The sequence below is a fragment of the Apus apus genome, chromosome 2 (genome assembly GCF_020740795.1).
Source record: "Apus apus isolate bApuApu2 chromosome 2, bApuApu2.pri.cur, whole genome shotgun sequence".
NCBI classification, from domain to species: domain Eukaryota; kingdom Metazoa; phylum Chordata; class Aves; order Apodiformes; family Apodidae; genus Apus; species Apus apus.
Genome location: NC_067283.1, coordinates 73,286,117 through 73,408,297, shown reverse-complemented (window position 1 = coordinate 73,408,297; position 122,181 = coordinate 73,286,117). Strand labels below are relative to the sequence as shown.

General features: G+C 39.0%; 2 protein-coding genes across 6 annotated transcripts; one reads left to right on the top strand and one right to left on the bottom strand.

The window, feature by feature from the left end:
- Positions 1-1,846: 1,846 nt before the first annotated feature.
- DROSHA (drosha ribonuclease III) lies at positions 1,847-73,856 on the bottom strand. Of its 4 annotated transcripts, XM_051609297.1 has the most exons (33): positions 73,817-73,856; positions 72,432-72,541; positions 70,451-71,308; positions 67,284-67,376; positions 66,095-66,326; positions 65,062-65,203; positions 61,904-62,058; positions 58,522-58,602; positions 56,593-56,679; positions 56,400-56,486; positions 52,971-53,042; positions 51,578-51,659; positions 50,236-50,310; positions 46,743-46,912; positions 40,959-41,083; positions 38,983-39,082; positions 33,441-33,548; positions 29,521-29,628; positions 27,437-27,575; positions 26,699-26,759; positions 24,743-24,802; positions 22,682-22,781; positions 19,882-19,984; positions 17,802-17,872; positions 16,657-16,701; positions 13,522-13,679; positions 12,646-12,751; positions 8,835-8,976; positions 7,767-7,849; positions 7,546-7,649; positions 4,860-4,952; positions 4,000-4,046; positions 1,847-2,295 (listed from the first exon to the last, which is right to left on the bottom strand). In XM_051609297.1, the coding sequence occupies exons 3-33, from the start codon at positions 71,299-71,301 to the stop codon at positions 2,165-2,167; spliced, it is 4,011 nt and encodes a 1,336-aa protein (XP_051465257.1). In that variant the 5' UTR covers positions 71,302-71,308; positions 72,432-72,541; positions 73,817-73,856; the 3' UTR covers positions 1,847-2,164. The 4 variants fall into 4 exon arrangements, with proteins under 4 accessions (XP_051465257.1, XP_051465258.1, XP_051465259.1 ...); XM_051609298.1 differs by lacking the exon at positions 72,432-72,541 and having other exon boundaries at positions 73,817-73,855; XM_051609299.1 differs by lacking the exons at positions 12,646-12,751; positions 13,522-13,679.
- A 32-nt stretch (positions 73,857-73,888) lies between these two features.
- Positions 73,889-90,763, top strand: C2H5orf22 (chromosome 2 C5orf22 homolog). 2 transcript variants are annotated; one of them, XM_051609301.1, is made up of 9 exons: positions 73,889-74,049; positions 75,837-75,982; positions 76,991-77,140; positions 79,266-79,725; positions 82,690-82,752; positions 85,173-85,294; positions 86,139-86,205; positions 88,069-88,208; positions 89,472-90,763. In XM_051609301.1, the coding sequence occupies exons 1-9, from the start codon at positions 73,951-73,953 to the stop codon at positions 89,602-89,604; spliced, it is 1,380 nt and encodes a 459-aa protein (XP_051465261.1). In that variant the 5' UTR covers positions 73,889-73,950; the 3' UTR covers positions 89,605-90,763. The 2 variants fall into 2 exon arrangements, with proteins under 2 accessions (XP_051465261.1, XP_051465262.1); XM_051609302.1 differs by lacking the exons at positions 73,889-74,049; positions 75,837-75,982 and adding an exon at positions 76,476-76,574.
- Positions 90,764-122,181: the final 31,418 nt, after the last annotated feature.

Sequence of the window (122,181 nt, the reverse complement as noted above, 5' to 3'; positions counted from 1 at the left end):
ACAATGAAAGAAATCTGTAAAGCAACCATAGACCTGAAAATGAAGTCACTGCATGTTCTACTAGTTAAACACATGAATCTGGAAAAATAAAATAATGGTGTACACCATTACCCTTTACTCTCTACCAATGCAGCACTTCAACGTACTGCTAGAAGCAGATGGGCAATTCTACAAAATAATGTGAAGTACAAAAAAAACGTTTAGAGCAGTGGAGTTGCTGCTGCTTGCTCTTCAAGCCTCCTGCTGTTGAGACATTTCAGCTTTTTATTTACAGATTGAAGCTTTAAGGAGTTACAATCACTTCTCAAAAGTCAAACAGCAGCAGCACCCAGTAAAAAGCAGCTCCTTGCCTTTATTTTGTTGGTTTTATCTCCTCCTTTATGTTTTAATGGCTTATTATCACAATTTAAATTACAGAATGCTTTTTTATTTTCCCCTCTCATCCACTGAAATGGATTTAAAGCATCAATCCATTATGAAAAGGCAATCATAGAAGCTGGAAGAAGCGAGGTAGTGCTGTAGGGTCAAGTTTTTAAAAAAACATACATGTAAGTGTATCTCACATTGCACGTCTACAAAAATTTTCTTATGAACTTCACATTGATTAGCTCAGAAGTGAAACTTTGGGAAGACATTTGGGTAGTCAGAATTTTTCAGCTACATTTGTGTCTACTTTGGCACCTGCAATAAAGTACTTTCATGGATGCCCACAGCACATCTGCAGAAAGGTGCTTCAGACAACTGCTGAATTACTTGCTCAGTGAAGTGTGGCCATCAGGCAAAAGTTTTCTTTCAAGCGTCTGTAAGAATTCTTTGGACAAGACTCATGCATCCATACTCACAAAGACGGTTAGTATCTTACCACATACACTTCCATCAGAAAACAGGCATAAATAACTTACCAAAAGGATCTGAAGTCAGAAAAAACCGTGCAGTTAAGGAAAATGAGTTCCATCTGTTTCACTTATCAGAAAAGACAGACAAATGACTATACAATATGTACTAAGAGACTGTTTTAACTCAGAGATCAGCTTAACAAAAATGAATAGTTCGAAGCAGACAAATTACGAGTGAAGCTGGTAGTCACTAGGTAAAACCACCATCAGACAATGGATGTTCCACTTTTGGTACCAGTTAGAGCTTTTACAGATGAAACATATGTCTGTCTAATACAAGCCACAGGCATACAACAAAAATCAAGGAAAAGGGGTGACTTAACTCTGTATCACCTTTGAACTACACCTTAAGAACAAATTCTGCCCTTCTTTGGATATGGTCAGTTTTCAACGAACCTATCTGGAACAGCACCTCTGAGGAGTTTTGAATACACCATTTGACTATTATAGTCACACTGGTATCTTCTGGACAAAGAAGTCCATTAAAGTAGACACTAGTTTGATAAAAGGAAAACACTGAGAATGAAATGAAACTTCCAAATGTAAACTCAGTACATTCTCTAAAAAAAGTTGTCAGTCTTCTCCTTCAAAACTACCTTTTTTCTCTTTTTCTTAGAGTTTTATAATACTGATTCAAAGACAAAAGCCCCCAACCTTCCACACCCACCTGCGTCACATTCCAGACATGGAATCAACTGTGTAAAACAAAATCAAGTATCTCCTTTGATTAAATTACTGGACCAGTTTCTGTACAAGGGATGAAGCTTATGGCTCTGGTTTAGCAGAATCAAAAACTTAATTTAGCTGCAAAATTTAAGTTAGATACATTCTTAAGTGCTCTGCTGAATGTCTTTCTCATAACACTTTCCTCCTCCACAGCAGAAGTCATGCAATAACTTTGCTGATAACTGACAAAAAAGCATTTGGACATAAGACAACTGGTAAACAGCTTTTCCTCCTGTAAGCTTTTGAAATGAATACTTTATTACATCATCCAAGACAGTAGAAATAATAAAAATAATCCCACAACTTAAAAAAATATTAAAATTATTTAAAACCAAATCTTATTAAAAGGCCAAACAAACTGCACTTAAAACCAAACTAAAGAAATTCTATATATACACACACTTTTCTAAGAAGATATTATAATTTCCTATTTGATATCAACAGGCGTTCTTCATTCATCATCTGCAAGAAACTAGGTCAGGTCTCCATAGGCCATAGTCAGAGTTATTAAGTAAATATGCCACTGCTTCTGTGCCCTCCTTCTATTTCCTTGCTTCTTCAGTCTCATCTGGCTCTCTCTCTTGATGCTCTCTTTCCCACCTCATTTCTTTCAACTCTTGTCTGTACTTCCGTTCAATGAACCGTTTCTGATGGGCCATCTGGGGAAAGTTATCTGACACAAGGAGAAATATTTTGCATTAATAAACAAACTGGTAACACAGAAAGCCTCAGCTATTTTTTTTTCTTTTTTTAAACTTTGATGAGATTAGGTGTAGGGGGGGATAATGTTATTACAATTTTAACCCATTTATTTCTAATAATCCCTAATAAACCAGGGCAGTGTGTTGACAGACTTCAGTTTGTTCATGATTTCCACGTTTGTTTCTGCTGCTACAAAGCACTGCCAAATCTAATACACTCACAAAAATAAAATATAAAATCTTGGTATGGCAATATGGCCAGGTATTACCTGGATTGTACATTCTGTTCCCTTAGCAACAGGTAGTCAATACTGAAAAATGAATGTGAGACTACTGTCAATACAGTCGGGGCTTTTTGTCTTGTTCGCACTCCAAAAAGAATGAGCCACTGGTTCCAAGCATTGTACAGATGTCTCCATTATTATTATTATTTAGATCAAGGAGAATCCACTATATGCCCCATACTGTGGCAGGGTTCCTAATGGGAAAGTAATAGTGCAGCAAAATAGAATACAGTAAAATCTGTTCCTGAAAAATTTAATGCTTGGCTATGTACCAGAATACAGCCTTAGTGTAGTCTTAAGAGCATGGATGAGTGAGGACTGGCTAAAACAGACTAGACAAGGCTGAGATGATGGAGAATTAGCTAGGGGGATGGATGCTTCCGATTTCAGACATTTGTCCATTGGCTGGTACGTATGCACACTAGTTAGATCTGAGGCTGTAAAACCAGCTTATATAATTGATCAGAATTGCTCTCAATTTAGTGCTCAGCTAACAGAATATGACATTCTCTGCATGACCGAGGTGCTGACATTCATCTGTGTCTCTGTACTGCAGAGACCTGCACCCTCCAGTCAGTCAGAAAATGAAGAGGTGGTACCATACATGGCAGGCTGCAGCTGGTCCTGCTGGGACCACACAGAGCTCTGGGATTAGCACTGGCTACCTCTCTGTGTCTAAGACGAATGCAAAAGGTTACTGCACTAACCTTTAAAGCCATAAACTAATCTGGGAGATGTCTCAGCACAGGATTGCGCGCTCTCTCTCTCTCTCTCTCATTGGTTACTAGGAGAGAATTCAGCTGAGGGTCCTAAGGGAGGAGTCTCTTGGCATCAAGCATTTTCCTCCTCTTTCTGGGTCCCAGGCAACACAAATTTGCTCAGCTAGAGAACACGGTGCAGAAGCCACCTAATCTGCAGGAGTTTGTGGTAGACCCGAGATTGGCTGGGGGATTTTAACCTACTCTACTTTATAATCTGAGATCAAACTTTATTTTCTAAATTGGCAAATTAAAAGCAATTTTCCTCCTCTCCCAAATTAGAGGATGAGACAACCACAACATCAGAGATTAACTAGTCTTATCTCAGTGCTTATTTATGCATGGAAAATCTCAACTAGACTTCACTGCAGAGGGCTCCCTGTAAATTGCAACCTCTGAGCATATGCAACTGAGCATATTAACTTCACTGCTCTGTCACTGGTATCATATTAACTTCATCCATTACACAAGTGTCTTAAAAGTACAAAAAGGAAAGCCTTCTGCTCATAAACCGACAGCATTCTGCATATACGTTCTGTTCACATCTTATCCCCCAACAAAATCTGCACCTCACCTCACTAAAGACCAAGGACACAAAAAATATATTATTTTCTTTGTTACCCAAATATCTTACATTTTTCAAGTGCATCCATTGCAGCTCCCATTTCTGCTTGCTGAATACTGTGAAAGCCAAACAAAAACATGTTACATGAGATCTAAGTTGTATAGAATAAAGTTTCTGACAAAGTGGAATACTAGCTATTTTTTTTGTAATAAAATGCTTTGTATAACCAGTAGTGAGTAACTGCCTGTGTTGTATCAGCCTTTCCATAAATATGTGAACAATAGCACTACAGCTCCAGTAAAATATTTTTAAACTTAGATCAGTAACATTAACAGAATATTCTAGTCCATTTGTCACTGAAGTATTTGCTTTTACTTGAGAGAAAAAAAAAAGGAATAAAATCACAGAGGTGTGAATGCTATAAAACCAATGATATTTTTATAACCATCACCAGATTTGGTAGCAGAAAATAAGATGAAGTCTTTGGGTTCATGGTTGAAGTCTTTGCAACTTTAGAAACCATTATAAAATGCCTAGAAATAATAACATCAGAAAAACAAAACTGAGAGGCTTGCACCCTAAATTTGTCAGCTGAAGCGGGACAATAATCCAGTAGCAAAGCCAAAGATCAACTCACTGTTTCCTGGAAGCTGTTCTGCAGTTTCTAGTCTGAGAGCCTCAAGTGGGTTAGCACTGCCAGCCACCTTGCAAGCAAGCTCACCAAAGCCTAAAACTCAAAACTATACACACATTGAACTCCTCAAGTATTCCTGAAGCAGAACCTCAGAATAGCTTAAAGAAGACTCTACAGCTTTCCTATAGCTTTCATCTTCCAAGGCCAACCACACACTTGTCTATTTCCACATCTAGTCATTTTGGACACTGCCACGCTCAAACTGTAACACCATGCAATTAATTTTTCACTATACCTTGGGCCTTTGCCGCATCCTATTCTTTCTCCTTTGAAGTAAACAGCTACTGTGTATGTCCTGGCATGAGAAGGTCCCACTGTCTGCAAAGTCCTGAAATAAAAAATATTCATTCAAGCAGGAAGTATTAAAACCCAGAATCTGTTTGTAGCACACACATTACCAAGCTTTCAGTCTGGTCAATACATGTAGTGGAATTAAAGCAGGGAGCATGGGTTGAAAGATGCCTGTATAAATCACACTAAATCAGAGATTACCAGTATGGTGCACAATAAAAATGAGAGATTTACATAAAATGCACATTGTTTATACTGGTTATATTTATTCCTCCAGGTTCATTCAGTAGCAGTTTAATTTGAAAATTAAAACTTTATAAGCACAAATCTATAAGACAAAGTGCTTAAACACTGTGCAAACACTTGTAAAAGTCATAAATTGTGTGTAGCTGTGCAACTGGAAATAATCACACCAATATGTTTGTGTTCACTAAAACTTTAGTCCCTGAGAGTTGTTCAGTTAGCAAGTTTTCTAAAGGACTTTATAATGGACATAGGTTTCTACCTACTGAATATCACACTACAAAGAAATTTTCCATCAGCTTTGAAAAGTTAAGTTTGTCATTAAACAAACTTGCCATTTGAGCTAAAGAGTAGGAGATGCATCGACAGCCACCTAGAAGGGGAAAAAGACAATTCCCTAGACATGCAATGAACTGCTGCTTCTGATGTTTCTTCCTGCTATCCCAAATCCCATTCCACTGTCAGCTCAAGTTCTGTACACTACCTCATTTCTTTCTGGAAGGAACACCAATTTCACATCCATTTTTTAAATATCTAACTATAGTACTCTATCTCCTTGCTGTGACAAGAGCAAATAGAACACACCTCAAATTTAAAAGCAATAGTACTGACTCTAGTGAAACAGATAATTGTAAGAAAAGGAATTTAAAAAGATAATGGCCAGCAGGGTGAGAGAGATGATTCTCCCTCTTCTCTGCTCTTGTGAAACCCCACTTGGAGTACTGCATACAGCTCTGGAGTCCTCAGCACAGGAAAGAAATGGAGCTGTTGGAGAGGTTCCAGAGGCGGGCGATGGGGATGATCAAAGGGCTGGAGCCCCTCTGCTATGAAGACAGACAGAGATTTGGGGCTGTTCAGCCTAGAGAAGAGAAGGCTGCGGGGAGACCTTCTAGTGGCCTTCCTGTAGCTGAAGGGGCTACAGGAAAGCTGGGGAGGGGCTTTTCACCAGAGAGGGCAGTGACAGAACAAGGGGTAATGGTTTTAAACTGAAAGAGGGGAGATTTAGATTAGACATCAGGTAGAAATTCTTCACCATGAGGATAGTAAGGTGCTGGAATAGGTTGCCTAGGGAAGTTGGGGATGCCCCATCCCTGGAAGTGTACAAGGCCAGGTTGGATGAGGCTTTGTGCAACCTGGTCTAGTGGGAGGTGTCCCTGCTTATAGCAGGGAGGTTGGAACCTGATCAACTTTAAGGTCCCTTCCAACCTTAACCATTCTACAATTCTGTAATAGGAAGATAACAACATATTATTAGCTCTGAGCTGTACTATAAAAATCAATTTATCATCACAGCAAAACAAAACAAGCATTTGGTACTTGATACTCAGTGGATTTTACAAAAATAAGGAATTGTTTCTTTTGTATTCTTCTCCCTCACTCAAGACAAAGCTGTGAGCTTTCATACAGAGATAACGAGGAGTCAGATTTGCAGAGCATCAATTGCAGTCTTAAAGCCATCGAATTTCCGAGGTGTACTGATTGTTACTGTAACCAAACTGCTACATTTCATCAAAAACTTTAATTCAGTAAGTGTGACAAATGCAGTTAAGATTTTAAGTCTTTATATCTTTTTTACATAACAATCCCAACAGTACAAGCCTTGAATGTTCATAGCCTTTATATCTTCTTTTAGGGGCTAACATTGCATCCATTCCTACATTAATTTAATGCATATGAACACAATATACAATCTTAAGTTTATTATTGCTTCTTTGAAGCAGTTATTACACTATCTTACAACTGAAAGAGAAGGGAGATCCATCCTATCCAGCTTCAGGTGTATAAGTGAGATGTAAAAGCTTAGAGGTTCATTACCCTGAATGTCTTCTATCACTAAATAAGAGGACATATGTGCGCTGAATTGCGCAGCAAAAATGTCCAAAATTTGTGTTGCCCTTCAGTGCCTGACTCTGGATTAGAAACAAGAGTCTACAATCAGGATGTGTAACACAAGACACATATCACGTTTGCATAAAACCTAGACTTCAGAGAAACTTCATACTGTTACTGAAAATAGACTGGAGGTATCTTGACTTCATACCCAAGCAGCCACCATTCCAGTACTTTCTTTTAAAATACTGCCATTCCTTACATTAAACAAAGAACAAATATAGAATGATGCCAATTAGAACATAAAAATTGTACTTCTCTTTGCATTTGTACAACGTAAAATGCTTACTAACTCTTCCTTGTAATGGTTTACAACACCTAAAGCTTGGAAAACATTGGTTCAACATTTTCCATTTTTGGACAAAGAAAGACTGCAGGGCTTGGATAACTACAATAAAACCAAATTATGGGAAAAAGGTAGGGTGACTGATCACATCTTCTTTCATATACAAGAAAGACTGATAATTAGCTTGTATCCATAAGATGCCAGTTCTTACTTGTAAAGAGGAATGTCTGGCTCTTTTCCTTCTGTCCTGAGAGTCAAGCAGCACTGTTGAAGTTGAGATTTAGGATCATTCCAATCTTGATTTAAAATAAACTCCTGTAAGAAATTCACAAAGATGCTTTTATGATTGAGAGATTGTGGTAAGAGTCCCAAAGGCAAGAAGGTGTTTGTTAAAACATAGGAGCTGGAAAGTAGGAACCTGACTGATCTTACCTTTAGCCGTGGAAAAAAGCATACGTTCATGAAGGTGTGAACATATTCCAAATCTTTATCAATGTACAGGGCAGCAATAAAGGCTGAGGGAAAAAGAAAAAGGTACTGTCACTCATTCAAGGAAGTTAATGCATTGCACTTCTAGAAACAAGTATCTCTGAGTACTCTACAGCCATATTCAATTATGTTTCACAGCAGTGATCCGATGAGGGTATTATTATCCTGCATACACAAAACCCAAGAAAGCTGACCAAGAGATTGTGACTTACCCAAATCCATTCAGTCATCTAAAGAGACAGGAACAATACTCATCTCCTAATCCCACAATTTAACCAGGAGACCATGGATACTTACAAATAAATCACAACAGGGTACCATTAAAAAATTTTACATATAAATCACTCCTGTTTGTCTGCTATTTCCATCCATCTTAGAGGATTTGGCAAAAGCCAAGGTGTCTGAATGGCTTACAAAATATATAAAAAAATACAAGATACAGATTAATTTTATTTGCAGAATATTTATCACTGTTCCCACTTTCATTAGAAGGAATATTGCACCATCTTCCATAAATGGACTAAAAATAACTTCATTTCCATGTATCTTTCCCTGTCGTGGAATCATTACCTTGAAACCTCCTAAAATGCAGTCAAAGGAACCACAGAAATATTCACCTGCTGAAGGAACCACTTTATCTTTCAACAGTGACAAGAGCATATTAATGAAACATTGAAACTGCTGTTAAATAGCCCAACTTGGATTACAAGCTTGAACTTTCTAGACGTGCTTTTGACCTGGTCTTCACGACACCTCAATTTCTAAGCCTACAGCTTTGTGTCTCCAATTATGCCTCTGCCATGCTTTCATACAGATTACAAAAAACTACGCTAGTGTTCAAAAATCTAGGCTAATATGAAATAAAAAGGCTTTCAAAGGTATAGGGATAATTTACTTGAAAACCTGAAATTTTAATAAGCAATCTGGGTGATTTCAAATGGCTTTCTTAAACAAGCCCCAAGGAAAAAGAACTTAAGTAAGTACTAGGCTGTTATAACCAAATTAACTCACATTCCAAGAGATCAGCCAAAGTCTTAGTTCGAAGAGCTACAGGTCTTTTTGTCTTGTCATTAGTGATGGCAAATTCTTGCATGCCCAGCTCTTCTGCCACCTTGGCCTGTGTCCTGTTGTTCACCAAAGAACTTCTCAACAGCTGCAACAGAAAGAAGCTCCACTCAATGGTATGATTTAGCAATGCCTACCTATAAAAGGTAGGGAGAGCTTGGGAAAAAAAAAAGTAAGTTATGTTTATCCTTGTAGTCTCTCTCTTTTCTCAGTTTACTCACATTTTGTTTTCAGCATACCTCAAATGATTACATAAACACACACACATTATCTTTACTGCTAACTTTCCCTTCTATTTCAGTTCTTCTCACCAAATTTATTTATTCTATGGACACATTACTTCTGTAGATATGTCTTGCATTCAAAATGCTTCTGTGCAATCACACAGCACCTTTTAGTCAGTCCTGCACTTTTTCAGGTAATATGCACTTTTCCAGTTTAAGTAACACAGTTGCATACATTTTTCCACACGAAGTATAAGCATACAACATTCTGGAGTCTACAGAGCAGTCCCCAGTATCCACCAAATAAGAAATAGAGGCAGTAATTAAAACAAATGCACATTAAATCAAGACAGTCTAGTGTTGCAGAACAAGCAGATGAGGAAGCTGCTCCATTCATTTCACCAGAGAAGAAAATGCACAGCTGGACAGCCTGTAGGTACTGTTTGCTCTACTGAAGCCAGCTTAGCTGAGCTGTTGCATCCCTAAAAAAGGTAGGGCTCTAACATTTTCAGTGTGTGACAATGTCCAGGACACCCGGTTCTCCAACAGAGTTCCATAATATGAGTAACCCTGGCTCCAGACAGATTGCTTAAATAAACATAGAGCTCTGCTAAAGATGCAATCCATAAAGCTTAAAGGGAATATTTTGGAATTTTTGGGTTTCTGAACCCCTGGTAAAGGTGAGCTTTTTTTTCTTTTTGTTTGCTTTTTTGCTTTAAATTAAACAGCATTAATTTTATAAGTCAGTGATACTATGGGTGCTGGGAGGGAAAGAATGTCTCTCTTTTCTACTGTTTATATATAATTTAGAGTTGAGAAGCTGCCTGCACATTTTTTTCTCTCTTTGTCTTCCATGTCACATTTCCTCATCTTATTAGATCCAAGTTATATGCTACCTGGCTCCAGCATGTCAACTAAGCTTATGAAAATCAAGATTTATTTGCTGCACTTGATACTTCATCTCTGACAACAGATAAATAAAGAACAGTATGTTCATAATTTGTTTGGCAATGATGTATGAAGCAGATACTCACAACTTGATCTTCATAAACTAGGCAGACTGCAGATAGGATTATTACCCACCTCCCTAAGCACTGCTTAAACTCATCTTTCATTTGTTCCATTCCAAAATTCCTCCCTTTTATGTCCTCAAGATAGAAAACTCAATACTTTTCCCAACAAAATCCTAAGTATGATACGCAACCTGCATGACACAAGTGCAGTAGCACATGACATAAAATCTGTTTCTTGTAATGGGAGAAGAATCTCTTTTGCTTGCAGAGCGTTTATATTGATGGGACAAAATCATGATTAGTAATACCATAAAACAAAGGGCAATATATACACTACACAGTGAATTAAAGATAAAAAAACCCCACCAAGCTGAGCAGTTATCCTTCTACCATTGTGGTTATTTCACTTGCTCTGTATTACAATTTGCCTTCTCTGTGAGTAGGATCTAGCAATAAACTCAATTCCCCTTAATGACAAAGGGAAGACATGGTATCTGTGCCTTCCCACAAATATTTTTAGAGCTAGTCTCCAATCTGGCAACATACCCTGCATCACTGCAGACACTGTAATCTGATGCATGCTCAACTGCAGCTTAACTCTAATGACAAATTTTTATTTTTTTTTTTTTTTTCATTCTGCCATCTTAACACACCATACTACTACCTAATACCCTAGCATAAGCCGATATTGGAGAAGCTGTATCTTCCAACACCCAACAAAATTTCATCCTCTTTTTTGGCAGAGCACTTGGCTATCTTAAAATATGCAGACAAGATTATGTTCTTCTTTCTTTTTCTTAAACATAGTTAATTTACAGACATCTCCCCACAAGTAATTACTACACACTGGGAATCCGCTACATTGCCAGTCAAGCGGAATCTTCCCTTCCTTGACCAAAATTGTCCTCAACACTATAGACACCATTCAGCTGACATTCCATTATTACTGGAAATGTAAGCAAGTTCCCAGGTAACAGGAGAAAGAGCTCAGCGTTTGCCGTTTCTCTGCAGATCCCACATCAGACTCCTTTCTCACACATGTAATTTCATTTGTCCTAAAATTTAAAAGCATTCTAAGACAATTTTCTTTTTCACTGCAGGCACATTCCCAGAGCTAAAATTTTATTTGGGGTATGGCCCACTACTCCATATCCTAATGTGTCTTCAGCATCCATTCCACTCTAACTTTGTAGTTTCCTCTGCAAACTTGGTCTACTTGTTCTACTTGCTAACTCATTAATCATTAACTTAAGCAACAGAGACATTCTGATAATTGTTCTGAGTATTTACACAATTAATAGGAACCCTTCATATCCTTCCTGCCAAATAGTTCTTGAAAGAATTATCTTACGATAGCAATACTAATGCCTATATTTTTAAAAGTCACCTACAAAGCTAAAAAAACCCCTCTGATCTTGGGATTCCTGCCTTATGTTTTTGTTTCTCTGAAGAATTAATGACAAGATTCTTTCACTTTTAACTTTTACCTCAAAAGTTTAGGCTTTATCTACTCTGTATCCTCAATGATGTAGGAGAATTGACACAAATGTAAATGGCACTTAAGAACTGGTGAAGAAAAATTAAAATTATTTTTAGTTAGAGCATGTATTTTCTTTCTTGTAAACAGCTTCAGCCCGAAAGACCCAAGAAGCATATTGAAAATACATTGCCTGCTGGAGAATTAGCACTGTTGTCCCTTTATTGATTTGAGAAAACCACTCCAAGTAGCTAAGAAACCGACAGTGCTGCCTTCTAATTTTAACTAGAAGACTTGACTCATATTCCTGATATATGTAGCACTTTTTAATTCTAGTCAGGACTTGAAAAATAAGAAAAATTTACTAAGCCTAGGAAAATTTCTTCCTCACAAATAAAGCCACAGCTGTCTAACTGCAGCACCAATCAGTAAAAAAAAATATATATATATATTACTATTCTATGTTTATAGTACTGTAAATTGCTGAAAGATCCTCAAACTGGGTTCTTCAGAGCCCAGGATAAGAGGCTGAAAGACTACAGTAATCAACAATAGAGGACTACTACAGTAGTAAAATTAGATTCAAAAGCTACCACAAGAGCTCCAGGTCGAAGACAACAGGAAAATCAAACTAAAATAGATTGTAAAAACTTCTTCTTAGGAAACATAACCCTGTATAGCTGCAGGTTCAACAGATTAGAAGTAATGAATAAAAAAGGTCACGTGATATATCTATTGAAATAAATTTTTTAGATACCTGTCTTTAAAGAACGAGTCTTATCTCCCAATTTCATCACTGACATCCTTAAAATTATTGTTCCATTTCACAGACAGCAGAAAAATTACTTCACTGGACTCATAAATCACCATTTCCTACTCATTGCAGTGTTCACGACTTAAAATTAACAAAGCCTTATTAAGAGCAGTGGTTACTGAGGCTTCTTTTATTAATCAAATCCAGAATAATTCACTAGCTGCTCCCATAATTTCCATCTCCATCCCCCTCTTGCTCTCCTAGAGAGCATGACTGATGGCAGTCTCACCGTTAAGTGCCCTTCATGATGATCAGGGAAATGTATGAATAAATACTCTGTGGCTACCAACTGCATTATGGAGTCACCCAGGAATTCCATCCTCTGGTTGTGGCCTCTGAAAAATGAGATATCAATGCAGCAAAATCAATAAGCACTCAGGGAGGAAAAAAACAAAACCAGCATGCACACATAAATTAAGAGTGATCTGAAAGTAAGCCTCCCTCATTTCCAAATGCATTTAAGACTATTTTCCAGTGTTAACCAGGTGAGATGAAAACACAGTTCATTACTGTTGTAACACCAGCTTTCAGGGAGAAAGCAGATCAGGGGACTAACTTAAGGAGAAGAGCTGTTGACATACAACTTCTTATAAGAAAGTGAACTAATGAATGCAACTATGCCAATAAAGAAAGAGGTCTTTCCATTCACAAGAAGTAAAAGCATCAGGGTTTAAACCCACGTGAGATCCTGGACTGGGCAACCACTGGTACGGCTCTACTGTTTGCTTTAAAATGGGACCTGGCACCTCTACATTCCACAGAACACAAGGGCTGAACTTGGACCAAAAAGCATGATTTTACTTGATTCCTCTGCCCAAATGTACCTCCAAATATGTTTTGCTACTGTCTCAGGAATGATGCGGAAACAGCAATAGTGCAGAAAGCTCAGAAGAAATACCAAAATGGCCCCCTAACATATTTTGTAGTCTTTCCCAAGGTATCCACCACTGACTACCGTCAGAGGCAGCACACTGAGCAGGGTGGGCTTGCAAACACAGCTGCTCTGTTCTCTTCTGGAGAACATAGAGAACATTAGAACTTGTTTACAAAAAAAGCAATCTGAGATACCAACAGAGCTACATGAGGACTCTTGCTGTTTACTTACAGAGTCAGATGGTTAAAGCCTACTGTCCTCAGAGTGAATGCACGTGCTAGAAGCCGAACATGAGTAAAGATGACTCCAATTGCCTCCTCAAACTCTGTAAGCTTCTGAAGAACTGGAGAGGTCTCAATGAGTTGTCTGTCAGTATTGGACTCCTGCAGCTGTAAATAAAATGAAGTGCAAAATTGCCAAACTGACACTGTTTCAGAACTTTTCAGAGGGAAGCAAACCTTCTTTAAACAAAGGGCAAAGAATACAAGTCATTCTGTGGACAGCTGAAGTGAGAAAAACCAGTTTCCTCTGGCTTTTTGTCTTGAATAATTACCTCTCAAAGAAAATGTGAGCACTGATGTATGCTTTTTGTAACAGCTCAGGCATTTACAACACATTGCTTATATGGTCTCATCTCTACAAGTGCATAGCATGGGCTACTTGTTTTCGTAAAACATGTGTAGTTGTACACATCTGAGTTTTCTAATATTATTATATTGTTTGCAGCTGTGCAACAGATTTAAAAATTATTAGAATAATGCTGGCAGACTGACAGCATGTCAAGATGAGACAAACCCTAAATCTCTTTCTCCCACTTTCCTTCACTATCAAAAATAAAGAATAAATACTTAGTATATGAAATTCAAAAGGGCACAATAACACAAGAAAATTAAAATTATCACTTTGGGTCAGTATCTTTTCTTATCAGTTTCTCATCTGATGTCCTCAATGTGGTGACACTGTTAAATGGGTTTCTGGAGCTGAGAAATGGCTTAGGCATTTCCTCTAGCCACTCTAGGCATCTCTGCTGTCTCAGGGGAGGGAATAATTCAGATGAGAATGCCCAATAGAAAATTAAGAATAGTTATAGTTTTTTAAAGTGGCATTAAGATCTTTTTTTTTTGTTGTTACCTGTTGATTTTCTATTAATTCATTACATTCAATTTGTCTTTTTCTTTAAACACTACTGAGCTTTCAGCTGATACTTTCACAGAATTACATATTCCAGCACCAAAATCCCACGCTTAGGTGATAACGGTCAATTTGGAGTTCAGTTGCATGTGGAACTGATACTGCTTTTTGCTTCCTCATTCACAGTCGGTTATATTTACCTACACAGAATTCCATCTTCTCTTTCACTCCATAGTTAGTCACTCTTGAACTCTCACAGATTGCAATTGTTCAGTCTGCTATTGTCCCTGCTACCCTGAATAATTTAGTATTGTCAACAAACTGCCACCTCACTGTTCATCCTCTTCACTGAGCTGTCAATGCGAACAGCCTGTACTTCAGCTAAGATCCCTAGAGAAAACTGCCAGTGATCTCCATCCCCTACAAGATGTGGTCATTTCACTCCTCCATTTCTTATGTTTCAGCTATTCCTTTAAATCATGTAAGGACTGATGGCATTCACTGGGGTTGCTTTTTTTTTTTTCCATCCTTTTTTCTCCCTTCCTCTTTTTTTCTTCTTCTTTTTTAAGCACATTTTTAAAAGCCTTTTGTGAGTGCCTTTCCAACAGCCTCTTGGGAAAACAAGCACAGTTTGATCTGCATCCTCACATGCTTTTTTTGTCTCCTCTACAATCTCCTATTCATTTGTGAGGCTGGACTTGTCTTTACATGTTGACCCTAAAGAGACCACATTTACCCAGGTGACTACTAATTACATTTTTCACCACTATTTCTACTGACTTGACTACTGCCAGTAATAGGGTTACAGGCCTCCAGTTCTGTGTATCTTAGAGTTTTTTTTATTTAATTTGCATCTAACTTGTCATATTTTTGCAGTGACTTAATAATTTTTGAAATGCAATTTTTCAGGCTAGTTGTGCACAAAAGGCCAACCAGACCAGCTTCCCCTAGGGGAAGTAGAGTTAGGATGGCTTCTGGGACATAGAAGAAAATAATTTTTCATCACACAAGTTAAGGTACTAGCAAGAAATTATAAGCTGCATACACTGACTTTCTCCAATCTCTAAGCAGTGTCCAAGTCTTCTTTGTGAAAGCAGAGATAAAAAGGTTAAAATAAAGCAAGAGAAAATAAAGAAATCCAGAGTTAGAAGAATTTTCTTGGCAACTTGTGCCACCATGCAGGATAGCCAGTGCTGAATCTCAAGCTTATCTTCCTATTAAGACTCTTTTCTATTTACAGTCACAGAGAGTTGGTTGTAAAAATACTTCATATGCACTGATTCATTGCTGAAGATTTTGTCCATGTACCCATTGCAAAATCTGTACAAATATACAAGACTTTTCAAATGGAGGCCTCAAAGTGACCTTTTGTGGGAAGGGTGCGTTCACAAGAAGTTTCAAAGGAGTCAAAGTGACTGTACAAAACATCAAGTATTTGGTTGGACAAACGAAAACTTCCAGATGTTCACATGACCCTGAAAACCTTACTGGCTGGATGACAACTTGAATAAAGCTATTCCTGCAGCACCGCTGCACATTTGGAAAATGCTGCTGTCTCTACTCTGAACATAAGGAGCTACAGTGCAGAGAGAGGCTCTGTGATTTGCTCTAGGTCTCGCCCAGAATTCATTCAAGGAACTGGGAAACCATTCTCCCAACTTCCAGCCTTGTAAAGTAACAATTTGTGAACCTGTATCCTCCAAAATACGAATGATAAATTAGCTCTCAGAAACCTTCATAATTTTAGAGTTTACTTGCTATTAATGCTACTGGAATTACCGAAACAACCACGCCAATGCTGCATACGCATACCAAAAAAGGTACTTAGAATCACACACTTACTCCATTCAGCTAACATACCTTCCTACTCTTTAAGATTTCAGTCTTTCATTTCAGGTTAACAAAATACGTGCAAAAATTGGTTTTGTATTCTTTTCCCTCTAACTTCAAGACGATGAACAAGAAGATGCCAAAACGTTACCTCTCACTAGATTCATCGTATAAGCACAGTCATACATCAAACATGAGCCAAGGAAAGGTGAGTGATTAAGCCTCAGAGAGGCAGACACTCATTTATAAAAAAAACAAACCCAAAACCAAATACAAAGGCAAATATATATGTATGTACTCATTTGGCTACATTTCTGAGATGTCATTACAATGGAAAGGTATGGAAAAGCATCCCTGAAAATAATAAAGAGCTGTGAAATTTATTTCAGAAAGGGACACACTTACTTGGAGTGGGTGTAGTGGATAATTAAGCCATACATCCCGCAGGTCCTGCAAACATTGAGAGATGCCTTTAATGCTCAAGGGAGTCATTTAACAAATTCCACAGTACTAAATAAAATGTCATTACTTGAAATACTGAACTATTTCAGATGCTGACTCTGCTTATTGCAAATTCAATAGTGCTGGCAAACTGATTTTTAAAATCATGTATTTGCTGTTCAAACTGCCTGTAGTTTTCCCAATTAGCTTGTGTCAAAGAGGTGGAAAAATCCTTGAACCAAATAAGAAGTGGTTAAAGGAAGAAAAAGATTTGTTTAAGCCTCAGGACTAATTTCATTTGCAAGTACTCCTCAGCAGTAAGTTTGACTTCACCAAAGGCAAGGACTAAGAAAAAACAAAAAACCCACTTATTTTCTTCCATTTCATACAGGTTCCTTCACTACAGGCACTGAGCAGCAAATAAACACTGAGTTACAACAGGCTTCAAAACACTTTTATTTCTAATAAGCTTTGTAAATTCACAGACTCTGAGATTTTCAATAAGGAAAATACTGTGTCATTCATCCCCTCACCAATGACGTGTATTGTCCCAGCAGTATGTACGGGTTACTTCCCTCAACCACTATACGGGATAAAATCCAACTGGCAGTTATCTAAGATGCTGTATGTAAGAACAGATCAGACTTTTAATCACGCACGTGGTAAACTAGGACAAAATCCCTTGTATTTTTTTCAAATATATATTTAAAACTTCTTAGAGTGGGAGGCTTTACTTGATGAAACAGGAACAGTGGCTCCACATGTGCTCATCATTTCCCCCAAGCATGCCACCTGGATCCACAGCACCCATCTCTGTTGTTAATAACAAGCAGCCCTTTGAATGGAAGTCTGCAGGTCTCCCATGCCACCCACCCTTTCCTGCCTATGCCAAATGACAAACAGGACACCTGAGGAAACATAACTTTTTTTGCCTGAATCAGTACAGGTTCCTGTCCTAAGCACATTATACTACATTCAGTTTGCAGGGACTAAGTACAACAGGTGTATTCCTGTTCATTTGTGATTCTCAAGTAAAAAAACAATGCACAAGAAAGCATGTCTTCAGTTATTTTTAAAATGGAAATTAAATCATATAAATGCATAAATACCTTGTCATTGAAGAGTAAACGCCCAAATAATTGTTTTGCTTCTTCTAGGCTCCCCTCTAGATAAACAGCTCCTGCATAAGGGAACCAATATGTCCAAGGTCAATAATGCATTAGTACTTAGAAAATTACTAAGCACAGGAAAGATCTGTGCCCTCTTCATCTCCAATACATTTATTTTTTTTAAAGCATGATTTCTGTAGTAATATCTACTTTTCTGAGAAATTTAAAGTGTGTTAAACACCAACATAAATAAATGGTCATAAAATGCACAGAAAAATCTTTACATAGTTAAATCAGTGATAGAAAATAATACATCAAAAGAGCAAAGTTTAAACAAATCAGGCTAGAAGCAGTCTATTTCTAAAAGTAGTTTCCAGTAATCAGCTAACTATACCATATACATAAATAGTGAAAAGTATGAAATATATTCCAATAGCTAGCAAAAAATTTCCATTTATTCTGTACTTTCAACAACATTACATTCTACATATAAATTATGTCAGGACTATTCCAGACCTCAGTGTCTCTCCAATATCACAATAATACACTTACTGAACTGGCAACTGGATATCTGCATCCTTCAGTTTCTGGAGATTATGGTGGGTTTTTTGTTGTTGTTGTTTAAACTTGTTTTCATCAAAGGGAAGAAGTGCTAGACTTTTATAAAGGTTCTCAAGTAGGAGCTCCCAACTACTACACTTTTATAGGCCCTTAACAAACTCGCAGATTTTAGTTATGGCCCTGACAAAATCTTATTGCTCAATTAACTTTGTGAACAACTTTGTATTGGAGGTTAAACAGAAAGCTTGCTCTCTTTGCAAATTTCAATGCCTGCCAAATAGTCCAAATCATTACATCCTAGACAAGTTGAAGCATATGAATGAAGCCACAGATACATATCTAGTGTTCCTTTTCTGTTTGCTTTTTATTTATAATTTAAAGATCAAAGTATTCCCACAAAGCAAAATAGATTTAAAAAGAAAGCTCTTCTTTCTTGATAAGATTAAATGCAATTTGGCCCCAGGCAGAGTGCACAGAACTGCTGAAATCTAAGACAACAATAATCTATACTTTAAAGCAGAAGAAAATGTTTTAGGAGCTTGTGTAGTTGGAAAAGACCTGGGCTGGGACTAAATCATTCCCATATTTAATAAAATGTATAGTACATTTGGATGAATGCAAATCCAAATCAGTGAGACTTAGCTTGCTTTGTGTATTCAAACAAATACTTTTTAACAAAAATGTTATTTAAAATAGAGTTTGTGCAGATATAACAGATCAGATAAGCTGCTTGAGTATTTGGTAACCATGGCCAGGCAGTCCTGACTTCTCCGACGTAAACTTACCGACTAGAACAGTCGGTCACTGATCAGCATCTTGGTGCCCAACAGCAATTTGACACAGCTCCCCTTCATCCTCAGCTAGAGGGTTTTGGTAGATTTATTACATCAGCTATGGCATATTGCCATTCTTTTTATTTTTAAGGAAAATGCAAAGACCAAAAATATTTACTTGGCAAATTACATGTTTAAGCCACAGAATAAATTTACCAAGCACAGAGGAACTAAGCTGGTGAGTTGGTCGGGAGTGCTTCTTGTATCCAGAAAGCACACCACAAAGTTTAAAATTCAGGGCTGAAGTGGGACTCCACATTTTGCATGTCTGTGTACGTACTATTGGAAGCAGTGAGCTTGCACTTTTCCTGCCAGGCCACGGTGACTGAACTACTCCCCCACAGAGGACTGCAGGTGGCAGGCCATGGTGGTGCATGAGAAGTGGAGTTCTGTGGTGATGGACAGAAATGCTGCGCCACAACAGCATGAAATGGGTGCATCTTCAGTGCACGGGAAGCAGGATAAGGAAGCTGAGATTTTTATTGTAATAGCGCTCACACATCATGTTATACACATGATCTATGTGCAGGAGATGGGAAAAGATGAGTAAGATCTAAGAAACTTTGCTACTCCCTGTCCTTACTAACACTACTTCACATAGATCCATGTCTCCTTCATTACAGGCAACATGGCACGTAGACATATTAAAATGTAACTGTCTGCACACACAAATACACGTGCTTTACCTATTAGGGCTTCAAAGCAGTTGGCCATAGCATGGCGGAGATCCGATTCCCTGCAAAGGTCCGGCCCATGAGCATACAGCATAAATCTATCTAGTTCCAACTTCTGCAGAACATGTGGAAAGAGTTAAAATCATGGTATTAGAAGTATAAGAGTACCAGTTCTGGTCATTAGAGTTCAATTAATCTATTATGCAGCAACTGGCTTCGAAGAAACTTTAAAGCTTTTCTCCCTAGTTTCAGTTCAGACATAGGCTAAAATTAGAAAACTTCACATTTGCTTATCAGAGGCAAGCAACTACAGTGTGATAGGCATGGGAAATTTACAAATTATCAAACCAAATTCCCAAGGGAAGACAGATCAAAACATGCTACTAGTGAGATTCAGGAGTGTGTTCAAGAGGAGGACTGAGGGTGTAACAGAAAAATAGTCCAATACTGGCTGGACGGTGCAATGTTGCTGTGTTTCTTGCTGGTAGCTTGCCCCCGTGGGAAATGCCTTCAGAAATGCCAAAGGGACATCTAAAGGGTGGGGAGTTTACACTGAGGAAAAGATTTTGCCTACAGAAGATTAAGTAAAACAGTGAGAAACAGAAACTCTGGTAAATACAATCCACTGAACATCTGGCTTCTGCCTCTAGGAGTGTCAACAGGTGGCAGTAACAAAAGCCTCTGGGTACAGCAAGCAGAGAACTGATATTTTAATCTGCAGTGCCATCTAGCTTTTTCTTTTCAAATGTGCATCACTGACACTTATCTGTTGTCTGAACCATAGCTCTGCTTCTGTCAGAATCTCAGGTAGTGAGTCAGATATCCTATAGAACATACGATAATTCCATTACAGAAATGCAGACAACAGCTACTAGGTTCTCTTTATGTATTCATCTTTTGACACAAAACTGTTATTAAGATTTTTAAAGAAGAGATGTGCTCATCTTGCAGAGTTTGTATGAGAACAGATTCTTCCCAAATGGGTATGTTTCTACTATTTCTCATTAATTTTTAACTTCATACTCCTGCATCATTTTTACAAGGTGAAAGTGGAGACAATTGTTTGAGGTGTGTAGTTTAGACACCTTTCAATTGGAGAAAAGGATTTTTCCATTTTAAATTTGCTCCAGAACACAGGGACTTACCACTAACAATGTTAAATCATGCTTTATAAAGCACGGGGAGCACTTGTCAAAGTCAACATAAAAGTGGAACATTAATTATTTTATATAAAATTAAAACTTCTTACACATTATTGTCATTCAAGTGCTCAGGTGTTCTTTGGCTGTTGGTGCGTCTCCCCCAACTCTAATGGCTTATCTTCATTTTCATAGCTTAATTCAGCTTTTTTTGCTTCTCATTTTTGATCACAACACATTTCACATTATTTTTAACAGTCCTGCTACAGAGTCCCTTAAAAGCTAAATAAGTTTATTGTTTGATCCACAGTTAAAACAGCATTCCACACGCACAAGAGACGTCGAGGAGCTGAGAATTACATTGAGTAAACTGAATGCAACATGTCACTGCAGGGAATAATTAAAGGGGATGAAACCAGGAACACGGTATAAGACATAGGAGACAAAAAAGGGTAAGTTGAGAGATCAGGAATGTATAGATATATAATATTTAAAAATGTAGCTAATATAAATACAGGTTTTAAAATGTTGCAATAAACATTTTCAAAAAATTGATCATGTACAATGATAAAAGCTGTGAACAGAGCTTTAAGAATCTATGAGCTTTCCTGATTCAAGTTTTAAAATAGAAACATTAATTGAAATGTCAGGCAGTTCAGTAACATATTTGTAGACAAAACCCTGATTTGAAGCATTTCAATCAATTCATGCTCATCTAAATCATTAAGGAAAGCTTTGGAGGACAATGATTGTGTTCACTGCCTACCCTATGCCTCTCCTGAGAACTGAGCAAAAAGATGATGTTAGAAATCATGCAGGTTTTTTGCCAAATTCTTCAGATTGGATATGCTTGTTTAAAATACTGCGTGAACATAAACAGAGAAGATGAAAAGAGCACTTGAAAACTATCAGCAATATACAGTGGACCTGTGTGCACATATGGGTGCATGTACAGCTTAATACATTACCTCAGTAAGTCTCAGACTGCTTTAAAAAAAAAAAACACATGCTAACGAAACAAAATATTAGTAAGAGAACACCCAATTATATACAATTAAGTCCTAGTCAACTCTCTATATCATATTCCTGCCCCTAGTATCATATAGAAATGTAAACAGCTCTGTAATTCACAACATTTAATTAAATAAAATTCAGAGGCATTTCATTTTTTCCCACTTGGTAAAGCAACTTTTCACCAAAAGACTTTATAACATTTTTTTTTTTTCACAGTTCAGAGTGAACCTGAAAAATACTGTATAGGCTAGGGAGCAGACCGAATTAAATTTTCACCACTTTCTCTACCACCTGCTGCTATGTTTTCCCCAAATATTCTATCAGGAAGTCCTTTTATAAACAACTACTTTGTTTCTTTTCTTCACTAAATTTCTACTATCAAAGGTAAATACAGACACACCTTCAATATAAGTATCCTAAAATCTTATCCTTCTGCCTGCAAAAATTACTCCTCCTAAAAAGATGCTTTGGAGAAAACACTAAGTTCTACTTCATCTTTAAAATCTACTTTCAAACTGAGAAAGTGTTTAGCTATCCCAAACCCTGTAGACAAAACACTGTAAAGACAGTGATGTTCAAAGCAGGTAGATCCATCAAGAAGCAATATCCACACACTAACAGATCCTATCTACGGGTGTCAAACACACATAAAACTGTACCTTAGCCAACATGGCCAGGTGTTGGTTCTGTACGATGGCAGTGCGATACGTGGCTAACCCTCCTTCCTCCAGAGTGGGAAACAAGTAGTACAAGTGAACACTGGCAAAACAAAAACCAAATCAGATGCTGTCAGCATTTGGTTAAAGATGTGGTTAATGTGTTGGTTAACATGTGCCTATAGGGAACAGTGCTTTTCCCTCAGATCCTAGCTGGTAACACAGGTCCCTTTCCAAGGTGGCAACTCAGCTTAAAGTAAGGCAAAGAAACAAAGACTAAAACAATTCTCAATAATATTTAAGTGGATAGCATTGGCAGCAGGGGAGGAAGAATGCCATTTCTCTGCTGGGCGGCACATAACTCTCTAAAACCCTGCAACAACATGCAGTTCCTCCATCTGCATGCAGGTTTCCATCTCTCAGCAGCAGTGGGTTCAGCAAGGTTGACACCTAGAGGATGTTGATGAATAAAGCACAAGAGAACCCGTCAGCCTCGAGAACACCACTCAGCACGAACACAGTGCTTTAAGATGATACTGCTCATTTGGGATGAACCGCCACTCAGGATATTTGTTTTACAAGTTACTTACAGTACTTTAATATCTTCTAGTGATGCCAAAGAACAGAATTCAACAACCCGTATTTATCAAATGTGTGAAGTCATTAATACCAGAGGAAAAAAAAAAAGAGAGTAAAAATCATAGGCTTCCTACTGCCTTTAATGGTATTTGTCATAGTGCAAGTAAGATATTTCATAAAACAGAAACAAAAGAAAAAATAATTAAGTGATCTAACCATGATCTGAGTAACAGATAAATGGTTCTGAATATCTTAGCAATGATGGAAAGAATACAACATCTTACAAATAAGGCAGTGGATGACACTAATTATTATAATATTTTACTAACCTAGTATACAGGGAGAAAAGTGCAGATGGATGCAGGATTATTTAAGGGCAAAAACTACTATAAATCTCAGAGGCAATCTAATCAAGCATCGTAATTCACAAAAGCAGAGACACGAAATCAAGAGAGTTAGAAAAATTTCAGACTTAAATCGGTGCTTACATATTCTATGGAACAGAAATGTAGCTCAGGGTTTATCTGAATTGAGACAAAAGCTCACTTAGAAAGTCAGATGAAGGTTGATGAACAATGACAATGAAAAATGCAAGACATTTTAACCACAAGTCTTCCATCTTATCAGCTTGTACTGTTGCATGAGAGAAAAGGCCAAGGGTTTTAAGGGCAGTGGAGACCTTTGTAGACTACTGGCTTTTAATACTGAGTAGCTAATGGCTAGTAGAGGCTAATAGAAAATGGAGATATAAGGCCAGTTTTGCTATTTACATAACAAACTTGCTTAAGGAAAAGCTTTATAGACTATTCCTTTATTAACAACAGTAGAACAAAGCAGCTGAAAATGGATTATGATCTTTATTTCGTGCAAACTGCCTGCCTCTAGCACTCAAGTAAGAGAAGCCAATGGAGGTAACTGGTAATACCCCGGTGTTGTTCACTGATTTCAGAGTACTCTAAACAGAATAAAACTGGAGTAATTTTGATGAAACGTTTTTTCGTTACTATGACTAAATAAATTACTTGTGCTCAAATATTTTATTTACATACAGATATTATGCAAGGTACAGCCCTAATAACTGTTAATAAAAGAACTGCAACACCTTCAATATTACCTAATAAATGCTTTTTACTTGTAAGTCGAGAAAAAGCACCTATGAAAACAAAATGGCATGGTAAGAGAAATATATTTTCTTTAAAGAAAGGGTACAAAGTTCAACCTGTCTGCAGGTGAAAAATCTCTAAACCAAATCAACTTAAAATTGCACTCCCTGAAAAAAAACTTTGCTTGTTCATCTTGCAATCTTTATTGTATCATCAGCACTTAAGGAATTTTTAAGAGAGCTGTGTGTAGATGTGCAGCTCTAAAAGTCAGGCAGGATTGCAAACATACATTGTCATAAAGTACATGCTGCAAAGCTTAATAAACCCAACAGTAGGAAAATAACATATAAAGGTGAAGACTGTTGAAGAATTCCCCATTTACCTTGTTAAGAACTCCACCACAGCATCTCCCAGAAATTCTAAACGCTCATTGTGGTTAATCCTGAAAAAGGCAATTTAAGGTTTACTATCAGCTAAGTAACACCTGCTGTTTTTTTAAACAATACAATTAAAAAGGAACAAATCAGAGTTGACTGCAAAAGAGCCATGATAGATATTCTAACAGCCTCCCCCACCCACTGTAGGTTTCCAAAACAAAGTAATAACTGCATGGATCCTGAAACTCAGGACTCACATCACCAGCTTTGAAATTTTCAGATGTTTCATTCTGAGCTAATGTCAGAGCTTAACAAATGGAGAAAGGAAACAGTATCGCTGGTTCCCACTGAGGTCGGGTTTCTGTGTCCATTAGAGGGCACAAGGTGCCTGAAGCAAACACCCTTCTTCAGTCTTGTGTAGGTAACTAACACCAAAACCTGCAGGGTTGATGGCTCTGCAACAGATTTGTTGGCATGGCAAAGCTACAAGGAAGTAAGTACTTTCATTCCTCATAGCACCTTTAAATGCCCTATTTTCTATAATTTCCTTTGACTTCAACAGAAAAAATGGCCACACCAGAAGTTGTCATTGAGCTAGCAGAACCTTTTATTTCCTTTGTTGTCCTTTTCTCTATCATTGCTCCCGATTTTCTTCTGTTTTGCACAATGTTTTGCTTTGTCCAAGCTCCCTGCCTGCTTATATAAAAAAGGACTAACAGGACACGACAGCTAAAATGAAATGTGAGTTTGTCTTTGAGTATATAAAAATATCTGCTCTACACATGAAAACAGCACCATTTTGACTTCACACATGATTGTAACAGAATCAAGGTGACTGCCAAAGGATTTATTTTTTTTTCATCCAAAAGATCCTTCTGAAGCGTTTGACAGATTTTACTGTTAAGTTGTGCTCCCCAACAATTATATAGTTAGTCTAATTTCTCAATAACAGGACTTTGTTATCAGCTGAAAGAATGCAAGCAGCTCTGCTGTGTATAAAACGAAGTGTGAGCAAAATTACAACTCCTCTGTGTACTAACATAGCAGAAAATACAGATCTCTCACAAGTGGGATTTTATATTCTGTGTTAATCAGTGAGAATTAATGTAAGGCAACCTTCTCTCATGTCATCTTAAGAGGGCTGAAATAAGCTTGAGGCTGACTCTCAAAGAAAAGGGCATAGTCTAGCTGAAACAGCACTTAGTGAACACTGCAACAACAACTTATTCAGAATTCAACTTCTCCTATTCACAAGCTTCCTCCAAAATGATGACACTTAAAAGGCCCAGTTATAGCACTAGTTAACTAAAATACACTTTGCCCTCTAGTTCATGCATTTAGATTCCATATGCAACTGTTTCTTGAATTTTAGCCCTATGAGCTTTGCATATTCACTTTGGCTAAATATGGTGTCTGTGGCTGTAAGCCACATCTTAAACATGATTTATCTGCACAAAATTCTTAGTGGTCATTTAAGGATTATTATATTACAACATTAATGGTTTTTGCATAAGTCTTTAAATTGGACCAGTAAATCAGCAAAGCCCACGTTCAGTATCACATTCATGTTAACAAAGTGCCATGCCACGAAGGTACTACTGTGAGGAAATGTGATGGAGAATCCAATTTCAAGCAATGATAACAATGACAACAAATCTTATTTTCAGCCTGCAGAAGGCAGAAAGGTAGCCTTTTAGCCCTCCTCATTTCAAGGATAAACAAAAATGATAGAATTATCTGTAAAAACATTCCTCAGGAGTTTTATGCAGGCATGACCAAACATTAACTATGTCACTACTAATAGAGGTTCAGCACATCTTCATAATATAAAAGTCAATTCAAAATTACTTCTCCTTTCCACTGTTTGCTGAAGCTGCTGCTGATAGTAAGTTTGTTGTTTCTATTAATCATTTCCCTTTGCAACAATAGTTTCCTTACTTGCTAACAATTATTTTCATTACCTGGATGGAGCTGGATCATCCTGTCCCAAACGGGACATAATATTTATCAGGGTGTTTATCCCTAGAAATAAAAACAAAGAACTATTAAATAAACAAGCACTATTTCAATTTGAATAGGCTAGAAAATAATTACTCAATATGTTACTTTGCAATCAATGTAAATGAAATATTTCTGTTCTTTACAGGGTTTACTTACAGCAAGTATAATCCTTACAGATGCTCTCTGCCTAACAGACCAAAGTCCTATTACAATACTATTGTATTTTTGCATTCAGAGAGTCAGATAGAAATACTACCTTTGCATGAAAAAGACATACCAAACATTACACACACAATAAACAATTTACTTCTTTAGAGCTGAAAATGCTTTTAGGAGGTAAAGAATATTCTGCAGCAGGCAGACCACGTATTTTCACATTATTAAAATATTTTTACCAAAAAAAAAAAATCGGTTTGCATCCACCATGTTAAGCAACAAATTAAGAAAATGCCAAAAATCAAAGAAAATACATCCTCCCACTCATTACTCAGGCTTTTCCTCAGCTCTTTACTTGTTGGCTAATTTGAAAAATCCAGTATTTTAGAAAGATCTCACTGCTTCCTGTATATAACCATTGAAATTCAACACTGAAGGGATGTCTCAGAAAAACAATAGCCAACTAAATAATAATGGACAAAAGTTTTTCTTACTGATTAAGTGTGAGATGAAAGAAAAATGCTAGTGGTGTAACAGCATACCTTTTTTTCTCATGTGCATATGGTGAACTTTTCTATCTCCATATTTTGGCTGTCGAATGCCACAGTTTGATAAGGAATTTCTGGCATGATCTGGGTTCATTCCAAAGTTTAAGTGATGGCTTGGATGAGTCATGGCAAGCTATAAAGTAGCACAAACAGGAAAAAAGTCTTAAATGTATTTTTCCAAATGTAAGAAAAAGCTGTTAATTGCTATTTCTTAGTTTGAAGAAAGGCTACAAAGTGATGTCGTCAATTAGTAGCTTTGTTCCAGCAATTTAGAAGTAGGATGTACTATTTCAGTTGTCAGAAAAAAGCAACATTTATGCCAAATCATCAGTTTAACTAATTCACTTTCAACAGTTTTGTTGGGTTTTTTTCTTCTTTAAAGAAAAATTAGCTTGGAAGAGAAAAAGCATGAACTGTCAATTTGCCCCAAGAGATCTGCTTACCAGCTTTGCTGACCTGTTTTCAATACATTTGCTGATTTAAACATACACTCACTCTAACACTGTAGCATAAATATTCTTATTAAAAATATGAACAACTAAAAGAGCTTCTCAATCATTTACATTTTTTATTTAAGGTTCTTTAAATACATATAGAACTTTCCTAATTCAAAAAAGATGAGTAACAACAAACAAGTACAGTATCTTGTGTGATTATTCACAGAACTCCTCTTTCTCTCATGACCATACAGCGCCACTCTTCAATTGGAAAGGAACAGCAATGCTAGGACTGGTCTTCTGTTTTACATTTGTACTATCTAGCATTATCAAAAGCTTACTCTGCTGCTGACACCACCCCTGCAAAAATGGCAGCAGCAAATAGAACTGCAGCTACCTTTTTTGACTGCAAACTCATGCACTTTCTTTTTCTTTACACATACACACCTAAAAATATTACACATGTATAAATGTATGCATACGCACACCCTGTATGTAAAATAAGGGATACACTGGCAAATTCAAGCTGCAGAAAGTTACTTCTGAAACACTTATGGGACTTGTGCTGCAGGCTGTGAGCAAAGATGTTCCAGTAGTTCATTCAAACACTGTGGCTTTCCAAACACAAGACTTAGAAAATTTTGTTTAAATTATTTTAGAGAGTATAATTCTATTTAATCAACAATAAGAATTTTCTTCAAGTCCTTTTTAATTCCTCACTAATATTAGTAAGTTTGTCAGAACTGCACATTCTGGAATCTGAACTGGATGAGACATTACAACTTATCCAAATAGTTAAGCTGCCATAATCTTTCTTGCCCAGTCTGTACTTTTAAAAGAATACATCATGAGGAAACAGGTAAAAATCAATGCAAAAGTATACATCTGATATTACCTGTGCTTAAGCAGATGACTGGTGCTACATTCATTTTTAAAAAGCTCTTCTTCTGCAACAAGTTTGTATGTTTTAAATAAATTTGCATAGGGATTAAGCATTAAAAGGTACTTCTGTCTTAACTAAACATTAATTTGACTAATGCTGACACACTTGATTTTATGTTTTCTCCCCTTTCTGACTGCAATTTGCTTTTGGTTTTTGTTTGGTCACAACACTTGGAAGATTTTCACCATTGCTTTTTTATCTTTCATATTAAAACTAAGGCAGTCTGAGAACAATCAAATTCTACAAGAGCTGTTCCTCTTCAATAGCGATAAAAGCAAAATTAAAAAGCAATGCTTAAGTTACTCTTTATTTTTTTTTTTTAAGCAGAGACTGTACACTCATCTGCAGAGTAACACTGTATTGTTCAAATATCTAAAAAAAGTACTTAGGCAGAAATAATGAGTAATGTACCTGACAAGACTTTTCAGTAGACGCATTTTTTTCTTTCTACACATTACAAGCAAATCCAGACCTACCACTGGAGCAGAGGTAGGTGTATGCCTACATGCAGAATACATGTCTCTACACCTAAATCTCTTGCGATAGCTGAAACTTTTGAGAGATCTGCAGTGCAAGTAACTAATTATGTCCAAGCTGTGGCAACATTTTCCAAGTTTGTACACCAGACAGGACTATGGATAAACTGAATGAATTACAAAGACAAACCAGGAAGTAGTTTAATTTCTTTAATATCGTACCTGCAGCAAGCACCGATCTCGAAAAGTGTAGCCTATCAATTTGTCCAAATGCATCAGACACTGATGGTAGCGGACATGGTGGGTGAGGACAGGAAGCATCATTGCATGCTAAAAAACAATTGCAATAAGGAAAAGCATTCAGCTTCAGTGTACAGAGCACCCATCTGACCAAGCTATAAATGCAAACAATTCCAATTTGTCACAACACTGAGTTTTACTGTTTTGGTTTAAATGAAAAATAAATATGTCATGGTTTTCCAACCTTCATCAGCAGAGTACTTAACTAAATCAGACTGGTCCACCTGCATAACCACAGTGGGGACACAACCCCACTCAGCCTAAATATATAAACCTAGTCTTTTAGTCAAGTATTTTGAATGAGGTAAAAAAGTGTCTGGTCACCAGTAACATCAAATTTCAACCAGCTGTGACTGAATATGATGCTATATGCTTTTACCTTCTCATTTATCACCCTGCAGTTTTAGGATAGTACCAAAGATGAAGAAAGACTATTTCCTCATAACATTATGGAAAACAACACAGTATACCACTTTAACCAGCTTTCACCAAATAGCAGTAGCTACTTGATTTTCAAGAACAGTTACTACCGCCTTGCTTCATTTCCTTCTGAGGAAGAATTAGAGGCTTTTTGAAATGCTGTAGTCCAGCACTTCCTGGCTTAATGTGCTAAGAAATATCAGGATGGCTGCTGTTTGATCATCTAGGAAACAGATGTTTTTCTGTTGGGGAAAATCTCAATAAGAATTTAACTATATGTTGCAACAATGAAAGTCTCCTTCTTTCAGTGTTGTAAAGCAGAAATTATACTCTAATACTGACTTTGGATGGATCTGGGTTGAATTAAGCAAGTACTATAATTTATCAATACAGTAGTACAAGTATATCAACACCAAAAATCTTGCACAAGATTGAAAAGCAAGAGCTTCAGGAGAAATCAGTATTTAAAGAAATTTATGCATGTGGCCATTTTTGTGACACTGATATAAAACTTCAGTTCTTCTAAAAATTCATATCAGTGACATGACAGGAATGCATTCAAAAGAATGACGTGTTTTAAGGGAATCAAAATCTGAGGGCTATCACTACTAATTTCAGAAGGAGGAAAGTGCATAATTAAAAAGATGAGTGTACAGTGTGGAGAGATGCAAGAAAAAGAAGCAGACAAAGCAGATGATGTATAATTTAGGGAATAAATGTTATGGATTTCTGCATGTCATTAAAGAAAGAGCAGCAGAAAATACAAACTGGTGAATAAGACTGAGAAGTTAAGAGTAACCAATGGCATTATTTTCTGCTAAAGCAAAAGACTGCAAAATTCTTGAGAACTGAACACACAGCTGGAAAGTAAAAATGGATTCATTTGGGTTGGAAGAGACCCTTAGGACCATCGAGTCCATCCATGAACCTAACACATCCAAGTCTATTACCCTGTCCCTAAGCACCACATCTACACATCTGTTGAATACCACCAGGGATGGTGACTCAGACTCAACCACTTCCCTGGGCAGCTTGTTCCAGTGCCTGACAAGCCTTTAAGTAAATAAAGTTTTTCCTAATATTCAATCTAAAACTTCCCTGGTGCAATTCGAGGCCACTTCCTCTTCTCCTATCACTTGCTACTTGGGAAAAGAGTCTGACACCTCACTACAACCTTCTTTCAGCTCTTCTACAAAGAAATAAGGTTTCCCCTCAAACTCCTTTTCTTCAGGCTAAACAACCCCAGTTCCCTCAGTTGCTCCTTATAGGACTGTCTGGATCTCTGATTTCTGAATGGCAGAAAAATGCAAAACCACTTCAAGGAAACTGAGTAAGTGTAAGTGAAATTTTATAACACTATTTTAGAATTTTTGCAGGGTAATTGACAAGCTAGGGGAATACCCCTCTTATTTCCATATAAACTGTACAGGTGTGCTTCCTAAGTGTTCCCTCATAGAAGGAATTAATTATAAAAAAAAAAAAACCAAACACAAAAAAACCAAAACAGCACACAAAAACACCAAAACCAAAAAAACCCAACACAAAAAACCCACCAGAACTTGTTTCATGGGAACACTCTGCTTTCCTGCTTGCACGTTCCATTGAACTCATCAGAAAATGTCCCTCAAGCAAGGTTTAATATTCTTTATTCCGATACATGTGGCCCTAAGTTTGAAGACTAAAATATAGTTTTAGATTTTGAACAGCTGTGGTGCAGTAAACAAAGAATTGACATAACCCTAGGAGCACACAGAAGGCCTTTAATTTCACTCTTGTAGTTATATTGACAAAGTGCTGCCTTCATGGCACTAAATACTTGATTAATTCAATTAATGTGTGTCATGTTGGATTATAGGTATTTGATTTTTCTGGTATTTTATGTATTTATCTATTCATACAAATATGAAAAACATGCTTTAAAAATTGTATTAGGCTAAAGAATGAATAGTGATTTTAAAAAGTCTCCTGACACCATATAGCTACAGGAGTTAGAACTTACTGGAGTTGAACTACATGGAACTTGGAGCAGCTAAAAGCTATCAGAGTCATTTAAAAGTTTCAAACCTCTAAATGGCAATGCTTTTAAAAGTATTAACTCTAAATTACTACACTTCAGCTCTGCCCACAAGGTTGATTTATGTGTATTTAATTTTAGTCTAATCTGGTAAAAAACAAGTAGCAACAGCAGCAATCTTTTGTTTTACAAACATGTTTTCACTACTCACAGCCTCTACAGAACAGGGTTCTTCCTACCAGAACTGGCTGATCTAGATGTTATGGCTACAGATGGGCACAAAAACACAAAATAGCTTTTACTTTCATCATTCTTTGGTGTTTTGCTTTCCTTCAACAACAAAATAAACCGGAATATCCAGCAAGACATTAAGAGATGAATCACAGAAGATACTATGAATAACACAAAACTGTTTCAAAGCCTCTAAATTAGAAATTTACACTGTTTACTTTACTTGTAACAATAGATACAGTTCACAACAAAACTTTAAAAAGGTCCGTAATTTTCCTCAGCCATTTGAGAAGATAATATTCTATTCACTTTCTTCGACTTCAGAAGCAATAGTAGAATCAGAACAAATGTTGCAGACAGAAGAAAAGCAGTTTTAGTTATCAGCATTTCCCCTTTGGCCTTACCAGACTTCTAAGATAACGGTGGGATTTCTAATGATACCTTTGCGTAGCAGCCCCCAAATTTAATACTTCATATTGTTAATATTAAATTGTACGTATTTAATTGTTAAATAACATCTCTGAAACAACAGGTAAGAAAAATGATGCAAGTATACACCTTTAGCACATTTATTTGGTTGTTGTAACTATCCAAATTTTACTAATACAATATTTTATAAAAATTGCACTCATTTTTATCATATCGCAAAGCTGATGGTGTAAACTTCTTTAGAAAAGGATCTGGCAGAGATCTGTACTTTAAGATGTCATGCATATGAAAGATATTTCCTGCTGAGGGTCACCGGTTTTAATCCAAAACTTAGTTGTGGTGTTGTTTTTTTTTTTTCTTTCTTTTCTTCAAAGTAAAAAGATCACAGGAAAATTGTTTTTAAAAAATAAATACACAGAAAAATATATTAAAAAGAACTAAAACTAACCCAACTGATGGAGGAAGCTTCACACTAAACTCAACATTTGCCTGACCTCCAGCCTCAGGCTGGCCATTCCTACCCCCTCTTCCTTGAGATAATCAACCAGTGGCAAAACTAAAAACTTCTTCTGTGTGTGGAGGGGTGGACAGGACAATAGAATACCTTCCTAAATCAACAGTTCCAATTAAGGCAAAGGTATTAATTTCCATTTGGTTCCTCAGACTAGAATCACAGCAAACCCTTGCAAGAGGTAAATGATAGCTATCAAGAAAGAAAACATATCAGACATCTCTATGGTTTAGTCACCTGGCAGACATCAGAGCGTATCCCTGTTTTCCAGAATCCCTGGCTACTCAACTCGACGGTCACTTCACGTCTCATTGTGTTCTTCTGACGAATTTTCTGCAGCGCTTCCTAGACAGGGAGAGAACAGAGCTCCTGTGAAGAACTTACTACAACAGCGCAGTATCAATGCACATGTGTGCATTCACAGTACCCGTTTAAGGTTCAGTTTTGGTGAGCAGGTTCTAAGACTAGTCCACATCTTGTAGTTGCCAGTGTGGTAAATATGCTGGAGTACAGTGTAGACAGAGGATTCTGGTCGACCAAGAAGATAACAGAGGTGAATGCATTTTTTTTTTAACTGCAAATGACAGAACAAACCAGTCCAACTCATACATCCAAGATGATACATAAACAAGCAAGTTAAGGTCCTGACAATGAAAGCACATTCTTTACCCCTACATACAAAAGAACCTCTTCATTCAAGTCTGTCACCATGGTATTCCTGCTTTGAAGCATTCAGTAGAAATAAAACAGACTAAGTAAATTAAAGGCTTTGTTTTGTCATCTTGGCTACTTCAAAATAGTTCCTGTTCAACACAGTCAGTACTCATAGTCTGAGAAAGGGGTCAGCATTCTCAAGTCCTGAAGCCTATTATGATGAAATCTACCAATATTATTTCAATTAAAAATTGAGAAAGAAAAAAATCTGTTTTGCCTTGACCGCTGGCTGTTTGGTGTTGTGCAAACAGTTTATTTGTCTCAAGAAATTACAAAAGTGACAGAATTATGAAAAGAAATTATTTTCTGTAAAAATGGAATGAAAGAAAACAAGCTAGAATAAATCACCCCTGCATCAGGATCTCAAGGTTCCAGTATTACAAAGGCCCCTGGGTATACAAGCTCCCAACACAGGATGCACTAACGGTAGAGACTCTCTCAGTGCTTTTCCTTCTTCAGAGCACGTAACTTTTCAACCCATCCTCCCCCTCCCCCTCACTTCAAGGCCCTTGCTCAAAGCTGTCTCTTCCCAGCTTCCAGTCTTAAGGCTGTAAGCACCTCTGGGCAGGAACAGGCTGTGTCTTCTTTTCTGCAGAGACACTGTATGGTTCCAAGAGGCATATCTATTCAGATGCAGATTTAGCAAACCACAATACTGAAGAGTCTAGGGTAGGAGGCTAGTTAGCCCTAGCTCCTTTTATATTCAATGAAGGGGGATAAATGGCTTAAAAAAATGCATTTCTCTCTCCATTGACTTCAAAGTGAGCCTTAGGTCCTCATTTATGCACCTGCTGTAAATGCTTGAAGTTAGGTTAGAGGAATAAAGCCCCGAGGCACAACCTTGTCACAAACACTAACATCACATACTCTTGTAGTAGCAAACGATCAGTGGCAGAGGGAACAGGGATGATTACAGCACTGAACCCCTGCACAATGTCCAAAATTTGCATTTCAAGGCTGCACCATCAGATGTTTTCTGAGCCCAGTGTTACAGTGTTTGCTAAACCTAGTTGTACTTTCAGGCCGACTGCCTCAGGAGCACTCCAGTGTTACTCATAATATATTAACTCAATCTATAAATGCTCGTATACATTCAGGTGCAGTTACTGGCACATCCATTGGCAAAATACATGGGTTATGCTCGCATAAAGCTTCTCCTTCAGCCCCATGTGCCTCTCAGGTGGCTTGATAAACCCATTATGCTAGTTTAGAAATAAAAATCAGCACACCACACAGTAAGTGATAAATATCAAAGGAGCATTTTATCTTTTGAAGCAAAACATAATCACCTTCCTACACTCAATCCACTACTATTTTACAGATAAGTCACCCATTAGCCCCTAATGAAAAGATGTTCATAAACAACAGTCTTCCCTTCTACTTGCTCTGAGAGCAGAAAGCTGTAGCAAAGAAAATCCTCTCCTATAAGGACAGTTTTAATTTTTCTTCCTTACAACTGTGGCACACTTAAGTCACAACATTGTGCTTGTCCCATTTAAAGGTAAGAAAGCTAAGGACTTATTTAATATCGATATAAATAATATATTAACTAAGACTGCTGCTCATACAACAGCATACGATGCTTTGCAGTAATCACAAAGATCAGGTCTAATGTCAAATGTATCAAACCAAGGCTACACAATCCCCATAAAGTGGGGAAGACTCAGAAATAGGACTTGATAATCCGTATGGGTAATTTCCAACTCAGGATATTCTATGATTCTATCAGTCACCAGGGTTTCTAATCAACACATAAAAAAATAGCACCACTTAACTATATTCGATCTGGTACCCAAGAAGATAATTTCCCCTCTATGTATTCTTTATGTAAGTTGTCCAATTAAAGACTGCCTGGTAGAGATGCACCAAATTCAAAGCTTCAGTCTAAGATTTTAAAAAAACCCAAAACAACAAAAAAGAACCAATACCCAAAACCAGGCTGCTTTAGTCTATATTTAGGTGATTTTATATTTCTGATTTTAACTCCCAACTGGCTGAACATCTGCACCTAGGAAATGCTTATTTGCTCATCACTTCAGGGAATAAAAAAAAAAAAAAGGACAAAAATTCAACAAATCTCTCATTTGTCATTAAAGATTACTGAAAACAACAACCAGAAGATTTTTACTTGAAGATCTTAAGGAACGTCACTAAGACTGCCTAATAAATTACAGTTAAAACCATGCACAGGTATGGCAGTTTTAATCTCAGAAGAGAAATGTTTAAAATGATGAGCAAGGTAAAAGTGCACTCTGAAATAAAGTTCTTTTCTATGCTAATTCTTGAAACCATTAATAGCAACAGCTATAAAGAAGTTATGGTTCTATAATGATAATTTCTACAATAAGATAAAAAGCTTGCAGTCTGACAGCTGTAAAAAAAAAAATCCATTTACTAACAACTAAGGATAAAATCAGTGTTAGCAGCCTGAAAAGAAAATCTATTTCTATTGTTTCCATAAACAGGGCAGTTATAGGGAACACAGGTGTAGGTGATATCATACTGGGTGTCTGCTGCAGGCCACCTGACCACAAAGACCAAGCAGATGAGGCCATCCATAGGCAGACAGGAGCAGCTTTACATTCACAAGCCTGGGTCCTTGTGGGGGATTTGAACTACCCCAATATCTGTAGGAGGGACAACATAGCAAGGCACCAGCAATCCAGGAGGCTCCTGGGATGCAGTGACAACAATTCCCTTCTCCAAATGGTAGAGGAACCAATGAGAAAAGGTGCTATGCTGGACCTTGTTCTCATCAACAAGGCTGGGCTGGTGGGCAATGCAAAGCTTAAGGGCAGCTTTGGCTGCAGTGACCATGGAATAGTGGAATTCAGCATCTTTAGGCCAACAAGGAAGGTCCGCAGCAAGCTGATTACCCTGGATTTCAGACCAGACTTCGATCGCTTCAGGAATCTGCTTGGTAGAAAACCATGGGATAAAGCCCTGGAGGGGAGAGGAGCCCAAGAAAGCTGGTCAATATTCAAAGATCACCTCCTCCAAGCTCAGGAGTGATGTATTCCAACAAAGTTGAAGGCAGACAACAATGCCAGGAGGCCTGCATGGATAAACAAGGAGCTCCTGGACACTCCGTAAAAAGAAAGGCTACAGAGCGTGGAAGCAAGAACAGGTAGCCTGGGAGGAGTACAATGAAATTGTTTGAGCAGCCAAGGGTCAGGTTAGGAAAGCTAAAGCCCAGACAGAACGAAATCTGGCCAGGCACATCAAGGGTAACAATAAAAGCTTCTACAGGTACGTCAGTGATAAAAGAAAGACTAGGGACAATGTGGGCCCTCTCTCCAGAAGAAAACAGGAGACCTCGTCATGTGGCACACAAAGACTGAGATACTCAATGACTCTTTTTGCCTCAGTCTTCACCAACAAGGGCTCTAGCCACACAAACCAAGTTGCAGAAGGCAAAGGTGAAGCCTGTAAGAAGGCAGATCTCCACACTGCAAGAGAAGAGCTGGTTCAAGACTATCTAAAGAACTTGAAAGTACACAAGTCTAAGGGACCTGACAAGATCCATTCACAGCTCCTCAGGGAACTGGTGGATGAAGCTGAAAAGCTGCTTTCCATCATATTTGAGAAACTGTGGCAGTCTGGCAAAGCTCCCACTGGCTGAAAAAGGGAAAACACGGGGAAAATGGGAAAAAAAGAAAGACCCAGGGAACTACAGACCAGTCAGTCTCACCTTTATGCCTGGAAAGATCATGGAGCAGGTCCTCCTGAAGGCTCTGCTAAGGCACTTGGAAAAGCTGAAGGTGGTTGGTGGCAACCAAAATGGCTTCACCAAGTGCAAACCATGCCTGACAAATTTGCTGGCCTTTTATGAGGGTGTCACAGCACTGGTGGATAAGGGAAGAGCAACAGACATCATCTACCTGGACTTGTGCAAAGCATTTGACATTGTTCCACATGACATTCTGGACTCTAAATAGGAAAGATACGGACTTCACAAATGGACTTATCCACTCAGTGGATAAGGAATTGGGTGGGCAGTTGCACTCAAAGAGCAGTGGTCAGTGGCTCTACATCCAAGTGGAGATCAGTGATAAGTGGTATTCCTCAGGGCTTGGTACTGGGACCAGCAGTGTTTAACATCTTTGTCAGAGACATGGACAGTGGAATTAAGTGCACCCTCAGCAAGTTTGCTGATGATGCCAAACTGTGTGATGTGGCCAACACACTGAAGAGAAAGGGTGCCATCCAGAGCGACCTTGACAGGCTTGAGAGGTGGGCCAATGCCAACCTCGGGAAGTTCAAGAAGGCCAAGTGCAAAGACCTGCATGTGGTTAGGGGCAATCTCAAGCACAAATACAGACTGGGCAGAGAATAGATTGAGAACAACCCTGAAGAGAAGGACTTGAAGGTGTTGGATGATGAGAAGCTCAACGTGAGCTGGCAATGTGCACTTGCAGCCTAGAAAGCAAACAGTATCCTGGGCTGCATCAAAAGTAGCATGGCCAGAACGTCAAGGGAGGAGATTCTACCCCTCTAGTCCACTCTCGTGACACCCCACCTGGAGTAATGTGTCCAGTTTTGGGACCCCCAACACAAATAGGACATGAAGTTGTTCGAGTAAGTCCAGAAGGGCATGAAAAAGACAGGCTGAGAAAACTGGGTTTGTTCAGCCTGGAGAAGAGAAGCCTATGGGGAGACCTTATAGAAGTCTTCTAGTACCTGAAGGGGCTACAGGAAAACTGGAGAGGGACTTTTTACAAGGGCTTGCAGGAAGAGGACAAGGGGAAGCTTCTTTAAACTGGAAGAGGGTAGATTTAGACTGGATATTAGGAAGAAATTCTTGACTGTCAGGATGGTGAGACACTGGAACAGGTTGCCCAGGAAGGCTGTGAATGCCCCCTCCCCAGAAGTGTTGAAGGCCAGGCTGGATGGGGCTCTGAACAACCTGGTCTAGTGGGAGGTGTCCCTGTCCATGCAGGAGGGTTGGAATTATAAGGTCTTTAAGGTCCTTTCCAACCCAAACCATTCTATGATTCTATGATATGGCTTTATTCCATCCTGAATCACCATGCTCAATAACCAGCTATAGGAAGGCCAAGCATACCTCTCTTTGTGATAATTTCTGTTTATCAGCCTGTTTGACTTTGGGACTATTAGCCAGCAGGTGACGCAGCTTCACGTAACTCTTCCACAGCTTTTGGTATCTGTAGGACAAAACCAGAAAACAGATATTTTGGTTGATACAACAAAGGTTTATCATAATTTGTCCTTATGAACACAGCAGCTACTAGCAATGCACCCATATATACACAGAATGCCTACAAGTATCTTTTTGCTCCAGAAAAAAAATAAATTCTTAAAGCATTTTCCAAAAGAGATGACCATGTCTCTGCAGTTGTTTCAGCAGAGTGGACACAGCAGCAGAGAGGAGACATAAGGATAGGGCAAGGTGCAAGAAACATAAATGCCATGAAGAAACCAAACAGAAAACGTCTATATTCTTCATTATTAAGTGTAAGATATCACAGAACCACAGAATATTAGGGGTTGGAAGGGACCTCTGGAGATCATCAAGTCCAATCCCCCTGCCAGAGCAGGACCAAAAAAAACTAGGGCAGATCAGAAACTCATCCAGACAGGTGTAGAAAGTCTCCAGAGAAGGAGACTCCACAATCTCTTTGGGCAGTCTGTTCCAGTGCTCCATAACCCTCACAGTAAAGAAGTTCTTCCTCATGTTGATGTGGAACTTCCTGCGCTCGAGTTTGAATCCATTGCCCCTCGTCCTGTCACAGGGCACAAGCGAAAAGAACTTGTCCCTGCCTTCTTGACACCCAGCCCTCATGTATTTATAGACATTAATTAGATTCCCTCTCAGTCTTCTCTCTAGACTGAAAAGCCTCAAGTCTCAGCCTTTCCTCGTAAGGCAGGTGTTCCAGTCCCTTCATCATCCTTGTAGCTTCCGTTGGACTCTCTCAAGTAGATCCCTGTTCCTCTTGAACTGGAGATCCCAGAACTGGACACAATACTCCAAGTGAGGTCTCACCAGGGCCCAGAAGAAGGGGAGGAGAACCTCCCTGGATCTGCTGGAGACACTCCTCTTAATGCATCCCAAGATACCATTGGACTTTCTGGCCACAAGGACACCTTATTGTCCCACAGATAATTTGTTGTCTACCAAGACTTCAAAGTCCTTCTCCACGGAGCTGCTCGCTAGCAGATCACCTCTTAGCCTGTACTGGCTAGCGCATTTTGTTATTCCTTCCCAGGTGCAGGACTCTACACTTATTCTTGCTGAACCACATTAGGTTCCTCTTCGCCCAGCTCTTCGGTCTGTCCAAATCTCGCTGAATACCTGTACAGCCTTCAGGTGAATCAGACAATCCTCCCAGCAAACTTGCTGAAAAGACACACTGACCCATCATCAAGGTCATTGATAAAGATGTTGAACAGGACTGGACCCAGCAACAATCCCTGATATGATCACTGATATGATGAAGATCTAATTAAATGAGTAGCAGCTCTGAAACAAAAAGTCCTCATGCACAATAGTACTAGAACTGGAGAAGTGATTAATAGAATCTTCACCATGTCAGCAGCAGAAAAAGATTCAGTGACGAGAAATTTAGAGAAGGAAGGTCTGCTCAGAGCTGTTCAAACAAAATCATCTCAGTACATCCTCTAGCGCAGAAGTCCATGTGTTACAGACCTTTGGAAGCCTGGGTAAATATGTCCCCCCCTCTCTCTTCCTGTTACACTGTTCTCTCTCAAAACCACAACTGGCCCCTCAGAGAAGTAACACAGAGCTTGAGAACCTTTGGTTTGACCTAGCATTGCTGATCTCAGGTTTAGAAATTTCATACTGCACATGCATGCACATTTACTTCAGCAGATCTTGAATCCTGCCAGAAAAAAAAAAAAGTTATACCTTATATTTTCTAATTTACAAGAGCTGGTGTCCCATGCCATAAGCACTAAGTTTTATATTGGACTCAATTAACCACAGAAACAAGTGCTATTTAAACCACAAATGAAAACAGTAATGAGTTTCTGAACAAAAAGATAGAAGGAAAAACATCTTACTGAGGATCTCCTGCATAACTGAGTTGAGCAGGTCGTATCCCAAAGTGGACAATAATGGGGAAAGTAATTACATCAGGATTGAACTGTTCACGGTCCAGTTGATCAATACGAACCGAGCTGGGTTTCTAGGAGAAAAAAACAAAAGATACTTAACCGACAAAACCTCCATGGAAAATGTATTGCATCTGGCCTATACTATCCAGGAACCACAAAGCAGCAATATTCCAATCCTATTATAAGAAACCTAAACCTAATCATTAGTATTCTAATGAATATTTGGCAATGCCAATGACTGAAACAAAGTTAATTGACTTAGCTCTCCCAGTGAAAAAAGGAAGTATTTTTATTCTCATTTTACAAGTCAGGAAACTTAGTTTGATTATTTCTGAGAACTTAAAACAACTTTCTTTGGTCAAACATCAAACTGAAAATAATACCAGGATTAGCATTCTAGCATCCAAGCTGCCACATGCCTGAACAGCTTGCTATGATCAGGTTACCTAATTTTAGTCCTGTTCCTGATTTCCTAATGCAAGTGAAGCCATTATTAGATCCATTCAATCACACTGACTAAATACCATTAAAAAAGTCTGTGAAGCTGCTCTTAGAAAAGGCTCCAAAGCTGATGTATACAATGAGGAACACAGTTTTGTATAATGAGAAGACTTTTGTCCTTTTCACACTTTGAAACAGAACTTCTTTTTAAAGTTAAAAAGGACAGTGTAGAAGGAGGCAACTTTTGCTTCACCTCTAAAAACACAGAAAATGAGTAATAGCACATCTCTGTAGAAGACACGCTGCTTACAGAGCTCAAGATCACTTATCTAACGTATTTTAAAACTCAGTTGAAGGAGCAGTTTGTCTCCAAGCAAACATTTTCTCCATTACCTGGCAAGCTGCTTTGTTATGTGCCTGTTTACTCCCCGCTTTGCAATCAGCTGGATGAGGCAAATATTTTCTGCTTGTCTAAGGTTTCAGAAAAAGGGCATTACTTCTAGTTACCTGCACCTCAAAACTTCTAATTTAGCATTGTGAATTTCTTAAAGATGGTGTGACATTCAGGATGTATAGTGCCTGTCTTGCACAATCCAAGAGATAAGTGGTTTACTTAGACACTCAGTATATCTGTTGTTTGTCTTGATACATCTAGAGTTAAACAAGATTTGTTGATGGACTAAAGAGATGTCTCAGCAACCCACCAAACTGTTCTACTCCCCCCCCCCACCCCAGGTGTGTACCTGAGAACTGGGGAGTTTAGTGTGGGACATGCTGAGGTTGGAGACAAAGAAGTTCTTCAGCTGGCGATGGAGCAGAATATCCAGTGATAAACAGGCCTTGAGAATTCATGAAGACCACCAACTTAGCAGGAAAAGATAAAGAGTGCCAGTCTCAAGCTGCCTCGTAGGACTGAACCTCCACTGCAATAAACTAATCAGTTGTCTCAACCTCCTGTTTGGCAATGGCTGATCTTATTAATTAGCCAAACAAAGACTATCTGCAGGACACAGCCCCAGCACCATATCCTGCCTCCTATCTCGGAGGAGCACAGAAAATATAGAAGGACTTTCTCCCCTGTACAGGCAGAAAAGTGGGGGTTCAGTGGGCAAGAACTGTATAAAAATCTGGGACACTATGGGCACAGGGAAGCAGTTCCCCACCTACAATGTCACTGGACTGTGGTGGTAACGATTCTCTTGCTTGCTGTCCTCTGTATCTCTGCTTTCTCCTTTCTTTTTTCTCTCAGTTCTCCTCCCTATCCTATCCATTCTAGGGACTTTGTTGTGTTACTCCAGTAAAGTTTGTTGTGCACGTGACATCTGACCTTGTTTGCATCTTAATTTCACCATTTGGAATCACCTTTAAAGCTTTTCACAGGTCATCCTGGCAGACAACAAAGGGAGCAGCTACCATGCCGCTCCTATCAGGAGAGGGAAGGCAGAGTCCAGCTGCACCAGCCTCCCACTGCGGTGAGGAGCGTTAGAAAGCAAGGGGGTTCTGCCCCATCTCTCGTAAGACCACACACCAGCCCCAGTGCCTATTTGTGCACCTGATATTGTGTTATCTTTGTTTTGTCCTGGCAAGATCATAAAAATTGCCACATATCCGAATATTGGATGGTGACAGATGAGTTTCAGACTTAAAGAAACAGCTTCCACCATTCTATTCAGAAAACAATTAAACCTGTGTCAAGAACAAAGCTTTCACCTTTCAAAACCACCTTGCTAGAACTGTTCACAGGAATAATTTTCCACATGGACAAGCAAAGCCAATTCTAGAAATAAAAACAAGCCTCATCAGGTGGCCACATTTCCAATCTATTCTAGAAAAACAAAAACCTACTTAAAACTTTGACATTCAGACAGAAAAACATTTTCCAAGGAAAAAATGCTTATAAGCATTCCTTTGGACATGATGACTGAACACAAAGTTACATCTCCATAATGAAAAATAGAGAAATGAAAAAAAAAAGTTACTTAGCTCATGTTGCCAGGTTTTAAAAAATATAAATAAAAGAAAAAAGAAAAGGTTTACCCCACAGTACTTCCAATATAAAGAGATTAGGAGAATAGAATCTAATGACAAACGGGAGGATTTGTAGCAGGCAGAATGTTGTACTCTAAACCAGGGCTTAAAGTCCTGAAATTTATCTGGTTTTGTGGGGTTTATACAAAGCCAATTTGAATAGTTTTTATCTTCACTTAAGTTCTTCGTTGGCTCTCCCATCTCAACTATAGAAAATTCTCCCATCTCCCACCCCTCAAAAAAGCAGCCTTGCTATATGACAACTCCTCTCAGAACAAAGGTGGCAAAGTCTGATTAACAGAATACAAAGAAATACTCAGTACACCAATTATAATCAATGTATTTTTAAAAATTGCAGACAATATTTTCCTATTCAGATATTTCACACTTCAGACTCTTAAATAGAAACAATCTGATCCTCAAAAGTATGGAAGGCACAAAAGCTTTCATTTAACTAAACCTCTAGGAGGGTCTGTGTGAAACAGGTAGCCTCAAGATCACTCCAGATCAAAACCAGACTTTCTCTTCATTTATATGGCACTGCCTTCTAGTTTTGTCACTCAGTTACACAGCTGTTCATAGGATGCCTGGTAAAACCAGGACAAAATACTTGTTTAAAACTTAATCACAATTGTTCCTTAACAGACAGTAATGAGAGTGGTTTATCTAGGCTATGCTTCTTTCTTTCAGCACAGTGAACACTAGCTGCCTCTCTGGTGCTGTTTCTGAAGGTAAAATGAATCAACAGCACCATAAAGAAACACAGTATAAGCTGTGTACCAGCAGACAATACATAAGCAAATTAGATGTTACTTTTACAGATTTTACCCCCCTGTTCTTTTAAAAAGTGCAGTTAGAGACCATCTAATAATCAGAAGATTGCTTTTAAAATCTTATCAAAACCAAAAAAAATTTGAACAGAACAGAGGTCCATTATCTTTGTTTCCTACTACAAAGCTTATCAATCAAGGCTTTGCTGACAAAGACACGATGAGATTGCATGTAGATGTAAGACAATGGTATGTTAAAACACACATACATTTGTCCTAGCGAAAAAGCAGCAATATTTTAGAAAGAGAGAAGTATTGAAGAGGATTGTAATTGCTGAATCTTTAAATCTATTCCAAAACAAAGTTTCACTGAACTAATGAAACACCATGAATAAATTAAATGTTTTTAAATCATGCTGAACTACTCTTACTTGTTAAGTAAATGGGATTTATGTGCCTATCAAAATGTTATCCATTCTCCATCAGGCATATATAAGTATTGTTTGTTTTTTTTTTTTTTAAAGTGAGGCATATATAAAACCTAGATCTGCTCACAAGAGGATTAATTATTTCTGAAGTGATGTTGTGGAGGAAAGCAGCAAAATAAAATTTAGTGGTTTTTTACTCTGTTGTGTCAAGTGGACAAAATGAATTGAAGAGCTGTCATTTTCTAAAACAGCTTCACATTGTCTCTATAACAGAACTGTTTTATTTTCTAACGTTTTAAAATGCATAGAAAACACTTTCATACTGCTTTTCACTTGCTTTCATTCTCAACAGAATATGCTGCAATGAACAGAAAAAATCCACAAACTCAGCAGTCATTGCAATCTCCTTTGGAGAAAAACATGTTCTAATGACGGTCTTACAACATGACAACATTTCAAAGATTTGCAGATTTCTTTTATGCTTGTGTATTTTGATGTCCACACACATCTCTAAAAGAGTTGTCTTGTAGAATACAAAGTTCGTTAGTAAAAATCACACAAAATCTCAAAATGCACACTACTACTCACAAACTGCACTGCCTTGTGCATACAGACATGTACATTTCAGTGACACAAGGAAGGAGCACGTATGCACTCGTGCTAAACAAAAAAGCATCTTTTCAGCCACCTGAAATCAGCATATCTTCAGCAAAACCACCAAAGTTATGTCAGCGTATACCATACAGATACTGACAACTTGTGCGCTGCGTGTTCCTTGTCTCACAGAAAAAAAAGGCAATGTAGGCTAAGCTAAACAGTTATGGCTGTCTTTAACAATTTCTGTTATGAGATTCTGGTTTAGCACTCAGTTTTAACCAAGTTCAGGTAGAATTTTCCATGGTGAGAGTTCATGTGTATTCTGTATTTTGTGTTCCCAAAATGATCTTATTTTCCCTTTAGTTTAAAAAGTTTTAGCCAGAATGAAAACACTCGGTGAAATAAAAGAAAAAATAAATTACCCTGCTGAAGTTATTATTAAATCAAAGTAATTCATTAATTGTAATGCTGTCATGCTTACAAATATTAGCTTAAAAAATATATTTAGAAAGTCATCTTGGCTGCCATTTGGAGGACAGGTTTTCCAGTCAGGAAACTAAATTTCCTCTTGGGCATGATATCACACTTTTTCTGGAGAAGCTAAGAAGCTGAGCTATAAACAAAGACAGAAAACCAAGTCGGTGAAAGAAGGTATTATAACTGAGAAAACTGCATGGCAGTCTAAAATGCTAGGTCCAAAACATGCCTCTACTACTGAGTTACCACTTTTTGATACTGACCAAACAGAACTCTGCAACTTTTAGTGGACATCATCTATTTTTGTGACCCACATTTCTTAAGCGTGAAAATCAGAAAATGGGTTAAATTCACATAAATACTGGAGTTGAAAGGAGCCGTGTTCAGAGAACATATGCTTTAAAATACTAATTGTTCCAAAAATAATAAGGCCATAGGGGTTTCAAGCTTGGCACTGAAAATTAATGGATGCATTCATTAATGCACACAAAACTCCTCAGAGTGAGTGACAGCAACATAGAAACAATGTGAAAAACCAACATATGCAGAAAACATCTTTTCCATATTCAGGGCAGAATCTGAATAGAGCACTTTAAATAGAGTAAGGGGGTTTAAAGAGGAAGATGAAAGAAAACAGCAAATAGTTATTAATTCTCAGGTCCTGTGTCAGGGAAAAGAGGAGATTATGCACATAAAGACTATCTAAGAATAAGAAAGCAGAAGAGCAAACTACAGTTTCACATACATAAAATATAGCCATTCCTTTTAACATGCACACTGAAAGAGTGTTCATCTGGAAATCTGCCCTTCAGCAGAGCATCAGAGAGTGCAATTCTTCCCAGGTTTGGAACAAGTCAATAAACTGTTCCTATAGAAATCTGCAACTGTCACTGGTCATCTTTTCCGTTCTCCATTCAGCCTTTAGCAGACTCTCTGAAACACAGGTATAAGTCACTGGGTTGTTCATAAAACAGAAATACTTGGCCTACCATGCCAGGGCTGGTAACAATCATCCCTTTGCATTCTTCTGCATATTTCTGCCATTCCAATTCTTCCCACTGAAGCATGTTAGCAATCTCTTCTTCAGGCACTAGAGCTTTACTGCATCGTAACAAGTAGAGAAGAATCTGATGCATTGAGAGTACTTCTTTTCCTCCATCTTAAAAACATAAACACATTTCAGATACTCAATCCTAAAGCACAAGCAAGAAAGAAGATATGCAGAATTCCTGAAATAGTTGGATGAGCAAGATAAAATGCAAAATACTTAAGCAACATCACATATATGAAGACAAATGTGTTATTGATGAATACTGCACATGCATAAACACTTTGCTAAACTGGAAGCAATAATGGTAATGGTGGCAAGAGTAACAGTTTCATCATACTGTAGAGCTGAAGTTTCTAACTTTTCTGGAAAAACTTTAAAATTAGTAGGGAGAACAATCAGTTACATTGTTCAGTTATGTCTTCCTTTTTACATTTGTATTATTTTTTTACAATGGTAGTTTAAAAAGCCTTTAGGCATTTATGCAGCTTTTTTAAAGAATACGCAAAATTTTACAGGATACTTCTGGATGAATGTAGTAAGTTATCCTCACATTTTAAACTCATCTGTAGTGCTTACATGCTACACCTGTAGTAATGAAGACTAAAGAGCCTCATGCTGTCTTCTGTCACTAAATGAATCAAGGGCATGTGAAAACTGCTAAATACTTCTGAGATCCCAGGAAACATCCAGAGCAAAGGTTGCTTGTAATGAAGGACGACAATATAATAAACATCAGACCAGCTCCAGGTAGCCAGTTACAGCTGTGAAGATGCAAACAGGAAAGATAAATGAGGGTCCTAACAGACCATCACTCAGAAGACACTGACTATTCAAATCCAGTCAGTATGTCCACTCATATGAGTAAAACTGTAAGACACATTACTACAGTGTTTCGATTTTGACACAGATCTCTCCAACCTCCTTCTTCAACAACAGAGTATCAACCTGTCGTTGTGGAGGCATCTTCAAGTTTCATCCCCACAGAGCACAAACATTGATTTACGTTCCCCAGGGAGCATGAGCAACATGGTCCTGCCACTGAGTACTTGCTATCACTATACACAGACAAAAAAAAAAGGAATTGAGAAAAAACAGAAGTAAAGCCTTAGAACAATATAGGGAATTAAGCCACAGCACAAGAAATAAGACCCCAGGCAGACAGGAAAAGCCTTGCAGAACTGCTGCATACCAGCAGTGCTCAGCAAAATTATGTCCTCTACAAGACATGCACAGAAACAAGTGTTCCTCTTACTTCAGCTGGGATTGCAGCACTACAGTACAGAAAAGATGAAAGGGAATGATATAACTTGGCCTCTTAGAACAATTAACCTCATTCAAACCCTAAAAGGAAATCTCAAATGGGAAAAATACACCTCAAACCTCACCGGGAACAGAAAATACTTCGATAGCTACAGAGGTAGATTTAAAAATGTGCAGAATTTTTCTTCAAATTAAAGAGTGACTCAGGTCTTTTTCAATGACTAGATTATATCGTTACTCAAGAGGCAGCCCATGTCCAACAATGACCAAAAACGAAGTGTAGCCTTACTCCCTGATGACCATGTACTAGAAGGGTACAGGTTGCTATAGATAGCTGTGCTGAAAAGGAGAGGCCTGAAGTATCCTGGGTCAGCACATGCAGTATTTGGGACCTAGAATGTTTTCTTCTTAGTCTTTTACTCTCTTAATACATTTATCATCATCAAAATCTATGACAATTAATACAATACAGCAACTATTCTACATGCTATGCAGCCCAGCACTCAGTAAACCTGGTATCACCAGCTTAAAGCTACCTCAAAGGCTCTAAGTAATCCACATAGAAAACCTGACACACCAAACCTTGTATTTTTGGACCATGTTAGAAAAATAAGAAAGGAAGATAAGCAGAGGGGATGGGAAATCCACAACTCATTTTTATCTTTAAAGGGACAAGTTGATGGATGTGTGGTGATCTGTTGCACCAGTGTATCTTCTTTGATAAGACATAGATAAATAATGTTCTGCAAGCATACCTGAAGGAAACAGATTCCCACTCTCTGGAAATTAAAAATCTCCAAGGATATCTCAAAAAATAATCAACACAAAATGCAAACAGAATTGCAAACAATCTGTCATAAAGATGCTAAAAGGCAACAATATATGCAGAAATATGAGGAATGCACATAGGAATACATGTTACAGAGCCTTATCTCTCCCTATCAGTAAATAATCCAACAGCACAGAAAGAGCTGACTTCTAAACTAAAATAAAACCAATCAGAATATAAAAATGCCAAACTAACAGGAAAACACCCTCAAGCTACATAAGCTAGGCAGGTCAAACTTGTTCTCATTTTGTGATGAGGTCAAGCTAATCAGCCACATGTGGCTTGATGGCTTATTTTGTAAATTGCTTCCGCAGAACCAAATCAATGTTTGCTAGCAAGCCCCATAGCTCTGCTTCTGATTGAACAGTTCTGTGTATCCAGGAAGAAACAACAGTTTGAAATACAGTCATCTAGCCATCAGTACTCTCCACAGTAATGAGACAAACCTCATTTAGCTACAGCTACAATTAATATCCCAAATAAGTTAGTCTCCAATCCCAGAGCAGAGAGCACCTCCAGGCCACAGCCCTCTTGATGAAGATTGTTCTATGTCTCATCTGCTCCCTCAGTCCAGCAGCTGAAATGCATCCTCCTGTCCACACAACCCTTCTGGAACAATCACTGGCAGGATCTCAGCAGGACACACTTTCAAAGAAGCCAAGACATTTCTATCAACTGAAAGTCTGTTCTATGATCTTCAAATGTGTTAAATGCCTGCATAAGCTGTTCACTCAAAATGAGCGTAAAGCTCCACAGTGAAGCTTGTCTTTGGCTGGCAGCCTAGAGACTTGCATTGGAATGGTGTTTTTCTGTCTTTCACTGTTTGCTGCAAGGTCTAAGCTTCCATTAAGATAAAGAATGAAACAATCAAAGCAACATGAGCTCAGGGGTGTCAATCATGCTGACCCCCTCAAAACTGCACATCAAGGATTTTAATATAATCACATGGCATCCTGAAGAGCAAAAGGGACATGAAATTCAGTTTCACATGTGAGATTAGGTAATAGCACTTCTCAAATGCCCCAGCTCAATCACAGGACAAAACAAGGATGGCCCAGCACTGCCTAAAATCCCCAAGACAGAGACAAAACCTAGACACGAGACATGACCTGACCATCTGAATCCCTGTTCTGAATAAACCATGTTGCCAGTGAGCACAAGAGACTTCAAATGGAAGCACCAGAGCTCTAGATTGACTAAACTGTACACTGAGTTGTAATAAGGTTCTTTGGGGAGTTTTCTGGGGTTTGTTTTATTGCTGTTGGTAGTGGTTTTTGGGGGGGGTGTTTTGGTTTGTTTTTTTTTAGATCTAATTTCCATAGATACATAATGCAAACATTACCTGGAAGAAATCTCACAAATCGTGGCATGAAGTGAAATCTGGGGCAACAAACAGAATCACTGTCAAGTGAAGGACCTTAAATATGAAAAAAATATAGAAAATTATGAACATATTTGCAAAACAAGAGAAAAGAAAGTAACCTTGCTGCAGATCAAATCAGTGAACAGTGATTACATTTGATAGAGCATTAAGTTTCAATCAGAGAAGTAACTGAACAGTAACAGTAATGCACAGCAGAGAGGAACAAAATAACTTCTAGTGAAAGCTTCCACCTAGACTATTTCAAAGAAAGCTACAAAACATTAAAAATAAGAAAAATCTCACAAAAATAGTTGTATTTCAACAGTGATACACACAAAAAACGTTTGATAGAAACAATTCACTTAAGTCTGACAGACATAAGTACTACTTCATTAGTCCATCCCAATTACTGCATTGTTTTTTGGTTACAATAACACATATAACAAGGAAATATTGCTATTTTGTGTTTTTCTTATTTCTCAGTTCATCATCCAAAGCTTGCATGAAAATAAAAACAAAATTAGTAAGTAGCTGGCATTAAAAAAGAAAGAATAATCATAACCAGTGACAATGGTATTAGAAAACGTTTAGTTTCAAATCAAAGAAGGCTACACAAAATGCTCCTCTATTTAACTGCAGTAAGTGCAGAGCACATCCCCATAAACAAAGCTAAGACAACAAAACACACATACAGATTCTGAAATTAAATTCTTTTGATAATCTCAGTTTTCTTTTAGACCAAGGAAGGATCATCCCTGAAAGTCTCCTTTGTTGCAGTCTTCAGAGAAACATGGATTTTCATCTTGTTGAGTCGAAAACATTCGCTATAATGACATGTTATCCCTCTACAGCTGTATGACACTGTTTTCTCAGTTGGCTGTAGAGAAACACCATATGAGTAACTTGTTTGGTAGCTTGTAAAAAGAGAGAATAGTTACCTGACACCTTGGCTTTCAAAATACCATGCACACAATGCTATGCAATATTAAACATACAATATTTACTGTTTGATTAAGAAAAACAGTCTTGGATTAAGGAATTAATTTAGTGTATCTGTGAGAATACAAATCCATGTTTGTGCATTTTAATTGCTACAGCCCACATGAGTAAACTCTAATATATTTCATCTTATTGAAGAACACCGTGAAAGTTTGCTGTCCCAGGACACACACAAACCAGCATCTGACTTTGTTCTTTCAAGCCCAGGACTGAATTTTTTCTTTTTGAAACCAAAACCATAAAAAGATAGAGTCCTACTTCCAAATCTGCAATTAACTGGGGTTTTGTATGTTTGGCTTTTTTTTCCCCCTGTAAATGTTACCTTTAAGATTCCAGTCATAGAGCTCCAAAATATCTCTGAATAGATATGAAGAGAACAGCTCAAGCCCTCTCACACAAAAATTCTGGGGAAAGAAAAAAAAACAACACACCAGAATTATAACTATACAAAGCTGTAACAGAAATAATGCCACTCACTTATATTTAAATAAAACAATGAAAAAAAATCAGTCTTCCTATTTGCCAACCACTAGGACACTGGGCTTTGGAACAGTATCTGTAATCACCTACTGTAACCCCACACAGTGATGTCTGAAGAAAGCATTGTCAAGAAAACTTTGTAACGAAGATTCTTCAGTCAATGCCCAAATCAACCTTATAGGCAGAAATTATTATAGTCTTCTCACCAAGTGGGGAAGCAGCTTCTCCAAAGCAAAGAGCTTTCATTCAGAAATGAAGGAACTTAAAAAGCCTTCCTTCCTTAAGAAATAAAATCAGGCCACATTAATACAAATTGCATGTGGTTTATACCAGCTATAAATTCCAAACCAAACAACACAATCTATTTTGCAAGAATGCATTAGTAAAGATGTGTGCAAACAGCGTTGTAGCCAGTTGATCAAGAGTCAAAAAATAAATGTCAGATTCCCTATTTTGCTTGGTGGCCATTTACTATTTTAGACCAAGATTTGGAGAAAATGGAGCAGATTCAGTAACAAAAAATTTATTGCTTTGATCATGTTAATCTTCCTGAGGAATTCCAGGGCTCTTGCATAGATTTACATGCTGCTGAGCAACAAAGAGAAGTAACTAGAAAGAAAATGTAAATATCTGTGACTAAATTAAACACTGATCCCATCCTTTCAGTAATATGCAAGGGTGTTTCTGTACCTACACATGCTGTTCCACTGCAGCAATTTATATCACAAACTGACTTCACCAGGGATTAATTATGAACTGAATGTACTTTGTTTATATCTGCTGGAAATTTGTTTCAGCAACAACTTTTATTAGGTACTGATAAGCAATCTTCAGAGCTTCAAACACATAATTAATTAAGTATCAGCACTGCCATTGACTTATGTGGTTCTGGCAAACCAGCACCTTCATACGCCTTATTTTCATTATCCATAAAAGAAGTATAATGACTAAGTCAGCTTACAGAGAAGAGTACCTGACACATATTCTACATAACTTAAAATGAAAAGAAGCTATGGATATAAGCATTTCTTACTATTTGATTTTACTATATGATAGACTAGGTAGATGGATTTATGCAAATATCTGTGAGTGTAAGTTCCTTTTCAGCCACTGGTTCAGAACACAGCCTGTCTTTTAAGAAAGACTTCATGAGACAGGATTCTGAAAAGTTAAATTTATTAAGCGTATTCACAACTCACAACCCATTCTAAATTTTGACTAATTATTATTCTTACCTCAGGCATCATTTCCTCAATGAAATGAATTGTATAGTCAATGTTAAATCTGATTACTTTACACAGAGGAATCTGGAAAGAAAATAGAAATTCAGCATGAAAAGTTATACAGCATTCAATGTATAGTTAATACAATTTTACATTCAAAGGTATTACTGTCTGCTGAAAAGGACACACTAACAGCTGCTCTGGGGGACCATGAAAAGACAGGAATGTAAGCATGTGCAAGAGAAGTAACAGTTCTAACCTCAACCTCTCTAACAACACAAGGCTGACAAGAGAGATGCTAAAGAAAGACTAAATAATGCCATCTACTGGAGATGAAATTTTGTGTAGAAGAAAAACAAAGCTCAGTAAACCCGTATCTTCTCTCACTTGTATATTTGGAACTGAATTTACTGTTGGCAACAAAACTTGTCAGATTGATAGTGATCTGAAGGCACAGTTTTTAGCACACTGCCAATTCTGTTAGTTACACTGTCTTAAAATATGGCTGTAAGTTATCGCAACACGATGTAAGAACTTCAGGACAAATTTACAGGTTTTTGCTAACTTTATCCAATAAAAATTCTCAGAAATTCACTCAACTAACCTAGCAAGACAACGATCTAATTTATTTTTTTTCACCTTTGAAAAACGGTTTCTTTTTTTGCAAAGTCCATGAACTGCTGAAGGTGTCTGTTTGTTTCTTTTTTTAAATGGGATTTTTAAAAGGAAAAAAGCTAAACTTCTGAAAGACTGTAGAAATGCCTGATCCTACCCTACACATCCACCACACTTAGCAAGTTTTAGTATTCACTGGGCTTGCAAGCATAAAAGAATCTTAGAAAAATTCAATCTCCTGTGAAACTGAAGCAATGTTATTTTGTGTTAATAAGAACACAAATATCTGAACAGTGCTGGGGTTGCACTGAAGCCAACACCCTCAGAAGTGCAATATTCTGCTTTCATCTTCTCATAACCCACTGTTTAGCATTTGGCTGTTTTTCTACAAAAATCTTTTGATATCTGCATGATAAACGAAGGACCTACAACAAACAACCAAACAAAAAATTGCATTACCTACAATTGCATACAATATTAAATATGAATACAAAAATAAAAATCCTTGGAAGTCAAATGTCCCACTCAGAATCTAAGGAGAGGAAAACATGTCCCATTTAAATCAGCAGGGATTTTTAAGAAATAAGAGTATGTTTGTTTACTTTCTAACATATAAGTTCAACCAGGAGAGGACATTCTGATTCCGAAAGTCAGTAGCCTAGAATATTTTTATTTCTATTTAATAGAAAGTGAATGCTTTAGAGAAGTGAGCATGACCAAAAATCTCCATGAATTGAGCTTCATGTACACAAGCAAATACACAGTGAAGGAAAACATGGTTGGTACTGTAAAATTCTTTTTGTAGCTATATTAAGAAAATTACAATTTATCTTATGACTGTACTAACCATTTTGCCCAATATCTGACCGGTTCAATTATTACTGAGTGACAGTAATAAGACTTCTAAGAGTGTGCAAAACTAAGCCTTAAATTACAGAAATTTGGTTTATTTAAAGCTGTTGGTGTTGGGAATTCTTTATTTGCTACCCTTCATCACCTCCATTTTCCCAAATATGTCTCTCAAGGAGCAGTTTTAATGTTGCCAAAAATCATATTGAGACAGCAAGAGACTCCTTCCAAAGAACTTTAGAGCAGTTAGGAACAGACAACACTGTGTTGCATTCATGCAACTCTGTAAAAAGTAATCATCTGCTGCTGATCACTTCCCTGATTTGGAATTGGTAAAAACACATGCACTTTACAGTAAGAGTAAACTCCATGTCTTCATTAACTTCAAAACAAGAAGAGTTTTCCTTGTTCTCACTGTAGAAAAAATTTCCATAACTCTCTGCCTTCCTCTCTTGCAATAGACACAAAAAATTATAAAGATAAGGTGGTCTCTCTACCCTTTTAATGGGAGTAAAACAAAACTGCTCCTTTTTGATCGTTTGTGAAGTGAAAATGTAAAGCCTTGAGATAAATCTGCCTTGAACCCCAAGGCTGAGTTAATGCTACGGGGCAGAAGAGCTTCACACTGCCACACCATAGACTGAACTCCATTGTCTTGCTGACTTCCTGTCAGTAAGAGTCCCTTCCCCTGCTCACCAAAAGTAAAGTGCCGTTATACACATTACGTATGCAAACTGTCAAGAAAAATACACTCTCAGTGCTTCTCAGTTTCAGTATTCTTACACCCCAATCCTGTACTGATAGTTTTTATACTGGGTTTTGACACTGGAGATGTAGTTAGTAATAGGTGTAAAACCAAGTAAATAAGCAAACACTACAGCATTTGAAAAAACAGTTCTTGAAACACTGAAGTACCAAAAAATCTTCAAGTGTACACAATTTAGGTATTTGCATATTTTTCCTTCAGTTATGCGTAACTCAGCTTATATTGGAAAACCAAGACAGTTAGGTACCAGAGAATCATTTTAGCTAGAAAGGACCTTTAAGATCATCAAGTCGAAAGATTTACCTAGCATTGCCAAGCCCATCAATAAACCATGTCCCTAAGCACCACATCTACACATCATTCAAAATACCTCCAGGGTAAGGTATTTAATGACTCAGCCACTTTCCTGGCAGCCTTTTCCAATGCTTGACAGCCCTTTCGGAGAATAAATTCCTTTTCTTGTTATATTTTATATCAAAACATAAAGTAAGTGCCTTTAAGTATCTACAACTTTTAATAAAAATTATAATTTGCTTAGTTCCTTAAGAAGCTGAACAGATGTTAGAAAGCAGTGGGCATGTGTACGTAAGTTTTTATAAGAGAGAAAACTCTTTAGAGTGAATCTCTAAAAAAAGTAAATGTGTTGCTTAAAGGAAAAAATTTTTTTATTGTTGCTGTTTTGTTTTTTTTTTAACTTTTCCAATGTAAACCTCCGCATCCAATTTAAATCCAATTAACAGTTTCAACAGGTTATTTTATGGTTTATTTCACTTCCAAACTGTGAAACATGTAAACACATTGTGAAAGAAGGCACTGCTAAGGAATATGGTGCAGGGAAAGGCTAGTCTACCTGAAGTGTTCAAGGCCAAGTCGGGTGGGGCTTTGACCAACCTGGTCTATTTGAAGGTGTCCCTGCCCATGGCAGGGGGAGTGGAACTAGATGATCTTTAAGGTCCCTTTCAACCCAAACCATTTTGTGATTCTGTAGTTCCTTTGATGCATATAACTGTTTTAGAGTTTGAAGACAATGCTTACCACAATTAGTTAAGACAAAATCTGAGGATTCATTCCCTCCATGTCTTTTCACTGTCCCCAGGGCTGGCAAGATGCTGGTAACATAAATGTACTGTTGTTTTTGAAAGGTTCTACTTCGAGAAGAAACAGCTTATCTTCCAAATAAATCCCATGTGTGTAGTTACGGCCATACTTACGTTTGTTAGAGGGGCATGTGCAAACATTGAGAACCCTTCAAAGATATATTCATGGTCATCATACTCAATAACAGTGGGTCTATCTGTCTGAAAAAGAAAACAAAGCCACAATGGAGTAAGCAAGAATCAGTATTACTTCCATTACTGAAAACAAAACTAGAGCCTTAGTTAGTATTATTTATAATGTACTTACTAAGAAGTTTGTGGGAGGTGACACAGTAATTCGATAGTGGTATAGCCTTCCAGCATTGTTGGTCATGGGGCGACATGGTTTAATGGGCTTAAAGAAAGAGATAAGTAGAATTATGTGTAAAGTCAAGGCAAATTTAGATTAAAAGAGAGAATAAAGCATTTCCAATAGGCATGAAATATGCGCTAGGAAAAATTAAATAAAAGCAGGTAGTCATAATTAAGCATTCTGTGGAGAAGGAAAATAGGGTCTTATCTATATTTTCACTTTCAGAAATATTTTTAAAGCTATTCAAAAAGAAAAAAAGGTGAAAAACATTGCAGTAGTTTTTTTTCATTTTCCATTTGACTCCATCTTTCTTATACACAGCAGTTAGTCATTCACATACCAAACTAATTTCCTCTTTTATATAAATTTGTTTTCGGAAATTTATTCTAAACGTTTACAAAAAGGAACCTGGACCTCACATGAGATGATCTCTAAGTATGCTATCAAGATAAGTATCAGCTCCTCTGCCTGGGGCAAATCTAGGGCCTGAAGAAAAAGGATTAGTCTATTACCAGAGAGGCAAGCTCTGGTAACCCTGCTCCCTATGCCAGTTTGTAATGCCTGCCTGTGAGGTCCAATGACAGACAACCCTCCGTGCATCTTGATGCAACACCACATGCCTGGGATTCATGTTTTCTTCCAGCTTCCTCTGAAGCAGTCCAGTTTAAACACCTAAAAATCCTCAGTAGTCAGAAAAAAACAGCTTCTCTTAAGTCCTACGTCCAACGTGCTGCAGTTCAGAGGCTGTTACCAGTCTGCTCAGAACACGTCTGTATGCATGGAAAAAAAAACAACGGCTGCAGTGAGCAGGGTCCTACTCTAAACAGCATTACAAAAGTTGGCCTGATTGTCATAGCAAGATAGCTACCACTGCACAGCTCTGTGCACTTTGCAAAACCCATCCAACAGGTAATTACTCAGACTGTTCAGACCCTAATTAAGCTTCGCACTGCCTCGACAAGACAGTTACAAACCAGCTGGTTTAAAGCTAGACAGGTTTATTGACAGGACACTGTAAAAGCTAGACATTTTTCTGAAATGGAGTAAGTCACAGAAACATTCACAAATCCTTAACTGCAGGGAAATAAAAGAATGTTTGAGTAAATATATGTGAAAATGTATACTGAAGAATGAAATTATTCCAGAAATAATAGAAATGTACATTGTAAAACCTACATATTTAAGTTCTCAAATTCTTTCACAACAACAAAGTTTTTTAGAATGAAAAAGCCTAAGGTGGTCCAAGCACCGTTTTTGTTTCCAGAAGCAACACTAATCACCAGGCATGGTCTGTACAAATGAATTTTTCTAAGGAAAATGATAAAAAACTATTTCAACATTTTTCAAAAGTAAGGCATTACCATTCTAAAACATGTTTCAGGAAGCTGAGTAATTTTTTCTAATCATATATTTATAAAGAACTTAATAAACTGTTTGACAGTTTGCAGTGCAGACATGCTCTAGTGCTAAGGCAACAACACCTCCTGACATGTTTTCTGCTCCTGTCAGTAGCAGAATTACTATTTTACTTTTATTTGTAATGCAATTTCTTCACAAGGAGGGGCCCCATAACATAATCATCCACTTGGAGATGGTAGATCTTTGACCAAAAGTTCTTTTTTATTGATGCAATTGTGTTTCAAAAACTTAAAAAAAACCAAACCAAACCTAAAACCAAACAAGCACAGTCAAAAATTTTCCATTGCTTTCAGGTAGATTTCATTTTTGTCTTTTAAATAAAAGATTGCAAAACTAAGTGATTTAAAGTCACACAGGACCTTTTATTCAGCCTACAAATCATGGGAAAAACCCCTCAAATCAACCGAAGTATGAATTTACAGCAGCAGGTTTTTGTTCATAATTGCAATACTCAGAATTACTCACCTCCTCACCAGGATAAATGCCATGTCTTATTCCCGTTCGTCGGGCTTTAGCACTGCACTTGCACAAAGGTCCATCGTTCATCTGTCAAAAATACAATAGGTTTCTGGTTCTATTGAAAAATAGTTTTGGAAAAGTATGTTGGTTTTAATGCCCAGAGAGCTGATGCTTCTAAAAGCCTGTCATGCTTAGATGAAGTGGATGTTCTTACACCAATAAAACAGAAACAGTATAGACTAATGGAAGAAAACTGCACAATGGCCTTAGAACTTTATCACTGTTTCAGAAGCACAAGATGAATAAACACCCTCAGTAGAACTGTTACCACTCTATCATCATATACATCTTTTCAGTTTCTTATGCATACGAACAGCATGGCACCTGCCCAAAATGAAATTCAGGCTCTAAACATGTACATGCAAATATTTACCAGCTGAAATCTCCACCTTGAAACAGTCCACTCAGTTTACTGAATGAAATCCTGGCCCCTTTTAACCCCTCTGCCATGTGGCAGGGCTGTCACATGAAGTATGCTAAGCAGACCATTTGAAGATTTTACTTGATACTTTAAAGAACACTTCAAATCTATCTGTGATCAGTAAAAAAGAGGAAGGGAGAAAAAAAAAACAAAAAAACACAACAAACCTTCAGTATTCTATCTGGTTGCATCATGTGGCTATCAATGGCCATGATACATGGTATAAAGGTGGTGTCCATCTTTTATGACCAAGTTCAATGCAAAATATAAATTACTGCAATATGCTAAAGCTTTCTGCTCTTAGCATCATGCTCATTGCAGAAATCCAACAGAAAGCCACTGAACCAAACCAGAGAAATAAATGAAGCTCCCAACCCCAGGCTTTAATGGAGTTCTTCAAAGTTTGAATCCAAGAACTGAAACTTTTTTTTTTTTTTTACTTAGAAAAAACCCAACAACCGTGCAATGCAACACAAGACCTATCAGAACTTTCCATGCCATTATAAGCCATCTGAAAATGTACATAATGCCTATGGTGGAGCTAAACAGTATTATCATACAACAGGTAGAATGCAAAGATACCTCAGGAAGTAAGGAAGCAAGAAACACCAAACTGCTGTTAATGTAGCCTTCAGACAGCTGGGAAAGGGAATGTTAATTCCCTAAATGTTCATTTCAGCTCAGTCTCCAGACTGGCACAGTGTATACATGCAAAGGAACATAAGCAGTAGGGCACTTCTCCACTTCTTTGGGAACTTAGTCAAGCAACCTTAATAAGAGTGACATTGCTCTCCACAACTACCTGAAAAGAGGTTGCAGTGAGGCATGTGTTGGCCTCTTCTCCCTAGTGACTAGCGATAGGACAAGAGGAAATGGGTCAAGCTATGCCAGGGGAGGGAGGTTCGGATTGGATATTAGGAAAAATTTCTTCAGAGAGAGAGTGGTGAGGCATTGAGACAGGCTGCCCAGAGAGGTGGTGGAGGCATGGTCCCTGGAGGTGTTAAAAAAAAACAGGTGGAGGGCAGACGGTTGGAGCTGATGATCGTGAAGGTCTTTTCCAACCTTGATGGTGATTCTATGAAGGCTTTTTGTTCAATAATTTTTTTCCACACTCTAAGACTCTTGAGGAAAGTACAGGTTCAACAAAATTGAATCAGGCTTATAGGTATAAGCTGATGAGGAAATATGCTTTTTCAGCCACAAAACAGAAGAGAGTTAAAAAATGCACTCAATGGCAAATTGCTCATCACTTTTCAAAAAATAAGGGCATTCTGAAGCTATTAGAATAATAATCACTTATTTTTGAAAATCTCATCCTTAATTCTCAGAAATGTTCAGCACTAACAGTGCCTCTGTTAGCTGAAATGCACAAACTGAGACTGACAGATATAAAGTACATGTAAAGTCCAGGACTTGAGAAGCAAGTCAGACAGGTACCTATCTTATCCCTCAGCTCATGGAAAAAATTGCAGAAGAACAATCATGAAGTGATGATCAAATGACATTGAAAAATCATCAGTTCACTTACATTAAGACAATGGCTTCAAACTTCCTCTGAGCAAGAGGGCAACATAAACAAACAGGTAACACTTGTATGCAAAAGACCACTGTGATCACATCAGTTTTAACCACTTATTTTCTAGCAACTGCCACCACTGCTGAAGATCATGCAAAGCAACAAACACTGCTCAGATTGAAGGACTGGGAAGATCCATCCTAAAAATTCAGTTATGTGATGGACAGCGTACTTGTACATGGCAATCATTCCTGGTTTATGTAGCTAGAAAGCATTTTGATATACCAGATAAATACCTACAGAAACACCACACGTTTTCAAATAAAATCTACTCAGAAGTAGCACAGCACTGACAAGCACACCATCATCTGATTTCAGCCCCTTCAAGAAAGATGAAGAGTAAGTTTCAAGAAAGTTTTTGGGAAAGAAAGTTTTTCAGCAGGAAACTCATAAACAACACATTCCTGAAACTATTCATCCTACAGTTATTCCACCTCTTTTTATTTAGCCAAAATTATGGCCTAGAACATGACTTTGAAGTATGCCCAAGAGCTACATAATTTTATCAGTAAAATATCTAAACAGTTCGCTAATTTTGTTTTCCATTCAAATAAAAACAGCTAGCTATGCTCAGTCAAATATTTTTTATAAACCAGAAGCATAAATATAAGTCTGTAATAGAATATTCAACAGACCTTTGAATTACAACAGTGGCAATAAGCACTGCACTATCTCTTGGCATTATGATTTGTTGCATGCTAAACTCATGCATCACACAAAGTGCCAGAAAAATAAATTTACCAAGATCCCATTTGAAAATGAGCTAGAATATATTGTAAAATATTTAAGTAAGAAAGATGAAGATGGCAAATTTGCAAACAAAAACTATTCTTCTGTGCAATGTATACATTCAAAACAACACCTCATGAGCTCAGCAATTACATTTAATGAGAACTATAATCTCCATGCAATTACAAAAGAACCATTAGACAAGAAATTAGGAGCATTATCTGCATTTGTGAAACATTATTTACCATTATGAGCTAAGACCTTTTTGTAAAGGATGTAAACATCCTGCCTTTTCTCCATCCCAGAATTCATCTTTGTACCTTTATCTCCAGGCTAAGAGGACAGCATTAGTAAACTGTTACCAATTCAGGCTTTATTAACACTGTCAGATATGATTCCAGCTGAATAATCCCCAGGATTCATGAGCCAGAACCACATTTTTGAAATCAAAAGTTAATTGTTTTGAAGAAGATGAGAGAGAAAAGGGGGGTAAAGAACACGTACTGAAATAGATGCAACTCAACATGTTTGACAATAAAGAATTTTAGGTTTACAGAAAAGAATGACTTTCAGCCACAGAGTACTTTTTCCTTTTACCATACCTGTCCTGGATCATTGTACCACAGTTCTTCATGAAGACGATCAGGGTGTGCTTTTTTACGCTTAATTTCTGCAATGACGTCAAAAACTTCAGAATCTGAACTGCTGGAGCAGCTACTGTCATCTTCAGAGTCACAGTCTGAGTCACTGGAAGTCTCTGATTCACATAGAGAAAACAAGGTCAGCTGAAAAACACTTCCACACACACTATTCCACTATTCCCCAACAGCAATGCACACACTAACATGTTGTAACTCACTGTGGCATGCTGAAAGTTATTAAAGGTGTGCATAACATTCAGACCAACCAAAAGATGGACAACTACATGTTTAATTAAAAATTACAGCAAATGCTGTGGATGTTAAATGACTACAACTATATGTGTTTGCTGTTTGGCTGTCCAGGAGCATCACTGATCAGTTGTAGAAGAGCAACTTCAGTTACTTGACATCAAAGGTTATAGAGCTGTAACCAGTGCAAGTATGACTGTAAAGTTTGAAAATAGAAAAGGAAAAAAGAAAAAAACACAGAAGAGAAAGAATACATAAAGTCATTAGCATGAGCTAAACAGAACCTCCTGTTATTTAAAAGTTAATTCTGCTTGCTATGAGCAAAGTGCTTCTCTCTAGTTTTATTTTACATAAAAATATTCCTATTTGTAGCAGGACATTGTCTCTAAACATTTCAGAACCGTACATATGGACAGAATTATTACAGAACATGTACTGTTCGAATTTATTTTGAAAAACAAATATTTCTAATAAATTCATTACCACATATTAGAACTGACAGACAAGAAGAAAACCTGTAATTATTGGCTGAGAGAATCCAGTCATAAGTTTTTTGGAAGCCTTGTTCTATGAGTTTTTCTTTTTCTAAAGAATTTTAAAAATTATAATTAAATTTTAAAAAAATTCTAATATATCAGAGAGGAGAATAATGCTAAAAAAAAAAAAGAAAAGAAAAAGAAAATGGTCTTAGACCTGTTAAAATGTCTCCTTTGTGGTGGTGTCAAAGTAACGGTGATGAGTGTCTGGACTTAATTAAAAGAGAAAACCCCACAAAACCCAAAAAAACCCCACAGAGCCCAATCCTATGTATCTCAAACACCCTGTGCTACTTAAAAGTGAATCCCTTTCTTATGTAAGTACTGTCATTCATTTCCACAGATGTCCTCAGCTTCAAATTAAATAAATGCCTTCAAAGCCAAGACATACAGCATGATGCAAATAAGGTTTATTATTCCTGGAAGGAATGCAAAGTATCTTCCAGTTCTAAGTTTTTAAGTAAAAGAAAACATATTACTACACTGTCAGTACTTTGAACAACTCTGAAACTCTGGTTTAAAAATGTGTATTTATTAAATACAAGACTCTCCTTAGTTAAAAGAACAGAGAGGGAAAAAATGAGAGAATATTAGCAGTGAAATATGTTTCCCTTTGTTCCTTTTTTCATATCAAGATGTATTTTTATACAGTCTACAATTCAGCATAAGGCATTATTAAAAATATGTCCTTGGGACATACGGCGTACAGAGGTCATAACGCAATTAAGCTTTGTCTGAATGTGCAAACATGTATATTCCTTTAAATATTCACAAGCAATTGATTTTTAAAGGTTCTCAGATAAACATTAAGTAGTTGCGTAAGTCTAACTTTAGGTGTAAAATTAATGTGGGACCTGTGAGAGTAAGCTGGAGTTCTGCAAGACAAATGAAGAACTTTCAGATTTCATGTTTTGACATTAACTTTTGATGAGCTAAAAGTTCTCTTGGAGAGCACTGCTATCTCACTACAATACACAATTACTGCTATAATCAGGCAGAACAGAGACAGTGTTTATTTAAGCACAAAATAAGACAAACTATTATACATTATAGAAGCATGGCTGCAGAAGCTGGCACAGATACCGAGTCAGCCCAGGGGACCAACGCAGATGCAGAGCCTTTGGGCCCTCCAGAAAGAACAGAAAAAGAAACAGAGAAGCTGCTCTTGGCTCAATCATACTTTAGCCGGCAGCAGCAAAGGCACCTTTTCTGCAGAGATCTGAGGATATGAAGCTTTACACAAGTATGATGAATGTAGAATTCTTGTCCTTGCTTCATCCACATGAAAATATAGATCCTGAAAAACCCTACAGCTAGCTTTGCTAGTGACTCTTGAGTGAAGTTACACGTATGCAAATCTGCTGTTCAAAAAAACATAAAAAGAGTGTTTCCTTTACAAAAGGGAATTCACTCTTCATTTAATCTGTGATTATTTTTTCTTTGTCTTTATTGTATCTTTTTATACTGCCAGCATGTAACTGATCATGTAATTATATTTCCATTTCAGAATTTCCAATACATGTTTTTTAAAGAGTTACTAAGCTCAGATATGCAAGTCTGAAGGAGCTCGATGGGCAAAAAAGAGCAAGCCCAACAGGTTACCTAAATTAGTGTGATATACTAAATTTCTTGAACCAATGCAACTGACTGAAAAACACACTATGAAACACCAAAATGCTGGAAGTATAAAGCTAACAGTTCTTGTAAGATAAAGTAAGAGAAATAACTTCCAGTGACTTTCACTGAGTAGACAAATTGCTATAAAAAGGTATGCCCTGCTAATTCAACCAGTATTTCCCTACTGATATGGCTAGCAAACTTTTTTCATTGCAAGAAGATCCATACAGGTGCTGCAGGCCAATGCAGATAAACTGTGTTTTGAAGATGGATACTTCTGCTTAAGACCATAGTAAGCAAAGCTGCACAACCAAAGTACATTCCAGAGGAAAGATGAACTCAGTTACATAACAAGCAGCCATATGAGTTTATCACCCCTACTCTTGCTTCCTTTCTAGAAATGTAAGGCCAAGAGCTTCACAGTGCCTCTTATGCTCCATGCTTTGGCCTATGTGATCATACCCATGGTGCTTTCATGCCATGGAGAAGACTTCAGCATAATGCAGTGCTGGATAATCTCCATTTTATCTTAGGCTTTCTGGGTTAAAAAAACAACAACTGAACATTACTTCAGTCAAAAGCAACAGCAACACTTCCATGGATTAAAAACCCAAAGATTAACCTGCCATGATTATTATTAAATACACACAAAAGTGCAAAAAAACCAACTACCTAGAGATGAGTCAGTTTCAGAGCTTTGTCATAATTTCTGCCTACCTAAATCTTCATCCAGTTTGGTCTTTGGTGGTTCCCATGGTGGCCTGGCTGCCTTGGCCTTTGCCTGTCGCTTACCTAACTCATCATCAAACTTTTCATACAGATCTCGGAGCTTGCTTGTTCCTACCACAGTAGAGTCTCCCTGTTAATTAAAAAAACAACAACAACAAAGTGTTGAAATAGCACATGTACAAAACATGTACCAGCATTTCACAATTAAAAGCAAGAGGGGGACAAAACAGATCTGCGAAGTTCAGTGAAACACAGAAATACCTGTTATGGTTTTATCATACCATTACACTGCTCCACCAGTTGAATTAGTAGAGAAGTTACTTCATTTGCTAGTGTGTTATCATCAAACTTTCGGCCTAACGAAGCAGAACTATGGCTAAGCATATTTAGTACAGCTCAGCATTGGTTTTTAACAGGTTTAGAAGAAACAGAAGACCTGTGAAAGTATTTTGCCATTAAAAAGAATTTTACCACACACAGGAAACACAAAACCCAGCTCACTTTGTTGCCTGCTTTGACTCACCATGAATTTACTCTCCATGTCATTCTCAGAAAAATCCTACAACCAGACACAAACCCAAAAAACCCACATAACCCCAGAAAACCACCCGCCCCACCATCACTACTGCACCAGCAGGTGCTATTGTCAAGTACAAAGAATCCTGACTTCCTGCTTCTGTACAAAATTTCTCCAAGGTTGTGGGAATATAATGGTGTTTGAGGTATCTTTGATCAAATACAGGTATAGTGGAAAAAACACACCCTTCCCTCCTGGAGACAAAAATATCCTTCTTACATGTACCACTAAACTGAATGCAAACAGACAGAAGAAACTGATTAAAATAGAGAAAAGTACCAAACAATAACACCCTCAACAGGGTTAAAAAAATGAGATCTTTGGGAGGACAGAAAGATTAAATGATACAAAGATGATCCTGCTGAAGGGTTCATATTAATCAAGTAATCAAATAAACAATAAGGGACTGTGTACAGTAATTTTAGAGTTCTCTCACAAACATACCACTTGATCCATAGGGTCATTGGAATAATAGCTCTCAGAGTGGGTACAACGAACCCAGACTGGCTTAAGTAATTCCTCATCTTCCTCTTCATTTTTTTCAGAAGCATTTTCCTCTGATTCTTTGTCTTTGATGGAGGTATAACTTTTCTCTTTGCTGGAGCTCTGGTTCTCACACCACCTCTCTCTGTCCTCCTCCCATCGGGGTCTCTTTCTCTCTCTGCTTGGAGAGCGGCTTAGAGGAAGAAAGCAAACAAAAGCAATTCTCTTTAACAGTGACAGTTTTATAATGAAAAACAAATAGCTTGCTTCAGAGCAGTACATCATTGTGTCACACAACAAAAATTACTGCAAAATCCAATTGCCTTTTCCTGCTTTTAACTTGCACCTGAAAGAGTACTTTGTAGTTCTGAACTACTACAAAAAATGACTTAAAAGTGCTTTTGTATTTTAAAGCTTCTTTAAGAATATGAATTAAAAAATGTGCTATTTTAGACTTAAATTTCTAACTGAATTCTAGGTGACTTTTAATTTTGTTCCAAAGTTGTAAAGTCATCACTCAGAATTAAAAGTCACATCACTTACAACTAAAAGCTACAAGATAAAGAAGTCTTAACACATAGCCCAAAGAATATTTGCATGAGAAAAGAATCAAGGTTTTATTAGAGGATTATATAGAAGCCACACTGCTTGTCTTACTCTAAGTCTGGCACTCCTTTGAACAACGCAACCTGTGATATTCATGATGTATTGCAAGAGTAATGCTTTCAAAAGCTGAAATGTAGGAAAAATTCTCTTATCTCCTCTGACTACAAAGCCAGAAATATCGCATTGATTTATAATATCCAGGTTTCAGAAGGAAAGGAGCACGAATATAAAAAAGCTCCTAAAAGATGATCTAAATAAAGAATTACTTTAAAGAATCTTCATACTTTACAGACCGAAACAGATGTAAGAGGAATTATTTAGGACACGGCAGTGAAGCCCTCTGTCCAGAGATTAATCCTGTTTCTTAGTCTACAAGGTCTTGAGATAACTGGCATTTACATGTATAAGCAGACAGTTACAAGTTTAAGACACCCCTCTTTTTGATTTCCAAACAGGGTATATATGCATATATATACACACAAAAAATCATGTGTGGATGCACAGAGCCTCAAATACTCACAACACAAAATGTAACCTTCCTTACCTTCCTGCTCTCTTGTAATCTTTCTTGTAAGATCTGTCTGGGGATGGTGACCGTCTGCTGTCACGGTGCCTATGCCTCTCCCTCTCCCGTTCCCTAGGAGAGTTCAAAACATAAGTTACAAGATAAATCTGGCATTTCATACATTCCACACCTGGAATGAGTAAAGAAGCAGGCTGAGATTATGTTATACAAAACGACACTCACATGGTGACTGCTAAAAACCCAGGCATTCTTAACACTGACCTGGGAGTACTGGTTGACAACCAGTTGAATATGAGCCAGCAGTGTGCTCAGGTGGCCCAGAAGGGCAATTGAATTCCAGCTTGTATCAGGAATAGTGTAGTCATCAGGAGTAGGGATATAATTCTCCCCCTATACTCAGCACTGGTGAGGCCTCACCTCAAGTACTGTGTACAGTTCTGGGCCCCTCACTTCAAGGACACTGAGGTGCTGGAGCAGGTCCAGAGGAGAGCAATCAGGCTGGTGAAGGGACTAGAGGGAAAGTCTTATGAGGAGAGGCTGAGGGAGCTGGATTTGTTTAGCCTGGAGAAGAGGAGACTAAGGGAGGACCTTATCACTCTTTACAACTACCTGAAGCGAGGCTATACTCAGGTGGGGGTCAGGCTCTTCTCCTAGGCAACCAGTGACAGGACGAGACGGCATGTCCTCAAGCTGCGCCATGGGAGGTTTAGGTTGGAAGCACTTCCTCACGGAAGGGTTGATTAGACATAAGAATGGACTGCCCAGCGAAGTGGTGGAGTCACCGTCCCTGAAGGTGTTTAAGGAAAGGCCAGATATGGCACTGAAGTGAAATGGTCTAGTTGATGAGGTGCTGTTAGGCGATAGGCTGGACTTGATGATCTCAGAGATCTTTTTCAGCCTCAACAATTCGGTGATTCTGTGATTCAATAAATTTGTAAAAGACAGTCACCTATCTCCTCTGCCTTTGTCATAAAGCCATCTACCTTAAAATGATGGTTAATTCATACCAGAGGTAATTTCTACAGATTCACCACAGGACTTGTTGCCACTCTTCCTCTTCTGTTACAAATGGCATAGGGTAAGATTACTGCGACTTGAACCTTTCTTAACAAGTCAAGGGAAAGAAAACCTATTCTATGTGCAATAGCTTTGTAAGCACAGAGGTAATTCAAGTGTTTCAGGCAAGCCCTCTCTTCCTGGCAGCTACGTCAAGCATACACAAAGAACTGCTAAGATACAGAAAAAGTACATCATGCTGAAACTATGAATCTCATCTAGAAGACTCAATTTGCACAAATATATAAAGAACTTGACCATGCAAACATACTTTTGAGGCAAAAGAGATTTAAATTCACTAAAGGCTTGGGGAAGAGTGGCTGAAAAGATGCCCACTGGACAAGGACCTGGGGGTCTTGGCTAACAGCAGACTAAATATGAACTAGCAGTGTACCCAGGTGGCCAGGGTCAACAGCTTCCTGACTTGGATCAGAAATAGTGTAGCCAGCAGGACTAAGGAATTGATTGTCCCCCTGTACTCAACACTGGTGAGACCACACTTCAAACACCATGTTCAACTGTAGGTCATCACTGTAAGACACTGAGGTGCTCAAGACTGTCCAGAGAAGAGCAACCATGTCCAAAGTTGGTGAAGAAATTTAGAGAAAAAGTCTTATGAGGAACAGCTAAGGGAACTGGGATTGTTTGGTCTGGAGCAAAGAAGCCTCAGGGAAGACCTTATCACTCTTCACAACTACCTAGAAAGAATTTGTAGCAAGGTGGGTGGCAGTCTCTTCTCCCAAGTGACAAGAGGAAATGGCCTCAAGTCGCACCAGGACAGGTTTAGATTAGCCTTCATATAAAGGGTTACCAAGTACTGGAAAGGACTGCCAAGGGAAGTGGTTGAATTTTAGGAGAACCCTCTTCTGGAAATCAAAGTACACTCACTGAATGTGAGGTTTTGTTTGGGTATTTTTGGAATACAGTTACCTTAAGATTCTGCAATTAACTCTCTGCACATCTCTGCACCTCTAAATCAAAGCAGCTTTAGTTCCACAAGCACTATGTGTAGATTCATGTTTCATATGTGACATGAGAAAGCTCAGAGCTTCTCAAATTTCAGCATGTGATCCAGGTGCCATGGTTAAATACTTAGATACATAACTTTCCAGAATCCTTCTTTGAATATTCTGACCTAGATCATTAGACACAGAAAGAGCCCCCATGAGAGCAAATTGAAGACATCTGAAAGATTTAACTAATAATGGTTTGCTCTGAAACACTACATGGCAAAGTGAATCAAGTCTGCTTGTGATTTGCATGCTGTTTGTGTCTATGAAGAGAGGGACAGAAACTTCATATGTCCCAAAATAAGCAGTCCTCACTCATCCATCTGAATCACAAGATGTCAACACAGCCTACAACTTGCCTATTTTTTTTAATTGGTGTTATGTCAATTTTCATCTCAGTTATCTCTTGAGATCGAAGGCTGGCTTGCTGAGGTCTTCATCCTGAACAGAATCACACAGGCAGGCCTAAGCATCCACCGGGAAGCTGTGAAGCCTGCACACATCTCTGCTGGTTGCCCACAAGGATGAGGACACAGCAAGTTGAAGAACACTGTACAACATGCTTTTCACCAAAAACCTCACTGCAGGGATTAAAGATGTGCACCTATCAGACTATAAATCCTCCCAAGTGCTGCTGCTCTACAAATAGAGAGCTTACTCCAAGAAAGATCAAATTCAAGTAACACCTAGAACCCTAACTCTGGTACCTAAATGTTGAAACTTAAAATGCTGGGACTTAAACCTGTGTAAGGCTGAACTGTGAACACAGTCTTTTGCACAAAGTTGTGACAACTCTACTTTCATGCCACATGTGCATAAGTTTCTATGGTAAATACTCGAGTAGAGCAGTACTCAGCAATCCACTCAGTTTTCAAACGAGAGTTGCTTTGCTGCTATCTTCATGGCCAAAGGCAACAAGTCTGGCAGCTTAGAGAAGTGAGGCAGAAGCAGTGTATCTGAAAAGTGTCAAAACAATAGCTCTTTCCATCAGACTTGAGTACTGGCTACATCCAGAGCTAGAGGGAAAAACCAGGGTGAGGGAGGCACATTGATGCAAACAAATACTATGGGACCATGATGACAACTTTCCTTCTGCAGACAGAAGATACCTCAAGTTACCTGTTACGCTCGTAACTTCTATGATGAGGCGATATCCTTCCTCTGTCATAATCTGCCCGGTGCCGACTGCTTTCCTGCCTCCTCCTATCCGGACTCCGGCCTCGATCCCGACGATCCCCATGGTTAGTGGACCGATGCCTGTCACCATGGATGTGGCCATGCTCGCGGTGTCGGTGCTCGTCATAGTGCTTGCTCCTCTCTGGAGACCGTCGATCACTTTGCGACTTCTCTCCCTGATACTGACCCGTGTGCCGGAAATGGCTGCTGCCCCCGCTGCTGTTGGTAGTGCTGCTCTGAAAGGAGCCAGAGTTGTGCTGGTAGCTGTTGAAGTTTGGTGGTGGGAACGACTGCTGTGAATACCCTGTGGAGTACACAGGCTGGTAGTTGACTTGCTGCGGTATGACTGGCGGTGGGGGAGGATGGGGTACTGTGGGAGGAGGCATCATGTAAGGAAAGGTGCTTTGCCCAGCAGGAGTTCCTGGCACAGGAGTGTTGCTAGGATTTGGCACTGGCGGAGGAGCAGGAGGGAAGCACGGAGGCACTGGGAAGCTCTGCCTCATCTGGTGGTTTGGAAATGGCGGCCTCATGGGACACTGGCTGATGGGATTTTGTGAGGAAGGGGGCACTGGAGGAGGATAGGGCACAAAGTCTGGTCTGGAAGGCATGTAACTGGTGGCTGGTGGGTTTGAGTAGGTTGTTGGAGGGGCAGTTTGCTGGTCATACTGGTATTGCACAGAGGGCTGTTGGGGGTGAAGCTGCCGTAGGTTCTGAGGGCGGTAAGTTTGTGTTGAAGTCCTTGCTCCCGGTCCCCCCTGACCACGGGGACATCCTCGCCCAGAATGGAAAGACATGGCTCACCTTAATGAGGAAAATAAAAGTCCAGTGTCACGCAATTTTTGTAGGAAGTCCTTAATGCATTTGCAGGAATTACAGTTTCTGCAGTTTCCCTTAACAGAAACAGTGAACAAAGTCCACTGACTTTCACAAGGAGCTTTGTGCTCCTTGGATATCTAGTACTGGTCACTTATGCCCCTTTGATTCCTTTAAGTCCCTAATCCACGAAAGCACTCCACTGTCTTTAATCAAGAAGCCAAAGTGGACCATGCTCTCTGACTTAAGGCAATGTTAACTTCAACACATGACTGATATGACAACTGGCCAAGGATACAAGCATCTCTACTAGTACTCACTAGAGACTTTGCTATAAAGCCTTCAGATACCCCACACCAAAGAAACCATTCATTTTAACAACTGTGATTGCCATCTGAAGTCCCAAACAAGGAGTCCTTTCTATAACATGATTCTAATCTTCAGGCAGAATGACTTTACTAACACCTCATTGCAAGCTACCTGGTACAAGAAATGACGCAAATTTTAAATGAGACAGTAGCCATTTACACTCACAACTGAGACTTCAGTTTAGTAAAGGATGGAGCTCAACAGACACTTCAAAGCTTTTTGCGTTAGGCAAGTATACTGTTGTGAAATGAGTATATAGACTATGCTGTTACTCCAATTTCATTCAAATAAATGGTTCTCAAAAATTCCCTCAGCTTCTTGCTTGGCCCTGCTACCTTTCCAGTGATTGCCACTGCTTTGAGTAAATTTAAGCCTTTCTCAAAACTATGTATGTACTTAATGCATTGTATTAATGTTTATAAATGAAAACTACTGTGCTTCACTAAAGTTAAACATTTATTCTTTAATTACTACGTTAAGTTTCAAAAACTGGAAAAAAAGAAAAAACACTTAAAATAAAAAATTCATTCATTCATGGTATCTTGGCTGGAATGACGGTAGAGAAGAAAAATACTTAGTTAAGCAGTTGCAGAAGTCAAATTTTGTGTTCCATAGGGGGGAAGGAGGGAAAGAAGAGAGAGACACACATATAATTGGAAAGATCACCAGACAAAGAAAACAAAGCCTCCCTTTTACTGAGGCTTCACTGATGCTGAAGAACACACACAGAATATTCTCCCACCTGCTACCATGCAACGCGCCCAGCCTGGGCTGCTCAGAGTTCTGCTTTCAGCTGCATTCTGGTGCCAGTGCTGCAAAAGATGAAGCTTGCTGAGAGATAGCTGACAACTTCTGGTGAACCGGAGGGAGAAAGGAAAAGAAATAAAAAGGGAAAATGCTGACATCAAGAAGAAGGAACCAAGAGGACCCCAACTCTCCCCTTAACACACCTGGGGCTTAGCGGAAGCCACTGGAATTGCTGGCAGTAGCACTGACTCCCTCTCCAGAGCAAGCAAAGGCCAAAGCAAGTGAGAATTCTGCACTGCTGGGAGACAATGCCCATGATGGGGGGCTTGCTCTTTCCCAGTCAGCCTGTGCCTGTTCAGTACTCTCCAAACTCATTAAGGCTCTCTAAAAGAAACTACACAGCACAGGGAGAGAGTCCATTTCCATTATTTTATCTGGCAACAGTGAAACCTTTTGTCATTATTAATTCTAATTAATTAGATGCTGAATCGATTTTGCTTTAGTTCTCAAGTCACAATCATACACAGCTCAGGCCTGTAAAACAAAACTGTTTTGTACTTGGCTGACATTTACATATACGTTTGATTTAAACAGGCTGAGCTAAACTTTTATTACTTTAAGCAAATTAAAGCAACGACCACTGTACCACAGCGCCTTGCCTTAAGACATGTTTATTTTAAACATGTCGTAGCATTCAAACAAAAGGTCTTGTTTATCAGCTCTCTCTCAGAGCTCCAAGATTTCCCCAATACCAGGAAACTGCTGCGATTCTACCACCTCAAATTTACTGCTTCAGAATGTATAGAATCACAGCTGCAAAAAACAATACAAAAAAAATATATGACATTAGTTTAAACACCCAATTTACTTGAAAGGTCCCTCTGCTGAAAACCTAGGTCACGTTCAATTTTTATATAAGTTTAGGCAAGTTCAAAAACACCGGAAAGAACAAAAGTCTCCTTTTCCAGTGACCTAGAAGCAGAAATTCACGGTGCTATCAAAAGCCTTCACACAGAAACAAAAACACCGAACGAAACCTCTTCTGCCCCAACAAACACAGGGCACCCAGACCCGGCCGCACCTCCCGCCAGCCTGGAGCAGCCTCCAACAGCCCCCGGAGGGTCGGCAGAACACAGAGCAGAGACCAGCCCCGCAGGGAAGAGGGACCCCCGGCCGGGCGGGCCCTGCCGCGCACCCTTCCCGCCGCTCGCAGGGCTCGGCAGCCGCAGGCCGGACGGGAGGCGCTGCCGGCAGGGCCCGCCCCGACCCCGCCGCCCCGGCCCGCACCAGCACCAGCACCGAGGAGGCCGCCTCCGCTGCCCGCCCCGGCCCCAGGCCCCCTCCCGTCCGCCTCAAACAGCCCGGCGGCTCCGCACCCACCTGCGGCCTCACGGCCCAGGCCGGCCCAGCTCGCAGCGCGCTGGCTCCGGAAGAGGAAAAGGGTGGGCGGGCACTGCGGGCGGACGCGGCGCCGCTGCGGGACCTCTCCGTGCCCGGCCCGTCGCCGCCGCGGCATGAGCGGGGCTGACCCGGGCACCGGCAGCGGGGACGCGTCCCGCGGCCTGCGGGCCTACCCGGCGCTGCCGGTGTGGGTGGTGGAAGACCACCAGGACGTGAGTCTGGGGCCGGGCTTGGGAAGGGGGAGTTCCGCGGGGGCGGTGCGGGGGGAGAAGCTGCGCTTGTCTCTTTCTCCGCGCTGTGAAGGCTCGTTCTGGTAGGTAGAAGCGAAGGAAGGTGGCTGGTGGATCCCCCGGGCAGTCGCCAGCGCCTTCCCGGCGCCTCCGTAGGAACAGTCCTCGCCTCCGCAGCTGCGCGCAGACCGTGAGCCGGCCTGCTCCGTCGCTGCTGAGACATAAATGAAGTTCACTGCCCAGGTGACCTGCACTTGCTTCACCGAACTTCACCAAAACTTTATAGAATCTTTTTTTCTGGCACTGGTGTTCGTCTAGGGCAACTTGTCCCTTAAGTGGGTCATTCATTGATTAATAATAACAGCTGTTGTAAAGGAAATTTTGTTCTTAATCTGAAGCAGGAGAACTTGTGGAGCTGGAGATCTTAGTCTCTTGTGTCTTCCCCCATCCTCTCCTAGTCTCACAATTTGTGGTAATGCTTGCCTGAGATAAAACTTTTAATTTTGATTGTTAAGATTGTAGGTTGTTCTGGTAGGTCATGTTACCTTCTTAAGAAGTCATGGATCAGGGAACACTTGCTATTTTTAACCCTGTTTTATCTACTGTTACAGTAGTATACATATTATAGAATCATAGAATGGTTTGGATTGGAAGGGACCTGAAAGATTATCTAGTTCCAACCTGCATGGGCAAGGACACCTCCCACTATTACTGTGTATGTAGTAGGTAAACTGAGGAATTTATTCTTGGACAGATGGAATACAGTCCAAATTTCAGCTCTCAGTCAAGTTTTACAGTGATGCCCATGCAGTATGCAGCACGATTTGTCATCTTAATCAGCTTTATGCCAAAAAAAAGTTGCTCAGATTCTGTTGTAATGTAGACATCGTGTAGATTTTGATGTCCAGTCCTTTTACAGTCTTCCCATTCAATGTATGATAGGGCTGTAATACACAGTCCTTGCTGGATTTGTTCTGGCAGTTACGGTTCTGTAACTGTGGGACAGACTCCATGTACTGCAGTTCAATGTAAGTGGCATCATGAATCAGCCATCAGTTTTCTTTTTATACTGCTCTATATTATTGCACTTCAGTGGTTTGCTATGCTATAAATTGATGAGTTACCTCACTCCTGTTTTTCACACCTCTGAGTGAAGATTTTCAGCAGGACATAAGGTTGGGCAGTTGAGAAAGGTAGTGTCTACTGCAATCACTTAAGTCATTTAAGGATTAGGAATTAAGCCTTTTTTTCAAGGTTTAAAGATCAACTAAAATTTAAATCATGGTGGGGTCAGTTTTCACTCTGTGTCAAGTTAACTATGTAATGAAATGTTTTTATCTCCACAGCACTCGCCCATGGTGAGGAAGCTTTTTAGCATAGACAAGGCAACACAGGGGCAATGCTCTGCAGAGGAGGAACAGCATTTCTGGGGTTTAGTTGTAAATGAAAAAAACTAGCAATTGAGTTAAAAGGTTAGTGAGGAGAACTACTGCAAATGAGACTTCCTATAAAGACAGAAAGAGAAAGTAAAGCTGTGGTTCTTCAGCAGCTTCTTATGTGGAGTGCTTGGGCTCATAATGGTTACAGTCCATGAGATGTCTTGCCACTGGAGTTGTTTCCCCTTTGTATTGTTTTCTGTCTCCTCTTCCCTCTAATCCAAATTGCAAAGGAATAAGAGTGGGACTAGTGTTTTTTTTCTGTTAAAGCTGTTGTATTTTCCAGCCCACAGTGAATTAATAATAGAAATGGTTTTATTTGTGTTGGTTTAGGTGCTGCCTTTCATCTATCGAGCCATTGGTTCTAAGCATCTTCCTGCCAGTAACATCAGCTTTGTTCATCTTGATTCCCATCCAGACCTTCTTATTCCTGTGAATATGCCTGCAGATACTGTGTTTGACAAAGAAGCTCTTTTTAAGTAAGTCCTGGACACTGTATCAGAACACTGCAAGTCCACTTCTTACTGCCTTTGATTTACAGTGAATATTTGTATGTCTGCATAGGATGTATGAACAAAAGAGGTGTAAGTCAGCCTCAAGTTGTATTTTCTGTCTTCAATTTTGCCAAAGATATTTTTTAATGGAAATAAATATGTTTGTGTTTTTTGAATGTGGTAAAATATTTTAAGTTGCGTATCAAGCCATTTAAGGCTTACAAATTTACTGTTTAGTAGTTCAGCAGTGTATCATGTTATTAGGCCAATTAGTTCTTTTGAGTAGCACTACAGCTCCCTGAGTGGATGCTTGGTGGCTGAAGAGTGGTGGTTTTCAAACAGCCTTTCTCTCTTAATGCTGAAAAATTGACTTTGAGATAGAAATAACATCTACTGTGTTGACACAGTGACTGTATGAAATTGAACAAGATTTTTCTGTTAAGATCATAATGACCAATATTTTCCCCCAACTTAGGTAATAAGCCACAGAGTGATACTTTGTTTTTCCTGTTTTAAAATAATTATTGATTGCTTCCGTGTTACGGTGATTTACAGCAATGACAAGATGATGTAATTGGTATGTAAGTAATTGTATCATGCTACCTGTAGTCAATATTTTGTTTTATATGTTGGATGAATAAGAAATTGTGTGGGCTGTATCATACACATAAAAAACGAGAGTGTTGATGATCAGGAGATTCTGTAGGTGCTGATTGACTCACTTTAATTACTGAGATTATATCTAGAAGCTACTTAGAGCAGTTTACAATAAACTACTCCCTGGAGGTCAGTAGGTCAGTTTGAAGTTGTTTAGAACAGTGTTGTGCTCCTTGTACTTTTGTTTTGTTTTGTTTTTTCTTTGGTGGTGTGAACCTTACACAGAATACTAATTTCAGGTTATTTTCATGGGGGCTTTCGGGATGTGGAAGATGTTTGTTGTATTCTTGACCATGTTTACGGAGAAAGTAACAGTATTATCTCCATTCATTACAGTGAATTAAGTATTGAGAACTGGATTATGCCTGCTGTTTATGCTGGCCATATTTCTCAAGTAGTATGGCTTCACCCACCCTGGGCTCAGCAGATCTCAGAAGGAAAACACCATTTTATGATTGGGAAAGACATATCAACAACTACAATCAGGTAAATTGTCTGTTGTCATACGCTGATAACATAAAGAAGATCTCTATAGCTTTTCATGAGTGGGATTTATTTTTTTGTGTATTCTTGGATAAAGATGAAAATTTCATTTGGATTTGTGAGTTCTTAGGACCTAGTGTGACTGGCTGTATGAATGGCTACAGTTAAAATTGTGCCAGAATATTTTTTTATAGGTAATTCAAGCTATTCACATTTCCTTTCCAGCTATACAAGTGTTAAAATAGTTCCCTTAATTGAAGTAAAAAAAAAAAATCTTACAAAGCAGAAATTTTTAAGAGAGGATTTGGGTAGAGGGCAGCAGTAAGGTCCTCTTCAGTCCTCCCTTATAAGGACTAAACAAAGCCAGTTCCCTCAGCTTCCCCATCCTGTGCTCTGGCCCTTTAATCACCTTAGTGGCTCTTTTTGAGACTGTTGTCACCTCATCTTGTTCAGAGGCCCAAACCTGAGCGGTGTATTGGTGCTGAATAAGAGGAGAAATCTCTTCCTTTCCCTTCCCTGGATGATTCTGTTTTTCTTGTGTGTGATTTTTTGTTTTTCTTTGGCTTTTGCTGTGTTTCAAGTTAATCTAGTTGTAAAGCACTGAAGTGGGTGCACAGACAGGCAGTGAATTCTCCATTCTTTGACAAAGTAAAAACTCAGCTGAATGAGGCCTTGGGCAGTCTCATCTAGGCTTTAAGTTAGTTCTGCTTTGATCAGATGATTGATGAAAGACTTCCAGATGTCCCTTCCGATCTTAATCATTCAGTTATTTGAGTTCTGGTGAAAGTCCCACATAATTTTGCTGGATGCAGTCAATGACAATTTTGTTTTCACCATATTCACTGCATTGGGATTTTGTACAGCTTGAATGGATGTTTAAAAATCGTATCTCTTGCCAGCATATCAAAATAAATATTTTGAAGCAAATTCAATGGAAGACAGCAGAGAAATGCTTTTTTAAACCACCTAAAATAAAACACAGAAGCTCTACAATTCTGAATCTGAGACCTAAAATAAACCTTAACAGTAAGAGGAAAGCTATTACTTTCAGTTCTGTTTAACCCTGAGAATCAGCATGCATATAGAAATACTTCATGATGGGTGAATAGCCCTCCCACAGAGCCTCTGGTCACCTTAGCAACCTGGAAAACAGCATTTCAAACTGCCTTTTGAAGATGGTCAGGTATCTTTTCTTCAAGTTGTAGGCTTACAGAAATCATGAATCAAGAAAGGGAGAGAGTACTCAAAAAATAAGAACTTACTGAAAGTTTTGTTGACAACAGGTGGCTGGATAGGCAATAGAGACCTTAGTGACCTTATTGTCCCAGTAAGGAAAAGCAGTAGCAGAAGCTCATGTTGAAGCCTGCAGAATTTCTGAAAGAAATATTTTTTAATCTAAATTTATGATGCTTAAAACTTATTATACTGAAATATGGCTTGAAAATTATGCTCCTTAAATTTTAATTGGAAGCAGTTTTTAACATTCTTGGGTTTTGTTTGTTTGGTTGTATTTTTGTATTTTTTTTTTTTAAAGTGAATTCCATTGATATATATCTATTTATCCTTGAGTTACCAGCTCTCCCCCACTTAGAACAGGGAATCTATATTGGTGGTGAAAAAAAATAAATTTTACCTATTCATTCACAGTATTTTAGTTTTACTAAGTCAGTATTCATGGTTTTCAAGGCACTTCTCAAACACAACTAACTGAATTTTTCTTAAAAATTAGGCAGTTCAAGACAAAATACCCATACCTTTGCAGTCTTATATGCTATAATATTGACAATATCTTGTTAAATTTTGGATGTTGTCTTTAAAATGCATTTCAGTGGCAAAATAATCTTAGTAGCACATAATGTAGAATATTTTTCTTACGCATTAGAACCTGGTAAGGCTATAAAGAAAATACAGAGTGAATTTTAATATATTTATTCAGCAGTAAAGAAATAGAAATAAACTTCAGTTTTAAAACCTGTGGGTTAAAATAAATAATTTTGTATACTTAGTTTTATTGCTTTTGTTACCCATCATATATCTATTAATTCCTCTCAGGATCCCTGAAGTGCACATGCTTCTTCCGAGTTCTTCTCTAAGATGTGTATTAACTGTGAATTGTTGTCAATTGTAGGGTTACAGGTACAGATCATTACTTTTTAAGTGATGGTCTTTATGTCCCTGCTGATCAGCTAGAAAACCAGAAGCCTTTAAATTTACACGTCATTCTCATCAGTCCTACTGAAGCATCAAACAGCTGGGAAGAAAATGGTGAAGTAGCATCTGCCAAGAGACTGAAGCTAAATACAGATGACACAGCAAGCACCGCTTCTGCCTCTGCATCAGTAGCTCCTGGTGACCCTGTTCAGAGCACATTAAGAGTGAAGAAGGAAGTACAAAACACAAGTGCACCAAACAAGGCAGAAACATTGTCAGAGTGCCCAGCTTCAAGCTCCCTCAGAAACAGTGAATGCCAGATAAGGGGAGTTGTTAAAGATGTCTGCCAAGTACTGCAGAAAGGGGATGCATATGTTTTAGACATTGACTTAGATTTTTTTTCAGTTAAAAATCCATTCAAAGAAATGTACTCTCAGGTAAGCATGACAGTGGAGAGGCCTATTAGCATTCACAGAAGAGTATCAGTTCTAGCACTCATGTCTATGGAGAAGCTTTTCTCTAAGCTAAATTAGCAGATGAATGGATCATGATTAATGATTCATGATAACATTTGAAGGAGAGACATTTGAAGGACTGTACTCTCCAAAGAATCATGAGCAACCTAGTAGAGGTGGATCCTTACATTTGAAGTCAGTATTGAGTGCATGTTCAAGCTCAGACGTATATGGTGTGCTGCTGCTTGTTGCTTGGTACCTAAAAGCTATGCTTGGTTTACCAAAGATCATGTTCCAAATATCCACAGCAAGGTGTATCATATTTTATGGGATCAAGAGAGTCAACCTTTCATTGATTATCCAAAGAGTGGTAACTTGTCTTAATGAGAGATGGTTGGCACTAATTTCCTTTGTCTGGAGTGCTGAGTAAAAGGATCAGCATGAAGCTGTTGTCTCTGATGCCTTTATGCCTAAGACTCTGCCTTGTGTTCCATGTGTAACTTGGCTGCACAGCAAAGGTAGCTCACCTGTATAGAGTCATAAATATGTAGATCCTCAAAGGTACAAAGCCATTAGGAGCCTTTCTTGACATTAACAGGATGTTTAGGAACTAACTCAATTTTTTGTGGGGGTTTGTTTGCTTGGATTTTTGAGGGGTGATTGGGGGAGGCAGGTTTGCTTTGTTTCTTGCGCTTTTTATTGATTTTCACAGAACTATTCAGGTTGGAAAAAACCCTTGGGATCACCGTGTCCAACCATCATCCCTACTCTACAAAGTTCTCCCCTAAACCATCTCCACCAACACCACATCCAAACAACCCTTAAACACATCCAGGGATGGTGACTCAACCACCTCCATGGGCAGCCTATTCCAGTGTCTAACCGCTCTTCCTGTGAAAAAGTTTTTCCTAATGTCCAGTCTAAACCTACCCTATTGCAGCTTGAAGCCATTCCCTCTTGTTCTGTCACTAATTACCTGTGAAAAGAAACCGGCACTGACCTCTCTACAATGACCTTTTAGGTAGTTGTAGAGACTGATGAGGTCTCCCCTCAGCCTCTTCTTCCTCAGACTAAACATTCCCAGCTCCTTCAAATGTTCTTCATAAGATTTATTCTCTAGGCCCTTCACCAGCTTCGTTGCCCTCCTCTGTACTCGCTCCAGCACCTTGGTATCTCTCTTGAATTGGGGTGCCCAAAACTGGACACGATACCCCAGGTGTGGCCTCACCAGTGCTGAGTACAGGGGGACAATCACCTCTCTACTTCTGCTGGTCACACGATTTCTAATACAAGCCAGGATGCCATTGGCTTTCTTGGCCACCTGGGCACACTGCTGGCTCATATTCAGCCATCTGTCAATTAAAACCCCCAGGTCCTTTTCTGCCAGACACTTTCCAGCCACACTTCCCCAAGCCTGGAGCGTTGCCTAGGGTTGTGGTCCAAGTGCAGGATCTGGCCCTTAGCCTTGTTGAAGCCCACACCATTAACATTAGCCCAATGATCTAATCTATCCAAGTCTCTCTGTAGAGCTTCCCTATCCTCATGCAGATCAACACTCCCACCTAACTTGGTGTCACCTGCAAACTTACTGATAATAAACTCTATGTCCTAATCAAGATCATCAATAAAGATGTTAAATACTAACAGTCCCAACACTGAGCCCTGAGGAACACCACTTGTGACTGGCCTCCAGCTGGATTTGACTCCATTGACCACCACCAGTGCTTGATCCAGCAGATCATATGCTCATCCAGGCCATGAGCAGCCAGTTTTTTATGAGAGTTCTATGGGGAACCGTGTCAAATGCTTTTTGGAGGTCCAGACAGACAATATCCATAGCCTTTCCCTCATCCAATAGTCAGGTCATCAGGTTATAAAAGGAGATCAGGTTCATCAGGCAGGACCTGCCTTTCATAAACCCATGCTGACTGCTCCTGATCCCCTGGTTATCCTCTATATGTCTTCCAATAGCACTCAAGATGGTCTGCTCCATGACCTTCCCTTGTACCGAGGTCAGACTGACAGGACTATAGTTTCCATATATAGTTTTGTGCTGCAATAGATTCTTAGTTCTAGGAACCGCTTTCTGAAGTGGACTTGGACAGGGCATCCAGTCTAACTTTTTTGATAAAACAATTTTATTTGTAGTTAATATTTATTAACATGTTCCCTTTATTGTAGATTACAATCAGAAATTTTTTCCCAAGTTGACACTTGAAATGTAAGAATCCAAGGATAAGCTAAAAAGCAAATATAGTTTACCAATCCAGGAGAGTATTGTCTTTCCACCAAAAAAGTCTTAAAACCCGGAACATTGCCCTAAAGATGCTTTGTATTTCTATAACAATTTAATAGCCTGCCCTTATTTTTTCCCTCGGCTTTGAAAAATTAATGAGTGTTCACGTCTTTAATGCCGTTAAGTAATTAATGAGACCTGTTTATCTTTGATTGATTAAACCTGAATATTATCAATGAGTAGGGCTGACAAGGTCTTGTAATAGTTTACTTGTGAACTTATTGACCAACTAGCCTGAAGCCTTTGCCTGTCCTGTTCTCCTTTACAATCAGACTTCCTGTTGGTTTTGTCTGTTTAAATTTGCCATCTCACTTTTACTCAACATCTAGTTGTTAGTTCAGCAACATGTATGTTTAATTTAGAGACTTTAACTAATGGACTGTAAATACTTAGTTTTTAAAGCTGTGTTCTTGAAGCCAGGTTAAAAGTTAAGCAGTTGCAAAATATTTGGCTGAGGCCATGAAGAATTGCTTTCTAAAGTCTCAGACTCTTCCTCAGCTGCATTTATAGAGTTGATTGCAGTACTAGAGTAGAGGAATGATGTTGGTGATCAAATGTGGGGTTTTTTAAGAAGAAAGAATACTTTGAGGATTTTGTTTCTTATTTAAAGAGTCTAATTTTTTACCTCTTTTTTTTTTTCTTTTTCAAAGACAGAGTATGAGCTTTTGCAAGAGTTGTACCATTTCAAGAAGCCTCATAGAAATGCAACAGAGGTATGTTACTTCCTTGGGGGATGTATGAGGGAATGATTCTTTTGATTTACCCAATAAAAATGAGTTATGAGAAGGAAGGAACCTGTGACAGCTGCTTAATGAAGTGGTCTCCAATTAAGCTATGCAGCATGCTGAATGCTAATCAGCAGGATCTTAGGATTTCTTTCCTATTTAATGTTTTGGTTAAACATGTGAATTGCATAAATATTTTGCATGAGTGTGAAAGTTAATTCTGTAAACAAGTGTTAATTGTCAAGAAATGGAAACACAGTAAGTCATCTGCCATCATGTTAATTTTGTGGCTCAGTAGGGCTTTGATTTGGATCTTTTTGGTTCTGGTGGGGTTTTTTGGTGGGTTTTTTTGGTGGTTTTTTTTGTGGGGTTTTTTGTGTGTTTTTTCATTCTGTTCTTTTTTTTTTTCCCTCCAGTCTGTCCCCTTCCTTGCCCTAGTTGTTATTCCTTCATTGTCAGTGCTGTGTGGAATGCTTAGATGGTATTTTACCTCTTTATTTAGGTATGGAGAAAATGGTATTATACTACTGTAATGTACTTCTCATTTTATGTGTTACATGCTTGTGAATCATGGAAATGTAAGCCTGCTGTAGCTGCCAAAATACCTATCCAGCCCTAAGCTGAAACCATAGAAAGCCAAATTAGTGGTCATTACACCAAGTAATTTCTAAACAAGGTCTTGTCTTTGCTTTCATAATCTCACGTGAACCCTATTACAGAAAGATTCAACACATCATTATCAGAGATTAATGAATCCTTTACATCTGTATGAAGAAACTGAGATATGTGGAAGATCGTAAAATTCATTTTCATGTTTCTTAGTCAGCAATAAAAACAGATACTTATTGAAAAGTAGTTAAATATAAAGAGGGTAAATGCTAGTTTTTTAAGTTCTCAGTGTGATTTCAGGACATAAATTATATACAAAAGCCAAAAATTTGTAGGAGGCAACTGAAATGATTAGCTCACAGTGAGTACTGGACAGCTATAGAGCTGAGCAAGGAAAGGCTAGTTTCATGGATGGTTTTATAGTGAGACAGTCAAAGGATTTGAAAGTAGAAAGCTAGTGAACTTTGTGGTTTTTGAAGTTTCAGAAAATATTCTAGATGTCTAGATTCTGAAAAGCTGTTTTCATAGTTTCAGAGTACAGTTAGATGTACATTGCTATCATACTGCAAGATAATAGTGTGGTGTTGAGGGCTTTTTTGTTGGGTTTTGGTTTCTAAATAGTAGAGAGGGAGACTGAACATGTCTTTAAGGTTAGTTACTGGTGCTGGTTAGAAAAGCATCTTACTCGTACCCCAGGATAGGATCATAAAGCTGTGATTCATAGAATCATAGACTGGTTTGGGTTGGAAGGAACCTTAAAGATCATCTAGTTCCCACTCCTCTGCATGGGCAGGGACACCTCCCACTAGACCAGGTTGCTCAGAGCCGCATCCAGCCTGGCCTTGAACACCTCCAGGGAGGGCGCATCCACAGCTTCTCTGGGAAAGCTCTTGCAGTGTCTCACCACCCTCACAGTAAAGATTGGTCGATAGCCACAGCTCTTAAGTATTAGCCCGAAGTTGACATCATGGGCCAAAAGAAGCAGCATCCATTATATGATACAGCCAGCAGAATCATAAGAGGGATTTTTTATGTCCTTAATTGTTACTCATCTGTTCCAATATGCTTTAAAATAATTTTCCTTCACACACCACTGCATTTTAATACCAAATATGCCATGCATTGCTTCTCATTTGATGTGTTATGTAGGATCTCCTTCTGCAAATATTTACATGTACAAGTGTATTTGTATATGTAGCCTCACTCCAAGAAGACTGCCTCCTATTGTGTTCTGAACTTTTTAAGAAGGGGCATAAACCTTTTCAGACTCAGAGCAATAAGTGACATTTTAAATTAATTCCATATTTTTTGATGCACACAGAATTGAAACAACCTCAGAGCATCAAATAGTCAATTTTGTTTTGTTTTTCTGAAAATGCATTTGATTTATTTTTTTTTAACTTAAAAAATTAAATTCTCCTTTCATTATAAAAATATAAAGCTTGTACTCACCTGAGCATTTCAGTGCAATAGAAACAAATCCAACAGTTAGTCACACAATAGTTTCTTAGCTCTGTCCTGTATGCTCTGTCCCTTATATTCTGTCAGAATGTAGATGTGACTTTTTTTTAATTTGTGGTGGGAAAGACAGAGCAAAAAGAGCTGATTTATTCTGAAAGTACAATAGCTGGCACAGGCATTCATTCCCACCCTCTTGAAAAGATCTTCGGTATAACAAATCAGTTGTTTCTGATTCCATATTTCCAGTACATCAATAATTTCAGAAAGCAAATCATAGGGTAAGCCATTACCTTCTACCTCTTTTTTCCCCTAACTTATCTATATGTGCTTAATTAAAGGAGAGCTTGCTGGATTGTGTTGAAAACCGTGTTCATCAGCTAGAAGATCTGGAAGCAGCATTTGCAGATTTGTGTGATAATGATGATGAAGAGACCCTACAGAAGTGGGCTTCATATCCTGGGTAGGAGATTTCTAAATGGCTTCAACTGCAAATAGTAGTTTGGGAACTGTTTAGCCCAGCCCTTTGGTAACAGAAGAGAGGATGGATAGGATCTATGCAAGGCTACCATTTTTCCTGTAGTTTTAGTGGATAGTGAATCAGACAAACCAAAGAAAAGGCAGTCTGTTTTTTTCAGTGCCACAGTAACCCTTCCGAGATCAGCCTTGTACAGCTTTATGCAAATTTTGTTGTCTGTGGAGGGAAGCACATTTGGTGACTAAAAATGTAGTGATAAATTTGAAGCAGAGCTCGCAAAAAAAGTAACAAACGATGGAGGATATGGAGAAGGACCTCTTTAAGTGAATGAAAGGCTATACCTGAGCAACAATGTCCACATAATATCTCGGCAGCATCCATTATGCTTTTAAACCAGATGTTTTCAGCTGAAAAGGAACAGAAAAGGCCAGGCTTTCCCTTGGTAGGAAAATAACACATTTTCCCCATCCAAAGCAGCAGTTACTGCCAGAACTGTGTATCCACTAACTACAAGCATTTTCTGTCAAGTTCATATGACTTCAAGCTACAACAGCTTCTCTCCAGGTCTCCCCTAAAAGACGTGCAAAGAGGTCTTGCCAAGGCACGTATGAATATAGGGGCTTTCTAGAAGGACCTGTAGTGCAGTAGTACCAGTAATTTCCATTTTTCCCAGCTGCAAGGTGACATGGGGCAAATTTCATTTTCAAATCCTAGGCCATTTAACTTCTGCTTTCTACTTTTTTCAGTCTCTTTATGTTTTAACCACTTAAGTTAATGTATGTGTTTCCAGCTGTTTAAGTAACAAGCTTTGGTTTTGTTTTAACTCCAGAATGAAGTCACTTGTTCAACTAGTTCACAGTTTGAAAACCAGGATGGAAAGCCCAGACTACGAAATGGTAGGTGACTAAGTAAAAGCAGAAAGTAGACAGATTTCAAAAGCGTATCTTCATTAGGGAGGGAGAAGATCGTGCTTCATTTCAGACTTGCTTCTCGGTTCAGGATTTTGTGAGATTTGGTAGTTTTAATTTTTTTTATTTCTTGTTTATGTCAGCTGCACTGACTGGCTCAGCTTGTGCCTGCCCTCTGCCGGCAGGCATGGGTAACCCATTGAACCCCATTCGTGATGGGGATCGGGAATTGCAATTCTTCCCTGTGAACAAGGAGTGCCCAGTAAGTGCGAGTCATAAGCTCGTGTTAAGTCCCTGCCCTTTGTACACACTGCCCGTTGCTAAAAGTTGGCTTCACTAAGGGCAAATCATGTCTGACCAATATGGTGGCCCTTCTACAGCAAGGCTACAGAGGTGGTGGATGGTGGCAAAGCAACTGAAGTCATGTACCTGGATTTGTGCGAGGCATTTGACACTGTCCCACCTGACATCTTGCTCTCCAAACTGACAAGGCATGGATTTGACAGATGGAGCACTCGGTGGATAAGAAATTGGCTGGATGGCAGCACCCAGAGAGTTTTGGTCAATGGCTCAGTGTCCAAATGGAGGCAGGTGACAAGTGATATTCCTCAGGAGTCAGTATTAGGACTGGTGCTGTTCAACATCTTTGTTGGAAACATGGACAGTGGGATTGAGCATATCCTCAGCAAGTTTGCTGATGATACCAAGCTGTGTGGAGTGGTTGACACCCCAGAGGGAAGGGATGCCATCCAGAGGGACCTTGACAGACTGGAGAGGTGGGCCAGTGCCAACCTCATGAAGTTCAACAAGACCAAGTGCAAGGTCCTGCACCTGGGTCAGCACAAATACAGGCTGGGAGCAGAAGGGCCAGAAAGCAGCCCTGAGGAGAAGGACTTGAGGGAGGTAGTAGATGAGAAGCTGGACATGAGCCACCAGTGTGTGCTGGAGCCCAGAGAGCCAGTTGTGTCCTGGGCTGCAACAGAAGAAGTGTGGCCAGCAGGGCCAGGGAGGTGATTCTGTCCCTCTACTCTGCTCTGGTGAGGCTGCACTTGGGAGTATTGTGTACAGCTGTGTAGCCCTCAGCACAGGAAAGACATGGAGCTGTTGGAGAGGGTCCAGAGAATGACCACGAAGATGATCAAAGGCCTGGAGCACCTCTGCTATGAAGACAAGCTGAGAGAGTTGAGGCTGTTCAGCCTAGAGAAGAGAAGGCTCCAGGGAGACCTTATAGCGGCCTTCCAGTACCTGAAGGGGGCCTACAGGAAAGCTGGGGAGGGACTTTTCATGAGAGAGGGCAGTGATAGGACAAAGGGTAATGGTTTTAAACTGAGAGGGGAGATTTAGGTTAGATATTAGGAAGAAATTCTTCTCTAAAGGGTGGTGAGGAACTGAAATGGGTTGTCCAGGGAGGTTGTTGATGCCCCATCCCTGGAGGTGTTCAAGGCCAGGTTGGATGAAGTTTTGTGCATCCTGGTCTATATTAATGTGATCTTTTAGGACTGTGATCTCTCAGGCTGCTTTCTGTGCAGGAAGGTTTCATTTCACCAGGGTCTGTTCAAATACTTTATAGGACTTAAAGTACCTATTTGTAAAAAATCAGAACTATCATCTTCAAGGCATGCAGCATAGTCTTAAATTCCTAGGAAGAAGTACAGTGTACTGGAAAGAATTATACAATCCATGCCATACAACATCCAGAATGTTATTATTTTTGTTTAAAGAATAAGTTGGGGAGAAAAACAACTCTTACTGTCTCGGTGAGGGACTGGTATCTTAGAGACTGTTTTACACAGATAAGCTATGTCAGTAATTCATCAACAGAAATAAAATCTTTCTTTAATTTACATGTAGGTCCATCAGGCTGGTCTGACCTGTGATTATGTGGAGCTTCCTCACCATGTTAGCACTGAAGAGGAGATCGAAGGCCTCATACAATCTGTTAAAGTTCTACTAAAAGATATTCCTAAGCCCACACTTGTGACAGTTGCTCGGTAAGACTGTGTAGATATTTTACATTAAAACATTCAGGCTGTGCAAATAAAGCTAAATGATTCTATCAATATAGCAGTGGGTGGCACGTTTTAAAATCTGTCTTAAAGTGGAAGTTTTACAGTGTAACAAAAACTGACATTTAAAAATGTTGATCGTAAAGCAGTGCTGGTGTCTACATAGCTAAGGAAAGGTTCTGCACTAATGGCCTGTTTTACTGTGCTTTAGAGTATCCAGCACAGCTTTCAAAACATGAGGATTTAATTATCTTCAGCACAGGCCATATAAAGCCTGTGATCAGGCCTTGTGTCTGTTGAGATTGGTAGCTGTCACAGGATCACAGGATTACAGGATATTAGGGGTGGGAAGGGACCTCTGGAGATCATTGAGTCCAACCCCCCTGCCAGAGCAGGAACACCTAAGGCAGGATGCATCCAGACAGGTCTTGAAAGTCTCCAGAGAAGGAGACTCCACAACTTCTCTGGGCAGCCTGTTGCAGTGCTCTGTAAACCTCACAGTAAAGAAGTTTTTCCTCATGTTGAGATGGAACTTTTTGTGTTCTAGTTTGCATATGTTGCCCCTTGTCCTATCACAGCACACCACTGAAGAGACTGGCCCATACTTCTTGACAGTGACTTCTGTCACTGGGGTTCATACATCTCCACTACTTTTGTTATTTGTGCTAGTTAGAGCAAAGGTGGCTAGTCAGTCTGCATGGGCTGAAATGACACCTTTCTAAGTCCTTATCTAGGTTTTATTGTACTACAGATGGGATTCCTGTTTTCAGTGAAACTTCTGATGAAAGTGGTTTTCATCTAGTAGGCTGAAAGATCTGTATTTTAGAAAGCTCTGGTAAAGCTTTGTATGGGGTAAAAGTTATGCTTCTAGATCTGTAAGGGTATTATTTGGGAGAATTTGACCAAATTGTTTGGTCATTCTTTTCAAGTTTTTCTACCTGTTTTACTAATAGCATCTGAATTTTTCAATCTTAACTTTCCACCAGTCTTCTAATTAGATAATTTGCTTCAACTTTCACTACCAACATGTTCTGTGTCAGGGTCACATTCCTAATCTGCTCCAGACTTTCTATTCAACTTCTTCTACAGTTGAAAGTGGTGAGGAGAAGCACAGGACTGCACCTTGAAGAGATACAGGCATCAAAGTTTGAGAGTAGCTTCAGCCTAAGCACAGAGCTTTACAAGAATGCAAAATGTAGTGATGGTATCTGTATATGCTCTCATCTTTTTTTCAATTTCTTTTAACAGATCAAGTTTGGATGACTACTGCCCTTCAGAGCAGGTTGACATCATTCAAGAGAAGGTTCTCAATTTACTAGGTTCAGTGTATGGCACTCTGGATGTGCACTTAGATTACTCAAGCACCTCATCTTCTTTGTGACCTATGCATTGCCATCTAATGCTGTGGATTAACTTAAATTGCACATTAGCTATGGTTGCAAGGGGAGAAATACTTCTATTTCAGCAGGTGGCACTAGAACCCCAAGCTAACCAAGAGCTATTTTTGAGTTACATTTCTTCAAGTCAGCTGCATCGAAGCATTACCTGCTTGACTTTGTTCGTATTAGTTCTGTTATTACTATCTTTTCTGTCCTGTTCTTGAAATGGGTGTAAGGAAACTATTTTTTTGTCCCTAAAATGTATTTTTTTCACCTGATTTCTTTTAAGTGTCTGTTAAAAATAATACATGTAACTTCTTAAATTTATTTATTTTGTGTACATAATTTTTGATGCAGTTTGGTGAGCAACAAGCATGGTCCTGAGTTGCGTTGTACCTTTAAAAAAATAATCTCAGTAATGCCATTAAGACATTAGGTTTACATAGTGATCTTTCTCTGCTCAAAATGACCAGGCATCCCCCTATCATTTCTGTAGAGCAGCTTATGTCTTCTGCCCCATCCACAGAATACAATTTATATTTATAATCTGTTGCATTAATATTGTCTTATTTCACTTTAGAGTATTTCATTGGTGACTCAGATAATATCCTAATATACAGACATTGATTTGGTATTTTAATTTTTACATATTTTTGAGAAAAAATGTATGCATTTATGTGCATGCTTTTATCTGTTGAATCCTGTAGGGAGTTGAATTGAGGGTTTCTTCAGAAACTAAGATTTAGCTGCACTGAAGTCAGCAGCAAAACCTTCTGTACCAGGTCTTCAGTCATTTCAGTATTGCTGTTTGGAAAATAACAGTTTTAGAACCATGTATTTTAGTGAGCAATCTGGTTCTAGAGAAAACTGCCACTTCCAGAGGAAAAAAAACACATTGATTTATTTGGGAATGAAGCTGAAATGGGAAAGAGAAAACACCACCTAGAATATTGTCTTTTATAATAAATAAATTTTGCTTGCAGTTTCTTCTGAAATGGTCACGTTCATTTGTTAACATTAGTATTTGCTCCGCAGAAACTTGGTGCACTTTTGCTGATTTGTACTACTTCTGCTGATGATACAAATGTCTACATTATGGATTGTAAATATAGAATGATTTTGAAATATTTCTTACAGTAGAATAAATTCCATGACCATGGACCCATTTCTCCATGTATTCTGTCATAAACATGTGGCTACCCTTGAATCCAAGATCCTTAATACTTCATAAGCAGCCACAGATTGCTTACAGAAAGTAAGTGGAGTCAGATCACGTACTGTTTGTGTAAGTGGGGTTTTCTTAAGTAAGAGCTTCTCTTTGCAGCTTTTGTTCTAGAAAAAAACCCCACAAACCAAATCACATTTGATCAAAGCTGCGAGGGTACTTCTGCGCTGGGGAGAATTATTTTAGCCTCACAAAGAGAAGAGCACAGGGTGTGATAGCACAGTTCTGCCTGCCTACCTGATGCCCTTTCCCAGAACAGCAGCTGCAGCAGGTGCCCCGGTGCTGGCAGCAGTAGCGCAGGGCACAGCTGAGCCCCTCAGCCACGGGCGGGCGCTTCGGGGAAACCTGGGTCAGAAAGGGCAAAACGCTGCCCGGCAGCCAGGGCTGAGGGGAACGGGGAGAAACAGCCCTGCCAGCCCCCAGGGGAGAGCGGGAGGAGCCAGGAGGGGCTGCGGGTGCCCTGGCAGAGCTGGCCCTGCGGCCCGGGAGAGACCCCGGTGGGGCAGGGGTTTCCCTGCAGCATTTGGGAAGGAACTGTACCAGAAGAGTTAGCTATTTTCACTACCTTACATAGGAGCAGGGGAGAAGTGTGACGAGGAGGGAGCAGCAGAGACGATATTACTTGTCCTGATGACCCACCATGGTACTTGAAGCTGTTGTGAGCATTTCCGGGGGTTTCAGATATCTAGGGACTTCCCCAGACAATGCAGCCCTTCAGAGCCATGGCTGTAACCAGGGTGGCTTTCCCCCACCCTCCCTCAGAAACAGAGTATTAGATGTGGAAAATATTGGGTCTGTGAATGCTGATCACTTTCTAAGCACTGTCTCTTTAAGAGTGCAGGAGCAGGCAATTCCAGTGTGTTGGAAGTCAAGCAAGCAGTGCTGGGCTGAGCAGGGATCTTCTAGAACTTAAACAGAGAAGGAAAGTGTACAAACATGGGAAGCAAAGACAGGCAGCATGGGAGAACTACAGAGATGCTGTTTGCTGTTGCAAAAAAAAATTCATGTGGCCAAACCTCAATTAGAGTTCAAGCTGATCAGCATTGTGAAGAACAACAAAAAGGGCTTTTTAAAATATGTTAGCAGCAAAGGAGAATCTGAGATAGCATTGGTCCATTGCTTGATGAGGTTGGTCACATCACAAATAGGGATGTAGGCAAAGCAGAGATGTTTAATGTCTTCTTCACCTGTTTTTAACACACATGGATAAACTCTGGGACACTGGAGTTCTATATTGGAAGACCGTGACTGAAGGTGGATGTTCAAGACTTGCTGTTCCAGTTGGATGCACAGAAGTGTATGGGGCCCAATGTGATTCATCCCAGGGTACTGAAAGAGCTGGCTGATGTTATCATGGGACTTCATTCCATTAGTTTTCAATGGTCTTGGGAGCATGGAGAGGTCCCTGTTGACTGGAAGATGGCAAATATTGTCACAGTTTTCATGAAAGGTAAGAAGGAAGACTGGTAGTTACTGGCCCATCACTCTCACTTCAGTGCCTAGTAAAATTACAGAGATTATTCTGGGAGTTACTGAAGAGCACTAGAGAATCAATTCAGTCAGTGGTCATAGCCAGCATAGGTTCATGAAGGGAAAGTCCTGCTTAACCAACTTAGTTTCTTTTTATAACAAGGTCACCCATGTAGTTGACCAAGGGAAGCCAGTAGATGTTGAGTTTTTTTTAATTTGATCAAAGCTTTTTGTACTGTTTCTCACAGCTAGACACATCCATAATGCCTTGAGGGAACCAGTTGCTGACAGGTCGGGCTCAAAGAGTGGGGTTGCATCAGGCTGGCAGCCAGTCACCAGTGGGGTTACACAGGACTCAATTTTAGGACCAGTGCTCTTTAACGCTGTCAACGTTTGACCCAGTTGGACAACAATGCTCTCGATCCCCTCCCCCTCCTACCCAGGTAGGGAAGGAGAGAGAGAAAAAAAAAAAAGACTTGTCTAGATTGAAAACTGAACCGTGCAACTTTATTTAGAATATTAATACGTGATGTTAGAGTGTATATATATATATAGTGATTATACAAAAGTGTGGCAGAAGCCTCTCGCCTCCCCCCACCCCCAGCAACTCCCACAGCACTTCCCTCAGATGAGACAATTCCGAGGAATCCCGAAGCTGCTCCTGGAGAAGGCAGAGAGTTACGAGGGTCAGGAGGGCTTGAGGTCGATGGCTCGACGATGATGGGCAGATGGTGTTTTCCCAGACGCCGGCCACGAACAAAAGAAAGAGGAAAAGAGAGAAAAAGGAAGGCAGATAGACAGGCAAGGCGAAGCGGCGAGAGAGCGAAGCAGGAAGGAAGGAAGTTTTCTTCTGTCATCTCCGACCTTCCCCCGAGCCTACGTAGATATATGGAATGGAATATCTCTGGCCAGTTTTGCTGTTCGTCTAACCCAGCCTCCCACGGGGGGGACCACAGATCCCCCCGTAGTGTCTGAGCCGGCAGAGCAAAGGCATGACCTTGAGAGCCCAGCAATTACAAAAACATTCCAGTGTCTTATCAACCTAGCAGAACACGCAGTTGCTAGTTGAAGAAAGCTCACTGAAATAAAAAAAAAATCAGCAAAAGAAAAACTGGCTTCATCCTGGCTCAAACCAGGACAAACGCTTTTATAAATTATCTGGACACAGGAACAAATACACATTGATGAAGTTTTCCAATGATACTAAACTAGGAGGAACTGTGGATTCTCCTGAGGGTAGAGAGGCCTTACAGGGAGATCTGGATGGATTAGAGAGCTGGGTACTCTCCACTGTATAACATTTAACAAAAGCAAGTCCCAGACTATTCTGTTTATACATAGAACCTGGGGGACGAGAGGCTGGAGAGCAGCCCCGCAGAAAGAGATCTGGGGATTTGAGTTGATGACAGGTGGAAAATGAGTCAGCAGTGTGTCCTGGCAGCCAAAAGGCCCAACTGTGTCCTGGGGTGCATCAGCACAGCATAGCTCACCAGTTGAGGGAGGTGACTGTCCCACTCTATATGACACTGCACAGCCCCAACTACAGTACTGTGTGCACTTTTGGGCTCCTCACTTCCTTTGTGGCTATATATATTTATTATATTTATATTTATAGCTATCTGGTTAGATATTAGATATTAATTAGATACTAGATATTAGGAAGAAATTCTTCACTATAAGGGTGGTGAGGAACTGGAATGGGTTGCCAGGGAGGTTGTTGAAACCCCATCCCTGGAGGTGTTCAAGGCCAGGTTGGATGAGGTTTTGTGCAACTTGGGTCTAGTGGTAGGGTTCCCTGCTCATGGCAGAGGGGTTGGAACTTGATGATTTTAAGGTCCCTTCCAACCTTAATGGTTCTATGATTCTATGAAATGCCAATGGACACTTTTGCATTTAACATTTTACTTATTTCATCCAGAAAAGAGTAAGGTACATTGTAAAGAACTTACTCAGGATAAAGGAAAAGGTTGTAGTTAAATTAACTGGAAGTGTGCATTACTTAATTAAGACACTTACAGTTAAAGCATGTTATATCCTTGTGTTTGGAAAAATGAAATTACTAGAAATAACCTTAAGCCATTTTTGTACAAAAAGGACATTAAATAAATTTAATCAGTTTTAAATATTATTTTTTTAAAATTTTAAATAAATTTTATTGGCTTTTAAACACCACCCTGAAGGCATCAGGATTATAGTTAACTCAGTTTAAACAAGTAATACAGTAAGTTTGTTGTGGTTTTTTTGCAAGGAATGTGCAGCTGCTAGCTTTAAAAGAAAAGACAATTTGATTTTAAGTAGCACCTGTAACAGCAGAGTTACTCATACAGGTGTTCACTGCTCCATCAACCTTGGAAATCTGAGAGCCAATGGAAACCCCAGGCAGTATAGAGATCAACATAAATCCCTAGCCTTTGCTGCAGAAGAAGCATTAATAACTAAATTATTGATAAAATTTGCCATGCTCTACTTCATATTATGTGCCTTAACTGGGGCTTAGGATAACAGGGCAGTGTCTGGCCACAGTAACACAGGCACCAACTAGCTTAGACTGTAGCCTTCTTGAAATGACCTGGGAGATGTGCTGAGCCCCCTTGGTGCCCCAGCACATTAAAAGTCACAGGGGAAAATGCACAACAACCTTGGGCTTACATGAGGACTGGGGAACACCTGGCAGTCCCTCATCCTAGATGACATGTACCCCCATGCACTCAGGTCATTCCTGCCTCAGCTATCCCTCAGGAAACATCAGCTTTCCCCTGGAATCATCAGCTATGCAGAATTTTAGAGGTATCAAGGACACAGGTATCCCTGGATCTTGCCAGGGATTGCTCTGTGAAGGTAAACTTCCAGCCTCAGAATCCAAAATAGTGAAGATTAACTCCTTGGTGGCTTACACCTCCCATGGATGGGCAGAGTTTAAAGATGTAGAGAATTCAAATTGTGCTCACTGACAGAAACTGATCTAAAAGGGGAATGAAGGAGAGGGAACCCTTCCCTGCCGCTTGTGTGATAAGATTTTTAATTTTTGTTTTGCTTTGCTGTGTTTTGTGGAGGATCTTTGTCAATGGAGTGGAATAGCCCAACCACAGTTTGGTTATCACTGCAAAAACAAATTTCTGCATCTTCATCAGTTTTTCCCTTTGGAATTTTTACCGTTACTCTTCTGCAGTCACTTGACCTTAATCAAGACATGGCCAGGATAAGACATTGCCAGGATGACTCTGGGAACAGGACAGAAAACATTCAGAGCACTTTTATATTATTTCTCAAGATGTCTACATGTCGAGATGGTTGTCTCCCTGCAAACATTAATCTTAGACCTAGTATTTGCTCTGGGACTTTCGTATCAGTTATACATCATCTTTTGAACATGCAATTATATTCTTTATTCATTGTAATTGATAACTGAATTGGATTAATTAGCCTGGGACAGCAGCAATGTATTACAATGAAGTGCAAGTTTGAGAATGTTGTGGTGTTTCTCTGACAATTAAAATGCAAATTACTGTTTTAAATGACACTTTGTTTCCATTTTTATTCTTAAATCCATCAGCACTGATTTCTTCTATGTCAAGACATGGAAAAAAACCTGACATTTTTCAGCACTGCAGTAAAAGATGTTTCTTTCTCTTCTCTGAGACATCTGAAGACACAGAAATCACTTAAGTCTGTTTGAAATATGAGCCTTTTTTTCAAGTTTTAAAATGAAGGCCTTTTAAAGCTGCATTTATACACTACTGCTTTGAAACACAGACTAGATTGTCTTGCTTGAGAGATAGACAAGAATTGTATTTGCACCTATGCACAGGTGGAGGATTGGTTAACTCAGATGAAAAGCCACAGAGCCATCCAGAAATGGACAATAATATTTTGGACACACAAACTTTGTAAGTGGTCTTGAAAAGGCAGAGTTTTTCCTTCGCCTTTGACAGAGAATTAAAGCTGAACTGAATGGGGAGTTCAAGTTCAGAAGAAGGTAACACCTCCACTTTCTTTTGCTTTGCGTGGGTACAAAAGGCAAGAATGGTCTAGGAAGCCTGGCTATTTCCTTCTGGCAAAATATATTACATATGCTTAAGAAAATGAGAAGGGATGCAGAAGACTTTGTAAAGAGGAGGTCAGCTGACTTAAGCTACAGTAGCAGGGTATTAGTGCTGAACTAGGACAAGCAGTATGAATTCAGATTTCTTAGGATGCAGCAGTAGTAAGGGAACCAAGTGGTATGTCTTGACTAAAAATATCAACTGTTTCGTCTATGCTAACATCTTAGTGTGCAAAAGGACATGTTTTTCAAAACGTATTTCTTGTAGCTAGATTTTAATTTTAAGGAAACACACATGTCCCTGGAATCACCAAAGTGAAACTGAATTTTACCATTTTCTGTTGTTTTCAAACAACAGAAAAAAACAGCATTAAAAAGACGTTCCATTCCATTCTGGGCTACAAACAAACATCAGCTTTATGCCCAAAGAAAAAGAAATCTATTAAAACTTGAGAAAGGCTGGAAACCCAGTTCATGTAGGAGCTCAACCCATTTAGTTAGAATTCACCTTTTGCTTGAAAAAACCAAAGGCCCTAGAAGGAGTCAAAAGTCACCCCAAGGGTGAACAAACTTTTAGTGCTCTGCTAGTTTAATCCACCAGTAATGGATAATAATCCTAATGAGACTTGCAGGTGATAGGCTTTGATTTAGCTGTTATTAGTTAGAAAAGTGATTTTAGCATTGGAGTGGAGGATGTCCAGAAAGAAATTCTAGAAGAAGCTTAGACAGCAAGTCAAGCCTAATCCAGTCTCTGGGTTAGGGACTTAACTGGAGGCAGTTCTCTGTCTTTTAAAAGCCTCAAAACACAGTTGCAGCCCTCACAGGGATGAAACCAACACTTTTCCACTTCACACAGCTTAGCATTAGTTTCATCACTCACCACTCTCCTTTGTGCAAACACTTGCTATGTCATCCAAAATGAATGTTTGGAAAAGTGAAGCATCTATGCAGCTCAGAGCATCTCAACAGCTAGCCACCCTCTTGTGACCCTCCAATTCCTGGAGCCCCATGAGCTGCAATTGTTTCCTGAACTAAGGAATCTTTCTTGATCGTGTAGATATTTGTTACAGTCACTAGGTGGAGCAAAAAATGCATGATTTGGAAAATGCTTGGCGGGATAAAAGTAAGGTGGAAGAAACCTGGAACCTTTGGAAGTTCATCCCCTGACTACACTAATCATGAAAAAGAAATGGGACTGTTATCTCCTGGGTATTCAAGGATTTTTTTATTATATGGGAAGTTCAGCACAACATGTTACCATTTTAAAAGCTGATGCATCTCCAAAAAAACCTTGCAAAAGAGTAAGATAGTTCCAAGTAAAAAAAAGAGAATACGAATGATGCAGTGACAAAGTATCCTAAGGCACTTATTTTTAAGAAAAAAACATCCTCATTTTATGTTTATGGTTTTTAGTAACAGTTTTGGCCCAAGCATTGTATACATATTTTCCCTGCAAAGGAACTGGGCCTACTGTAATGTGCTGGACAAAAGTCCTAAGACTATAAATACTATCATTACAGTACATGGGTGTCTTCCTTCAAGAAAATTCCCATTTGTTTCTTATGTACTCATTTGTCTGTCTTCGGTTATGTCTGGATGTTTCTTTGTTAAAATCATAGGTGGCATATCTCAACTGGAGCACACTGTGCAAGGCTGCATAGACAGAATGCAGGAACAACCACGGAACCACAGACAAAATGCAAAGAGTGAATGTATTTTTATTAGCTTGTCCACTAGGGGATCCTTGAAGCAGCACCCGGGCAGAGGGACACAAGCTGGGATGCAGGCAGCACGGAGCTTAGTCCATGCTAGAGGTTTGCTGCTCTTGCCAGTTTGCTGATAATCTCTAAAAAATTCCTTTAACTATTTTGGGGTGTAAGTATATGTGATCTGCACTCCCCCAACCACTTGGTCCTGCTGCCCCCCCATTTGTATGGGGGAGGAGGTGGGTGTCATTCTTCCACCACCTTCCTGCCTTCTAAATCTGATTCAAACTCGACCTCAGAGTCCAAGGATTCACTCCAAATATTTCCATCCTATTCCTCAGGATTCCATGAAGGTTTTTTGCTAAGAACATGAGCTTGGGAAATCAAAAACCATACCTTTTTCTATATCTGTCCCTGTGTTTACTAGCAATAAGTGCTGTCAGCTGGTCTACAGTACCTTGCAGTCCATGGAACCCTTCTGCTTGAGGAGCAACTACCTCTTGCACCATTGTCTTTGTATTTTATAAAGTCCCAACATTCCTTTCCAGCTCTTTTATTTTACTACATAATGCTACAACTTCATGATCAAGAGCTCTAAGACCAGTAATTAATATCCATCCCAATCTCCCCACTAACTTGCAAGAAGACTCCAATGCCACATTCCATGGCAACTCTTGCACATATCTTTCACTTGTCTTGGGAGGTAATCAATACCTCATCATCTATTTCAGGCCATGGTTCCAGCAGATCCAGTGTAGCCAGGGAAGCGGCCATTGTCCAGCGCTCAGAACTAGTCCAACCTGGAATACAGGGGGTCACTGTTACAACCTCACCAGACCATGACATTTTTGATGGCCACGGCAATGGCTGTTCCTGGATCCTGCTGACCACACCAAATACGTGAGCACAGACAGGACACAGGAACAACCACAAAACTATGGACAAAATGCAAAGAGTACATTTATTTTCATTACCTCACCACTCAGGGGATCCTCTAGCATGAGCAGAGCTCAGTGCTGCCTGTGTCCCTGCTTGTGTGCATCTGCCCACGTGCTGCTTTGGGCATCTCCCAATTGGCCAGGTGACAAAAATAAATATATTCTTTGCATTTTGTCTGTGTTTTGTGGTTGTTCTTGTGCCTTGCCTGTGCTGACTCATACACATGCATCCACTATGGTACTGCAGAATTAAAGTAACATCAATAGTTGTCCATGCATTAGCCAAGTTATTTGTGAAATTTTCCTTTCAGGCACAGTTTTTTGTTCATGAATGTCAAATCATTATCATCTGAAATCTATGACTAACACAGACTGTGCAATATGTTCCAGAAAATGCTAGTCTTACATAATTACAAAGACATTCATTTCTACATTAAGTGGGCATTTGTGAGGTTGTTTTCTACTTTGGCAAAAAGTAATCAAACAAAACTAGAAACAGATATGTCTATATCTCACTTCTGTTGGATATGGCTTATTTATTGACCATGTGTACAAATTCCGTTACTGATGTCTGCCTCCATTCCCTCTTAGCTTATTTCAATATCTATTATGCAGAGAAAGACAATGAAATCATAATGCCTAACTTGTCGAAACAGTGCTGTAAGGATGAGACAATAAATGTCCATTTTCAGGAAAAATGGAGGGGATGAGTCAGATGGCTGAGATTACTTTGCCCTCTGCTACCATTTCTTCCCCTCATAGCAGGCTTTCTGTCTCTGTCACTGGCAGCTCTGTCCTTTGCTTTCCCCTGCTGGCTACACTGAGTTGATCTCCCAAGTCATGGACAGATCTGGACTGTGGGAATCAGAGAGTCAACTGCATAAACACTTTTTCTTCTGCAGATGCTCCTGAGGAAGAAACTCACCCTGCAGCAAGGTCAGTCTTGGGGTATGAGACCTAATTCTGGGACACCCAGGGTAAGGATCCTGTCTCCTTATGCTCCAGTGGGCAACACATGGAAGGGCCCTACTGGCCTGCCTGATGGCCACTGCTGGCCCCATCAGTGCCACAAACCCCTTGCATGTCCCATCCACTCTCAGGAGAGCAGATGAGGTGAAAGACAGCAGTAGTCAGCCTTCAGCCTTCAGTGTTGCTTGCAGGAGGAACTCACCTGTCCCCATAGTGGAGGTGCATCTCTCACATCCCAATACAGATTGGAAGTCAGGAACCCAGTCCCAGCTGCTGCCTTGGCACAGATGTCCTCCCTCACCCTCATCAGTTTTGGCTGCAGACCCACCTTGGAGACAGGCAGTCTGGCTAGGTCTGCAATGATCATACAGAAGCACCATAAGACCCCCACGAAGGCAGATTAATTCCTCACCTCTTTCAGTCTGTGGAACCCTGGGTCCACTACTTCTGTGTCACAAAGGTGCTGGACGCCTTTGCTGGAGCTCAGCTCCCTGAAGCCTTACAGGGACTCCCAACTCTCTCCTCTCTCACATAAAGGAACTCCCTTCTGCAAGGAACAGCTGCTGCTCACCATATTCTTAAACATTCAAGACTTGATTCAGATCTGAATTTTGGTCTGGGTCTGTTTTGTGGTTGTTCAGGTTTGGTTTTTTTACAATAAATTGCATTTCATTTGAAACATGCATCATTTAAAACAGTGATATTTAGCCCTGTCAAGGAAGGAGACACCCCACTGGAGAAAGAAAAATAATTCCACCCCTCCCTCACTAAATGCTAGTTACATATTGTCAGCAGTTTCAATAAATGCTCTAATGGTTTTGCACATCTACCACAGGAGACTGCATTGTCTGCTAGGGAGTTTTATTATGAGGTTGCTCACCTTCAGCAGAATCGTTACCTTATAATTTTATTCAATGTCCTTTGGCAAAACATTGAAAAATAATATTGCATTTGGTTTTGTCTTTTGCTACACTACAAAATGAGGTCCATTTTGTGCAAACTGAGGGCTAGACCTCCTAAACCAGATCTAATACATATCTGTTCCTCACTTGCCCTAAGTGATATTAGATCTTAGATTTCACAGAATCACAGAATAGTCACGGTTGAAAAAGACCTCTAAGATCATAGCAACCAACTGTCAAACTCTCCCCACCACTCTGCCCCCCCCAAAAAATCGACTGGAGCATGTCCCGAAGTGCCTCATACACAGTTTTTAAATACCTCCAGGGATGGTAACTTCACCACATCCCTGGGCAGGCTGTTCCAGTGCCTGACCACTCTTTCATTAAATATATTCTTCTTAATATCCAGTCTAAACTTCCCCTGGTGCAACTTTAGGCCATTTCCTCTGGTCTCATCGTTATTTACCTGAGAGAAGAGGCCAACACCCACCTCCCTACAACCTCCTTTCAGGTAGTTGTAAGGAGAGATTGTTTCCCCTCAGCCTCCTCTGTACAGTGTCAATTAGTCAAGAAACATTTCACAGCAGTATTGTTAATGTGAAGCTAAGATAATATACTGAATCTCACTGTACTATATTTTGTTCTGATGTTTATGGTGTTTTTTGTACACTGCTTCCTACCCCGCATCTCTTCCAGTCATCCTTGCTGTTGCCATGGACATGTTTTGGCAAACACTAATTTAATAAGACTCAAAGGTGTATGAAAGCCTTCTGGAAGGCTCTGCCTTGCAGAAGGTGGTCCTTCACCTCCAGCTGCTTGATTTTCCTCAGTTCTGAACAGTAACATCCAAGCTAACTCAAATATCTGACTTCAGTGTATCAAAGTCTGCCTTGGAGCTTTCTTGTCTTTACTTCAGCTTTGTTTACTTTTTCATTTTAAGGTGACACAGGTCACCAGCTAACCATTTCCCTTTAAAACTGAATTTCTGCTTTCATCTGTATAGTTCCAATTGTGTGAACTTATATGCCTACTTGTTCCAGGCAGCCCACTGCTTCTTCAGGTCCCTCTTGTACCTTGGCTTTAGGCTAGTCATTAAACTGGGAGATGGCTGGTCCTCCTCACTCAGCATACAGAGCTGATTCTTACCAAGAAGAACTCTGATGTAATAAATCTCAGTTTTTCCTCACAGCTTGAACACTGTAAAAGTAAGACAACTAATTTTTTTTCCTTTCCTTTGTCGTTGTTGTTGGTTTTGTTTTTCAATAAGCCATTTTGTAAATTTCTCTAACTAAAACCAGATTTTGGGTGAATTCTCTTTCCATGTCTTTAAGTGCTGTTTTATTTCAAGTGAAGTTGGGAGGAACAATATAGTGTCAGATAGAAATATTCCACTAATACCACGTTTTGTTTCCTTGTTTATAAATTGCAAGAAGAGTAGAAAAATGTTTATAAAAGATCTATGATACAGTACAGTTTTCATAGGATGCTTGACAGCAAAAAGAGCAAATTGCTCAGTCCTTCAGTCACTAGAAAAGAGATACTGTTCTTGGAGGTTTGATAGAATAAAATATGCACTTTAAAATTCCTGCCTTTAGCAAGGTTATGGATTCTGCTCCTTCTTTTCTTGGTCACTTCATGTATCATTGGATAGTGCAGAAGAATAGAAGCAGTTCCTTTTTTTCCTTTGTTTCCTGGATTACAAGGAGGCAAGCAATCCCAGCCACAAAACCTCTGTTCCTTCCTCTCCTACCTGCTCATCCTTTATTTTTAATCTACTTCCTTCTCCTTGTATCTCTCCTCTTTGCTTCTAAGCCTTAAATTCAGTTGGTATTTTCTGACTCTAGACAACAGGAATTCACACCTTACACACTCTGAAGAACACCGTTCTTATTAACTTACCTTTGTGTTAATCAACTACATAGCTTCTTTCATTCAATCCAGGTGAGGTGAGAATGGAAAGCTACTCTTACTGTCCCAAATTTACAGGTTCTTTCTTTTGCCTTTTCTGGTCCTGGGTTCTGTGTTACAGCAGGAAACGCAGGTGTGCTACAGCTCCGAGCCATGTCCAAAACTCAGCTTTAAAAACACAGAAGGCACAGGATACCTCTAAGCCCCAAAAGTCATAGCAATAAGTATTTTACTTTAGCCTCTTCTAATGCCTTAATATTAAATACCCTACTTTAAGTCACAACCTTGTGCATAATGCAATGTAACACTAAAATCATCAAAACAGACATCTTATTTTAGAGAGGGTAGATAGTTATACACTTGTTCTGCTTAAGCCCTTTGCCAAAATATCCTCAACATCTGTGGGTTAGTGAATGATTGTACCTAATTCATTCTGTATTTTTCTTCCAGAGGCAGACCATTTTGTATTTTATGTCACATTATGTAATATGAAAGAAAAAAAAATAATAATAAAAAAATCCACCCCTGTAGTCTGCAAGTCACAGCAGCTTCCAAGACCTCCATTTCAGTGACGTTTGTAGTCCCACAGGACTAATCAATAAAAATTATGAAAGAGCTCAAATAGCTAGATTATTTATTGTAAATATCTTATTTATTGTCTTCGCTGTTAGCAGAAAGCATGACCTACTTCTGAGTTTTATGACTGGCTTACAATGTGCAATTGTTTGCCTTTTTTCATGAATGAAAAATAGCTTTCCAGAACTGCTGGGTTTTTATTGGGTTTGTTGTTGCTGTTGTTTGCACCAAAAAGTTGTATTTCTAATAATATTTCTGTATTTTTTTTCTGAAAACTTTCTTGCACTTTCTGTGACCATTTGGTAGCTTTGAGGATTTTCAAATAAGGCCAGTACTTATTTGCTCCCAGCAGAAAATTATTTTGTCATTAGAGTATGACCATCCTATGTTCAGCTTCTTACCTAGGTAGAAAAAGAAAACAATCATCGTATTGATCACACTTTGCAACATGGCATAATAAGAATGACTTATGACAAGTTAATATGTGATTTAATTTGTAAATACAGAGCAGGTATGAATAGTATATGTCACCAGTAGCTTCAGACATTTACCCATAGAAAGCATTACATACAGTTATAAAGAGCTTGTTGGTCTCTGGTTTTAGAAGAGCCTGTGGCTAAATTCTATAGCTGGAATCTGTACAATATAATTCCTTATATATACATTATTGAATGCCTATTACTGTACACATAATCTGTAATTATACAAGGTATAAACAGTTAATCTTTTATTAAAACTTTTTTTAGACATACATCAATTTTAATATACCTATACTTTATTCAACCTTCTCAATCACAGTGAGTGTTTCACTGAGTAAAGGAGAAAAGGAGAAAAGGAAAAAGGAAATATTATTCCACCAGTTGTCATGCTTGTTACTGTAGAATTTTTATCTCCCTGATTCTTTGTGTGGTTCCAACTGACCAATGAAAACACAGAAAATAGTGAGTTATTATTGAAAGGGTGACTGTTAATATATCATGAACCTTTGACATTATCTCAAAGATATTTACTGTCTGAGAGTTCTCCCTCTGTCCAGCATGATTAATACTGGGGCTATATTTTCATTATATACTTTTGGTTTTCAGAATTATGTATTTCCTAAGGATGAAATAGCATTAGAGATGAGCTGTCTGCTGGTAAAGGTCAAGTTGTATATACTGTTTTCAATGGTAGCTAGAGAGGGGGGAAAAAACATTTTTTGTGTTTGTCACATTTCGAAAGCTGATCTTCCAACTGCAAAACATAAACCTGTGAAGAAATGTATGGACAAAACAATTTTCTGTTTTTTTGTTTGTTTGTTTGTTTTCCAGAAGCAGAAATCATATGTAGTCACATACACAAATAACATGGTATTTGGTAGGCCAGAAAAGTATCCCCAGCTATGGTTTAGAAGCTTTAATTACTTCATAAGCTGAAGAAGATTTCAGGAAAATGAAGAGTGCTGGAAGGAAGGGACAGTGACAGAACTGCTTAACCACACTCTGTAATAAGCTATCAAACAAAAGGAGCTGAATGAGCACTTCAAGCCCTACCCATCCTGTAGATGGAGGATAGAGAATCAATTTGATTTGGAGGAGAGCTGAAGAAGTTCTCAAAAATATGTAGCCTTGTAAGGAAGTAAGACATCTATCACAACAGTGCAGCAGTGAGTCTGACAGTTGTCCTTCATCTTCCCATGAATGCTCATTCTGTTGATCTTCTTCACACAGACTCCACAGACAATTAGCATCTTGTACTTGTCAGCTTCACCTTCCCCTTCCCATAAACTCTGTGCAAAGAGTGAACCAGCTATTGGGAAGTCATTACAAATGCTCCCAGTGAGGCATCAGCATGAGATGACACTTTATGAGACTCTAGAGGGTATACAGACAGACACACATGGTCTTGCATACGCTCCAACACACACACACACACACAACCCTTCCAGACCTCCAAGTCTGGTAGCTGCTCGGTCTCTCTGACACAACAGCATCATGCAGAAGGCACAACCGCATGAGGAAAGAAGCCTCTTAGGCCTGGTTGACCTGAGTCTTTGATCTTCACCCAGCCCATCATGGTCTCAGCTAAAGTTGTCTATCCCAGGATTCACCTCTTGTGCCTGTAGGGTCAAACACAGCAAGTGTGGACACAGCATGAGAAACAATGCAGCAGTCAGAGAGGAATGAGAACTCATGAAACAGTAAACCAGAGCTTTGTTGGGACTAAAGACAGCTCCTGAAGGAAAACACGGTCAGTAACATAAAGTGCAATGAATACAGCTGTTCCCTGCACCACAGTTTGCCCAAGGCAAGAAACTCCCGCATAACACCGAGCCTGAGAGAAAGATATTATTTTGTTCTGATGGCACTTACCTGTTAATATACTTTTACTAGCTTTGGAGGTTTTTCTAACAATAGGGTAGGGAGATGGTAGAAGGAAATGTGGGCTCTTATACAGTGTTTTACTGGTAATCCAAAATGGATGAGTTTCACACTGCTGGACTTAGAGGTTGCCTGACGGTACAAGGAGAATCAGGAAATTCTTGGGCAATAGCAACAGCAGCATCAAAGACAAAAACATCTCAATCAGACCTTCAATGCAGACAATACTTAGTCCATTTTCTATGGGTTAAAGGAAGGTTACAAGAATTCTGACCCTTTTGAAAGCTGAGCCCTTTGTATTCGTTAGAAGGCTTTTTTATTGGAAAATAAAACAGTTGCTAGAGGATGTCTCACTACCTCACCTTGCAAAGTGAAACCTAGGACCTCATGACATTTAAAAGAGTTGGACATTTCCGTCTATAAAAAATAAGTAATCAGCAATATATTTCTTCAGCAGATTTACTTCCTACCAGTCTTTAAATGCACATGGAGACATGGGACTTGGGAAATAGTCACATTTTTTTTTCAGTTTTCTCCAACTCCGTGTCACTAGTTAAAGCTCTCTTCTTAGATTTTTACACTTCATCAAATGTGTTTATACTTCTATTTTAACATTCTTTAGATATAAAGAAGATAGAAAGCATGTTAAGAATGATGACAGACCTTTGAAATGAGCTCTATTTGTACTGGGGAAATCATGTAATTGAGGAGTCAGAGGGTTGAATTGGTATCTGTAATGAGGCAGAAGTCATGTTTAGTGGCTGAAGCAGATGGTAGCTGCTGAAGAGGATGTGTGACACAGTGAGAAGTGAAAAGCACAGGAGAGTGAAGAAGCTGTGGAGTGGGTCTGAGTAGCTGCTTGAAAGTCAGGCTGTGTTGGAAAGTGGTTTGTTGTGTGCATATTTATAACAAGCAGGAACTGGGGACCACTGTGTTTATTCTCAGTTATTAAGTAATTTGTGGGAGAGGACTGTTGAAAGTAGAGTCAGTAACTGGAGGGTGAGTTTGGGAAGCATGCCTGGGGTTGTGTGTACATGGGGAACAGTGCTTCCTGGGAACATCTATCATTCAAAACACTGGTGGTGTTGAGTGAGATGTCGTTAGCCCTCTGCTTATGAAAGAAAACAACTCTAATGATTAAATTAGCTGCCCCAGTCCCAGCTGGTAGCTGGATTACATAGGTGTGACTAGGAAGGACTGCCAAAATAACCTGGAGCAATGCATGCTGTTTAGTTTCAGTAGCCTTGGGTAAATAGCATTGGTTCACCAAATGCATTTAGGCTGATATCTCATTTCTTGAAGCACCCTCAAAATTAAAAGGTCACCCAAGGATTTTTCTTATTGCTGAGGCTGAGAAGTGTGTAATATTGTAATGTATGTAGCCAGGGGTTGCATGCATTATATCCTTCTTTTTTTCCCTCAGGAATAGAAAGCACGAAATAAAATGGCAGGAATTTTCACTTTCTTGAAACATGTTGGATTTGTGAGGTATCGAAATCCTAGAGATGAAGAAGAAGTAACTAGGAAAATTGGGAAACTAATTTTTATTAAAGAATACCACATAATGTGGTGATCAACTGAAATAAAAGGAGGTGCTAGAAGATGAAGGGGTTGAGAGCAGCTCTGCAGAGAAAGACTTGGGGGTACTGGTGGATGAAAAGGTGGACATGATCCAACAATGTGCACTCACAGGCCAGAAAGCCAACCATATCCTGTGCTTCACAAAAAGAAGGGTGGCCAGCAGATTGAGGGAGGTGATTCTGCCCCTATACTCTGCTCTTGTGAGACCTCACATCCAGCTCTGGAGTCCTCAGCAGAGGAAACACATCAACCTCTTGGACCAGGTCCAGAGGAGGCCCACAAAAATTATCAGAGGAATAGAATGCCTCTTCTATGAAGACAGGCTGAAAGAGTTGGGGCTGTTCAGCCTAGAGAAGAAAAGGCTCTGGAGAGACCTTATAGCGGCCTTCCAGTACCTGAAGGGGCCTACAGGAAAGCTGGGGTGGGGCATGTAGTGATATTGCAAGGAGTAATGTTTTAAAACTACAAGAGAGTAGGGTTAGATTAGATATTAGGAAGAAACTCTTACAATTAAAGTGGTGAAACATTGGAACATGTTGCCCAGAGTGGTTGTAAAGCCTCACCCCAGGAAACATTCAAGGTCATGTTGGACTGGATTGTGAGCAACTTGATCTAGCTGGTTGGACTAAATGACCTTCTAACCCAAACTATTCTGACTCTGTTCTGTGAAGGGACTTAACATGAGATTGTTCTACAAAGGCTTTTTCACATATTTGATAGTTAAGCTGCTCAATGATAGCTTTTGTCATTTATCACTAAATTCCTGATAAAAAGGAAAATATAGCTGTTGGTTGAAAAATGTGTACATTGTAACCTTTTTATTGTGATCTTCTTAATATTAACTTTGTTTAAGTGAGATTTTGTGCTGGTTTCACAGGGCAGCCAAGGAGGACAGGCCATTAGTACCCCTGAGTCAGGGCAGCTCACTCAAGCTGGTTGAAAGGTGTATCCCACACCACTTATGTCACACTCATTATAGAAAGGGGAGGTGTGCTGAAGTAAGGGGAGTTGCTTTCCTAGGGCTAATTTTTCTTGGTCTGCTGCTTTTTCTGCTGCTCCTGAATACCAAGCTGAGTATGCACTTGTATGAGTTATGTTAGTGTTTGTGTTAGTTTTGTTATTTCATTAAATGAGTTTATATTTTCACCCATGGGGCTTCTCTTCCTGATTATCCTCCTCAGATATGGAAGGGTATCAGGCAGGAGAGCAACTGCTTCAGTTTAGCCCTGAATAAGGGCTAAATGAAGACTGGCTTTATTTCCTATAATACTTCAACATTGTTGGTCATAAATTGCTCTTCTTCCTTTTTCATGTACTTAGTCAATGGCAGATACTCTTCATTGTTACTGCTGTATATTAGAAGACTAGCCAGTATTCCTGAAGTGAGAGAAACCTTCGATAATGCAAAGCCTTTGAATGTTATATCTCCCACTTTATGATGAGATAAAACAGTATTTGATGGCTGTCTTTCAGGCAGAGATGCTTTAGTGTATAAGTTACATTAGGATACTACAGACTGGAATCTCAGTCTGACTTCAGCATCTCACTGCAGGAGTTTGGGTTCAGAAACAGGGACATCCCAGACATAAGACAGAAAGAATCAAGGTGTTTTCCTTACCTCCAGGAGATGTCCTATGGGAAACCTACAGTTTCCTGGGGGATAAGCTCACTTCTAGTCTAACTCCTTAACTGCTGATGTTGACTCTTTGTTGCCAAAGCCAGCCAGCATTTACCTGCTGATTCCTTAGCCATACATGGGAAATCCAGGTTGTATTTATCCCCTGATCATCAACATATTAGATAAAGTCTGCTCTAGCATACCTTTGGGATCAGCTAATAAACAGATTATGTCTGTTATAAAGCCTCCCATCTAATTGTACACTTGCTAAGTAGAAGTATGTTTGTTAGACATAAAGAATTAGTAGTTCTTGTGAAGGACTGGAATAAAACAACTACTACAATTTTTACCAAAGTGTTTTAATCTTCTAGAACAGCATTGGCTAAGCTGTGGGCAGGAGGCAACTTCCAGCTATTGAGATACTAATGCAGAAGTTGTTATAAATATTTTTGTGTGTTGTCTTCAGAGGATCCTCAGGGTCCCTTGGGCCTTAATGCTCTTCTAAAACCATGCAAGGACTAAAACAATATCTAGAGTATGTCTTGGTTCTTGTAAAAGAATAATTCTTGCAAAAAGCCAAGCAAATTTGATTCCTTTTCCTTCTATAAAAACACTGTGCAACCTGGTGTAGTGGGAGGTGTCCCTGCCCATGGCAGAGGGGTTGCATCTACATGATCTTTAAGGTCCCTTCCAGCTCAAACCACTCTATGATTCTATGAGTTGACTCTGAATAAAGCTACTTACAAGGTTTCTTTACTGCTTTTGAAATGTGAGACTCCAAAGAAGGGTTAGAGGGCCTGACTGCTTTAACATTCAGCCTGCAGATTTCATGAACCTGAAAGCAATCAAGTCTAAAGCCTTGTGAAGTGTTTACTGATTCAAGTTTCTATAGGAAAACATTATCAAACCATCTTTGTAAAACTTCAGACTTAGGAATTCCTTACCTTGTGTAAGAGAATCTAAGCAGAAGTTATTGACTACAGATTTACAAAGATATATTGCTGTCAAGTCTTTACTTGCTAGATCTTATAATACAGACTTTTTTCTGGGTTTGGAATTCCTTTAATTTCTTGGAAATTAAGACTCTCTCCTTGAGATAATGTGTATTCCTCCTGTGTTCTCACATGGCTTGTATTTCCCAATGGATGGGAGCAGCTGTGTAATGCGTCCAAGGCAGAGTATTCTGAGCGAAGCTTCAGGATGTCCTTGGAAAGCCTCTTCTTTCATAATGTAGACAGATCTTTAAAAGACCCCCTGATTTTCTTAAAGAAATGTTATCTTGCATTAATCCGTCTTGGTCTGTTTTGTATAAAATGATGAAACTTTGAGAGCTTTAAGCCTGCCAAAACAGACAAGGAATCTCACCAGGGAAGATGATAGAATTATTTTATTTTTTTCTTAAATACATTGAAGTTCTGGCTCAGAATTTGTTCAACTGAAATAGCTAAGAATTGGGAAGGAACTGTCATGATGTAAAAAAATTTTGCTAGAAAATGCTTCTCATGGCACCTATTTATTGAGGAAGTTGTCTCCTCAGAAGTTAGTGACTTCGTATATAATTTTAGTGTTCCAGATTAAATAACTCTTGTCATCTTCATCCACTGCTCAGGAAGTTGTGATCTAAGTTCTTAAGACAATTGCATTATGCTAGATAATGGCAGTCAATTGCACACACAGGAAAGTGAAGAATGTAGTAGCTTGAGATTGCACAAAGGAACCAAATTACTCTTTTATATTAATTTCATTTTCTTTGTTGTTCTGAAACCCATCTCTACTGAATCTCTGCTGTGGAGCCAAGTGCAATTAAAATGACATTTCTCAATACTAGTTAATGTACCATCTTACTCTCTTCTCTGAGACAAATAATTTGTCAGGATGAAGATGAAGCTGGCTTTAATGCTCACTGATCCTTATTCAGTTGCAAGTAAAAGAAATTCAAAGCTATCTTATATTCTGATTTTCTGGAAAAAAAATAATTAAAAAATTAAAAAATGCTAGTGCAAACTATAAACCTTATAGAGTAAGATTAGACTTACATAAGACAAACAGGAATGCAGGCTTGTATTGTTCCTTGAAGTGATACATTATCCAGTGAGAGGCTACAGCAATGAAATATTATAACAAAATGTTTTTTTTTCAGAAAGAGATACAGAAGGAAATAACATATTTAAAGTAGGCTTTAATTTACAGAAAGAGAGGAGAGTACTGTAGAGAAAAATAAAAAAGTAACTATTTTCTCACCTTTTTTTCTTTTTTGTAAAAGCTGCTGGTGTATGTAAATTGTCAAGGTATTGGCATTATATACAACAGTGTACTTTGATTTCTGCAAGTCATTTAATAGCACGGCTTTTGTCCTGGACAAGATAGCATCATAGATTCTGTTCTTTCTGCATATGGCTATGCATGCTGTCTCAAAGTGTGATATGTTTTCTGAAGTTTGGAGCAGGACAAACAGTGAGTAGGAGCAATGTTGTATAACTCAGAATTCACTACTGTGTGGACAGAAGTAGGCTCTTGTTACAGTGTGACTGACTTCAGAGGAAAAGCAGTGAAACATATTGTAGTTGGTGGCTATTACAGGCTAGATACAGATCCTAAGCATCATACTTGAGTGATAAATCCTCGGGGTAGTCCTGATCTGTATCCTTGCACTTCAAGTGAGGCTGGGGATTTCTGATCTGGGGCTTCTTGTTTCATGAATCTGTAATTCTTGGGGACTTGGGGAGTTAGTTACACACAAGTAAAACTGCCCTAAGAACAGAAAAAATGAAACCGAGGATGAAAGCAGGATCTTTTGAAGTTGGTTCAGTCTTCTTATGCCTGAGGAAAATTGTTCAACAGAATCCATGTTCAGGTTTAGATCTGCCAGCCTCCCATCTCTAGGGAGGGTTATGGTAACTGTCTGCAGTTATTTTTGGTGAACAGGGTTTTCTTCATTACTTTTTGCTTGAGAAGTTTTTCTTCCAAATATCTGTCCCCTATTGCATATCTATGAAACACCTGTGAGTAAACATTATCTTGATTTAAAAACAGAGCAGTAGCTGTTCCTCTTGAAGATAACGTGGTATACATATATCTGGAATCTGAATGTTTCTGTGTATGCCATTTCCATAGGACAAATATCTTCCACTTTCAGATACATGGAGTTTTCCTCTTCAGTATATCTTGTGATTTAAAGTTAATATTCCTTCTTTTAGAAGTAAGGATAAATGATGGAGTGCAGAAAACAACCTTGACAAACTCAAGCCTTGAGCTATGTAAATCTCTAGTATACAGTTAGATACACTGTCTGTCACTTTACCAAATTTTATCCTATGTCAACAAGAAACTGTCTGCTTTGTAGTGGTTGTCTAAGCTGAAACTCTACTCACGGTACCTTTCTGTTTAAAAGATTCTTTTTGAATTGCCATCTCTACTCCTACTTCAAGACATTATTTTTTTTGTTTGTTTCGAGTAAGCTGTAGAAATTTTTTTTTTTGCCATCTCTAATGCTACTGCTTGCAGTGAATCGTGTTTTGTCAGAGTAAAAAAAATTCTGTACCTCAGGCTGCAGCTCAGCCTGTTGTTCCCCGAGTGCATTTGTTTTTTGTTAAGATGTGGATGTTAGGATGTCCTTAAGGAAATAAAACCAATACAAACAGTCACATGTATACAAACTGCAATGTGCTGGATTGAAAAAAGTAAGAAATGGATAAAAGTGGTGAAATGCTAAAATTCTTTGCATGAAACTGAACAGAAATGTAGCTTTGACTGACTGTAACCACCCCTCTCACTACTGCAGTTTAATTGTTGTTTTGGTTATGTCCTGTTGACAGGTTCCTGCACAGAACTTAAATTTCAGTTAGCAATGCAAACAATATATGTCCTAAACTAGAGAATGTAATACATGCGGCATTAAAGGTGGCCCATAATTAGGCTCATTTAAACATTTTGTAGGTATGAAATTGATTGTTTGTTCTCTCTTTAATATAATGTTCAATTAATAGAGTTCTACTAACATTCAGATTGGAGAAAAAGACATGGCTCAGAAGTTAATTGAGTATTCAGCCTCTTGCATTTGAAGATCTGAATGGAACTTTTATTCATACTTAATGAGCTAGAGCTTTTTGAGTTGGAAAAATATTTGTTATAGTGCTCAGGCTGTTAACATTATAAATGTCTAGGGACTCCTATGGTTTGATTTATGTTCTCAATTAAAAGTTGCCACAATACATTTTAAATGGTAATATGTGAACCAGGGGAAAAAAAACTGATCACTGAACGAAACCATGCTGCTAGCACTGACAAAGATATAAAGCAAATATGAAGAGCAGACTATTGATTATGATGGGTGACAGGCCTCATGCCAGATGAACACCACAGTCTGGAAAATGTTATTTATGCTCTACAGAATCCATTTGAACAGGGGTTTTCTTGTAAAAGAGATCATGCCTTGGGGATGCTGCATTTTTTTGTTAACTTGGAAGGGGCAATGAAAAAAAGTCCATGCATTTCACATAGAATTGTAAAATGTGTCTTTGTCTACATTAAGGAGGAGTGACACCGCATCACAGTTTGACTCAGGATGGGCAATTGAACCTGCGACAACAATGATCTTGATCCCCTCCCCCTCCCATCAAGGTAGGGAAAGGAGAGGATAAGAAGGAGAAAGACTTTCTGGATTGAAAACTAAACTAGCCAGTTTTAATCAAATACTAATGACAAAAGAAAAGATGTACAATTATATACAAGTATGTCCAGGAATGAGCAAACTCTTATTGCCTCCCCGCACACCCAGCAATGCCCATGGCATCTCCTGAGCTGTGAGCAGTTCTGAGAAGTCCCAGAGCTGCTTGAGAGAGCGGCAGAGCAGACAGGAGCTGAGGGGAGAGTTGTGAGGGTCAGGAATGCACGAGACTAGGTATCAAAGGTGATGGATAGACAGAGTCCTCCCTGGATACTGGCCATGGATGGAAGAGAAGGGAAGAAGAAGCAGGAAGGAAGCTGACTTCTGTGATCTCTGACCTTACACCAAGCTTATGTAGATTTATGGAATGCTTTGGCCAGTTTTGTTGTCAATTTAGTCCAGTCCGGCTTACAGGAGGGCTGCAGATATGACTCTTCTGCTCCTCAGGTTCAACAAGTAGAGCAAAGAGACCGTGAAGTCCTGGCAGCAACATAAACATTCCACTGCTATCAGTCCGCTAGCTGGAAACCTTGCTGCTAGTTAAAAGAGAGCTTATTGAAGGAAAAAAAAATCAGAAAAAGGAAAATTTACTTAATCCTGGCTCAAACCATGACACACTGTTAGTTTTTTGAATAGAACTCCCAAGCCAAGTAAGACCAGGAGTGCTACAGGACTGTTGGTTCTTTAACTGAGATCTTCTAGATGAAGGACTGCCGTTGGTTCCAAAATTGCCATAGCCAAGGAAGGAAACTAGTCTTCTGAGCACAGACAAAAAGTATGTGGTTAGGCTACTGCCAGAATGGGTGAGGCTTCCAAGACAAGGCGATACTCCACCCTTATTTCTCCTATAGCAGAATGATGGTGGTCATTGAGAAAGTACTGGCTGCTATACTGGGAAAATAAGGGAACTCCGGGACTGGAGAGTGGAAGTGGCATCTGAGGAAGGGACTATGTTTTGTAGTGTTGGGTAATAAGGGTCCAAGTATTTCAAGCTTACAAATTCCCTTCTCAAAGGTCCTTGAGAGAGAGGCTAGGGACAGGGTTGAGGGCTTGCAAGGTGGTAAAGGAGGTTTCAAGATGCGTAAGTTGGAGGTCTTGAGGGAAAAGAGCCAGTATAAAAGCTGGAGAAAGGAGCATTGGGGTAAAACACGCTTTTGTGTGTAAAGAGAGTCTGTTGGTAGCAGTGTGTGCACAGCCCAGAGGCAATGTGGACTGGGCAGCCAAATTTCTGAGAGATTTGTGGGAAGACTGTGATGACATGGAATAGGTTGAGGTAGTCCATTATATTAAAAAAGCAGCTTAAAAAGAGAAGGCTGTAGACTGTGATCCTGCTACAGCAACACCATCTTCTCTAGAGGAATTAATAGGAACATATTGACTAGAAGGATAGTCCATGTATCTGCTGTTTCTGTCAACAACACTGTAACATTTAGTGTCTATCAGTGGGCCTGAAAACACTATAAACTTTCTAACCAGGTTGGTATGTGCAGTGAAGAGACTGCACATTTCCCCTTTCCTTTGCAATTATCTGCCCTAACATGGAGTTGTTTAAACTGCAAACATGAATGCAAGTTTTGTAAGCTGGAGTATGAGTTCTTCATCACACACTTAAATGCAGAAGATTAGATATGTAATTCATTAAACATGACTCTTAAGTTACAGAGCATCAGTCTGGCAAGATATGCATTCTCTTAAAAATTACTGTGCTATGTAAGGCTTTAAGTCATGTAGGTGCAGATTTAGCATAATTAGTTGCTTTGGAGGGAGCAGAACTCCAGCCTCCTGTTCTGCCTGAGGCTGATTTAATCAAGTGGCACTTCAAACCTCCAGGCAGATAGAAGTGACTCCATTTTGTAGCCAATGTATTCCCTTGAAATGCACAGGTCATCCTCCCATTGTTATGCTGTACACTCACTTGATTTATAGGACAACCACATATACCCATCAGAAACAAAATTAGAAATAATCCTCAAAGGGAGCTGAGTATCAGCTTGTACCTTTTTTTCAGAGAAGATAATGAAACAGGTTAAAGAGCCTGTTTTTAGGAAATACTAGATCGATTGAGCTACTCATGTACAATGGAACCTAATTTTTCATTCATTGTCCTTGAAAGAAAGAGTTCTGTTTTCTTTACTGGATTGAATGTCACTAGCCTAAAGGAAGAGATTCTCATCTACATCAGCACAATTGATTCATTCAAAGTAAGATTACATTATAATACTTCAGTGTGAAGTACTGAGACAGGTGATGTAATGATTTTTTATTATTTTTTTTAAATAAAAAAGTAATAACTGAAGGTCAATATATTTGGACAATGGACAAGCTGACTTCTTACTGAAAGAAACTACTTAGGAATAAAAACTTAAGGCTTATTAAGTTGATGAATCTGCAACCAATTTACTATTTCTGCAGGAAAATATGGGCTCATAGTAGCTGCATTATATGTTTTGTTATGCAGTGATTTTACAGTGCTATTACAATTGCTTAACTATTTAGGGATCATCAGATGCAATATATCATTGTGCACAATCTACATCAGAAAGTAAATTGTGTTATTATAATGCATCAAGCATGTCCAGATTCAGTCAAAACTAACTGTTCTGAACATGCTTCCTTCCATTTGTAATGTATTTTTACAGCTATCTGAGGGTGTATACTGGAACGTGTCACTAAGAGAAAAAGAATCTGTTCAGTTCTAACCAAATTCTCACAGTTTAAACTTTCTGTTCCGATAAGAGAGAGAAGGCTTGTGATCTACTGTTAAACTGAAAAATACTTGCCAAATATCTTTAAATAAAAATAAACTTTTAAAATATTCAGACATATATTGCTTGTCATAAAAACAAAGAGCTGCAGTAGAGAACAGATACAAGCCAAAACTATAAAAAGATGCAAAACAAAGCAGAAATCCCAACTGATATCTAAGTTACAGATTGTCAAAGGTAACATTTAGGTATGTTAGACCTTGTTTTTCAATGTCATATGGTAATTGGAGCTAATAGTATCCCTCATTGGTCTCTGAGAATCTGAAATATTAATGAAAACAAATGTGTTATAGGTCCTGTGACAGTGGTGTAAATTGTACAAATCCCATGGCATGTTAACAGGAAGATGTAACCAGAAGTTATTATGTTTATTAAAATGTCAAGATGGAGCTTCAAATTTATCATCTGTAACTGGAGATATATCAGGCTTGAAAAGGTAAGGTTTGTTTGGACTGAGAGCTCAACAGCTCAGTTATCTAATATTTTCAATATTAAAAAATATTGTTGTAGCCTTTTCTAATGTATTCCCGCAGAAGGCTCTGGTCAGAAAGGAACAAAATCTCACCCCAAAAGGTCAGTTCCTCAGGTATCTTAAATTTACTGAGATGGGGATCTTCACTTTTGTTTCTAACTTCCTGCCTGAACTCCTGAGATATGTGGCAGTCTGTCATATGACTAAACAAATGTTAACAGTGTGGCCCATGTTGTCACTGTAACATCCAAAAGCTCCAGGAATTTCTAGAGCCTCATGGAATAGTAAAAAATTCTGTCTTGGTATTTCCTTGCCAAACTCTTAGTAGTGATCCTTCTGTCTGAGTTGAATCTCACCTTCAAGGCTGGAAAACAAGAGTATGGTTGAGAATTCACCCTACTATCCATTCAGCCTGTTAAGGTCCATCATCCTCTCCTTTGTACTCATCAACTTCTGAGTAGAGGTGATAGAAATGAAGTCTTACCTGGCTGTTTTCTTATCTCTGAACAACAGCTTCAAAACAAAGTCTTAAAGGCCAATTCTTGTAATCTTAGAAGTATTGTTACCATCTTTGGTAATTAGTCCTTCTCTTAAACTGTAGCTGTCTATACCATATCTCTTAAGATTCAGGATCGAAACCTGATTGCAATGAAGATTTGCAGTGAGGAAGGAGACTGTATCTTTGCATTACAAGGGGTAACCTCTGAGAGGCTGAAAGAAGATAGCTGCTTCTTATATACCCTCACAACTCTTTGAGTAGTATCAAGTTGAATTTTGTGTAGAGCTGTGAAAGAAGGACATGTACCTCCCACTACTAGAAGACAGCAATACTGCATGTGTTCATGGTTCTGCACTTTTGAAAAGACTGATATTTTTCCTGTATGAGAGAATCACAAACCTGTGATAAATCAAGGCTACACAGGGACAAAAGAGCCTAGTGACTAGCTCTCAGACTGGTATCTGAAGAAAAGGGCCATGATATGATTAAACAAACCTTCTGAGGCATAAATTGCTGTAAAAGGCACCCTTTGGAAAGTCATCAAATCTTTTCCTCTGCTTACTTTTCATTTCCAAGGATATAGTTCTAATGATGAGGAGTAGAGATTCTGAAGGCTCACTGTCCCTCTGCATGTTCCCCTTGCAGCTCTGACAGCTGTCAGTAAAATACTCCCTGTTAGCATCTCACTCTTCATCAGTTCCATTAATAAACAAACTGTCTCCTTTGGAAAGAATGGCCACTTAAGAGTCGATTGATTGTGCTTCAAAGTGAAACATGACGCTACTGCAGATTTTACCAGCCAGATTTTTGGCAGCTCTAGTCTGCAAATCTAGATATTTTTGAAGGTCTTTCTTGACAGTTCAGAGCATCTTAGTGAAAGGTGACAAAGTCTTAAATAGTGGTTAAATGTCACATCTCTGTAACAGAAAGACAGAAGTCCAATGAATTTTCTTGGGTTTAGTAGAATTAAACTCGTATCATGTTTCATTTCTCTATACAAATTTGCTTTTATATGTGTATGGTGTAGATTATGGGTATGTATGGGTAGATTTTAAAAAGCTCTTCCAAAATTACTTCACTGACAAGAGATGAATGCACAACGATCCTAACAAGCCAGTAAATGCCACACAGTTAACGTCCTGTAACTGTGAACCCCCAGGTCTTCAGTTCAAAAAGAATTTGTATTAGTACAGTAAGCTGACCCATACTGAGAAGACAATGCAAAGACTACTAGATTAGTGACCTAGCATACCTAACATCAATCAAAGACACAGCTAGTGTTAATTCAAATGGAAATACATATTTTTAGTATTGAAGGGTATGATAACAAGAACCCTCTAGTTTAATATTAAATACCACTTTAGTTAAATGCTCAAGTAGTGGCAAAACCACATAAGAGCTGGCAAAAGAAGATTAGGAATGACACTGCAAACTAGATTAAATTATATTGAAGATTTATGGTTTCCATTAAAAATTATTTCTCAAGGATAGAGTCACTCAGTTACATGTTAACAGGGTAGCCAATGACTTTCAGGGCTCTGCTATAGGCTTTGCACATGTCAACACGCATTGCATTTTTCTTGAGTTCTTCCACTGCATATATATCTTTCAGATTAATGTAGGTAATCTCAATCTCAAACTCACAGATATTAATAGATCAGAAAGTCACAGTGTTCCTTGGCATTATCCACTTCCAGCTGTCTGCCTGCTCAAGTTCCAAAGGTACAGACATGTCAACCAGAAAAATAGCCTGTAGGAAACCTAATTGTTTGATTGCTGAAACTGACTTCAACTAAAATCACTCAAAACCTTGAAATCATAGTCCTTCAGCACTCTAAATCACATAATTAAGCCAACAGGTATAACATTTGACCTACTTTATAACTTGAAATCTGTACATTTAATCTGGATTGCCTATATGTTCATGCCCCATGTAAGCCTCTGCATTTGACAAGGTCTGACAACTGTTGATCTTAGTGTTTAACCTCATCTGGTTTTGGCTTTTAGATCTCAAGCTTACTTACATGCAAAGAAATGTAGCTTATAGCTATCTGACACAGCTAGGAAGACATTTGGGTTTTTTTTGCTTTAAAAGGCATTACATTGTTCAAGGAAAACTTTATATCAAGTCTTCAGGAAACAGGATTTTTATTATTATTCTTTCCTTTATGCTCTTGTGGAGCAAGATGGTAACACAGGGGAGAGGAGAATACTTTCTACTCAAACTTCAAACACCACTCCAAATGCTAAGCTATGAGCATTTTCTTCAAATGTGTACAAAAAATGGGCTAGTCAATTATCTAATGAGTTTCAAAAGAATTGCATAGCCATGGCTTGAACTGAGATATCAAGTATCCCACCCCTCTCAGAATGGATAGGGAATATATTTAGGTATTTTTCAAGACTGTGAAGCCAATTTTGGCATATCATGCTAACACAAAGCTTCTGGACATGCAGCTGCACCTGGGAAGGTATGAAACCAGAAAGGCTGTGTTTTGAGGGAAAGAAATTTGGTACGGTAAGATGGACAAACCTTCAAAATCTGGGTGAAAAATTATAATAGTTTTCCAAGTTAGTGCTATGTATTTGCCTTGAATAAATGTTCTTATAAACGTCAATAAATTAAAGTCGGAGTTAGTCTAAATAGAGAACTGGAGACCAAATATGTATTTGACCTTCCCGTCTCTGCAAAAGATGTGTTATCTCTTGGGTGCTTGTTAAAGCCCTGTTAGTAAACACGAAGCTCTAGCAGCATAAGCTGCCTTCACTAACCATGGATGCCATTAGCTTTATTCCTGTGCACTTTCATTTCACTGTAGCATGGGTGATTCCAACTACTTCTTTCTGGCAGTCAAAATTAATCTGTATGATGTTGACAAACTATGGTGATGGTTGTGAACTTTCAGCAAAATCAACATTTCCTGCAGTTTAGTTCTACCAGCTAAATCCTTTTGCTTGCATTTGAATCTGTATACTTGTTCACGTGGCAACATAGATCAGTTCACAAAAGCTAATTATTTCAGGTTCAGTAATTGCAAGGTATGAATTGTCATTCAAGACCACAGGTTATTTACTCCTTATCACACAGGTCAAAAAAAGCAGAAGAGGAGATTAAAATTAATTAAATAGCAAATGAATTGACAGGTTATTCTGAAGTGTCACCCAGAAGCTACAATTAAATCTATGAAATTTTTATCTTGCTATGAGTTTCCTGTCCTTTGAATGTTCTTCCTGCACTAAAGATATCACTGGAGCTGTGACAGCTTTCACCCAAGTCACACTCTCCCTGGCTGCTGGCACTCAGTGCAGGCTACACAAATTGCCAATGGATTTTGTGGCAACAAGCTGGTCAAGTCTGCAGCTGAAGTGACCTAAACCAGGCTTCCTAAACTGGCTAGCTTAAAATAACCTCAGCAAACAGAAACAGAGGCTGGTCTTAAAAAAGTAAGGGTTTTTTTTATATATGTGTGGTTTGCTTTTTAGGTTTTGGAGCGGTCTTTTTGACTGGTTGTTTTTGTGTGTAAAAGCTTAAATGAATAAGCCTTGTTTTGAAAGCAATACAAGCTCTGTGTTTTATGTTCACAGGGATTGCAGTTGCATTGTTGGCCACAACCTTGACTGCAAAATGTGAGGCCACAGCCAAAGCATCCTAGTATTTTACTTTCCGGTTGCTACTTTACCCCAGTGCTGCAGATCTACAGCACAACCCAGGGGGTGGCAGAACATCCACAGCAGGACAGGGCTCACTTGCCTCCATCCAGTGTTGTTCTGGGTTTGCACCCTTGTCTTGCACATGTTACAGGCTGGCAAATACAGGTCTAGATAACACACCACACACTGCAGTACTCAATAACACCTGCCAAATGGCTTTTTAAGCCTGTTTTCTTTAGGTTCTTCATTAAATATAAAACTGCTCCTCCTTTGTCTCAGTCCCTCAGAGCAGTTATTGTTTAATGCTCTAGCCAAATATAAGGCATGGCTTTATGCATGACTCAGTACTGCCATGTTTCTTTTCCCTAGCTAAGCCACAGACTGGGAACTCCCACAGGCTTTCATCCAAGAGGGACCAGCGTGAGCATGAAGGTCCCTCTCCATTCCACAGCTGTGGCTGTGCCATTGGTTAGAATCCCGGAGTCAGCAGGCTCTGCCTTCCACTGTGGCTGTGGCTGCTGGGTAGAAGCCAGGTGAGAAGTAGCTGGCAGAGGCCTTGGGGGCCTTGCATCATGCTTGGGAGCTACCTTGAAGCCCTAACCCCAGTCCTGTCCTGGTCACTGGCATCCCTGACTGTCCAGCCTGCACTCAAACCCACCATGGCACCACTATGGACATTGCCAGTCCATGGCTATCCACATTCCTGATTTAGTAAAGGCCAGTGCCAGAGTTGTATGAGAAGAGGTGCTAAAAGGCATCACACTGGAAAGGATTTTGAGGAGAAAGAAGCTCCCCTTCTATCTGGCACCTGCTGCTTTCTGTGGAAAGCAGTCTGGTAAATCTTTCCAAGCAAGCCAGACATCCTAGCTAACTATCTTTTCCCTTTGCTTATCTGAGCAATACCTGCAAGGCCCATGATGGGTGGCTAGTTGCACAGAAAATGGTACACTGCTGGCTGCAGTAAGCTGCTTCATTTCCCCACTTTCATAGAGTGGGAATGGAGTTGCTTTTTCCTTATATATCAGAGAGAAACTGTCCAGAATCGGGGGGAAAATGCCATCCTAACTTCTTTGCATGCCAGCTTGGGGAGTGGGTGACAAAACTTATCTCCAGTATGTCTCAGCTGCTGCTCTGACTTCCTATGTGGGAAGTACATGAGTTGCTTGATCTGGAAGAGGTGTTTGACACATGAGTTTATGGCTGTGACTTTAAAATCAGGATGGGAGAATTG

What these genes read in the sequence shown, in the direction of transcription:
- DROSHA (XM_051609297.1), bottom strand. Translation starts at nt 71,301, where the DNA reads ATGTCTTTCCATTCTGGGCGAGGATGTCCCCGTGGTCAGGGGGGACCG. An exon ending in ATCCACTACACCCACTCCAA is followed by an intron (nt 13,680 to 16,656) that starts GTAAGTGTGTCC and finishes TTTTATTTACAG; the next exon opens with CTGCAGGAGTCCAATACTGA. An exon ending in AATGGATGCACTTGAAAAAT is followed by an intron (nt 2,296 to 3,999) that starts GTAAGATATTTG and finishes TCCTTGTGTCAG; the next exon opens with ATAACTTTCCCCAGATGGCC.
- C2H5orf22 (XM_051609301.1), top strand. Translation starts at nt 73,951, where the DNA reads ATGAGCGGGGCTGACCCGGGCACCGGCAGCGGGGACGCGTCCCGCGGC. An exon ending in TGGTGGAAGACCACCAGGAC is followed by an intron (nt 74,050 to 75,836) that starts GTGAGTCTGGGG and finishes GTGTTGGTTTAG; the next exon opens with GTGCTGCCTTTCATCTATCG. An exon ending in AAGTGGGCTTCATATCCTGG is followed by an intron (nt 85,295 to 86,138) that starts GTAGGAGATTTC and finishes TTTTAACTCCAG; the next exon opens with AATGAAGTCACTTGTTCAAC.